The following is a 134,950-nucleotide window of genomic DNA, read 5'->3' on the forward strand; positions in this document are numbered from 1 at the left end:
ACCAGTTCGATGTTCTGTGTTTTTTTGTTTTGTTTTTTGACAGGCAGAGTGGACAGTGAGAGAAAGAGAGAGACAGAGAGAAAGGTCTTCCTTTTTGCCATTGGTTCACCCTCCAATGGCCACCGCGGCTGGCACGCTGCGGCCGGCTCATCATGCTGATCTGTAGCCAGGAGCCAGGTGCTTCTCCTGGTCTCCCATGGGGTGCAGGGCCCAAGCACTTGGGCCATCCTCCACTGCACTCCCTGGCCACAGCAGAGAGCTGGCCTGGAAGAGGGGCAACCGGGACAGAATCTGGCGCCCCGACCGGGACTAGAACCCGGTGTGCCGGCGCCGCAAGGCGGAGGATTAGCCTAGTGAGCCGCGGCGCCGGCCGATGTTCTGTGTTTTAATGTGAGAGCGATTCAGTGTCCTCATCAGGTGCGCAGTCACAGAACCCCCAGCCCACTGTGCACGAGGAGGAGTGTGGGCCCACGTGCTCGGATGTCCCAGAGCCGCAGAAGCAGAGATTGTACCTGTCACGGTTCAAATGCGGTGGATGCCAGTGGCCCTCCAACTTCCACGCAGAAGGAGACAGCCAAAGAGATAGAGAAGGAGCTGCTGGAACCATTCCCACCCAGAGTCAGGAGCACCAAGCACCGAGCACCGAGCACCAAGCACCAAGCACCGATGTGCAGACTCCATGGGAGGGACTGAGGACTCAGAGGGGAGCAGACAGGTGAGTCCTCCCGTGTGCTTACACTGCCGTGGGGGCAACACACATGGACAGGAGGCATGGACGGCAGAGGCCACGCAGAGGTTAAAAGGCGGGTGACGCATGAACACCACCACGTGTGCGGGGCAGGCAAGCCTCACGCGGGCAGCGCGATGGCAGCTCTGAGACAGAGGCCCCTGAGCACAGATGTGGGGACACCATGTCCCCAGAAGGGGAAATGGCCATCGCAGGGGCCCTGAAGCAGGAAACAGCAGGAAGGGCGTGAGGAACCCCGAGAAGGGTGGCCTGGCGTGGACCGAGAGAGCAGGAAGGAAGTGGTGAGGGGGAGGGGAGAGGCTGCGGGGGGCCACAGGAGCCAGGAGGCGCTGTTTGGATTTCAGTCTACGAAAAATGAGAAGCCATTGGAAGGTTTTATGCTAGGAAGTGATTGATGGTTTTTTAAAATGTATTTATTTGAACAGCAGACTGACAAGCGAGAGAGAGAGGAATTTTCCATCCGCTGATTCACTCCCCAAATGCCTGCAAAAACCAAGCTGGCGGGTCAAAACCGGGAGCCAAGAACTCTGTCCAGATCACCCACGTGAGTGGCAGGAACTCAAACCCTCAGGCCACAATCCACTGCCTCCCGAGCACCTTAGCAGGAAGCTGCATTGGAATCAGAGCCAGGGCTCCAATGGCACTCGGCCATGAGATGCAGGCGTCCTGAGCAGCGGCTTCACCCACTGGCCCCTGGTTTACGCTTCCGAAAGACCTCTCTCGCTGGAGCGTCAGGACGACGAGGAAGGAGCAAGCGTGGAAGCCGGACAACGAGCTGGCGAGCTCGGCCAGTGGCCCAGGCGGGAGCCAGTGGCAGGGTGAGAAGTTTGGGTTTGCGAGACCTCTGTGTCACAGCAACCAAGCCAGGTGTGGGGGCCCTGTGGAGTGCAGGCCGCGGGGTTCCCTCCCCAGAGAGGCTGCTTGAGCAGGCCCAGGCCCAGCGACAGCATTTGCATTGCTGACAGTCATCATATGATGGTGATGCGGCCTGTCCAGGAACCACACTCTGAAAACCACCGCTCCAGAACAACGCTTTCTGACGACGGTGTCATAAGGGCCCCATCTATGCTGTTAAATCTTCTAACAGTTACACTGAAAAAATAAAAAGAAAGGTGAACATAATTTTAATAAAATACTTCACTTGTAGTTATTTTATTAATACTTAATAAGCCATTAATATTTTATTAACGTATCCAGGACTATCATTTCAACATGTTATCAATATTGCTAAATAATTAATGTGATATTTTACATTCTATTTTTCATATTAAGAGTTTGAAATCCCAGAGAGAGAGAAAGACAGGCTGAAGTAAAGATCTCCCATCTGCTGTTTCACTCCCCCCAATAATGGCCACAAAGCCAGGAGCCAGAAACTCAATCCAGGTCTCCCGTGTACGGGGCAGGGACCTATCCACTTCTGGGCTGCACAGTAGCAGGAAGCTGGGATTGGGAGCAGAGCTGGGACTGGAACCCAAGCACTCCAAAACCGGATGTGGGCCTCCCAAGCTGCATCATAACGATAGTGCCACACGTATGCCCCGCCCCCACCTTACGTGCTTTATGCCTACGGCACGTTTCGGTTAGCACTGCTCACGCCCTCCATAGCCACACTGGTGGCCGGTGATCACCGCGCCAAGGCCGGGAGCCTACACAGCGCCAGCCCGAATGTCAGCTCGTCTTGGAGACCAGTGAGCTCAGGAGGGAAAGTTCCCTCTTGCATTCAGCAACACAGAGGAGCTCTAGCAACAAACGGTTTCATTTCTGTGAAGTGGAGGGAGGGGGTATGCAGACGCTTCCTTCCTGAAGTTGGGCTAAGGTCTGAGAGTGGATGGATCAGGCTGACAAAACTCAACAGCGACGCTGGACCCAGGAACAGCGCCATCCTATCCCTGCTGATGGAGAACTGAATGTCACCCCTGTAGTGCACTTACCCCAAAATCGAGCCCAGCCTCTAGACCCACGGGTTTGCAAAACAACCAGGGGACCACAGAACATGTTAAAGGACACCCAGAGGCGCAAACAGCCGAGTCAGACCGTGAGATGAACGAGAAGGAGAACTGTTACAGAGGAAAAGACGTAGAGGTACAAAACAAGTGTAACGCATGGATGCAGTGCGAATTCTAATCTGAAAAACCCAGAAGTTACAATCAATCCAGGGGGCCAGCGCTGTGGCATAGCGGGTAAAGCTGCCGTCTGCAGTGCCAGCATCCCATATGGGCACTGGTTCGAGTCTGGGCTGCTCCACTTCCAATCCAGCTCTCTGCTATGGCCTGGGAAAGCAGTAGAGGATGGCCCAGTAGAAGAAGTAGTCCAGCAGTAGAAGCAGTCCTTGGGCCCCTGCACCCACACGGGAGACACAGAAGAAGCTCCTGGCTCCTGAATTCAGGACAGCCCAGCACTGGCCATTGCGGCCATTTGGGGAGTGAACCAGCAAATGGAAGATTTCTCTCCCTCTCACTCTCACTCTGCCTCTCTGTATCTCTGCCTTTCAAATAAATACATCTTTAAAAAAATAAAATAAATCGAGGAAATTTGGAGACAGGTTAGATATTCAATACTATTAAGGAATTGTTAATTTTTTTAGATGTAGTGTTACAGTTATGCTTTCTGAAGGAATTTAGTAGTTTGGAAATACATATTTATGGACAGAATCACAATGCCTGCGATTTGCTTTAAACTGATTCGAGGGGAGGCGGAATAAATAAAACAAGACAGGCCATATGGTAATACTTGAAGCTGCGTGATGGGTTCTTGGAGGATCATTATTCTCTTCGTGGGTGGCTGAGCAGTACCATAAGGTTAAAAGGGAGGGCTGGACGACTGTGAAGACGGGAGCGAGGATTTTACTTTTCTTTCTAGACAGGAGCGGTAGCCTCAGGAGCTGAAAAGAGACGCAGGGACGAGAGACAGCAAGACAGGGACCACGCCAGGCTCCAGGGCATATGCGCTCGGGCAGGGTCTTGTGCGCCCCGATAAGGAGCTGAGTCGCTGGCTGCTTTACCGCCAGTCCTCGAGACTGCTGCTCCTGGACTAACACGTTGGTCCCCGCCCAGGAGCCACAGATCCCCCTGCACCTGCTCAGCAACCAACTCCTCTGCGCGCCCGCGCCCAGCCCGGGCCCTACACCCCATCATCCCCCGCGCCGTTCTGGGGGGCGCATTCTTGCTTCAGACTGGAGCAAGGTGAAGCAGAGGGTGTCGCGTGGCCTTCTGGGAAATGCAGTTCTCGTTTCCGGAAGGAGCCGCCGCCTAACCTACGCGCGAGACTACACACCCCACAAGGCATCGCGCACACGGCGGCTGAGCGGTGTGTTGCTGCCCCCGCGTGGCGGCTGAGGGCTGATGCCCGGGTCTGGGAACCACGGCTAGAGGTGCCGCCCGAGCCGTAGGAGCTACGCGGAGGATCTTTCCGGGAAGCCCTAGAAAGTTCTCCGGAGGAAAAGACTCCCAGCCTGGGCCGGAAAGGATGATCTTAATGAAGGAACGGGAAGAGGGAACCGCACGAGGATTAACGGAGCTCAGGGCAGTACCAGTCGGCAGCACGCTGTGGTTATTAGTGCTTATGGGGTGAGCGCCTCTCACGTGCTGAGCACCGCCCCCCGCGTTTTGCATGTGTTGACTTGGCCCATCTCCCCCAAAAGCGACTCGAGGTATCAGGCCTTTTTACAGGAATGAAACTGAGGCTCGGAGAAAGCAAGCTGGCCAGATTCACTCAACAGATCAGTGGCAGGGCTGGGATTTGGACCCCGACTGTCCAACCTTGAAAGTCCATGCCTTCTCCACTATGGACATCCGATTGATCGCCCAATCAGATTATCCCGAGACTGTAGTTAGCACGGGGATCGATTCTAGCTGGCCATTAGCGTGTGACTCCGTTGGTGATTGTCAGTGCTTGCTCCTACCCAATTTTGTGATTTATCTCTCGAGGACCAAGTTAACAAAGAACTAACTTTATAATTAGCACATGAATCAGCTCCGGCTTCCGTTTGTTCGCGATCGGCTCTCTGATCAGCACTTGAATCAGCAGCCAGGCTTGAGTAAGGAGCTGGTTTCTGATTCAGAGACCCGCACCAGGGATCCTGCTGTTGCCCAGAAAAGCCCGGGTCGTTTTGGCCTAGGTGACCTCCTCCTCCAGGGCGCCCCCATCCACTCCCCGAAACCCACCGCCGCCTGCCAGGCTCCCTCGCGTCAGGCTGGGTGATTTCCTCGGCCCTCCCCGATCTTGTTTCTGATGGAATGGCGCAGCGACGACCACAGGTGCAGAAATTACCTGTTCTCTGCCGGAGCAGGGGGAGCAGGGGCCACATTCACTTCACTGGCGTGTTCCCAGCATCGGGCCGGACACACAGCGTGGGCTCTGTGAATGCTGGGGCCGAGGGGGCTGGCTGCTCACCGCCATCCCCCGCCCTGCGCTTAGCAAATCAGCCCAGAGTCACTTTGCTCTCAGTCGGGTCGGGTTTGTCATCAGCCATTCCAAAGACAGGGGAACAGGGGAGGAGGGTGGGTGGTCAGGCTGGGGCTGTGAACTCCCTGGAGAATCTGGTGTAGTGGGGGCATGGGAACCCCATAACCTCTGGCTGCCGGCTCCCCCACGGAGGTTATGGAGCTGGTGATGGTGAATACTGGGGCCTCCAGGGGCCATACACTGAACAGAGGTTGGGGGGCAGCTGCCCAGCCTGGGAATACGTTCCGGACCTTGCATCTGGGGTGATCACATGAGCAGTGCTCCTCAACAAAACAGAAGCAGAAGGGATGTTTGTAGGTCAGTTCTGGGCTTTTTCAGGTTTTTCAGGAAGCCGGTGAACCTTCTTCATTCTGCCTCCTCCCACTTGCCAGATGGAAGCAGGCAATTCTGAGCCCCAGGAGACAATGGACTCACGGAGGAGCAAGTCTGGTGTGTGACTCGCCCCGTGCAGGCCGGGACACCTGGATGGAGAAACGAGATATTGTGTGAGGTCCCTGGAATCCAGCGGGTCACTCGTTACAGCAGCTGGCATCACGCTGCCTGACACGCTGGCCCTTCCTCCTGGGCCCCCCACCCCACCCCCACCCCCGACGCTGGTAAGGTGTGGGTGTCCTTTCGTATAAGGAGCCTCTGGGCCCGGGCTGGGGTGATCTGGCTTCCCCACAGCAGGCTGCAGGTGCCCTAGCTGCTCCCTGTTTGTTATTAAAATCGACCAGTGGTGCAGCAGGTGAAGCTGGGGTGGTGTATCCCACATCAGAGGGCCTGGGGTGGAGTCCTGCCTTCACTCGCCAGAGTTACAGAGAGAGGGAGAGAGGTCTTCCATCTGCTGGGTCACTCCCCCAAAATGGCCGCAGTGGTCGGAGCTGGGCCGATCCGAAGCCAGGAGCCGGGAGCTTCCCTGGGATCTCCCAGGGGCCCAAGGACTTGGGCCATCTTCTATTGCTTTCCCAGGCCACAAGCAGAGAGCTGCTTCAGAAGAGAGCAGCCAGGACATGAACTGGTGCTTATATGGGCTGCCGGCATGATAGGTGGAGGCTTAGCCCAGTGTGCCACAGCACCAGCCCCTCATCTTTCCTTTTTTAAAGATTCATTTATTGGGGCCGACATCATGGCATAGCGGGTAAAGCTACCATCTACAATGCTGGCATCCCATATGGGTGTCATTTTGTGTCTTGGCTGCTCCACTTTCCAATCCAACTCCCTGATAATGGCCTAGGAAAATGCAGCAGAGGACGACTCAAGTATTTAGGCCCCTGTCACCCACGTGGGAAACTCAGAAGTTCTTGCCTCCTGGCTTCAGCCTGGTCCAGCCCTAGCCATTGCTGCTATCTGGGGAGTGAATCAGCAGATGGAAGATCGATCTCTCTCTCCCCTTCTCTCTTTGTAACTGACTTTCAAATAAAGAAATAAATCTTTTTTAAAAAAAATTTATAAGGGACAGTGACAAAGAGGAAGAGGGAGAGAGACATCTTTCATCTACTGGCTCCTTCCCCAAAAGTCCACAACAGCTAGAGTTGGGCCAGGGCCAGACCAGGCCAAAGTGAGGAGCCAGGAGCTTCTCCCGGGTCTCCCACATGGGTGTCAGGAACACAACCACTTACATCATCGTCCAATACCTTTTCCAGGCGCATTAGCAGGAAGCTGGATCAGAAGCGGAGCCCTGGGGTGCCGATACAGGGTGTGGGTGTTCCAAGCAGCAGCCTAACCCACTGGGGCAAAATACCTACTCCCCAACTGTCTTCTCTCTCTCTCCTCTCTCTCTCTTGCTCTCTCTCTGCCTTTCAAACGAATCTATTTTAAAAAGCTGTTGTGGGATTTCCCTCTGTTCTGTGCGCATACGTAAACTTTTCCCCCATGGCCTTCCGGGCTCTTCTCCCAAGCTGGGAGCTGCACTTCCTGAAAGATTCTGAGAGTTGTGTTCACCTCTCTGCCTGGGGTGGGGGTGGGGCTGGGGGTGGGGGTACCTCGTGCACAGGGTCTTGGTGGTGGCCTGGAGAAGGCGGTGCCCTCCTGGGGCCCGCTGCTCTGACCTGGTGCGTGCGGCGCATGTGTGTGCAGGGGGCGTGCTCTCCTTGGCGCCTGCTCTGTTGACCCTACTGTGTTCAGGTGCACCGTCAGCCTGATCTTTGAAGGGAGTTCCCAGAGTCCTCCGCACCCTTTTGTGTGAGCCCCACCGGCCGGACCTGGGTTGACAGGGGCTGGCTGAGGCATCAGAGGACGTCACTGTGACCCCCCCACACACACTTTGCTTGAACAAAATTGGGACATGGAAGGGGCCAAAGTCCCTTTATAAAGTGACCTTTTAAAAATACATATATTTGAAGTATTTATTTGAAAGGCAGAGGCAGACACAGAGCATCATCCATCTGCTGGTTCACTGCCCAAGTGCCAGCAACAGCCAGGGCTGGGCCAGGCTGCAGGGGGAGCCAGAAACTCCATCTGGTCTCCCACATGAGTGGCAGGGGCCAAACGTCTGTGAGCCATCAGCTGCTGCCTTGCGGGCTGCACATTCACAAGAAGCCAGCATCAGAAGTGTGGAGCCAGGGTGCCGATGTTGTGGCGTAGCAGGTAAAGCCGCCACCTGCAGTGCAGGGATCCCATATGGGCGCCGGTTCGAGGCCTGGCTGCTCCACCTCTGATCCAGCTCTCTGCTATGGCCTGGGAGAGCAGTAGAAAATGGCCCAAGTCCTTGGACCCCTGCACTCACCTGGGAGACTCTTGGCTCCTGGTTTCACATTGGCACAGCTCCCGCCATTGCAGCCATCGGGGGGGTTAACCAGTGGATGGAAGACCCCCCCACACCTCTGCCTCTCTGCAACTCTGCGTTTCAAATAAATAAATAAATCTTAAAGGGGGGGGGCAAGATTCAAACCCAGGAACTCTGCCATGGAATGCAGGCATCCTAAGTGGTGCCTTAAACACTGCTCCAAACACCCGCCCAGAAAGAGACCTTGTGGGGGCCAGGTGGACTGACCGCATGGATCTGAGTGTGCAGCCATGTGCACTCAGGTGTGTCTGTGTGTGTGTGTGTGCATGCGTGTATACCCACCTCTTATGTTTGATGTGAATCCCTGAAGGTGTTTCTTGTGTGGATGTGTGGTTTGGACACACCTGGGGTGAGGCTGCGTGCGTGTGCAGTGCACGGCTGTGTGTCTGAAGGGTGAGTCCGAGGGTCTATGTGTTCCAGATGCCTGCGTGCGTGTGCTCCGGTGAGCCTCAGAACTCCCGGTGTGCCAGCGTGCGTGTGGGTGTGAACCGAGTGTGTCTGTGGATATTCGGGCGTGTTCTGTGTGCATGGGACTGCGTGTGGGTCTGAGCCATCGCCCCCGCAGGGCCCCCTCGGCTCTCAGGCAATTTAATTTCATTCTTTCTGCTGTGGCTGTTTCTGCTGCTTCCGGCCCCTTCTCCAGATGTAGCAATTAAGCAAATACAGTAATTAAGCGGAGTCCCCCAAACAGCCATCCCACCAGGATCGCCTTCCAGAAGCTAATGACGCAGACACACACGGCACAATGTGGGCACCCCAGGCACCCCCAGGCTGCGCTTCTGTGGCGTGAAGGCACAGGCAAGCCGCTCACCGACAGCACAGTCCCTTCCTATACCTTGTCATTCAGGCCTCAGCATAACAGCCACCTATTCCAGGAAGCCTCCCAGGCTAGGCATGAGGAACAGGGGTTGGACTCCACCTACCGGGGCCCCACACCTGCTCGGGGCCACTCTGGCCTATTCTGTCTCTCAGCAATTGCCCTGGTGGCCAGGACTTGGGCCTTCCACATCACAGTCTCTCCAGCCTGTGCGTCTGCTAGCCCAGCCTTGCCCACTCAGGGCTGTCTGGAGCCAGGAGTGCCTCCCTTTGGGGCCGTGCGCCTTCCGTGGAGGCAGAACCTGGGTTGCTTTAGTCCTCGCCATGTCCAGTGCATGTTGAACCAAGGTGGCCTCTGCCTTGGCCCCTCTCTGGTATATGACTCCATCTCTTGTCTCTATGTTGGTGTCTTGGGCACACACCTGGAGAACGGGCCCCTCCCCCTGGCATGGCCGTGGAGGGCGGCTCCCTGTGCATTTCAGGTGCGCTTGGTTCGGCCTCTTGAGTCTCCAAGCCAGGACCTCAGCAGTAGCTGCAGCAGCACCTAGGAAATTGTGTTTTCTTTCTTTCAATTTTTATTCATTTGTTTTCATTTTAGTTGAGAGACACAGCGAGATCTTCCATCCACTGAGTCACTGCCCCAAATGCTCAGAGCAACCAGAGCCGGGCCAGGCAGAAGCCAGGAGCCTGGAGTTCAGTCTGGGTCTCTTGTGTGGGTAGGCAGCAGAGATCTAAGTACCAGTGCTATCACCTGATGCCTCCCAGGGTGCACATTAGCTGGAGGCTGGGTCAGAAGCAGAGGAGCCAGGACCCCAACCAGGCGCTCGGATATGGGGCGTGGGTGTCCCCGACGGCAGCATCTTTACTGCTCTCCAAAGGCATGAGCTGGGAACTTGTTAAAAATGCAAATGGTTGGGGCTGGCATTGTGGCACAGTGGGTTAAGTTGCTGCCTGCAAAACCAGCAGCCCGTATGGGTGCTGGTTCGAGTCCCAGCTGCTCCAGTTCTGATCCAACTGTCTGCTAATGTGCCTGAGAAAGCAGGGGAAGTGAACCAGAGGATGGAAGGTTCTCTCTCTCTCTCTCTTTCCAAATAAATAAATAAATCTTTTTACAAATGCCCATCTGAGCCCCCCTTAGACCTACTGGATCAGAATCTCTGGGTCAGGCCTGAGATCCAGCTGATCTGGAAGGGCTACACTGTGGACCCGTTGTTCAGTCCAGAAGAGCTCCGCACCTGCTTTTCCACCTCAGCTGTGAGCCAGCTCTCGGTTCCACTCCCACTCCTCACGGGGAAAACCACCCTGCAAGGGGGAGGGGGAGACAGGGGCATAAGTGCTCCCACTTCTCTGAACTTGGCTTTGGAAATGAGGAAGCAACTCCTATGTGTTCTACAAAGTTCTGAAAATTCTCCTGCAGATCTGAGCCCCTGCGGCCCAGAGAAGCTCCCTCTATCAGGTTTCTCGCTCCCCTGTCTCCCTCCCTGGGATCCCCCTCCAAATCATCAGATTTTTTTTTTTTATTTGAGAGGTAGAGTTACAGACAGTGAGAGGGAGAGACAGAGAGAAAGGTCTTCCTTCTGTTGGCTCACTCCCCAAATGGCTGCAATGGCCACCATTGTGCCAATCTGAAGCCAGGAGCTAGGTGCCTCTTCCTGGTCTCCCATGTGGGTGCAGGGGCCCAGGCACCTGGGTCATCCTCCACTGCCCTCCTGGGCCACAGCAGAGAGCTGGACTAGAAGAGGAGTAGCCGGGGCTAGAACCGGCACCCATATGGGATGCTGGCGCCGCAGATGGAGGATTAACCTACTGCACGATGGTGCTGGCCCGGGTTCCACTGAATTCTAAGCCCCACCCTTATCTTGGGATGGTCTCCCTGCCTGTCCCTGTCTCACCCAGCTCTACCACGGCTGTTGCCTCTCTGAAACTTCTTCAGCCTTGTTCAGCTTGGCGGGAATCCCCCGTGCTGGGCCAGGAACACAGATGAACCTCGCTAATGATGTGGAAAGACGGGCCCTAGGGCTCAGTTAATTTTAGATACAATTTTTCAGTGCTCGTAAGTGGGAGGAGCCAAAGTGGGCTGTGGGGACTCCAGCACACACACCTCCCTCTCCCAAGGTCGCCATACTCCTGCACTTAGGTAGGGGGTCCCGCAGGTCCGTGAGGCTGCCTCGGCCAAGGCTGTGCCTCCTCCCAGGAGATCGGGTGCCCCACATTGCTCTAGGCAGGTTCCCATGCCCCTCTTCCTGCGGAACGCCCCCCGCACCCTCTCCCAGGCATTGGGACGGGCAGACACAGCTCCTGGTGAGTCATGGGTGGGTGCCACTCCAAGCAGGGTCTTCTATGACGCAGTGGGACTGAGTGGAAGGAAAGGAAAACCGCAGACAACATTTCTCTGGGTCAACACCGCCTGCCCCCTGCCTCTGTCCTGTTTCCGGTCTTCTCCCTCCTCTCCAGGACATGCAGTCCATGTGTCTCTAGGGCTATCCCTAATCCCAGAGGGCCCAGGCTCATGGAGCCAAGTTTTCCCCTCGGCCTTGCAAGATCAGGCCTGGAACTGGGCGTGGCCCAGGTAAGGAAACTCCACCTGTGGAAGGACCTCCCAGGGAGGTGGTGCTACACAGGTGGGCAGAGGGAGACAGGTCTGGGGGCTGTAGAATGGGGGTTACCCTCACAGTTGAGTGAGTGCTGGACACACACGCGCCCGCACTTCCCCGCCCCGCCCCTGCGTTAGAGCCACGCCCGCCTCTGTGCACCTGTCTGTCTCTGCCTCTGCCCGCCTTTCCCAGACTTGTCTCTGTCTCTGGCGTCTGTCTCTGAGTCTCTCCTTGCCCCCGTATTCCCATGAACATGTGTGTTTCTCTCTTTCTCTCAGCCTCTCTACTCCTCCCAGTCCCTCCATCTAAGTCGGCTGTCTTTTTGTCTCTGTCTCTCTCCCTCACTCTCTGCGTCTGTCTGTCTCAGTCTCTCTGAACCCCAGGATTCTCGCTCCCAGCACTCAGGGCGACTCTTCGAGAGGTGGGGCTAGGGGTGCGTCTTTGAAAAGGGGGAGGGGGTGGCTGCTGCCTACGCCTTTAAGCGCGGGCGCGCGCGGGGCCTGCGCCTTTAAGCGCGGGCGCGCGCGCGGCCCTGGGTTCCTGGCGAGGAGGCCGCGGGAGCTCCTGGACCCGGCCCGCCTGCCCGGCCCCCGCCCGGCCCCCGCCCCGGTCCCGGCGGGGGAGGGGTCTCTGAGCGCGGCCCCTCCCCCCTTCGCCCCCACCTGTGCTGCGGTGCCCCCATCCCGCGTGTCCCTGTCTGTCTGTCCGTCCGCGACCGGGCCTCGCCCCACCCCGGCCCTGGGGCTGCCCAGTCGCCCCCCTACCCACTGCAGCCGACCCCCTCCTTCGGGGCCAGCCGCAGCCTGGAAAGCAAGCCGGCACGCGCCCCAGACCAGGCCCTGCACCCCGGCACCGGGGGCCTGCACCCCCTGACTGGATCAAGACACCTGGAAATCCGAGCCTGGTACCCAGATCTGGGGATAGATCCCTGAGACCCGGCGCCTGGACCCTAGTATCTGGAGCTGGAATCCCAACGTCGGTCCCTGGGACCCCAAGATTTGGAACCTGAACCCCATGAATTGAAACCAAGACCTCAAGATTTGGCATCTCAGACCTCAGATCTGGAGCTGAACTCTGAATTCTGTGCCTGGGACCTTGAAATCCCAGATTGGATTTTTCAGTCTCTACCCTGGAACCCACTCTTTGGGACCCGAACCCTGGGATGTAGGCCTTGGATTTCCAGCTCTGAACCATGGAATTCCAAGAGGCCTGAACCTGGACATGGGCCTGAAGTGCTTGCTGCAAATCTGATGTTGAAATGTGGGACTAGAGACCTCTGTACCTTAACTCAGCACCCCAATATCTGGACGCAGAACCCCAGCTTTGGATTCCCAGGGTTGGGCTTCGGACTCACACACTAAGCGCCCAGGTTTGGCTGTTTCGCATCCCAAGACTGGAGCTGGGAGACCCTGACCCTAAACAACACAACCTGGGGCCTGGGTCTCTTAAAACCGGACCCTAGAGAGACCTAGTAATATCTGGGGGGTCTGGGACCCCAACCTTTCAGGTCTGGAGATTTCGTGGCCACAGATCTGAGCTGAGATACAACACACGGTCCCACCCCGGAAGCCTTTGAGACGCGAAGGCATGACCAGACACCCCCTCCAGTGCCCTGACCTCTGACCCCCTTGGAGCCGGAGGACTCTGCTCCCTGGGGCAGCTTCCAGCTCAGGTAAGATGCTGGGGGGTCTTCCGTGGTAGGGAGGGCCCCGGGAGGAGCTTTGTGGCTGGGGGTGGAGGAAGATGAGGGCCAGGTTCCCTTAGGCACTGTGGGCTTCCGGGGTGGGGGAGACAGCCCCCCAGGGTCCGCCTCCAACACTCTCTGGACACGTGGCCAGCCCTGCCCCTCTCTGACCTTCTCATCCCCCACCGATGGCCGCTCCGGGCCTCTGACCCCCCTCACCCCCGCGCCCAGCTTGTCACCATCTGTCCTGTGTGGCCGCCGCCAGCCGCCTGTCTCAGCGGCCACCTCCGTTCGCTTCTCTCTGGTCATCTTTGACCGCCCCGTCCAGCTCTCTCTGTGTGCTGCTTTTCCCAAGGACCGTTTTCCACGGCTCTTCCCAGTCGTGCCCTCCCGCCCCCAGCCCTCTCGCCCTCTGCTCGCCCCTGACTGTCGGCTGTGGTCTGCGGCCGTCTCCAGCTCCCCTGACATCTCTGTCCGGCTCTCCCCAGCCAGCCCCCTCTACAGCTTCCTCTCTGGCTTCTGCAGCCAGCTTCCACCAACTCTCCCAGTCTACAACCACCTGGCCACCCTGGCCTTTACTGCTGTCGCTCGCTCGCTCTCTCCCTCTCTCTCCACCCCCTACCCCGCCCGTTCCTGAATTCTCTCTGATCATTTCTAATGCCTTGGGCTGCCCTAGCTCCCTCAGATGCCTTGTCCCCTCAGGGGCCTTATGCTGCCCCACCGTCCTGGTTGCCGACACGCTTCCTCCCTTCTCCCTCTGAGCACCTTGCCAGCTCCGACCCTCGCTCATCTCCTGGCCACACAACCACCTCCCCCCTGGTCCTGTCTCACCTCTTCCGATCATCCCACCACCCTGGCCACCTCTTGCCTCTACGGCCAACACTACCCATCCCCGTGACCACGTCCAAAGCCCTGCACCCACCGTACCCAGCACTCCCGGTCTCTGACCATCCTCCGTCTGTTCCCTGGGTCCCTCCAGACCCAGCCCGGAGTCCGACCGTCTCCGCTGGCTTCCGCCGGCACTGACCACTCCTCTCTCCGCCCAGCTCTTCTGCCTTAGCCTCGTTTGTCGTCTTCTCTCCTGTCTCAGCCCACCCTCCCAGGTCCCCCAGAGACCCCCCACTGGCCTCAACCTGCCTGACGCCCCTCTCCCGGCCCCCACCTTCCCCACAGGCCGCCCCTGCCCGCGATGGCCGTCCTCCCGCTGCTCCTCTGCCTGCTGCCGCTGGCCCCCGCCTCGTCTCCACCCCAGCCGGCCACGCCCAGCCCGTGTCCCCGTCGCTGCCGCTGCCAGACCCAGTCACTGCCCCTGAGCGTGCTGTGCCCGGGGGCCGGCCTCTTGTTCGTGCCACCCTCGCTGGACCGCCGGGCAGCTGAGCTGCGCCTGGCCGACAACTTCATCGCGGCCGTGCGCCGCCGCGACCTGGCCAACATGACGGGCCTGCTGCACCTGAGCTTGTCCCGAAACACCATCCGCCACGTGGCGGCCGGCGCCTTCGCCGACCTGCGCGCCCTGCGCGCCCTGCACCTGGACGGCAACCGGCTGACCTCGCTGGGCGAGGGCCAGCTGCGCGGCCTGGTGAACTTGCGCCACCTCATCCTAAGCAATAACCAGCTGGCGGCGCTGGCGGCCGGGGCCCTGGACGACTGCGCCGAGACGCTGGAGGACCTCGACCTGTCCTACAACAACCTGGAGCAGCTGCCCTGGGAGGCCCTGGGCCGCCTGGGCAACGTCAACACGCTGGGCCTCGACCACAACCTGCTGGCGTCCGTGCCCGCCGGTGCCTTCTCCCGCCTGCACAAGCTGGCGCGGCTGGACATGACTTCCAACCGCCTCACCACCATCCCGCCCGACCCCCTCTTCTCCCGCCTGCCGCTGCTCGCCAGGCCCCGGGGCTCCCCGGCCTCCGCCCTGGTGCTGGCCTTCGGCGGGAACCCGCTGCACTGCAACTGTGAGCTGGTGTGGCTGCGGCGCCTGGCGCGGGAGGACGACCTGGAGGCCTGCGCCTCGCCTCCTGCCCTGGGCGGCCGCTACTTCTGGGCCGTGGGTGAGGAGGAGTTTGTGTGCGAGCCGCCCGTGGTGACCCACCGCTCGCCACCCCTGGCGGTGCCCGCGGGCCGGCCGGCCGCCCTGCGCTGCCGGGCCGTGGGGGACCCGGAGCCCCGCGTGCGCTGGGTGTCGCCCCAGGGCCGGTTGCTGGGCAACTCGAGCCGAGCCCGCGCCTTCCCTAACGGGACCCTGGAGCTGCTGGTGACCGAGCCGGGCGACGGCGGCATCTTCACCTGCATCGCCGCCAACGCGGCCGGCGAGGCCACGGCTGCCGTGGAACTGACCGTGGGTCCTCCCCCGCCCCCCCAGCTAGCCAACAGCACTAGCTGTGACCCCCCGCGGGACGGGGAGCCGGATGCCCTCACCCCGCCCTCCGCCGCCTCTGCCTCCGCAAAGGTGGCTGACACCGTGTCCCCCACCGACCGGGGCGTCCAGGTGACTGAGCACGGGGCCACCGCTGCCCTCGTCCAGTGGCCGGAGCAGCAGCCTCTCCCTGGCATCCGCATGTACCAGATCCAGTACAACAGCTCGGCCGATGACATCCTCGTGTACAGGTGCAGGGCCTGGCAGTGGGGCAACTTGGGAAGGGAGCCGGGGTGGGGGCAGGGGTGCACCTGCTCACCGCCCAGACTGACGCACACAGCTGACAAACGCCACTGCGAGGTTACAGAGGCAATCAGACGGCACGGGGACAGAAATCAGGCGGCAGGGACGACAGGAATCAGGCAGCAAGGGTCAGAGAAATCTGGCCACCGGGGTAGCGGGAAAACAGACAGGATAAAATAAATGGGCAAAAATTAAAAATAAACCAGGCTAAGAAAGATCAAGCAATAATAACACAAGAAATCGGGCAGCGAGAGTAAGTGGAAGAAAGCAGGCAGCGAGAGTAAGTGGTAACAAACATTAAGAGGGAAGCGTGTTGCTGGAGGGGTGAATAAAAGCGAACGTGAGGGGGAGAGAGGGGACCGCCAGGTTGTCCAGGTGACAGGGCGGCAGGAAGAACGGGAGGCGAGGCAGGGATCTCCGGCGGCCCTGGGGTCGGGGCGTCAGCAGGGATGCTGGGCCGAGGACGGTAATCGGAGACCGGGCTCGAGTTTGGGCAGTGAGAGCCGACCCTGCCTTTGGGGTTCTCATACGGTGACATCTGAACTTTTGATTTTCTAAATCAAATTGAATCTAGTTCCAAGTGTTGGCTAGTTAGGCAGGGATATTGAGTTTGCCATTCTCAGGGTAGAGGGCGGGGCTCCCGTCTCCCCTTCCATCCCTGCAGACACAAAGCCTACGGTTCACACACTCCAGGGAGCCAGTCAGCACCTCCTCCGCCCCTCACAGCCCGAGGGCAGCTGGTCCGCTCTGTGGCTACCGCTCAGCAAGCTCCAGCTTGGCACGGACAACTGTGGGCGACCCCCTGCCCTCAGCACCAGGCTGCGCCCGCAGAGCAGCCTCTGAGACCCGGCTGCCCCAGAGGGAGGGCACCTTAGATAAGCCAGGCCTTGGAGCCCCTCTGCTCCCCTGGGACCACACATCAAGACGTCACTTGATTTCCCCCTCGGTCCTAAAAACCCAGTGGGCTTGGTCCAGTCCCTTGCTCAGACAACTCAGCCCACAGAGGGCTCCCCGCTGAAAATCACACAGGTCCCGGCCACCTCACCGGGCAGAGGATGGGACGGTCACGCTCCAACAGGCAGCCCAGGAGTGGCCTGTTCCTCTGCCATTTGAACAGTTCAGGAACAGACCAAATTGCCAAGCAAGATAGGTCTCCAACAGCATGCCCTGCCCCACCAGGAAATACAGTGGGATTGGGTGGCGAGGATAAAAGGAGATAAATGGGAGCCAGGCAGGAGAGATGAAAAGGAACTGGAATGAAATCAGGCAGCAGAGAGAAAAAGAAATCAGCAGGGGTGACAGAGCCATGGTAGTTTGATGAGAAAGGAAGCAGACGCCAGGACACCCTGGGAAGCAGACGAGATACAGGGACAGGGACAGGCAGTGGGGCTAGGGGAATCTGTAGGCAGTCAGGGGAAGTCTGGCGACAGGAGTACAGGGACATCAGCGAGCAGTCCTCTGAACACTGCGAGGGCGAGTTGGGCACAGGCTGGAGGGAGGCCGAGTGAGGGGCTGGAGGGAGGTCGGGAGGTGAGGTCAGAGGGGAATTGAGGATGGGGGTGCGAGACGAGGAGGAAACAGGGAAGTCAGACAGGGTTCAACCAAAACGGGGCAGTGAACCCCAGAGGTGTCTGGGGGCGGGGCTGGGGAGAACTGCGGGGCAGAGCAGCAGGGACTTTAGACAGTTGGATGGATGAGTAAAATGAAACAGGAGAACGCAGGTGGCGTGCTGCAGAGAAACTGGGCAGTGGGACCAGGTGAAGCCGGCTGGGGCTGGGCAGGGGAACTGGGGGAACTGGGGTAGTGGGCAGGGTGTGGGGAGTTGGGGATCAGGCAAAAGACTAAAAGGAAATTGGGCATGGAGCTTAGAGGGAAACAGAGGCACATGGTGGGGGGCAGGCTGTGGGGCAGGGTAATTGGCTGCAGGTGTCAGACCCAAAGGTGGAAGGAAACTGGCTGCGGTGTAGGTTCGAGGGGGGCTCGGCGGGCTAGAGTGCACTGAGGGGGGAGCCTGCAGCAGGGGCTGGGGGGTGCACGGGCGGCTGCCGGGCAGTGCGAGACCTGACCCCCCCCCCTGCCCGCCCCCACAGGATGATCCCCGCGGACAGCCACTCCTTTCTGCTCAGCGACCTGGCATCAGGCCGCACCTACGATCTGTGCGTGCTGGCCGTGTACGAGGATGGCGCCACCGGGCTGACGGCCACGCGGCCCGTGGGCTGCGCCCGCTTCTCCACGGAACCCGCGCTGCGGCCGTGCGGCGCCCCGCACGCACCCTTCCTGGGCGGCACGATGATCATCGCGCTGGGTGGTGTCATCGTGGCATCCGTCCTGGTCTTCATCTTCGTGCTGCTCATGCGCTATAAGGTGCACGGCGGCCAGCCCCCAGGCAAGGCCAAGGCGACCGCGCCCGTCAGCAGCGTCTGCTCCCAGACCAACGGCGCCCTGGGCCCGGCGCCCGCCGCACCTGCCCCTGAGCCCGCCGCGCCCAGGGCCCACACCGTGGTCCAGCTGGACTGCGAGCCCTGGGGGCCCAGCCACGAACCTGCGGGGCCCTAGCCGGGCGCCCACCTCTACGACTCCTCTGGCCCCGGGCACAGCAGGACCCGGAGACCCCACGGACCTTGCCTCAGACTCACCAAATCGCTCACGGTTTTTAAAACTCTGATGGGGAGGGTATGGGGGCACCGGGGCACAACAAGAAAGTCCTATTTTTCTAAGCTTGGGCCTGGGCTCTTGCCCCTTGTCTCTGTCTGTGGCGGGGCAGGGGGTCGTGCAAGGGGGCTGGGGCTGGGGATTGCCTCCGCTGGGGAAAGGCACCCGCAGTCGGAGGTCCCTGGAGGAGGTGGCCAGCCATTCAGCCAAGACATTCTTCGAGTGGCTACTCTGGGCAAGCCCCGGGCTGGGTGAGTCCCCAAGTTCCAATGACAGACACAGCCCAGAGTGACCAGGAAGGTGGGCATGGGGGAAGTCTAGGGTTTTGGGATAGCCCAGAAGAGGGAGTGGTCAAGAAGGGCTTCCAGGAGGAGGAGAGTTATGTTCTGAGAATGACATCTGCAAGAGATGACCGAGCTTAGTGTGTCCCAGGCACTGGGGTGCTGCGGTAGAGGTGGGGCAGGGGCCAGGACCTCTAGGGTGAGGAGCTCTCTGGCCTGAGAGTACTGGGGAGCCATGGAGGAGTCTATGCAAGGGAGGGAGCTGGAGCTTTAGTGAGGAGGGTCCACTGGGTAGGCGAAGAAGACTTAAGCCCGGGAGCTTGGGGAAGCCAGGGCAGGGAGCTGGGTGGGTGAGGACAGGCCTGGGGGGAGGAGAATGCGGAGGGTGATGGAGAGGTGCAGTGGGTGGGCCATGGGGGAGGGAAGGTGCAGAGCAAGGCTCTGGCTGTAGCCCTGGGGGGGGGGGGGCGGGCGGGCTGCCCTGATCCAGGACCAGGGAGGAGGGCAGGTGTGGGGAAGGCGCCACAGCCAGTGTGGTACTCGGTGGATGCGGGCGCCCAGAGGATGTCAGGGGGGTGTCCTGGGGGCCTGGCTGGTCTGAGGCCGGAAGGAGCACAGAATCAGGGGCTTTGTCAGCAGAGGTGGGAACCGAGCCCACGGGGAGTCCTTCGCCTCTGGGAGGGCTCCCAGTTAAAGGAGAAGCAAAGAAAAGCCTAAGAAAGACTGCGGCGAGGAGCAGGCAGAGGCGCGGGGAGCCAGGCGAGCAAGGCTGTGAGGACCCCAGCCAGGGCCAGGTCAGGGGCCGACCGCGGCAGGTGCCGCATTCAGCTGGTGTGCCAGTCGGAGCTGGGAAAGTCTAGACAGGGAGCCCCCGCGATTCCGTGGGCCTGGAGCCGGTTCCAGGCTGATCTGGAACTTCCCAGGCAGCGCTGGGCCTCACGCTGCGTTTGCCCGAGGTCCCCCTGGCACATCAGGTCTGAGGTTTGTAGGAGCAAATCGTGGGCCAAGGAAGTGCCAGCCTCCTCGGAGCTCCAGGAGTGGGGTTGACAGCGCGGCAAACAGCGCCTCCTGACCTCGGGGCTTCTCTGTGGGTCCTGTCGGCCTTCGGGAGTGAGGCAGGTGTGGAGGGCACGTGGAGTGGCCATTCTCATGACCTGGTGCACGTAACCTTGACCTTGTGAAATGGCCAGTCCTCCTACCTCCAGCCACAGCTTCTGTGGGCAGCCTAGGCCTTGGAAATGATAGTCCACCAACCTGGGCAGGGCGTGGCGTCCCAGGGACCTGCTGATTCCCCCCGCGGCATCACAAGGTCCTTCCTCCTGTCTGTTACCCGTGGTTGGTCAAGGTCAAATGAGGTCATCAGGGAGAGTGAGGTCATGAGTCCAGAGAAAAGGGGCCTAGAAGTGGGAGGATCAGGTGCCTGGTGGGGCTACGCATTACCAGTTACTGCCAGGAGGGGGAGCCAGACTCATTGTTCCTAGGCCCTCATTTTTAAAATCCAACCATCTTTACTGCACACCTACTGTGTGCCAGGCGCTGGGGATGCAGTGCTGATCAAATACAAGCACCGGTCCTGCCCTCACACATCTCACTCACCATTTGGTGGGCAGTAAACTGTTAAACAGTTACAAGTGTCTGTGGTGACAAGGGGACCACAGGAGAGACGTGTGGGAGAGTTAGACCCTAGAACCAGGAGACCCGACCCAGGAAGAGAGGGTGAGGAAGGCTTCCTGGAGGAGGCGAGTCCTCAGCTGAGGCCCAAAGCATGCCCAGGTTAGAGTTAAGTAGGCGAGGGGTGGAGAGGGCCTTCCCTCCATTGCTAGGGGGTGTCAGGGGAGTACGAACCTGAAGGAGGCCTTGGGAGGGAGGTGGGCTGGGGGGAGAGCAGTGACCATGTGGAGGTTGGAACATGGGCAGGGGGCGGGGGGGCAGGACCCACGGCAGAGTGGGAGTCTGGCTATGTGGGAGATGGTGGGCCAGGGGCGTGGCCAAGAGCAAGGCTGAGAAGCCTATGGAGGGGGCTGGGAGTGCCCAGGGCCCCCGCAGAGGGCACTGGGAGGGGGGGTGGACAGTGGTATGGGCAGGCTTACGAAGAACCCTGGATGTGTGCGGGCCAGACACCCCTGTGCAGCCTTCCCCTGCATGCCAGGGGCATGGGGCCCGATGTCGTGGGGAGGTACCCCACAACTCGCTTTTCCTAGACAGCTCGAGGGGACAGGCTGGTGGAGGTGAAGACACGCTTGGCACTTCCTGCTGGGTGTATTCCAACTCAGCTCTGCGCAGCCCCTGGGGCGCGCTCCCGTCCCCCTGGCCTCGGGTAACACAGCAGGTGCTCGGGACTCCCCTCTTCAATGTCCCCCTAACTGCTGCAGCCCCCACCCCCACCCCAGGCTTCTCCGCTCACCCTCTGCTGGGGCCTGCACCCCTCCTGGACCCCAGACCTGGCTCGTCTCGGTTTCCTGGACCCCTCTTCCTGGATACCCCCCAGGCTCATCACAGCCACCGGGTCCCACCCTGGCCACACCCTGCCCTTCCTTCCAGGTCCTGTCTCGGGGCGACCCCCATTCAGCCTGCACCGCCCTCAGCCCCCGGATGCCGGCGCTGGGCCCCTGGCCTAGGTCTGCCCCTCCCCCGGGTCTAGGATCTCCTGCAGAGACACCTCCACGCTCCCCAGTGTTTCTGGAGCTCCAGGCCTCCTCCCACCATCTTACCCCCTCCCTGCCCCCAGCAGCCCCCCCAGCACCTGTGTCCACCCCTGGCTGCCAGGCCGGAGGGAAAAGGCAGCCCCTGCCCGAGAGGCCCACACTGCCCACCTCTGCACCTTCCCCACGTCCCGTGCCCTCACTAACCCCAGGGAAGGACCTGAAGCAAGTGACACAGGAAGCTACTTGCTTCTAGAATCTTCCCCCTCCCCACCCGGGGGCGGGGGTCCTGTGGGAGACAGGGCTGGGACACAGCCTGCTAGAGGGGTGGCACTGGTACCCAGGGTCCCTTCCTCTCCCTGTCTGGAAACTCAGCCTCGTCCTCCGTGGGGGTGGGGCTCCACTGTTCTGCAGCCAGGACTTTAGGGGAACACGGGGGTGTGGGTGGCGTGAGGCCACTGGCCAATTGTGTCCCCACATCCCGGCCCATGCTGTCCTCTCCTGCCTGTCACCACTCACTTGCATGACCCCCCTTTCCCCAAACTTGGAAGGGGAAGTCTCTGGCCACCTCCTGCTGCTGACCCAGAAGAGCCCAGACCCATTCCCCTTCTCAGAAGCTGGGCTCCCAGCCCCCAGCCCCCACCCCGGCCTTCCAAGGCTCCAGTGTGGAGCTCGGGGGTCCTGCCCGCTCGTCTCAGGGCGCCCTGCAGGCCTCGGCTTCTCCCACACCTGTCCCTCCAACTCACTGGCCCTGGCCTGCTGCCTCTTCTCCCCACCCCCATAATCAGTCCTCATAGTGATCCATGGCCCCAGGCCAGGCTGGAACCAGGAGGGGCACGGGGAAGCCTGGCAGAGGGACGGCCCTATCCCCCGGCTGTGCCCGGGGAAGCCAGTGACCCAGGGGAGCCACAGAGGGCTGGGGAGCTGATCTGGGCTGCAGCAGGGGACTGCTGGTGCTGGCTAGGATTGGGGCATGGTTCGGTGACGGGGGCGATTGGCCACAGTGGAGATTCTTGGGCCAGGGCCCTGGACAGCTGGGACAGGGGGACTATCTGGGCAGACCCTGTACCAGGAAACTGGCCAAGCTTTACAGGACAGACGGTCCAAAGGAAGCCCTGTTAAGGGTCTATTTCCGCGACGGGCACTGTGGTTCCACCTCTCTCCTCGTCCATCTCCCCAGAGCTCTGGGAAGTGAGCACTAACTCCACCTTTTACAGACCACATAACTGGCCTCCCAGAGGTTGGGTGCCTTGCCTAAGAGAGTGACAGAGTCTAGATAAGAACTGGACCCATTTGGCCTCAGAATCCACCGATTATCCTGCCTCCCGCCTCTCTGCTCCCAGGCACGGCTGTTTGTGGGTTTCTAGGCCAGCAGCTTCATCACAGCTTTCTTGGAAAACGTGGGCGCTGAGAAGCCCAACTTCCGGCTGTGTGTGTCGCCACCGCCCGCACCCCCCCCCCCACGGCGGCGCTAGTGACCCCTCCCTGAGTGGGAGGGGCGGTGATGAACGCGGGTGGGCGCCTCCCCCGCACCGCACACCGCGCGGCGGCTGCCGCGGCGCCAGCAGGGCACTGGCTACGTGGTGCTGCCGCGGTCGCTGAGGCCTGGGGACCTGCACGAGACGTTTGCCACGGTGGCGGGCAGTGGGCCCACCCGCCTGCGCCTCACACCGGCTGTGCCCGTCCTGGGGGACAGTGTGGAGCACCCTGCCCGGCGCTTCAGTTGCGAAGCGTGGGCGACCCATGCAGGCGATGTGGTCACTACCAGCCGGCCAGGCACTGTTTGCAGGAAAGCCACAAGATCTTTGGCCACGCTCCGATCCACTGCCGCCCCAGGGTCTCCGGGGCTGTCGGGGGCTGCCTCTGCGCCCTGCGTGGGTGGGCCATGCTTCCCCATCCACCCCGTGTGCCCCACGGTGCCGCTCTTCTGCCCGGGCGCAGGTGCTTTTCTCTGGCTGCCGCCGAAGTGTCATTTACGATCCCTTCTTGGCGCTCAAGTCCCGAGTGGGTGCCTTCAGCCCCAGCATCAAGCTCACTTCGCAACTCGACTTTGCCAGTGGCAGCGCTGGTGGCGCGTGCTCCGGCCCCAATGCTCTCGTGCCGCTCCGCCCTGGCACCTCAGCCTTGCTGCCTCCAACTTCGTCACTGACAGCATTTTGGCCGAAGTCTGGCCTGGGCTCAGGGCTTTGCTAGGGGCACGCGGAGCACCACACACCACGTGGAGCTGCGCAGGGCGCCCATGGGTGTGTTCAGCCTCTCTACCAACCAAGGTGCAGGCTTCAGGACCCAGGGCAGCTGGTGGGGCCATGAGAAATGAGGAGATAGGATTCCTGGGGTCACTCAGGGAAAACCATAACATGACATTCAGTGACTCATAGAGCAACCAGACAGTTCTAAAACACAAGTCGCTGCCTGCCTCCAGTCAAAACCACGCCACCTCCCAGTGAAAGCAAGTCCTTTCCAATGGTTTTCAAGGTCCTACAAGGCCTGCTCCCGTTACCTCCCTCATCCAGTCTCCTCCCACTGTGTCCCTCGCTCCCTCTGTGACAGCCACACGGGCCACTTTATTTTCTTCTTCCTGCCCCTGGGCCTTTGCATTGCTATCCCCACGATATCCCTATGAATCAAATGTCTCCTTTAAAAAAAAAAGAAAGTTAATTAAAATCTTTAAAAAACAGTTACTTATTTGAAATGCAGAGAGCAAGAGACAGAAAGACACTCAGAGAAATTTTTCATCTACTAGTTCACCCCCCTAAATGGCCTCAATGAAGCCAGGAGCTTGAAACTCCATCCGGGTCTCCTGTGTGGGTGGTAGGAGCCCAAACACTTGGGCCATTTTCCACTTCTTTCCTAGGCACATTAGAAGGAGCTGGATCAGAAGTAAAGCAACCAGGACTCCAACCAGTGCTCATAAGGGATGCAAGAAAATTTCACCTTTTTTTATTATTATTTGAGAGGCAGGGTGGGGGGGGGAGAGAGAGAGAGAGAGATCTTCTGTCTGCTAGTTCATGCTCCAAATGGCTGTAATGGCTAGGGCTGGGCCAGGCAAAAGCCAGGAACCTGGGATTCCATCCGGGTCTCCCATGTAGGTGGCAGGGGCCCAAGGACTTGGACCACCATCTTCTGCTGCTTTCCTAGGCCATAGCAGAGAGCTGGATCACAAGCAGAGTGGCCGGGACTTGAACCAGCCCCCATGTGAGATGCAGCATTGCAGACTGTAGCTTAACTCACTGAGCCATAGTGCCAGCCCATTTTCACCTTCTTACTGAGGCCAACCTGACCACCGAATTTCAATGGCCACTCTCCCCACCTGGTACATTCTCTAGTTCTTTCCTTGACTTTTTTTTTTTCACAGCAAATATCACTTTCTTTATGCTTATTATCCTATTATCTTTCTCTGCTACATATTAGTTCCTTGAGAACAATGATTTGTTCATTGTTTAAGTAAGCTTTCAGATACGCAGTTAAATGCCCAATTTTAAAGTTTTCAGCCTGAATGCATTTTCGCATCCATGTACATCACTTAAATGTGATCATCACTTAAACAAAGCTATAAGACATTCCCTTCACTCCAGAGAGCGCTGTGAGGTCAGGTTTTTACCCAAATGTTTTGTTTGCTGTTGAATTTCAAGGGCTTATGACAGGGCTCAGCACTCAATAAATATTCATAGAATGAATAATAATAGTTATAATTTTTAAATGTGCACCACACCCTCTGCCAGGTATTGGGCTCAGAGAGGAAATTGTCGCTCAAGGTCACACTTTGTCTTTATTACAGTGTAAAATGTGAGCAGTGGGATGCAGGAAGGGATAGCATAATAATAGCTGGTACTGAGTGCTTAACTGTGCATTATCGCTCTTTACCCTGCCCTTAGCCTTTGAGGCAGACTAATAACATGGCAACAATTCCTTTGTCCAGGGCAGGGATGAAGAGACCAGGTTCACGTCTCCTGCCTGGTTTGCACAGTTAGAAAGTAGCAGAGTCAGGATGTGAGCCCAGTGGGTGCGGGGGCACAGTGGGTTAAGCCATCACTTGTGATATGCGCCTTCTGTATGGGCACTGGTTCAAGTCCTGGCTGCTCTGCTTCCAATCAAACTCCCTGCTAATGCGCCTGGGAAAGCAGCAGAGGACAGCTCAATGTAACTCTGGCTTTCATATAAAACCATAAATCTTTTTTAAAAATGATAATAATTGGACCCCGGTTTGCTTGCTTCCAGAGCCCAAGTTTTTTTTTTTTTTTTTTATTTTTGACAGGCAGAGTGGACAGTGAGAGAGAGAGACAGAGAGAGAAAGGTCTTCCTTTGCCGTTGGTTCACCCTCCAATGGCCGCCGCTGCAGCCGGCGCACCGCGCTGATCCGATGGCAGGAGCCAGGATCCAGGTGCTTTTCCTGGTCTCCCATGGGGTACAGGGCCCAAGCACTTGGGCCATCCTCCACTGCACTCCCTGGCCACAGCAGAGAGCTGGCCTGGAAGAGGGGCAACCGGGACAGAATCCGGCGCCCCGACCGGGACTAGAACCCGGTGTGCCGGCGCCGCAAGGTGGAGGATTAGCCTATTGAGCCACGGCGCCGGCCACCAGAGCCCAAGTTTTAACAGCCTTTGTGAGGTGTGTGTGTGGTGTGTGTGTGTGTGTTTGTACTGCCTCACAAAGATTTATAAATAGTCCAGATTTAAGGGCTAAGTGGTAAGTGCTTTTATATATATAATGTATGGATATTATATAATACATTCCTCAAAGTCACCCTGGAGGCAGGTCTTTTTATTACCCCCATTTTACAGGAAGGCAGTTGAAAGCTGAAGGTGAAAAGTCACCATCCCTGGGTCGGCACTGTGGTAAAGCAGGTTAAGCCACTGTCTGCAGCACTGTTATCCCATATGGGCACCAGTTTGAGTCCCGGCTGCTCCACTTCCAATCCTGCTCCCTGCCAATGGTCTGGGAAAGCAGCAGAAGATGGCCCAAGTGCATGGGGCTCCTGCACCCATATGGGAGACCCAGAAAGAAGCTCCTGGCTCCTGGCTTCAGATCAGCCCAGCTCCAGTCATTGGGTCATTTGGAGAGTGAGCCAGTAGATGGAAGACCTCTCTGTCTGTTTCTCCCTCTCTGTCTGTAACTCTGCCTTTCAAATAAATAAATAAAAAGATCACCATCCAGGGCCACACAGGAGGCAACCTTGTATCTAAAACACTCAGGAGCTGCTTGGATAGAGGTTCCTAGCTCAGCCTGGCTGGACGCTGACCATGGTTCTGAACACACCGTGCTTTGGGAATTAGGCTTTTCCTGTAACCCTGGAGTTCAGGGGCTCCCAACTTGACTTCAGAAAAACAGCAGTTAAGAAGAGAGATGAGGGTCGGTGCCGCGGCTCACTAGGCTAATCCTCCGCCTTGCGGCACCAGCACTCCAGGTTCTAGTCCCAGTCAAGGCACCGGATTCTGTCCCAGTTGCTCCTCTTCCAGGCCAGCTCTTTGCTGTGGCCCGGGAGTGCAGTGGAGGATGGCCCAAGTGCTTGGGCCCTGCACCCGATGGGAGACCAGGAGAACACCTGGCTCCTGCCTTCGGATTGGCACAGTGCACCGGCCATAGCGGCCATTTGGGGGTTGAACCAACAAAAGGAAAACCTTTCTCTCTGTCTCTCACTGTCTAACTCTGCCTGTCCAAAAAAAAAAAAAAAAAAAAAAAAAAAAAAAAAAAAAAAAAAAAAAAGGAGATGAGAGAACTCTCAAAGAGATAAAAGATACTGGTAGGAGTGAAAATATGCACTTCAATTATTCACACTGATTCAAAGCTGAACTATGGAGCTAGGAGGATTCTAATCTTGCTCCGAACTGTGTGATTTTGCACCAGTCATTTCTTCTTTCTGATCCCATATTTACTCCTCTATGGAGGTGGATAATAATATTAAGATATCGTAAGGTTGTGGGTTTTTTTTTAAGTTAACAGAACAGTGCCTAGCATGCAGTAAGATCTTGGCTATCACTATTTTTCAGCCATCTTTTTCTTTGCTTTTTGCACTGACTTTGAGCCAGGCTTGTTCTAGGCCCTGAAGATGCGACAGTGAACACCAGGCACAGAATCCCTACCCTTGGGAGCTGCCGCTCTGGCTTATCCTCTGATTCATATCAAAACTCTGCATTCCATTGTGGTAGAAAATATGCAAAGCTCTACAGAACAAGCAAGATTATCTCTTAAAAGTTCGCTTAGTAGATGTCCAACTTCACATGCCAACAGATGAGAATAAATAACATACTCCCTGGGAAGAAGGAAGGAAAAAATGTCCCTACTTCCCCGCAGAGCACTCTCTCTCTCTCACACACACACACACACACACACACATGTGTGTGCCACACTACTCTCCAGGCTGCTTTACATGGTGAGCTGAGGCCCCCTGATAGGTCCCCCTAGATGTGTCTGGGCAGACTGGCACAGAGATTTTCAATATTTTACTCTGGCTGTTTTCTTTTTGTATTTATTTATTTATTTATTTGAAAGGCAGAGTTATAGACAGAGAGGGAGAGACAGAGACAGAGATCTTCCATCTGCTGGTTCACCCCCAAGATAGTCACAATGGCTGAGGCTGTACCAGGCTAAAGCCAGGAGCCACAAATTCCATCCATGTCTCCCATGTCAGTGACAAGCGCCTAAGTACTTGGGTCATCTTCTGCTGCTTTCTCAGATACATTAACAGGGAGCTGGATTGGAAGCAGAGCAGCCAGGGTTCAAAGAGGCATGCCTGTATAGTATTGTGGTGGTTCAGGCAGCAGCTTAACCCACTGTATCACAATGCCAGCCCCTATTTTTATTTTGTAATTATTCATTGGAGAGGCAGAGAGAGACACATACACAGAGGGAACTCCCTTCCAGTGGTCCACTTCCCGAATGCCTGCAACGGCTCATCGTCAGGATTCAGGAACTTGCTGCAGGGCTCCAATGAGGATGGAAGGAAACTGATAACTTGAGCCATCATCACTGCCTCCCAGGGTCTGCACTGACAGAAGCTGGAGTCAAGTGTTGGAGCCAGGGGCCGGCGCCGTGGCTCACTTGGTTAATCCTCCACCTGCGGCGCCGACATCCCATATGGGCGTCGGGTTCTAGTCCTGGTTGCTCCTCTTCCAGTCTAGTTCTCTGCTGTGGCCTGGAAGGGCAGTGGAGGATGGCCCAAGTGCTTGGGCCCCTGTACCTGCATGGGAGACCAGGAAGAAGCACCTGGCTACTGGCTTTGGCTCGGCGCAGTGCTGCCCATTTGGGGAGTGAACCAATAGAAGGAAGACTTTTCTCTGTCTGTCTCTCTCTCACTGTCTGTAACTCTACTTGTCAAATAAATTTAAAAAAAAAATAGAGCTTGAGCCAGGAATCTAATCCAGACTCTCCAATATGGCGTGTGGGCATCGTCACCACTAGACCAAACGCCCATCCCCGAATCAATGGTTTTAAATGGAACCTGTGATCTCCAGTTCAGTGGACCTATTCTGCACCCAGCTCTGACAACTGCTTCTACACTGTCCCTCAGCCCCACCTTTCTCTTTCTGCTAATACAAACAGGCAGATGTATCATTGTAATGTTTTATTTATTTTTAATTTATTTGAAAGAGTGGCACACACGGAGACAAAGGAGAGATTTTTCCATCTGCTGATTCATTCCTTAATTGTCCACAACACCAAGGCTGGGCTAGGCTAAAGTCAGGAACCCATAACTCCATCTGGGTCTGCAGGCATTTGGTGGTTAACCATTGTAGGCATTTAGGTCGGTTAAACATTGCAAATGGGAGCTCTCGGTCTCTCTCCATCTTTTCTTTCTCTCCTCTCTCTCTTCTCTCTCCATCTCTCTATCTCTCCTCTCCCTCCCTTTCTCTCTCTCTCTCTCTCTCCCTCCCTTCCTCTCTCTCTCCCCCCCCATCTGTTTCATCTCAAATAAATAGATAAACTTTAAGGGCACACTTGAAGATGAACCAAGGCTTGTACCTGTTGTCTTGATTGGACCTACACCTGAACCTGTGGCTATGGCTCATTCAGAGTTTGCCCAAGTGACTGTGAATGAAACCCACCCCCAATGTGTGGCCATGGCTGAATCAGCACCTGTACTGATGACTGTGAAAGAACAAGTTCCTGCAGCCCTGGTTGTGACTGAACCAGTACCTGCACTTGTACCCATGCCCAGGCCTATAGCTGAATCTGTATCTACAACATGTACAAAGCCCCACAGTACCTGTGTCTGAATCAAGGAATTGTCTGGTGGTCAAGCCAGAGCTCAAGTCGATGACAGTGACTGAATTAGGTTTAGATTCTGTGGCTTGGGCAAGCTAGAACTTGAAAGTGTGTCTGTGTCCAAATTGATGCATGTGTCCAAATCAGAGACAGGGGCCAAAGCCGGGGTGCCCTCTGGGCCCCTAGGCCAACCTACGTCCCCATCCTGCCTGTCATTGTCCTCCGGTCCTTCCCAGCAGCCTCCCTGAATTCCAACTTGTGGTGGCTGCTCTGGAGGGAGGCAGTCTGTGCACTGTGTCACAGTGTCAGATCTTTAGTGCCACCATCACTGTTTTCAAGCATGTCAACTCTTTTCCATGTCAGGATCATAGCGTAAGGAATCCTGGGAAGCTCCATGCTTCTTGGCCATCATTTTTGCCATCTCTAAAATGGAGGCATTTGTTTGGGTCCAGAGTCCCTCTCTAAATGCCTAAGGCCAGGTGCATTTCAGATGTTGGAATCTAGAATGGTCATACCACGTGAATGTCACATGTTACATAACACTCCCAGCGAGTGTTTGCATAACCACACACATTAATATCACTGCCATGAAATGTTTGAACATGCACACTAAGTGGGATAAATTAAAACTATAAACAGCCACACTTGAGTTCAGATCAGCTTTCGCTGCCAATTGAGTTGAACATCAAGCACACAAAACTGTCTTCGTTTTCAGAGCAGTTTTTGCATCTGGGGTTGTAGGTAAGGGACTGCCGGCCTCTGGCTCCACCTCACCACGTTCCTGTGAAGTGGGCATGAGTTATCATATGAAAAGCGCTTGGGGCCGGCGCCGCAGCTCACTAGGCTAATCCTCCACCTAGCGGCGCTGGCACACCGGGTTCTAGTCCCAGTCGAGGCGCCAGATTCTTTCCCGGTTGGCCCTCTTCCAGGCCAGCTCTCTGCTGTGGCCCAGGAAGGCAGTGGAAGATGGCCCAAATGCTTGGGCCCTGCACCCCATGGGAGACCAGGAGAAGCACCTGGCTCCTGCCTTCGGATCAGCACAGTGCGCCAGCCGTGGTGGCCATTGGAGGGTGAACCAATGGCAAAAGGAAGACCTTTCTCTCTGTCTCTCTCTCTCACTATCCACTCTGCCTGTCAAAAAAAAAAAAAAAAAAAAAAAAAAAAAAAAAAGCACTTGGGACAGAGCCCAGCTCAGAGTTAAGTGTCATGTGAGGGGCATTTTCTGTGTTTATTGTCCCCGAATGTTGGCAGCTGGAACTTTCAAATTCTCTGAGCTTCAAACATACCCTACAGACACACGCAGCCACTAGCATGTCTCAGATTTCTCCCCAGAGTGGATGCCTGCGGGGACCACGGGGTTGCTGGAGGTGGGAGGCTGGTTATGGATGCACTAAGACATCCTTCTGTCTTTCCTGAGAAAGACCCTGGAGCGGATGACCTGGGTTCAAATCCTGGGGTGGCCCCTCATTATCCATGTGACCTCGGGCAAACTATTTAATCTCTCTGAGCCTGAGTTTCTTCACCTGCAAAATTGGATGATGAAAAGATTAACTCCGGGGGATGTAGCGAGGATTAAATGAGTTAACAGGACAGCTCAGGAAGCGCACGATGCTAGGACCCGATACGTGGGCCCGTGATGCTGCATGTTCCCCGCCCCATCTCCTGGGAGACCCCCTGCCATTCAAGGGCCAGGAGTTGCCTCCAGTGCTCTGAGCGTCCGGAAGCCCCCATCCCAGGTGTCCAGAACTTTGAAATCCTCAGCGCTCCAGAGTTATACTGCTGCCCCCGTGGGCCCTCACTTCCCAGGGTTCGGACCCTCCTGAGGTCCTTTGCCGACTGGGAATGTGTTGTTATGCACCAGGTCTTGTTCCGGGCACACTTCAGTGACCAAGGCAGGCAAAAGTCCTCATTCTTGTGGTGCTTCTGTTTTGGCATCAGGAGATGAGCAATAAACACAAGCGAGTCAGTTCTGTCGTCTGTTAGAAGGTCGTGGATTTTGGGGAGTAAACAACCCGAGCAGGGAGCATGGATCAGGGTCTTTGAGAAGAAAAAACCTGAGCCAAATCTTCAAGGAAGTGAGAGAGAAAGCACACAGATATCCAGGGAGAGAGCATTCCAGACAGAGGAACAGCCAGTGCTTTGATGGGAACCTGCCAGGCACGTTAGAGGGACAGCAAGAAGCCCAATGTGGCAGGTGCACAGCAGAGAGGATAGGGTCACTTAGGAGTGCAGCAGCAACGTTGAGGTTTATTCTGTGTGAGGTGGGAGACAAGGGGAGACTTTGTGCAGAGGGGAGAGGAGATAAAGGAGACACCACGTGCGTGTTCACAATGAGGGAAGGATTGTGGAGTGTGTGAAGGAAGCTTTGGGAGCCCGAGGAGGAGCCTGCTGCAAGATCCCAGGCAGGAGAGGTGGGGATGGGCCAAGGTGGGGAGGGGGGAAGCAGCTAAAAGGCACACCCTGGTGGGAGCAGGGCAAAAAGGAGGAAAGCGTGGACTGGGAGAAGGAGAGTCCCTGATCTGGAAGGGTGGATGAAGGCTCCTGGCAGTTGGGGGGAGGGCATTTTGGTGCTGACTGGAGGTTCTTCTGTTAACTGGAGGAGGCGGGCACTCCTGGCTCTTAGTGGGAGAGCTTGTCTAGACTCCGGAGACAGGGCTTCTGAGCAGTGCAGACCCATCTGGGCCCTGCAGATGAGATGGGCCCTTCTGGAGCTCCAAGCTGCCACTCCCTCGGGACCCAACCTCCAGCTCCATCAGGCTTCCACCCCCACCCCTCCTCAGGAATGCAGACTGGTGACCCCAGCTGTGGGCTGCCCCTGCAGGTGAGTCAGCGGCAAGCCAGGGCGACTGACTGCTGCTGCTGTACCTCCTCAGCTCGGGAAATCCGGGCGGAGGCGGTCGGGAGCAAGAGCTGCCCACATTTACCTGCAGCTCGCCTACAGGGCAGCATGCACTGGGGCTGGTAGTGGCAGAGGCTACCGATCGCGTGTGATGAGCCTGTGCGGCAACCTCAATGGGGACGGGACCCCACCACGTGGGCGGTCCCAACCCAAGCAGCTTGGTGTGCACCTGAGCACCACAGCTGCCTGAGCCCCCTGCAGTGCTCTCGCTCTCAGGGCTGTCCTCTGCGTCCAGCCCGCGTCCCTGCAGGAGATCCCGGGGGCCCTGGGTCGTCCTGATAGCCCCAAAGGGGGCTGAGAGCTTCTAACGCCAAGTGCTGCCACCTACGTCCTTGGAAGCCAGCTCAGCGCTCAGTGCCTGGATCTGCTCCTTCCCCGCAGGGTTTTGCACCTCTCAGCACCTGAGTGCAGAGGAGGTTCCAGGCTGGTTGCCCTGAGCGAGGGCAGAGAAAAGCTGGGGGAAGGAGACTCTGGGACTCCCGGAGCTGCACTCCTCTGTTCTAGGAGTTTGCTTCCTGGGGCCAGGATCCAGGGTCCCTGCGGGGAAGAACAGCCTCTGGATCCTGAGGGCATGACAGCTGCAGTGAGGAGGAGCCTTCTAGGCCTGAGTTAAGGCTCCTGGGGTCTTGGTCCAGGCCTCCTAGGGGCTGGGGATGGAGACTCATCATCTCTAGGGGTGGGACTGAGAACCAGAGCATCTTGATCCCCAGGGTCATGACATCTGGGTCTGGGGGCAAAGACTCCTCGGGCATGAGGTGGGGAACCACTCTATTCTAAAAGGCAAAGTTTCCTGGTTCCTAGGTGGCAAGAACTCCAGGGTCCTGGGTGACAGTTCTGAATCCCAGGGCGAGACGTTTATGTCCTGGAGAGGGGATTTGTGGTTTCAGAGGACTGAAACTTCTTCACTCTGTGAGACAAAGATTGCTGGGTCCAGAGGCTGGAGTGCTCCATTCTGGGGATGAGGACCCAAAGACCACAGCAGGAGCTCTGTAAGCAAGGGTGGGGATGTCTCCACTCCAGGGACAACTGAACGCTTGGGTCTTGGGGACTAGATTCAGGAGTCCCAAGCTGAATACTCTCTTCTCCCACCCTTCTCCATCCCCCATCCCACAACCATCAAGTGTCCCCCGAAACAGCCACCATGAGCTATGTGGTTCGTCCTCTGCAGAGAACATTTTGCCTGCTGCCTTGCGGGGAATCTTGTGCCTGTGCCATCACCTTTGTGTGTACTGCCCCAGTCTATGCACTGTGGCTGTGGCTGAATGTGGGCAGGCCACCTGCTGGAACTTGGTCAGGCATGGGCATGGGGGAGGAGGGTGCAGCTGCCTCTGCCCAGCCGCAGAAGGGAGAGTGATCTACAGAGACGGAGCGCAAGCTGGACAAGCGCTGTGCCCTGTCATTCAGCCCGCATGAGTGCATACTGGCTGGTGTGGCCACTATGTCACCTTCAACAGTGAGGTGGCTGTGAAGTGTGCCACTTCCATTTCCCTAGTCTGGCATTTACTTGCTGTGCAGCCTCAGCTCACTAGCGCCACGTGCACCTGCTACGTCTGTATGTTACTGGGCATTGGCTCAGATGTCCCAAGCAGCTGCAAAGTGCCTGTGCCTGGGCATCCCCTGAGCCAAGATCCCAAAGAACCCTTCCAATCACGCCCACATCTTCACCCAGGGATCTTGCCTTTGGACTTCTGACTCAGAGTCTCACCTCAAGATTCCAAATTTGATCCCAAGATCTTCCAAACCTTACCCCAGTGTCACTCACATCTCACATCAGAGTGCCTGGAATCCAGTTTTGCCTCCACTTCTGACCCAGCTTCCTGCTAATGCCCCTGGGAGGCAGACAGTGATAGCTGAAGTCCCTGGATCCCTGCCACACCTGTGAGAGACCCCAATGGGGTTCTGGACTCCTGGCTTCAGCCTGGCCCAACTTTGGCTGTTTGAGGTATTTAGAAAGTGCGTCAGCAGGTGGAAGATCTCTCTCTCTCTCTCTCTCTCTCTCTCTCTCTGACTCTCTATCTCTCTGCTTTTTAAATAAAATGAAAATCAATAAATAGAAAAATAATTTTAAAACTCAGGACCCTCTTTAGCCAGGAGCACACGCTTTCTGTCCAGCATGTCACCGTCCCACCATGCCCTGCTGTTTGCATCTTCTCACTTCACTCATTTAGTTGTTCTTATGGCCCTGAGAAGCATGGGAGTTAAGCTGTTCCTGGGACCAGGTGTCTAGCCCTTTGTAGGGCATCTGGATCCTCCTGGGCCTTGCTCTCAGTAATTAAGAGCTCTCTCCTGGCCAGTGCCATGGCTCACTAGGCTAACCCTCTGCCTGTGGTGCTGGTACCCCAGGTTCTAGTCTCAGTTGGGGTGCCAGATTCTGTCCCGGTTACCCCTCTTCCAGTCCAGCTCTCTGCTGTGGCTCAGGAGGGCAGTGGAGGATGGCCCGAGTACTTGAGCCCTGCACCCACATGGGAGACCAGGAGGAAGCACTTGGATCCTGGCTTCAGATCAGCACAGCACGCTGGTCGTGGCGGCCATTTGGGGGGGTGAACCAACGGAAGGAAGACCTTTCTCTCTGTCTCTCTCTCTCACTGTCTAACTCTGCCTGTCAAAAAAAAAAAAAAAAAAAGGTGTGTATATGGGATGCCAGCCAGCGCTGCAGGTAGTGGCTTTACCCACTATGCCACAGCACTGGCCCAGTCCAGGAATTCTGAAGCTCCACTAATCAAAGCATACAAATCCTCACCACCACCATCTAAATTCTAGACCCCCATAACCCAACTGCTACTGGTAAATATAGTCAGGACCATGGACAGCAGTTTTGGCATTTGTAGATGCTATAGGCAGACAAAACACACACACCCTGTGCCACTCATAACACCATCCTGGAGCCCCTGTCATTACCCGGAAATCCTAACCTCTCTGGGACCCCATAACTCAACCTGACCTGTGAACATCATTCATCAATTCATTCATAGGCTACTTTGATAAATATTTATTGAGCACCAACTGTGTGCCAGGTACTGTCCTTTTATATATTTTTTTAAACGGTTTATTTTATTTTATTTTTACAGGCAGAGTGGACAGTGAAAGAGAGACAGAGAGAAAGGTCTTCCTTTGCTGTTGGTTCACCCTCCAATGGCCGCCGCGGCCGGCGCACTGTGCTGATCCAAAGGCCGGAGCCAGGTGCTTCTCCTGGTCTCCCATGCGGGTGCAGGGCCCAAGCACTTGGACCATCCTCCACTGCACTCCCGGGCCACAGCAGAGAGCTGGCCTGGAAGAGGGCCAACCGGCACAGAATCCGGCACCCCGACCGGGACTAGAACCCGGTGTGCCGGCGCCACTAGGTGGAGGATTAGCCTAGTGAGCCGTGGCGCCGGCCTGTCCTTTTATATTTTAAGATTTATTTATTGGGGTTAGCACTATGGCATAGTAGGTTAAGCCTCCGCCTATAGCACCAGCACCCCATATGGGCACCGGTTTGTGTCCCGGCTGCTCCTCTTCTGATCCAGCTCCCTGCTAATGATGTAGGAAAGCAGAAGATGGCGCAAGCGCTTGGGCTCCTGCACCCACATGGGAGACGTGGAAGAAGCTCCTGGCTCTTGGCTTTGGATTGGCCCACTTAGTGAACCAGTGGATGGAAGAGCTCTCTGTGTCTTTGTCTCTCCCTCTCCCCCCCTTCTCCATCTCTCTCTCTGTAACTACACCTTTCAAACCATACAGCTGCCTGTGTACAGCGGCTTTAAGCACAGTGGTGGGCTACTGGCCCTTCATCCTGCCACCAGCCATAGTTGCTGCTGCTGTTCTGGTGGATCAGTGGCCTGCAAACCCTGCCGTGCCTCTTGGAGAATCCCAGGCTTCTGCATTGCTTTGGGCTGGGACGGGCTTCATTATCCTACCTTCTAGACAACCACCTTTCACCTGTGGGGCACCTGCACCTGTTCCTTGGTGGGCCCAGGCCTGGGCTGCCCGTGAAGTATGTGGCCCTTAGAGAGAGACCCTCTGTGGCCTGCCAGTCTGCACGCAGACCTCCACTATAGTGAGGACCACCATGACTGGGGATATGTCGAGGTGACTCCCCACCCTGGTGCCTGCCTTACTCTGCCCTATTCGTAGCTCTGATCTGGCCGCTAGAATCTCTATGTGTGGCCCTCTCCTGCCCTGGTTTCCCTCCTCTCTCCAGCACTCTCTTTCCATTTGTCTCCTCCTTTCTTCCATCTCCACTCCCTCAGCCCCCGCCCACCCCTGCACATTTCAATCCCTCCTCTGACAGCTGGGTCTGCCGCTCCCTGCTCCATATCACCCAGACTCAGTGTTGCTTCCACTTCCCTCTCCCTCACCACCCAGCATGGCCACCCACCACTCTCCCACCCCATCTTTTCTTTCTCCTCCTGGTCTCCAAGGGCCTTGTCCCCTGTAGGAGCCCCACGTTCCTCCAGTCCTCCCCTGAACGCCCCCTCCCCAGTACCCCAAGCCCCTTCCCCGCCTGTCCCTTGCTACCACTAGCCCTTTCTCTTGGGGTCTCCTGTTCTCTTCCTCCCCATGAAACCCCCTCCCAGCTCTCCTATCCCCAACACCCTCTTCCACCAGCCTCTTCCCTGCATCTATGAGCCTCCTATTATGCCTCCAGCTCTCTCCCAAATGTCCCCTCTCTCCTTCCACCCCCATTTCCACCCACCACTCTCCCTCTCTCTCCCTTGGTCTCCACACCCTCCGCCCATCCCTGGCTCTGGCCTTCTTCATGTTCTACAACGTGCACCCCTAAGCACAGTCAAGAGCTCCCTTGTCCCGGGACTCTCCTGCCTCTCTCCCATGCCCCTCCTCTCTCCCCAGACCCAGACACCCTCCCTCATTCTAGACTCCTGAGACTCCTGCCACAGAGGAAGGCACGTGATGCCGCCTGCTCTTCACTTGACCAGGGGCCTGGCACCCAGGGCCGGGCACGTCTCTGGTGGTACCCACAGAGCGTTGAGGATGGTGGCTGCTGTTTGTGCACCCGAGTGGTCTGCTGCAGCCTCATGCATGGCCTCTGTGGTAGCTTCAGTGGCAACGTGGCCAATGACTCGCAGCTGTCGGAGCTTGTGCTCTGCCCTGTACCGTGTTCTTGCCCAGGGCCAGGCTGTCCAGGGGCCACTGAGAGCCACAGCATAGCACGGCACCTCTTGCATGAGCTGGGGGTCGTGCTGGAGCCCTGCCACACACACCTGCCCCCAGATCCCACCTGGCTGCCTGCCAGATGGCCGCCCTGCACCCTGGAGGGCATCAGGCCTCTGCGGTGAGGTACAGGAGACCCTGCTCCAGGCTTCAGTCATCCTGCAGATACCGGTCGAGGAGGACCTGCTAAATGCCACGTCTGTGCTGGAAATGAGACGCGGGCAGGACAGAGTTGTGCGCACACTCCCCCGGGGAAGTCAGATTTGGTTTCAAGTCTCAGCTATCACAGGGCACTCGCTCTGCATCGGTGCTATTTTAAGACAGTGGTTCTCAGAGTGCTCCCAAAGCACCAGCGACGCCCGGAGCTTGTGCAGCGTGCAGACTCCCGCCCGGCCCCAGACTCACGGAATCAGAAGCTCTGGAGTGGAACGCAGCAACCTGTGTTTTAACAAGCCCTCCAGGAGGTTCAGAGGCAAGGTGACATCTGAGAACTCCTTTCCACCTGCTTTAAGTTAGCTCCCTGCATCTTCAAACAATTGTGTCTGCCTTCTACAGTTGAGGAAGCTGAGCCAACCCATTCCCCTGGGGCCCAGGGTCTGGAAGCAGCAGAACTGGCTTTTCCGCTTGATTCAGATCTTGGGTGCTACAGCATCTCTACAATGATGTAAAAATGGTTCTGATAAGAATATCAACGAACAGCTTATCAGTTTTGAGTACTAGCTCAGTGCCAAGCCTGGTACCCCCTCAATCACTTCTCCCAAGAGGCAGGGGCATGGGGAAGCCAAGGTATGGACGGTTAAGGAATTTGGTCTCATCCCTAAAACATGGCTTAGCTGGCTCCTTGCTTAACAAATTCTTACCAACTTTGAGCCTCTACGTCTGTATGTCTCTTCCATGCCAATCACACACTCTTCAGTCTTCAAAATTTACCGTTTTTTCAATTTTTAGTTCAACACCCAGGGCCACGCTAAAGTCAGGAAGCCAGAACTCAGTCTGGGTCTCCCTCAGGAGTACAGGGACACAAGTGCTTGAGCCATCACCTGCTGCCTCCCAGGAACACATTAGCAGGAGGCTGGAATGAGAAGTGAAGCTGGGCTCAAATCCAGGGACCCCACTATGGGATGTGGGACCCCAAGGGGCAACTTAACCACCGTGCCACGTGCCTGCCCCTGCCTGATTCACCTCCTCCACGCCCTGCCCAGCCCCTGTCTGCCCCCAGGGTCAAACACTCCTGGAGGAATCCTGTTTGTCTGGTCTTTGACCACAGATCAATGCCCTCACATACTCTTTCCATCCAGCCCTGACCCAACCAGCTTTGACAGAGGTAGGGACGTGAGGATACAATAAGGCCACGGTCTCAGGCCACAAAATCCCAAGTGAAACTGAGTGGAGAAAGGGGGTGGGGGAGGACTCGCAGCACACGTAACTGCAAAGTCCAGAGGGCTGTTTCCACCTTCAAGCTTGGCTACATCAGGAATTTTCAACCGTGATTAACAGGGATGTTTATGTCCTTCTCTGTCCTGGTCCCTCTCTTCCCTTCCCTTTCTTCTTCTCTCTGTAACTTCACCCTCTTCCCCTCAGTAGCAGAGGGCTTCAGCAACTTCTAATTGACAATTCTACCGGATTCAAAGCTTTAACAAGTTTTAACATCCTGTGGCAGGCCCTTTTTTTAAAAAAAATATTCATTTATCTGAGAGAGAGAGAGAGTTACAGACAGGAGCAGAGAGACAGACAGAAAGGTCTTCCATCTGCTGGTTCACTGCCCAAATGGCCATAATGGCCAGAGCTGAGCTGATCCAAAGCCAGGAGAATCTTGCTGGTCTCCCACGTGGGCGCAGGGGCCCAAGGACTTGGGCCATCTTCTGCTACTTTCCCAGGCCATAGCAGAGAGCTGGATTGGAAGAGGAGCAGCTGGGACTCGAACCGGTGCCATATGGGAAGCCAGCACCATAGGCAGAGGCTTAGTCCACTATGCCATGGCGCCAGTCCCTGGGGTGAATCTTTGGCGTAGTGATTAAGATGCCAGTTGGGATACTCCCGTCCCATACTGGAATGTCTGGATTTGAATGCTGGCTCTGCTCCTGGTTCCAGCTTCCTGTTAGTGTGCACCCTCAGAGGCAGCAGATGATGGCTCATGTAGTTGGGTCCCTGCCATCCACCTGGGAGACAAAGGTGGAGTTCTGGACACTTGGTTTCAGGGTGGCCCAGCCCTGACTGTTGTGGACCTTTGGGGCATGAACCAGGGAGTTGATTGGAGCACTCTCTCTTTCTCTCTCTCTCTCTCTCTCTCTCTCTCTGCCTTTCAAATAAATAAATAACCTTTACTTTTGGAAAATTTAACATCCTTTCCTCCACTGGCCCCAGAAAAAGTCCTAGGATAGGATCCACTAGGCTCTAGCCAATCACTGTGGCCAGGGGAGGGAGGAATACTCAGATAGCACGCCCGGGCCTGGAGGCTGGATGTGGGCTCACCTTGGTCTGCACAAAGGAGGTGCAGGCACGGCTGGAAGAGCAGGGACACCACTAAAGCCCACTCACCGTTCCCCCAACCCAGGACCCGTGGCAGTGGGCGAGATCTCTGGGTGCAAGTGCTCACCGCTCACTCCTTCAGCAGAGGCTGAGGGTGGGGGAGCACGACACTCCCAGAGACAGAGAGCAGCAAAGCCACGTTAGTCTCCATCTAGAGCATGGAACAGAAGCGCCACTATTCTCCTGACTTCCCACTCACCCCGTGACTGTCCTGCTACCACCCCTCCCCTAACTGATCTGCTCTGAGAAGTCAGTCTGTTGACCTCCAGCCCGTGACTGACTGTTGCATTAATTTGCTGCCCTATGGATCTCCCTATTGATAGTGAGTCCTTCATCGAATTCCCAAGGCCTTTCTGCTAACCCCATCATTGAGCCTCTGTTTGACCTGTTTTCCCACTCACTGAATTTTCCAGGGTGTCCCCTTGATTCATTGGCTCAGCTTATGACGCAGCCCCACTTACCCTCCAGCAGAGCCCCCAGTGCTGCCTAAAGCCTGGACGGGCAGCGAGCTGTAGAACCGCCCACCACGGGCCGGCGTTGTGGCGTAGCTGATGAAGAACTGTCCACCACCTTCTCCACTTACCCTCTTCTTGGTCTCCCTAGCTGTCACTGTAACCATTCTCGTCACCTCTCCTGGAACTGCCACTGCCCTCTTGCTAACTCTGACAGCCCAGTCTCTCCACCACTGAGCCTCACGGAACCCTTCACTGGCCCTCACACAATCCCTAATGTCGATCCCACTGATGTGCGCCCTGAGCCTTCCTGCTGACCCCTCCCCCAGCCCCCCAGCAAGGAACCTTCTCCCCCACCGACCGTCTCCCCCGTCTAAGGCGCAGCATCAGGCCCTTGCCCAGTGCTGGAAGATGACCAAGTTGCTGTACTGAGGCCGGGTCTGCCTGCCCTGCATCGCGCCCGCCCGACTCAATGGGCACAGGTACTGCGGGCTCTTGGTGGCTGCCACCAGACCTCCAAGCCTTGATCCTCAGCAGGAGCGCAGGCCCATTCCTGGACAAATGCCCAGACGACGCATGTTATCATCACTGCTGCTGAGCCCTGGCTGCCCACAAGCTTGCCCAGCAGGCTCGGCGCACCCCTGCGGCCTGGAGGGGTGCAGAGCTGTTGGAGATTCTTGGTTTGGGCCAGCAGGGAGCAGAGGTGGGAGAAAAACCGAGCAAGGTCAGGCCCAGTGGGCGTGGTGAGGCAAGGAAGCTCAGAACCTGGATTGGGGAGGCTTGCCCTGGGGGCAGCAGCTTGATCAACAAGACCTGTTTGTGACTTTTTCTCTAACCAGCATGGAATGTCGGCCGTGGCACCACTGTAGGCCGTGGCTTAACCTGCGGTGCCGCAGCACCAGCCCCAATCTATTAAAAAAAAAAAAAATCATGCAGGGGCCGTCATTGCGGCATAGTGGGCAAAGATCCTGCCTGCTACGCCACGCCGTCATCCCATATGGGCCCCGGTTCGAGACCCCGGTGCTCCACTTCCCATCCAGCTCCTAGCTAATGTGCCTGGGAAAGCAGCAGAGGATGGCCCAGGTGCTTTGGCTCCTTGCCACCTAGATGGCAGACTCCGAAGAAGCTCCAGCTGTTAGAGCCACTTGGGGAGTGACCCAGCATATTGAAGATCTCTCTCCCTCTCTCTCTGTCACTCTGTCTTTCAAATAATAAAATAAATATTAAAAAAAAAATCATGTTGGGGCCTGGCACTGTGGCATAGCGGGTAAAGCCGCCACCTGCAGTGCTGGCATCCCATATAGGCGCTGGTTCAAGTCCTGGCTGCTACACTTCCTGTCCAGCTCTCTGTTATGGCCTGGGAAAGCAGTGGAAAATGGCCCAAGTCCTTGGGCCTCTGCACCCACATGGGAGACCTGGAAGAAGCTCCTGGCTCCTGGCTTTAGATGGGTGCAGCTCCAGCTGTTGCAGCCATCTGGGGAGTGAACCAGCAGATGGCACACCTCTCTCTCTCTCTCCCTCTCCCTCTCTCTCTCTCTCTCTCTCTCTCTCTCTCTCTCTCTCTCTGCCTCTGCTTCTCTGTGACTCTGTCTTTCAAATAAATAAAATAAATCTTTAAAAAAAAAAATCATGCAAGTGTAGGACAAGATGGCAACACCCTGGAGTGTAATGATGGCTCACTCAAGAGTGCCTGTCAGTGCCTGTGCTAGGATTACAGAAACTCAGTCATTCAGGATTCGTTTGATGAACAGTTAGGGAGAGTCTGTGACTGGCAGCATGGTAAGCCTCAGAGGAGTTCATGGTGAATAAGACCTGGAGGAGCACACATTCTTCTAGGGAGACAGACAATAAGTAAATAAACAGTGCATGGAAAATCAGATGGCGGAACAAGACCTATAAAAATAGCATCAGGAGGAGAGAGAGCACAGGGGAGGTTCACAATTTCAAACAAGATCACTAAAGAAGACGCCACTGAGAGAGTGACACTGAGCCAGGACCGGAAGGAAGGAAGGGACCTTGCAGACATCCCAGGAGGAGAAATCCAAGAGGGAACAACAAGTGCAAAGGTCGTGGGGCTGGGGTGGTGCCTGGTGGTTGGAGGAAGAGCAGGGGGGGGCCTGGTGCTGAGTGAGGGAGCGGCCTTGACCCTGAGACGACGAAGTTGGCGGGGTGACAGGAGCAGATCACCAGGCCCTGTGGGAGGACTTAAATGGCCAGCTCAGCAGCAAGGAGAGCAGGAGTGAGGTGACATCAGCAGGCTGGGGAGGATGGGAAAAGGGAGTGCGGGAGGAACGCAGGGCAGAGAAGCACGGGCTTGTGTCGTGCCTGTCGGGTGCTCGGCACTATTCCGAGCACTTTTTATGAACAATCTTAAGTTGAACCCTTGCAGCAAGTCCATCCACCAGCTTACACTGCACAACAAACATCCACAAAATCTTCGGGACTGGATGTGCCTGAGCTGATGGGCATTAGGCTGATCCCAGCTGGGGTTCGAGCTTACTGCTGCCCAGCACTGTTGTAAGCACTTGTGAGTCCATCTTACTTCTCCAACAACCCTGTGAAGTAGGTACACTACCTCATCCTTACGTTTTACCGGAAACTATAGTTCAGAAAGGTGGTCGCTCACCCAAGTCTCACAGCTGCTTTGTGGACAACTGGAAGGAACATTCAGGATTTTTTTTTTTTTAAGATTTATTTTATTTCTTTGAAAGAGTTACAGAGAGAGGTAGAGAGACAGAGAGAGAGGTCTTCCATTCGCTGGTTCACTCCCCACATGGCCTCAATGGCCAGAGCTGTGCTGATCCGAAGCCAGGAGCTTTCCTCCGGGTCTCCCACGTGGGTACAGGGGCCCAAGGACTTAGACCATTTTCTACTGCTTTCCCAGGCCATAGCGGAGAGCTGGATTGGAAGAGGAGCAGCCGGGATTAGAACCGGCACCCATATGGGATTCCGGCGCTTCAGGCCAGTGCTTTAACCTGCGGCACCACAGCACCGGCCCCCAATCCAGGTTTTATGGCGGCGAGGGAGCAGACTCAGTTTGCCCAGCCCCAGTCCTGACCCCTTTCCTTGATGATGAGCACTACCACCTCCCAGAGTGCTGGTGAGGGCCATGTCTGGGCCACACTGGAGGACTGCTTTATGGTGGGGCACACAGCCTGTGTCACGAGTGACTGGGGCAGCCATATGGGCTGATGGTGACTTCCACCTTCCAAGGCCAGGTGCAGGGCTCTGGGGGGCCTTTGGTAGCAATGCTGGCCCACCGACTCTGCCTCTGGACACCAGGTCCTGGCCCAAGGGTCTGGTCACTGCCTTCTTCCCACCACCTCAAACGGACCTTGGCTTTAGCATCAGCTGCTTCATGAACTTTGCCCAGATCATCAAGGTTTCCAAACTGTGTGAACTCCTGTAGATGCCAGAGGTCCCCTCTGATCATCGTCTGGGCCATATCATTCCTGAGCCCTTAGGATGTATGTCGCACCCATGGCTATACCATTCCTGAGCCCTGTAGGTTGTGTGTCATACCCACGGCCAGCACCCATGGCCAGATCACTCCTGAGCTCTATAGGATGTATGTCGCACCCATGGCCAGCACCCATGGCCATATTATTCCTGAGCCCTGTAGGGTGTATGTCACACCCACGGCCACCACCTTGACCTCTGTGATGCCTTCGCAGCTACACTGTGGCCTGCCAGGAGGCTGGGACCCCTGTAATGCTCTGGAGGGTCCCCCAAGCTTTGCTGTGAGTGCTCTGCCTGGGTCTGGGATGCACCCAAGGCAGGTGTGGGCTTGCAGGAGGGGCCCCTCCCCTGATGAAGATCGGGGAAGAACTGCTGGCATCGATGGAATTAGTTAAGGAAGCGTGTGGGAAGGGGCTCCATTGAAAGGGAATTGTAATTGCAAAGCTTGGAGGTGGGAACATTTCAGTGGGAGGCAGAAAGCACAGAGGTTGGAAAGGGAACAGTGAAGCCTATGCACTCACTTTTGCCATCTACCTACAGCACTGCCTGCTCCCCTGTGGCACCTGGCAGGGACCTGTGATGGGAGCTGTGCCCTGCCTGCTACCCTGTTTGTTGTTCCTCAGGATCCTGTGAAGGCTGTGAATGTGACCCTGGCCTCATCTTTGATGGCACAGAGTGTGGGTCCCAGGACCACCACAGCTGCTTCCACAATGGATGCTATGTACTGATAAGAGGGGCTCTCAGGCCCTGCCCTCTGGCTATAAGATGCATTTTCAATTGTAAGTCACCAAAAAATTAGGCCAGGACTGATGCTGTGGCATAGCGGGTAAAGCTCCTGACTCCTGGCATCAGACCAGCCCAGCTCTGGCCATTGAGGCCATCTGGGGAGTGAACCAACAGATGGAATATATATATATATATACACACACACACACACACACACACACACACATAAAAAAACTCTGGGCTGGAGGGCCAGCTTTGTGGCACAGCAGGTTAAAGCCCTGGCCTGAAGTGCCAGCATCCCGTATGGGCACCGGTTCAAGTCCCAGCTGCTCCTCTTCCAATCAGCTCTCTGCTATGGCTTGGGAAAGCAGCAGAAGATGGCCCAAGTCCTTGGGTCCCTGCACCCACATGGGAGATCTGGACGAATCTCCTGGCTCCTGGCTTCAGATTGGCACAGCTCCGGCCTTTGCAGCCATCTGGGGAGTGGACCAGTGGATGGAAGACCTCTCTCTCTGTCTTGACCTCTCTCTCTGTAACTCTGTCTTTCAAATAAATAAATCTTTAAAAAATGAATGAATGAATGAAACTCTGGGCTGGAACAAAGCCAGGAGCGATGAGCTTCTTCCGGGTCTCTCATGTTGGGTGCAGGGACCCAAGCACGTGGGTCATCTTTTGCTGCTTTGCCAGGCACACCAGCAGGAAGCAGGATTGGAAGTGGAGCAGCTGGGACTTGAATCGATGCCAATTTGGGATGCTGGTGCTGCAGGTGGCAGTTTAACCTGCTCCTCCGCAGCGCAGGCCCCTAAAATAAATCTTAAAAAAAAAAAAATGATGTCAACTGGCTTAACCCGTTTCAATTCTGCAAATACATCAATCACATATATTCATTTCAAAGTTATCGTAACTGATACATTTATTGCTCAGTTTACATCTTTATAGAATAATGGCATAGAATGGGTTAGACACAAAATAGAACTCATCCTCTCTCACTTATCTGTAAAGCTGAAGCCTTCAGGCATGGCTGGCTTCAGGGACTCCACTGAGGTCACTAGGACTTCGTTTCTGCCCGTCTTGCATCCCTGCACTTCCCTCTCTGTGTTAGCTTCTACATTAAGTAGGCACTTTGTCCAAATGCTGTCACTGTGGCTCAGAATCGCACTGGCTGAACCGCGATAGCAGTTTATTTCTGTCTCAGGAGCAATCCGAGTATAACCAGCTTGGTTCTTCCAGACACAGATTCCTTCTCTGTGTGAATCTCTCTCGCCTGTGGCTTTGCCCTCATCTGTTCCTCACCACAACTACACTCGAGCAGACTGGAAGGGAACAAAGAAGGGACAAGGAGGGCCCTCCTCCGACTTCAGGGGTACAATGCGGAAAAGGCACACATCACTTCCGTCCACTTCCCATTGGCCCAGACGTCACGGATGGACCCCATCTGGCTGCGAGAGGAGCTGGAGGATGTATCTTTAGCTGGGTGGCCATATGTGCAGCTAAAAATTGTGGTCTAGGGAAGACATAGAGAATGGATATTTGAAGACAGGCATAGCTTGATTTTCAAACCACCTCTCTGTGAGGCTGAGGTGGCCTCTCCCCATTCCAGGTGGGTTTTCTTTTATTTTTAAAATAAATTTTATTTATTTGAAAAGCTGAGAAACAGAGATTTCCCACCCACTGGTTCACTCCCCCAAATGCCAACAACAGCCAGTGCCGGGTCAGGTCAAAGTCAGGAGCTGGGAATAATAAACAATTAATAAATAAATCTATAAACCCCAGAGTGTCCCTAGGATTGGAGGAACAAGTAGAACAGACACACCTTCCCTGGCATGTCCACTCTGTGCTAGTGTTCACAACACTGACCACACATCAGAATCTTCAGAGAGCTCTTAGAACTTTTCAAACACCCAGATGGCTGCAACAGCCGCAGCTGCACCGATCTGAAGCCAGGAGCCAGGAGCCAGGAGCTTCTTCCGGGTCTCCCACGTGGTGCAGGGACCCAGACTTGGGTCATCCTCCACTGTCTTCCTAGGCCATAGCAGAGAGCTGGATCAGAACTGAAGCTGCCGGAACTTGAACAGGCGACCCTATCGGATGCGGCGGCTTTACCAGACCCACCACATCACCGCTCCGCTCACATCCCGTTTTCAGTGGAACAATTACAGAAGATGCTAAGGCTTGGATATGACCTGAGTGTGTCCCCCAAGGCTTCACATGTTGAAACTTAATCCCCACTCTAAAGTACTAAGAGGGCGGAAGCTTAATCTGACTACGGTGCTTAGAGATGAGGCCTTTGGGAAGTGATTAGGATTAGATAATCCTGGTGGCTTCATAAGAAGCGAGAAAGAGCGATTACCATCCAGCTGTCCCCGGTGCTGTGTCCTTGCGAGCCTGCCCAGAGCTAAGAGACTGACAGCCCGCAGGACCGACTCCGCAGTGCCCACCACGTGTTCAAGGCGGCACAGCGGACTGGACTAGCGACCGTAGCATCTGGAAAGGACCCTCCACTGCCCACGGGGCCCCGACCCCCAGCGACAGAGGGCGCGAGCAGCCCAGCTCCCGTAGCCGCACGCTGCCTAGGGCGGCTGGGCGTCCGCGCAGCTCAGACGCTAGTCCGAGCGGCTGTGACCCGACGTGCCGCTGCGCGTCCCCAGGGCTAGGATTCCGGGAGCTGACCTTCGTGGAGGGGGCAGGGAAGGCACAGAGCTTCCGGGCATGGTTTTAATAACTGACGACAAAAGAAGAAGCGCCTGTCTTCCAGGGCCCCGGCGCCCGGGGAACCCAAGGATCTGAACCCCTAGTACCGCCTTCTTCTAGGACCAGATCTAAGACCCACTCCCTGTCTCCCTTCGACTCAAGACCTTAGAGCCCGAGGACCCAGCCTCTTCCTCCTCCAGGACCCAGGGTCCCCCCAAACCACCGTCCGCTCAAGGACACAGATCCCACGCCCGGGGAGCCAGACCCGGCAGCTCCGCCCCCTCCGCTTAGCCCGCCGTGACGTAACCGCAGCGACAGCCAATCGAGCGCGGCGGCGCCGGATGGCGGGAGGCGGGAGCCAGGGGTTCTGGGAATGGCGGGGCGGAAGTGCCGGTCGTTTTGAACTTTGGCTTTTGGGGACTGAGCTGCGGCCCGGCTGCTCCTGGGGCGTCCGCCGCGCGTGAAGAGGCCCGCGGCTGCCATGAGCCGGCACAGCAGACTCCAGAGGCAAGTTCTGAGCCTGTACCGCGAGCTGCTGCGCGCCGGGCGCGGGAAGCCGGGCGCCGAGGCGCGGGTGCGCGCCGAGTTCCGGCTGCACGCCAGCCTGCCGCGCTCCGACGTCCTGCGCATCGAGTACCTGTACCGCCGCGGGCAGCGCCAGCTCCAGCTGCTGCGCTCGGGCCACGCCAAGGCCATGGGTGCCTTCGTGCGCCCGCGGGGCCTGACGGAGGAGCCCGGCGGCGCGGGTCCGTGTGACAGCACGGAGGCACCGCCGACCCGGCCTGTAGGGCGGTGACAGGGGAACCAGGGGCCCACCGACTGCGTGGGGGGCCCGGGAAGCCACCTGATGGAAGGTGACAAGTCTGGAGAAACTGTCTTCAGGGAGCGGGGAAATGGAGACCCTCCTGGGACCCTCAGCTTCAGGAGATGGTGGGGAGAGACGCCCACCCTTCCGGATGCAAAGTGACAGATCGCACACCCCCGCCACCCCACGAGGGCTTAGAGCGGCCAGGGGCCTCGACGGGCTGGACAGCGTCATGCAGGGATCTCCAAAGGCCTGGAGAGCAGGGTCGCCTGCCCACCGCCCATGGATGAAGAGAGGCCAAGACGCCCAGCCCTTGACTCCTGAGAACATACCCACCCCTGGCTCCTCAAGGAGACGGCGCATTCCTGTGTGTGACTCTTAGAAGAGCATGCTTTTTGCTGAGAGTTTGGAAAGACGGTGAGAAGCCTGCAAACCACCCACCCACCCCCATCCCACTTTTCACCTTTGGAAAAACTTTGTGACAAACCAGGAGCTTGAAGAAGGGGCTAGAGGTCCAGCCACCACCCCAGGTGATCAACTCAAGACCCCTCAGAATCCCCCTCTCGGGCATCCCTCCCTCTGCTGTGTTAGCGAAGGGAATAAAGTTGGGTGTGTGCTTACTTGCCTGCTGATGGCCTCAAAGAGTGAGTGTGTCTGAGGATTCTTGAAGTGCCCCCTGGCTCCCACACACCGGGAGCTGACCCTCGGGGAGTGGATGGTGTGGGGAGCTCTCCTTCCCCCGTGGGTGAAGCAGCATACTTCTCTCTCTCTGGCTCTGTGGACGAGACCCATGCTGGCTGCACCCCGAAGAGACTCCAGGTGACTCCCCAGTGGAGAGGTGAGCGGAGGGGGCCTGGTTGGTAACCCCTAAGCGTTAATGGGGATCTCCAGCCCTTCGGAGCGTTTCACACAACCTGGGAACTTCCGTCTTCTTCAAAGCTGGCTGAGGAGCCCAACCTCAGCTACAAGCTGGAGCTGGGCTCTCTGTCAGCAAGGCGGGAGACAGACCCATGCACCTTGGGCCTACCCTTCCCTGTCTGTAGAGGGACCTGGCGTTCTCGGGGGTACTGCATTGTGCGCCCCTGAGCTGTGTGTGTGTCCGTGTCAGTTAACCAGGTGGAAGCAGATGGATTCCCGCAGGTGCCGCTGGGGAGCGGAGGACCTTAGGAAGGGAGCCCAGACCTTGGACTGAAGGGAGGGTGGGCAGAAGAGAACCAGGACAGAGTCCTGAGAGTGTCCGTGGGCTCCTGCTCGTCCGGCCCCTGCGGTGACTCCAGGCTCCCTGTTCTGAGCTGTACTGTGGGAGCTTCCTGCAGAGCTGGCATCTTGTCAGGAGACGTGCAGGTGGTGTCGGAGATGAATGGGGTGCGCCAGGTGGAATGGCTGGCATAGAGGCATGCCTGGCTTGAGGGAAGAGGTGTACAGGTGAGTGGTGGTTAAGAGTGGAGACTCTAGAACCAGAATGTTCCAAGGCTGGAATCCCAGCTCCAGTCCTTACTGATTCCACGGTTGTGTACAAGTGATTTAACCCCTTTGTGCCTTAACGCCCTTACCAGTGAAGTACGCATAGCGGTAGTGCCTTTCTCGTGTGGCTATTATGATACCATGAATTAAATGCAAATCGTGGCAGCAGATGGTAATGCCACCCCCCTGTCACCAGTGACCGTCCTGCCTGCTTGAGTTCAAGTGCAGCTGCAAGAGCAAGTTCCCAGGGAATTGCCAGCTTCCTGCTGTGAGCTCTGCACCTCTCTCCTCTCTCTCTTAAGATTTATCTTTTATTTATTTGAAAGACAGTTACAGAGAGAGAAAGAGAGAGAGGTCTTCCATCTGCTAGTTCACTCCCCAGATGGCCGCAGTGGCCGGAGCTGCGCTGATCCGAAGCCAGGTCTCCCATCACGAGGGTGCAGGGGCCCAAGGACTTGAGCCATCCTCTGCTTTCCCAGGCCACAGCAGAGGGCTGGGATTTGAACCAGCGCCCATACGGGATGCGCGAGCTGCAGGCCTGGGCTTCACCCTGCTGCACCACAGTGCCGGCCCCACATCTCTCTCTTCTGCTGGAGGGCTTTCTTGGAGTTATGGGAGTTGGGCTAATGCGTGTTGGGTACAGGAGTCACTGGATGAGTGCCCAGGCCTGCCTCTTGTCTGGTTGGATTGCCGTATGTGATCTACCAGGTTCTTCAGAGGTCCCCCATGGATTGAGCCCCTGTCTCTCCCTACTCTCCTGCCTCCTAGGACGGCCTCCCCTAAATTCTTGGCTCCAAGTATGCTTAGGGTAAAGCAAGGGGACAGTGCCCAGTCCTCGGCTGATCTGTGTGTGTGTGCTGCTGTGTTTTTTAACTGCCAAGACACAAAGTCAACATTTTTCAACCACTTGGCCCTGTTCGTTATACAAGAATCTCCTGATATGAGAAATTTGCTGTAAACAATCTACGGGGGTTGGAATAATTTGGAATATGGGTTGTGTGTTAATAATAGAACTGAATTATTTTCTGATTTCGACTACTATTCTACTTGTGTAAGAGATGCCATTTTACAGTTTTGCTCGTGTCCGCTGAAACATTTAGGGGTAGAGTAGCGTCATGCAGTCACTCACTCAAATGGTTCTGAAGCACATACAAGGTAAGTATGAGGAGTCTGCAGAAGTTTCATGGAAAAGGCATATTCACAGATTCCAAAACTTTTTGCTCCGACACTAGACTTGTCTTTTCATTCAGTTGTCCACGAACTTCTTGAAGCATCCTGGTATATTAGCGAGCGTGTGCATGGTAAAGCGAATGGAGCAGAACGTGAGCAATTGACGAAGCTGGGTGAAGGGTAGATGGGAGTTTGCTGTGCTAGTCGTAGAAGCTTTTTGGTAATTTGCAACAAAAATTTGCAAAAATAAAATACCCCAAAGGTTGAGTATCCTTTATCTAAAATGTGCAAGACCAGTCTTGGAATATTTGCATGTATATGATGAGATACCCTAGGGAGGGGAACCAAGTCTAGACATGAAATTCATTTATGTTTCAGATACACAGTCTGGGGGTAATTATACGATGTTTTAAATAATTGTGTGCATGGAAGAAGCTTGATTGTGTGGAAATTTCCACCTGTAGCATCACTCACAAGGTTTTGGGTTCGGCAGATTTTCAGATTCCAAATTCTTGGATTAGAGCGCTCAACCTGTATCAGTGTCTCACTGGTCATTAGTTATCTGTGTACCACATTTCCATGAAAGGGAAGCTTGACTCTTCTGGGACTTTATAAAACTCTTACATATAACTTGACAGATTTTGCAACTAATTAAAATTCAATAAAATGCATTTTTTTAGCCTTTGGAAAAAATAACGTGATCTCCCTTGCTGATCTTCACCCTATTGGGAAGCATAGGTTACTGTTAGGTTGCTATCTTGAGTGACAAACTCTGCCATAGCAACAGGCCGAGCGAGTGACCCGCTGCATGAGGTGGCCCAGTGGGGCTGTGGGGAACTGGGAAGCTGTTTACTGGACAAGGAGCCACCAGCTGTGCCCATAACTTCCCATCACTCCTGAGCAGTGTCATCCGGGGTGCAAAGGATGTGAACAAATGATTGTGGGATATTTTTACAGTGCAAAAAGTGTTGTGACTAGATTTTGAAAACACTCAGTCTTTTGGAGCTGAATTGCTTGTGAGTGAAAGGATATGATGTTTAGAGTTGGCTGCAGAATTAATCTAGGGACAGGGAAATGGGTGCATAGGAGAATGAGAGGGGGTGGCCCTGAGTTAACAGAGCTGGTGAGGAGTCTGTGAGGACTGTTCATTCCCCTTTTGTCCCAGTTTAAAATTTAGCAGAATAAAAATTTACAAACCTCCATCCTACAAGGCCTTAGCTGATTGGCCCTGTCACACACACACCCCGCCTACACTACTTACTCTCCAGCCTTACTGGCCTTGCCATGTACCCCAGGCCCTCTGCACTTGTTCCCTCTCTACCTGGAATGCACTTCCTTGAGGTCTGCACTGTCCAGTATTGTAGCTGGGACTACATGTGACTTGAGCATTTGACATTTCGCTGATGTGACTAAGAAATGGAATCTCTTATTTAGAAAGATTGCTCTAATCTGCTGGTTCACTCCCCAAATGCCTACAATGACCAGGGCCAAAGACTGGAACCGAAAACACAATCCAGTTCTGCCATGTGGGTAGCAGGAACCCAATTACTTGAGCCAGCATAGCTACCTCCCTGGATCTGCATTAGCAGAAAGAGTCGAGCTGGAACCAGGACTCAAACCCAGGTTCTCCGATGTAGGATACAGATGTCATAGTTGCTAGGATAAATGCCTGCCTCCTGAAATTTTAATTTTGTAAATGTTAAGTAAATTTAAAAACGAAAGTAGTGTAAAATAAAGTTTTTCTTTTTTTGTTTTGCTATCTTGTTGTTTTGGTAAGACAACATTTCACATTACTTGTTAAAAAGTCAGCATCTGGGGCAGGTGTTTGGTGCAGCAGTTAAGACGCTGCTTGGGACACCCACTTCCTATGTCACAGTGCCTCATTGGCATCCCATCTACCCTGCTTCTGATGACAGCTTCCTGCTAATGTGCCTGGGGAAGCAGCAGATGATGGCCCAAGTACTTGGGTCCCTACCCACCCTGTGGGAGACAAAGATGGAGTCCCTGGTACTGGCTTTGTCCTGGCTCAGGGCTGGCCATTGCAATCATTTGGGGAGTGAACCCTCATATGGAAGATTTCTATCTGTGTCTTTGCCTTTCAAATAAAGTGAAAATAAATTTTTAAATTTAAATCTGGTGAAGTACACACTAATTTCAAAGTTTTAAGAAAAAAGATTGTGGGGCCAACACTGTGTATTCATAGCACCTGAGGCACCAGCATCCCATATGGGCACCAGTTCAAGTCCTGGCTGCTCCTCTTCCAATTCAGCTCTCTGCTATGGCCTGAGAAAGCAGTAGAAGATGGCCTCAGTGCTTGGGCCCCTGCAGTCATGTGAGAGACCCAGAAGAAGCTCCTGGCTCTCGGCTTTTGATCGGCCCAGCTCTGGCTATTGCAGCCATTTGGGGAGTGAGCCAGCAGATGGAAGACCTCTCTCTCTGTCTCTGTCTGTAGCTCTGTCTCTTAAATAAATCTTTCTTTAAAAAAAAAGGATAGTAAAATGTCTGATTATTTTTATATTGACTATTTTTAAGTGATGGTATTTTGGACATATTGGGTAAGATAGAATACAAATTATTAAAATTCATTCCACCTATTTCTGTTTTAATGTGACAACTAGCAAAGTTTAATCTGTGACCTGCATTATATATCTGTTGGACAGCATTGCACTAGGAGTGCACATGGCTGGTTTCTGCATTCCTTTCTGCAGTAAAGGCATAGTTATAACATAGTTATAATTGCCTCTCTTAGCCATTCTGTCACATTATAGCCCTCTCTCTCCGCCCACTTTATACTTCTCCTAGCACGTACCACGGTCTGACCCACCACTTAGAGCTGTCCCTCTGCATCCAGGATAGTTCCCAAAATCCACAGATGTTCATGTCCCTCATATCAAATGGCATGGCATTTGCCTATAACCTACACACATACTTAAATTACTTACAATAACTACAGTGTATTACAATGCTGTGTAAACAGTTATGCTACATTATTTAGGAAGTTTGTTTAGTCCAGATGCAATTTTTAAAAATATGTTTTCTGGCCGGCGCCGTAGCTCAATAGGCTAATCCTCTGCCTGTGGCACCGGCACACCGGGTTCTAGTCCCGGTCAGAGCGCCGGATTCTGTCCCGGTTACCCCTCTTCCAGGCCAGCTCTCTGCTGTGGCCCAGGAGTGCAGTGGAGGATGGCCCAAGTGCTTGGGCCCTGCACCCCATGGGAGACCAGGAGGAAGCACCTGGCTCCTGGCTTTGGATCAGCACGGTGCGCTGGCCCCCCATATCAGAAGTTCGGGGGAGTCTTAGGACGGAGCCCTGGCAATTCAGCCTGGTGTTGTCAAGACTCCAGGAAAGGGGTTTCGCGGTCTTGGGCTAACGATGGCCCAGCTCAAGAGCCCACCTCGTAGAATGTTCAAACAGAGCACCTGTGTGGACACAAGCCAGGGGCTGGGGAGGTCACCCGTATGGCCTGCACCCTGCCATACCTGCCTCTAGCTTGCTGTGGGGAACACCTGTGCTTCTTTGCCTGAGGGAGGGGCCTTCATAGCTGGGACAGGTGGAAGTGCGGAGGTGTCGTCAGCAAGGAGAGATGGACACTGATCCATCAGTGCCACGATTTCTCCATGGAACGACTTCGAGTGTGTGCCACACAGCTGCCAGACATCCCCAGTGGGATGGCACCCCAGGGACCCAGAGCAGCAGCCCCCTTAACTCACCCAGTCCCTCATTCCCCTGCCACTGTTCCAAGTACCACCCACCAAGTACATGACTGAGGCTTGAATCCTCTTGTGTCAGGATCGAGGAGAACCCAACTCAAGATGGGTCAATGCAGTGCAGTGTTCTGTGCTCCAGACACGGGGGTCTGTGGCAGGACTGTCCGACATATCGGGGCTGCGTGCCACACTCCGGGGACTCAAGCACCCAACATCGTCACACTTGCTTGGATGGTGACTGTTTATTACTCGTGTCCGGGCTGTGCACTCAGATTGGCGGGGGACCATTGACATAGTCTAGCACCAGGTAGGGTGTCCTGGCCAGTCGAGCGTGAGAGCAGCAGGGGCCTCCTGACGTGGGCAGGAACAATGTGGCACCCACCAGGAGCAGGAAGAGGATGAGGAGAAGGAGGAAGATCGGAGGCCGCCTGGGTGTAGGAGCCGGCACTCTAGGAAAGGAAACGCAGTGTTAACTACGTGGGTGAGCAGCCACTATGAACCCGGCCTCCCACACCCGGGACCCCTCTTTCAAGCACCTCACCCAGAATCCACTTCCAGCAGACGGGGAGCTGCTTGCCTCTTCTTGTCCTGAGGGCAGACAGCAGCCAGCAGCAGGATGGGTGGAAGTGACACTTACGTGGGCTACCACAGACCCCCGGGTCTCGTCTTATCTTCCCTCCTTTCCTGGCACCCCAGGACCCCCCATGGCCTTGCAATACCTCCAAGTAGAGTGGCTGTCTGTTCGGGCCTATCCCTCATCCCCCTCCCCCAGTTTCTCAGCAGGGGAAGGGGAGCCATGTCTCCCCATTCTCAGACTCCCTTAACGCCCGTGGTTGGGCATGTGACCCAGGCCTGGCCAATCAGAGCGCTCTGGTTGGTTCAGGGCACAGATGTTGACCCAAACCAGGCAGCTGGGAGTCAGCCCCAGGGCTTGGGCTGGTGCCAGTGGGAATTGAACGGGTAGCAGCTGGAGCAGCCATTGTGCGGCAAAGAGCCCAACAGGGGGAGTTGCCCTGGCAGCAAATGAGGTCCTGCATTCAGCAGTGCCTGGACTTTTCCAAAGCGGGTTGGGTTCCTGTCACTTGCCATCGAGATTCCCAAATGCTGCACCTGGCTGAGGACCAGCTCACCTGAGGCTTCTGGAGCAAGGAACGTCTTCGGTGACCTGGCACGTGTTTCTGGTGGCTGAGACCCGACGTGAGCATGTCCTGTGGTGAGGGAGGGGTAGGCGGTTCTTGGAGAAGCAGCCACACAGAGAATTGTGGCTGGAGAAGGACCATGATCGGGGGAGGGGTGTCAGAGAGCTGCGATTCTGGGGGAACAGCGAGATCTCGTGGGAAAGATGGAGAGGAGGCAGAGCCAAAGAAACCGAGAGAGGAGAAACATTCTTCATTCATTCAACAAATATTTAATGAGTGCCTGTTACATGCTAGGAACGAGCGATACCATGGGGATGGCAAGTCAGGCAAACTCCTGGCCTCCATGGCGCTTGTATTCTGGCAGCAGACAGACACAATAAGGAATAAATAAATGGATAAGGTCAGGCTACAAGCAGTGCTGTTAGGACAAAGAGCAAGAAGATAATGACAGCTAATGTTTGCAGGCCAGAGCAGGTCTCCCTAAGTGGGTGACATTTGAGGAGAGACTAGAGGAGTGGGGCCAGGGGGCCAGTGCAGCTGCAGTGCAGTAAGGGGCAGGGTAGGAGGAAATGGGGTTAGAGAGGTCGTCAGAGAAAGACAGGAGAGAGGCAAAGGGTGAGACAGAGGGAGAGACAGGGACAAAGAGAACCACATGGAGGGAGGGACTCCAAGAGACTTGAAAAAGCAGAGTTAGGGAGAGAGAGAGAGAGAAACAGAGAGAGATCTTCCATCTGCTGTTTCACTCCCAAATGGCCACAATGGTTAGGGCTGGACCAGGCCAAAGCCAGGAGATTCTTCCAGGACTCCCACATGGGAGCAGGGGTCTAAGCACTTGGGCCATCTTCTACTGCTTTCCCATGCACAATAGCAAGGAGCTGAATCAGAAGCTGAATGCCAAGACTTGAGCTGGCGCCTCTTGGGATACCAGTGTCCCAGGTGGCTTTACCTGCTTTGCCGCAGTCCCAGCCCTGGGGATTGCTCTTACCTCAAAGCCTTGTCCCCTGCCCTGGGGCCCCCTGTGGCCACACAGCTCGCAGGGAGCCCCTGGAGTCCAAGTTGTCCTTTGCCTCAAGGGCCCCAGGCCCCCAACGTCCCCCGCCGGGTCCCACTCCAACTCTGCAGGAGTGAGGAGGCTACTGGGTGCCCAGGGTCCCCAGACCCCACCAGATCCTGGCCCGTCTGAGTCTCCCTTGGCTTCCAAGTCCTGATCTGGCATGTTGGCCTCCTCGAACACCTGGGTCAGAGAACAGGGGTCACCAGAGTTGGGAGATTGGGGTTGGGGCCAGAGACCACCAGGGTGGGCCATACCAGGCTGTAGCTGACCAGCTGTGTCTGCAGCTGCCAGAGGCGTCGGAAGATGGTATCTCGGTGGGCTCCAAGGGCCCTCAGGATCTGCTCCAGGGATGCCCAGGCCCTGGGTTCACTCCGCTGTGCCAGCCCCTCACCAAATGCCAGCAGTGCATCCACACGCTCGGCTGCTCCTCGCAGGTCTGCTTGTAGGGCCTGGGAACATACACATGGACGCCACCCCCCACATACACCAGGAACACCAGAGACCCAGAACCTGCATTTAGCACCTCCCCCTTTTCCTATCCAGAAACCTGGAGCATGTAATAAACTCGTTTCCCACCCCAGGGGGAGCAGAAAGCAAGCACCCATGCCTGGGGCCCTGCCTACCTCCCCAATATCCTGGCCTCTCACCACCCACCTGCAGCCGGACAGTCATGCTCTGGGCCAGTGTCCAGGGCCCCAGGCCTCGCTCCAGGTCCTGCAGCCGGAGGCCCAGCCCCAACAGGCAAAGATGCAGGCTGTCCTGCTCAGCCTCCAGTACCTCCAAGCCAGAGACGGGGTGCTGGAAAACACAGGGGGGCCAATCAGGCCAACAGCCAATGAAGACATCCTCCTCCTTCCCCTGGCCTCGCCTCTCCTGCAGGCCCCGCCTTCTAGATGCTTCCCTGCAGCAGAGTCCATCTCTGGCTCTGCACCTGGGGCCTGCTTAGCGGTTCCAGGCCTGGAGACACTGAATTCAAGGTCTCAGGTTTCCAAGGCTCCTGGAAAGCTGGTTATGTGGTGCCTGGGGAGGAGGTGGTAGAGCTGGGTACCTCCAGGAGGAGTGGGGTTGCGCCAGGCCCAGTGGTGAAATATTGAACTGCTTCTGTGCTGATTGGGAAAGGATGGCTTCCAGGGTGCACCCCCCCCCCCATTCCCAACACCTTCCAGAACCATTACTTCACCCACAGCAGGGAGACCAGACTCTGAGAGACAGAGAGAAGGTAGGGGCTGGCCCAAGGGGTCTGTGCCACCTCAGCTCACCTCATGGTGTTTGTCTTCAGCTGAGTCCTCATGGGAAGAGGGCATTGACAACCTTGGGGGGCCAGCAGTGGGCTCAGTGCCCCTCTGCCCACCCCGCAAGTGCTCAGGAGCATCCAAGGAGTCCAGCCCCAGTTTCTGCTCTGACCTGGGAAGTGGCAGGCATTGACAGGTCCCCGAGTGAGTTCGGTGCCTCGTTTCCCACACCACCCTCCCTCCATCCCCAGCTCTGCTCCCAGATCTCCAGGTGATCAGAGCCTTAGAACCTCCCACCCTTGCATGGCCCCTGCCACTGCTGCCACCCTCTTGGGGCCAAGTTAAAAACCCCCAGTTCCAACCTGATCATCTCCATTCCTGAAGCAGGGCAGCCGGTGCATCCAGCAATGTCCGGTTTTCCAGGCAGAGGTGTGTGGGCCTCTGAGGGGGGCCTAGGGCCCAGAGGTGGGGACAGTGCCATAGCTAGGGGTCTAGGGACAGAGAGTCCATGAGGCCACCCAGTAAAAGCCTTTTCCCTAGCCAGGGTGTTGTCCAGATCTCCACTGGACACACCCAGGCTTTACCTTGAGGGGCCCCAAAAGCCCAAGGGCAGGCCTGGCTCCACCCCTTCCAAGAGGAACCTGGGCTCAGGTAATTCGATGCTCGGCTCAGGTGACAGCACAGCCACTTAACTCCTTCCTTCCTAAAGGGACCAGTAGCTATACCTTCCCAAACCATGCCACCCCAGCCCGATATAATGCCGGGCTCCAGATATCATTCCCCACACACCCAGCCCCTCAAGAGCCACAGGATCTGTTGCAATTGGTGACCCATCCATCCGACCTCCAGGGCCTGCCCCATCCATTCAAGGTCCCAGATGCAGTGCACCTGGGGAAGCAACTGCCACCACGCCCCCTGCCCCCAGTACAATCTAAAAACTCAAGGAAAGATATGTTTCATTTATTTGGAATGGAATCTTCCGTGGTTCCTCCAACAGAAATAACCCAGGGTGCCAACTCTGCCCCGGAGTTCCAAGGTCACAGGAGTACGGCAGGTCAGAGGGGGCCAGAGGCCACAAATCCCAGCGGGCCCTGGGGCATGGCGGTCACTTGCTGAGCAGGAGGCCGGTGCGCAGCACACGGGGCACGCGGCGGATGGTCAGCGAGACGCGGGTGCCACGGTCCAGGCGGGCTCCGGGCAATGCTGATGGGCAGGCGGCAGCATTGCATGGCAGGGAGGTGGCCTCGAGCACGTCTACACGGGTGGCTTCGATGCCGTGGAGCAGGCGTGTGTAGGCGGTGCCACGGAGCACCAGCAGGCTGCAGGGTTCCAGCAGCAGCGAAGTGATGGGACGGGGCGTGGGCCGGGGCTGCAGGGCAGGTTGATGGTCAGTGGCTATCCAGGGCAGGGCATGGGTGAGAGGTGTCAGGGGAAAGGGTTAGCTAGTCCCCAGGGACAAAGGCTGCGGAACAAGCACGCCTCTCAGAGGGAGGCTTTTTGGTGATTCAGGAGTAAAACTCCAGAGAATGCAGAGGCCAGTCCCTCGGGAGGGGACGGGAACCAGGCTGCTTTGGGGGGCATCAAAAGGTCAGCAGGCATCTCACAGGAGCAGCAACTGGGGTCTCCAAGGGGTGCAGGCTGGGACAGGGGGATCAGCAGTACCCAGAAAACCCAGGGCTGAGGGCGTGGCCAACACCAGGAAGAGGCGGGCACAGTCGTGGACATCAGGGTCAGAGGACAGTGGTGTAGCAGAGTGGGTGTCACAGGATCCAGGAGCACGCAGGGCTAAAGAGGAAGCCCCAGGGACAGCCACGGCAGGGTTTCCGGGGAGTTTCTGTGAGCGTGGGGCTGTCAGAAAGGCATCCCTCGGAGGTCAGAGAAGGTATTGCCAGGATATCTGGGAGTGGGGCCTGAGCAGTCAGTCATGATGTTTCACGGGGCCAAGGAGAATCTGGGGTGTCCTATCCCGCAGACTGCATTGCTGGAGTGACAAGATGTCAGTACTGGGGTGCCCTGTGCAGTGGGCAGAGTCAGGACGACTGGAAGGGTGCTGGGGCACCCATGAGTGAATGACACTGAGGGGTTTCAAGGATATCAGTGTCTGCTGGAGCCTGGTGGGATATATGGGACACTCAGCATGTGTGTAGGGTGTCAGGTAGGGGCACTGGGGTATCTGTAGCTATCACAGAGTTTAGGGTACCCTGCAAGCAGATGCGCTGGGTGTCTGTGATGAGGGGCACGCCCCATGAAAGGACAAGGGAAGATGCTGGGAGGGTGCCCCGAAGCCCCTGGGACAGCCTCGGAGAGCCCACCTGTTCTGTAGGGTCATCGTCCTCCAGGCGCCGCGGCTCATAGAAGTCCAACACGGTGTGGGAGCCCAGGCTGATGGTGCTGACGGTCGGGTAGTATAGCGGTCCATCCTCATGGGGCTGGGGAGTGGGTGCCAGGGCTGGGCAGGGCGGGAGTTCACACCCCCCACACCCTCTGGGCCACCCAAACTGACCCCTGGGAGGTGAATGCGTGGCTGGGGAATCGCTGCTTGATGAGCATGAGGGTGAGTACACACGGTGCCCTGCTCCATGATGGCTCAGGGGCCTGGGGGGAGGTCGTTACTGCGGGGGTCAGGAGGAGGGCGTGTGGTTACCATAATGCCCTCCCCAGGCAGATACTGGTTCACGAGGACATGGTTAGCTGGGAGCCCCCCAAAAAGGCTGAGGTCAGACACTTTGTCCACGTAGCGCTGGAGCCATGGGGGCAGACGCTCAGGGACCATCCCCCGGGGATGGGGGAGCCCACCTAGGGAGTGCAATGCGGTCCTAAGGGAATCCAACCAAAGAGGCCTGGCACCTGGAGCCCTCACTGAGGGTATCCAGTGGTTGGAAGCACCCTGACCCCTCCAAGGATCCCTGCCCCTTTGGAGATCACCAGTGGACCCTTCTAAGAACAATGGACACTCTGAGATACTCCCAACTCATCAGGAAATCCTTAACCTCTTGGGACCCCTACTGAGCCCTCAGAACCTCACCCCCGGCCCTTGGGACCCCATGAACCATCACAGACAGCTCCCACCCCAATACCTTGAGATGATCCAGCCTGAACCCCCTGCCCTAGCCTACAATCCAGAGTCACCCATTTCCCAGCCAAGGACACTCACCCCAGTTCTGTAGCTTCCTCCCAGAGAGCTGGGTCCACTTTGGCTTGGGGGCATTGAAAACCTAGGAGGTGGGAGAAGGGGTCACTCCATTCCTGGACCATCCTTCCATGATTCTCCCACCCAGGCCAACACAGAGTCTTTACCTGGGGTGGAAATGGGTCTTCTCAGTGCCTGTGGGATCATTCACAGGACTTTACTTCCCTTCTTTCCTGGGGAGGCCTTTGGCCAGAAAGCCCACGTGTCTACAGGGATCAAGGAACTGCAGTCTGACTCCCCAGAGCTTGTGGCTGGGTCCTTCCGGCCCAGCAAAGTCTGCGCTCTGATTTCCCAATTCCTGGGCTACAGTATGAGGTCTGGAAGCTCCTTGTTCCTTTTGCCTGGGGGAGGAGGTGTGGTAACTGGGCCATCTCGGCACAGCAAAGAAAGGACTTTGAAAATCTTCCACTGCCAAGATCCCAATGGGGCCAGAACAGCTATCTCAGTCCAAGAAGTCCTTACTCTAGCTGATAATCTCCTCACCCCTCATGGTTACACAGTTGGACTGGGCTATTTCAGCCCAAGCTTCCTAAAATATGTCAACTTTCCCCCAAGAACACAGAGACTTGAATGGGCTATCTTATCTCTCAGCACATCAGTATGTGTTCCGGGGCCAGCAGCAGGGTACAGCAGGTTGGGCTGCCACCTGAGATGCTGGCATCCCACCTGAGTGCTGGTTCCAGTCCAGGCTGTTCCACTTCCAATCCAGCTCCCTGCTAATGTGCCTGCGGAAGCAGAAGATGGCCCACGTGCTGGGGCTCCTGCATCCACAGGGGAGAGCCAGAAAAAGCTTCTGACTCCTGACTTCAGCCTGGCCCCGCCCTGGTCATTACAGCAACGTGGGGAGTGAACCAGCAGGATGGGACGGAAGATCTCTCTCTCTCTCTCTCTCTCTCTCTCTCTCTCTCTCTCTGTTCTCTTCCTCTTTCTGTGTACGTCTGACTTTGAAATACATAAATAAATCTTTAAAAAAAAGGAAAAGAGGCCGGCGCCGCCATAGCTCAAGGCTAATCCTCCCTCCGCCTGCGGTGCCGGTACACCAGGTTCTAGTCCCGGTCGGGGCGCCGGATTCTGTCCCGGTTGCCCCTCTTCCTGTCCAGCTCTCTGCTGTGGCCAGGGAGTGCAGTGGAGGATGGCCCAAGTGCTTGGGCCCTGCACCCACATGGGAGACCAGGAGAAGCACCTGGCTCCTGGCTTCGGATCAGCGCGGTGCGCTGGCCGCAGCATGCCAGCCGCAGCGGCCATTGGGGGGTGAACCAACGGCAAAGGAAGACCTTTCTCTCTGTCTCTCTCTCTCACTGTCCACACTCTGCCTGTCAAAAAAAAAAAAAAAAAAAAAAGGAAAAGAACAGAGTACCACCAGGCTAGCTCAGCATAGGTGGCCTGTGTCTGGTAACACTGTTCCTAAGACTTTGGGTCAATGCTGACGTTTCTTAGCACATGGAGGAGGAGTTACTCTAACGCTTCGACTCCTTGGCTATCTCAGCACAGAAATCTGACCACTAAATTCTTCATTCCTCAATCTCAGGAATGTGACCTGGGCTATCTCAACCTATCTGTACAGCTTCCTTTACTCAAAGACAGCAGGACTGAGCTATCTCAGCACGGGGAGAATGAACGCTGAAACTTCCCTTCCTTCTGAGACTATGGGGTTGCACTGTGCTATTTCGACACAAGGAATCTAATCTCAACAGCATCCTCAGTGTGGAGGATGGGCTAGGATATCTCACAACAGAGAGTTTCAACAAACACAGCGCACAAGACAACCACCACCTCCCTTCCAAGAACCAGCTTGGCTTCCCCTAAACCTCTAGAAAGAGCTATTTTGGATAGGTCGTAGCAAATCTTGAGAAAGAAACAGGAAGGATGGGAGTACAGGCGCTGTGTGTCACTCTCCTTCCTGCCAGTCTTCCCTGGAACCCTGGGGGTTCTCATGCTGGGGCTGTGGGTTGCGTAGAGGTATGGGAAGAAGGGGCAAACAGACCAAAGGGTTTTGGGGTCACCTGTCGAAGCAAGTACTCCTCCTCTTCCTTGGAGATGAAGTCAGGCACATAGTAGATTATAGGTGGTGCCTAGGATGGAGAGATAGCCCTGAAGGTGTGGCCCTTCAACCTACCCATCATCACTGAGCAACCTCTCCCTCAGGAGAGAGGCTCAGGACGTCCTCAGACAGGCCAGGATCTGAAGTCAAAGGACCAATGTCCATTCCAGGGTGAGGGTGGGGATGGGAGTGGATTGTAAGGTTAAGAATGGATTGGGGGGGGGGGGGCAATCCCAGACCTGGAATCCAGGAATCAGCCTCCCTATCCCACCCCACCTCCACCCTCTGCATCCCCAGGCCTGACAACCTGCTCCACCCTGAATGGTTCTAGGGCCGGGACCCTGGCGTCCTGCTCCTCCATCGACTCCAAGTCCTTGCACCCAGTCCTGTGGGGGAGGGGAGGGCACACTGAAGGCACTATGCCTCCCGCCCTTAGGCCATGATCCAGCCTTCTGCCCATCATGGACCACAGCCCTCTTATGCAATTCACTTGCCTCTAAAACTTGAGTCCTCAGCATCCCAGAAGCCACACAATCGCTCTACACAATGAACACTCATTTGCTCATTTGCACATTTGCTCTCTCAACCCTCTCAGAGAATATCCTCGGATCCCACACAGGGAGCCTCCTGGGGCTGCGTCCCAGACCCCTCCAAGCACCCTGAGAGCCCCCTTCAATCCTGCGATCCTGAGCTCGGCTCTGTCAACTCTCAAAGCCCCCGTCGACCCCTCCTCCAGCCTCAAGTCCTTTCAGATCCACCATTCTGAGCACCCTGGAGCCCCCGATCGGAGCCTCCTCAGACATGCCCACTCCCAGCCGCCTCAGATCCTTCCCCCAACGCTACATTCGCTCGGATTTCCCCTCCCGAGCGCCCCTTCACCCCAGCACCCTTGGACATCAAGCCCCGAGCCTGGCTCCTCTCAACCTTCCCCTCCTGAACCCACAGTCTCCCGCCTCTGAGACTTTTAGGACTCCTCACTCTCGGCCTCCACGGACCCCCACTCTGGATAGCCATCTCTGCCTCTGCCCGTTCCCAAGACTGACCGTCCACCAGTGTCCCCTCCAATTTCCAAATTCAACACTCCCAACCCCTGCCCAGCCACTTCCGACCCACAATACTGACGCCAAGCCTCCTCAGACCAATGGGAACTCTCGATGGCCCCAAGGGCCCGCCTTCCACCCAATCGGTGCTCTCACTCTTTTGACCCGCCCCTTCACCCTCGCTCAGTGATAGGCTGCGTCTCTGGCCATAGGGATAGCGGCGAGACGCGTCTCCGGCTGGCACCCGCCACTCAGAACTCCAGAAACTAACGCGTCCACGCTGCGGAGCGAGGCCAGACGGGAGGGGCAGCCGTGGCGGCCGCAGGAAGAACGCGAGACTGTAAGAAGACCTTCCCGCAGGCCTGGCCATCCTTTCCAGCCTGTGCCACAGGGAGGCTAGATTAACGGAAGGACACCCTTTCCCGTGCGCCCCCAGCAAAGGTACAGAGGCAGGGCCGCAACCCCAATGACCTGGACACAGAGAGGCCATAGAAACGTCTTTATTGACGAGGACAGGGGTCATGCTGAGTTTGGGGACATGCAGTGAAGGGGCAGTCGTGAGCTGTCCTTGGTGGTCAGGGCCCCAGGTCCACCCTGGACCCCCCTGGGCCTTCAGGTTGGCCCTCAGGCTGTTGGTCTGGCCCAGGTGCTGTGAGGTCCTTTTCCAGGACTCGGACCTGTGACCAGAATGCAGATTGAAGTGGGGCTCCAAGATCTGGGATCCCCTCAGGGTCTTAGGGCCTTCCATGTATTAGAGATGGAGGCTTTAGGGTTTAGGGGTCCCCTTGGGACTGGGGGCTCTTGGAATGTGGGTGTCTTGAGATCTGTGGACTTGGCATTGAAGTCCTCCCGTTTGCAGGGATGGGAGTTCCTGTCTGGGGTCTCCTCGTGCCCGTGAGCAGGGCTTGGGGTGCGCCGGCGCCTGGAGTGCATCTTGACTGCAGTCTTCTCCATCCCGGCACAAGGACCCCATGATCGGCTTTCCTGGGGACTCGGGCTGGAATTTTTTTTAAATTTGGGATTCCCTGGGGATTTGGGGATTCTGTGATTTGGGTCCTGGGAGTTAGGGGCTTTGGGGCTTGAGGGCACAGAGGAGTTTGGGACATGTGGACTCTGAGGCTTGGGATTCCTCAGAGTCCCAGAATGGGGCCTCCAAATTTTGGGGTCCCCCAAAGGGGGAAGTCATTAAAAAATAGAGAGTTTTCTGGGAGCCTGGCCAGCACAGGGGCTGTGGGCCATGTTGGGGGGCTTCATACAAGGCACTGGGGCTTTCTCGAGGGCGCAGAGGGCAGGAAGACTTGGAGTCCTGTAATTAGCACTTCCAGGACTGTTTTGGTGTCTGTAAACTGGGGGTGACAGTGGGCTGGTTAGGGTGGATCTCTTCTTGAGGGGTAAGAACAGGAGTCTTTATTAATGGAAGGAGTCTCTGATTGGGGGTTTGGGGTGACCATGGGGTCACATCTCAAGGGGATTGATGTAAAATGGGGCGTAGTGGCATGAAGTCTGTTCCTCTGGGGGTGGGACCCGTGTTTATTTCAAGGGGACTTGGGTGGGGTCTTTGTTAATGGGGGGTTCTGATCCAGTGATGAGTGACTCAAGGATGGCCTGTTGGGGAGCATTAGGTGGAGAGGGTCGCCATCATTTGGGGTGACATGGAAATCTGTTCACTGGGGGGTCTGCTCTGAGGGGTTGGGGAAGGGGCTAGCCTGAAGGTGCTACTCAGGGAATCTGTCTGGGTGACATGGGGTCTGTATTGGGGGTCTCATGGGGGAGTCTGTTAATAATGGGGCCTCCGTGGTCGAGGGCTGGCTAATGGGGGTTCTAATCTGGATGTGTTACTGGGTCTCTATCTCAGGGTGACTTGGGGGTTCCTGTGTCAGGAGACGCTAAGGGGACTCTGTCGGGTGTCCAGGGCCTCTAAGACTGCATCTCTGCCCTCAGCATCCAGGGGAACCAGCAGCAGAAGAGCAACCTGGAAAGGAGAGACCCGGGTCACCTTGGGATGGGGCAGGGGCCGGCACCTCTGGTCCATCACCCATTCCCCGCCCTGTTTGGGCCTTGGCTTCTCTGGATTCTGCCTCTGCCTGACCCTGGCCTTCTCAGACTTGTGTGGAATTACCTGCCCCCCAAAATTGACGCCACCAGGATGCAGTGGGGATCCCCCCACCCTGCAGACTGTTTCCGGATATGCTTGCTAGTCACGGGCTTTCCTAACCCCAGACCCCTGTGTCCAGTGGTCTCATGGATGCCTCTCCCTAAACATCCCACAGGAAGCGGGGGGACAGGGTTGGCCACGCACCTGGAGATAGAATTCTCTGATGCAATGTCCTTTGGGGTCCGGACTGTCGTGAAGGTGCGTTTGGGCTGCGTCACTGGAGAAGAGGGCAGGGTCTCAGGTGAGGGGATGACAGACCCACTCGTGTCCTCAGTACCCACCTGGACTCCTTGTCACTCATATCTATTCATATCCCCTGTACCCACTTGGACCCCACCTTCCCAATATTCATCTGGACCTCTTGTCAATAAAATCTATCATGCCCCACAATTCCTCCCCATGTCTCCAGTGCCTGCTCAGAGCCTTGTCATGAACATCCCCATACCCTATGGCCCATGTCCTCTCTGGGACCCTGTCTCCCCAGTTAAATACCAAAGACTCTGTCACCGGCACATAGCTGAGAACCCACGAGCCTTCCTCCCGTCCCCACTCCATGTCCCTCCCACACCCCAGCCCCCAACTCACTTGTCACTTGGTGCACTTTTTTGGCTCCAACACTGTCCCCAGGAGGATCGGTAGATCCACCAATCCTGGGGAGACACAGGGAATGAGAGAAGTTAGAGCCACAAGAGGCCAGGGTCCGACTGGGAGCCACGTCCCAGGGGGCCCATGAAGAAAGTGCTAGGGTATGTGGGTGTTCACCTGTGCCGCCTGTCCAAGAGGAGACCATGGGAGAGGGGGGAACCTGGGGCTCTGACTGGGATTTGGGCTCACCTCTGGATGCGGGATGCTGGCGCAAAGACCCCGTGCTTTGGGGGGCAGGTGAAGTACCGCACGCCAAAGACCGAGCCATCGTGCTTGCCCGTGGGCTGGTCCAGCTCGATGCCATACCAGTAGCCTGCAGCAGGAGGGCGTCAGGATGCCGCCAGGCCTGGCCTGCCCCCCACCCCAGAGTCCCGGTCCTCACCTGGAGCGAAGTCGGTTTTCCCGTAGAAGCGCACGACCCCCTGCTTCTGGCCTGCGACAAGCACTTGGTCTCCAACCTCGGCCTTGGCTCCCTCACGCTGCTGCAGGCTGCCCAGAGAAGGAGATGATGGAGTCTTCTTCTTGCCTGGGGGGTAGAGGATGCAGGCGTGGGACGTGGGACCCAAGGTGCCAGCGCTGAGGACCCCCGCCACCTGGACAACCCCAGTGTAGGAACCATGTCCTGAGGTCGATCAGAAACTCTAGAACATGCCTCAGAATTGGGGAGGGGGGGCTGGATCTGAAGGGAACCTGAATCCAAGGTAGCAGGGAGCCAGAACAATAGTAAGCTTAGTAAGCTGGAGGGGAAATGAGTCATAGAATCTGCAAAATGCAAAATCCTTTTACAAACCTGAGGATACAGCAGACGAGAAAGCACCATTTAAAAAAAAAAAAAAAAAAAAAAAAACGAATGAATGAAGAAAACTGAAGATATGCGGTCCCACGGGAAAAGTGAGTCAGAGGTCAGGACCCCAGAAATTATCCTTTCAAAATGAGGTAGGCAGCAGGCGTTTGGCCTGGCGGTTAAGAGGCCGGTTGGATGAACGTGTCCTGTACCAGAGTGCCTGGGTTCAGTACCCAGATCCAGCTCCTGACTCTGGCTCCCTGCTGGTGCACGCCCTGGGCAGCAGCGGCAGTGGGTTCCTGCCAGCTGTGCAGTAGCCTGCAGCAGAAGGGCGTCAGGATGCCGCCAGGCCTGGCCTGCTCCCCACCCCTGAGTCCCGGTCCTGTGCTGGATTGAGTTTCCAGCTCCTGGCTTCGGCCCAGCCCAGTCCCAGCCACTGCAGGTATTTGGGCAGGGAAGCAGCAGATGGGAGCTCTTTCTGTCTTTGTTGTTCAGACTTTCAAATAAAAAAAAAAAAAAAAAAGGAGGCTGGGAGTTGAGTCTGAGAGTAAATCAAGTCACAAAAGCCAGGACCTCCATTCTCTCTCTCTGTCTCCCCTTCCCCTGGGTCACACTGCCTTTCATATACATGAATATGTTAGGAGTGTTGTGGCACAGTGGGTTAAGCCACTGCTTGGGATACCCCCACCCTATAGCAGAGTGCCTGGACCATCGCCTACCCCTGCTTCTGGTTCAGCTTCCTGCTAATGTACCTGGGAGCAAGCAGACGACATTCAAGTACTTGAGTCCCTGCCACCCACATGGGAGACTGGAGTTCCTAGTCCTGGCTTCAGGCTGGCCCAGCCCTGGCTATTGCAGTGAACCAGTGAATGGAAGGTCTTCCCCCACCCACCCCACACCTCTGTCTCTCTCTCTCTCTCTCTCTTTCTCTCTCTCTCTCTCTCTCTGTCATTCCACCTTTCAAACATTTAAATCTTAAAAAATAGGGCCGGCGCCGCGGCTCACTAGGCTAATCCTCCACCTAGCGGCGCCGGCACACCGGGTTCTAGTCCCGGTCGGGGCGCCGGATTCTGTCCCGGTTGCCCCTCTTCCAGGCCAGCCCTCTGCTGTGGCCAGGGAGTGCAGTGGAGGATGGCCCAGGTGCTTGGGCCCTGCACCCCATGGGAGACCAGGAGAAGCACCTGGCTCCTGGCTCCTGCCATCGGATCAGCGCGGTGCGCCGGCCGCAGCACACCGGCTGCAGCGGCCATTGGAGGGTGAACCAACGGCAAAGGAAGACCTTTCTCTCTGTCTCTCTCCCTCACTGTCCACTCTGCCTGTCAAAAAAAATAAAAAATAAAGAAAAGCCAGGAACGCCACAGATTCTTCCCTAAAGCTGGAGGAAACCGCAGGGCAAGTGAGGCAGGGAACCCACAGGTCCTTCCAAGAACCGAGCAGAGCCAATGCAGAGTCCCTGCAGCCAGGAACTCAGAACTCGTCCTCTCACACTGGAGTCCAGGCCTCAGCTGTGCACAGCGCACCCCAGGACCAGTCGCAGAAGCTGAGCTGTGCACAGCGCGCCCCCAGGACCAGTCGCAGAAGCTGAGCTGTGCACAGCGCACCCCAGGACCAGTCGCAGAAGCTGAGCTGTGCACAGCGCACCCCAGGACCAGTCGCAGAAGCTGAGCTGTGCACAGCGTACCCCCAGGACCAGTCGCAGAAGCTGAGCTGTGCACAGCGCGCCCCCAGGACCAGCCCTCCCGCCCCACAGTCTCCCCTCCAACCTTTGTGCTCCCTTCGGCCTTTGCCAGTGACACGAGAGAAGTCCATCCGGGGCGTCCGGGGTGTGGAGGTGACAGATGAAGGGGGTGCATCCACTGCTTTGGAGATCTTGGACACGGAGGCAAAGAGGCCTGGGGGACACAGAGCCTGGGCTTGAAGTTGCCCAGCCTCTGCCCATGGCCCTGTCTTCAACCCATAGGCCCCATTCCCAGACAGCAGCATCCGAGCTACTGGGCAGACCTCCCCCACCACCCTCCCCGCCCCTCTTGGACCCCGGGTGGGACTGACCCTGCTTGGGAGGGCAGATGAAGTACCGGACGCCCCCAACACTGCCATCATTCTTGCCCTCAGGTTCGTCCAGCTCCACGCCCACCCACTGGCCGCTGGCGAACTCGGTGGTCCCGCAGAACCGCAGCGTGCCCGTCTGGGGAGACAAAGGAGGCTACGGCTTGGGAAGGGGTCTTTGGGGGTCATGGTAGACCCTGGCATGCAGGCAGCATGGTGGGGCAGATGAGAGAGTCCTGGGCTCCGACCCCAGCTCAGACATCACAGTCTACTGGTTCCATGAATATGACTGAGGCTCTGGGCCTCAGTTTCCTTACCTGTGAAATGGGAACAGAAATTACTCCCACCCGCCCCACAGGGTTGTAACAGAGCCGCCCTGCCTAGTAACAAGCCACTCAGCACATGCCTCAGTTTACATTTAAGCTAAATTTAAAAACGCTTCCCTTCAACCATAGTAGCCAAACTTCCTGTGCTCAGTAGCCACAAGTGGCTTGTGGCTAGGTTGCTGGACACAACCTCACCGCCGTCACAAGAAAGTCTACCGGGCGGGGATCAGCAAATGCTGGCTACCACTGTGCTGTAGCTTTGGTCAGGGGACTTCCTGGGCCTCGGTTTTATCCGGGAAAGAGGATAACAACTCGCCTCATGGGATGGCTGCTTTTAGTACATACCAAGTGGCTTGGCTGCCGTGAGCCCTTCACCTTGCCACACCTCGATTCCTGGTCTATAAAATGGGCTAATAGCTGTACGGGGTCCAGAACAGTGCTTCGTACACAAAGAGCCCAGAGCATGCCACAGGCTCTGGGTTAAGGGCCTCACCCCCCACCCCCGCCCCGAGATGTCCAGAGGTGGGATCACGGGCATCAGCCCCACAGCTGACAGGTGGCAGCGCCAAGATCTGCCTGAGCGCATGACAGCTGTGCATGTCCTCAGACTTTGGAGCCTCCTGCAGCTTCTGGGGGGTAAACTGGGGAGAGTCAGTCCACCCTTTCAGAAATCCCCCGTGGATCTGGTTAGGTCACACACAGACAGCTTTCTGGAGGAGGGGCTGACCCACGCCGAACCCCTGATCAGGAAACAAAATATGGCTTCTGCGGTGTCCTGCTGCATAAGAGGCAAAATCCCGGTCTGTCCAGGGGCCTGCAGGCCTGCTGTGATCCAGGGAATTAGAACTAAAAAGTGAAGGCAAGTCCGAGAGCTTGGGTGGGTAAAGACCCTCTGCCCGCGATACGCCTGCTCTCCTTGCCTTTTCCTGGTTCACTCCTCGTCCAGGTTGGGTGCTCGGGTGCATCCCCCCTCACACCCCTGTCACACCTCCATCACACCCCCGTCACGCTGGCCTGCACTTTCCTGGCCAACGTCCCGACCACTCTGAGAGTGGAGGTGGAGCCTGACTGGGAACCACGAGACCCTGGGGGAGCCACAGGTGCACAGAGCTGCTCTGACCCCTCTGCCCGGCTTCCCAATCACAGCCACGACTGCTCAGGGCTGTCCCTGTCAGGTGCTAGAAACCCCCTCCCCGTGCCCTAGGACTGACCAAGAGCGGAGCACGGGGCAAGGCACAAAGGCATGCACAGGACAATCGTCAGGTGAAGTAAAGTGTGGGGAGCAACTGGGAGCAACTCGGACTAGACTAAGTTACTGGAATTAAGACTTATTCTATGCATCTGCTCTCCCACAATATGGCGCTGGGAGAGGAGAAAACAGCTTCTACCCAGCTGCCTCTCACCAACTTGACAAACTGTAGGACCTGCTCCTGATTGGAGGAGAGCAGCGTACTCGGCGTGTGGGTAGCAGAGTTGGGATTGGTGGAAGAGGACTATAAAGGAGGAGAGAGACAACATGCACCAGGAACATCTAAGGGGAACATCTATCTGAAGGAACACCTGTGCAGCCCCCGAGAGAGCCGGCCGGCGGTGTGCCGCTCCCCCGCGGAAGTGGGGAATGTGGCAGGGGGAACCGCCCTTCCACGGAGGTGGAAGGGACGGTAGCCAACCCGGGAAGAACCAGCAGCAAACCCAGGGAGGGCCGAGCAGACGAAAGAACAGCACAGGGTCCTGTGTCGTTCCTCCACGAAGAAGGGGAGCGACATAAAGTACTGGTGAGTGGTGGGGACGGGGCAGACCAACCCAAGGGCTCACCTCCGAGGGACGAGGGGGCTGGGTCTCACCCCCACCCCACCCCAGACACTGACCTTCTGGCCGTCCAGCAGCACGCGGTCTCCCAGGCGCAGGCCCAGTGCGCTCAGCATGAGATTGCCGGGAACGTTGTCGTAGTTGGGTAGTGTGACCTTGGGGAGGGCACAGGACAGCGGCACAGCCTCCTCCAGCAGTGTCCGAAGCTCCTTGGCCACCAGTGCTGCCTCCGCCTTGTCCAGGGACATGTCCATAGGATCTGGGACCACTTCTGCTGGCACCTGTCCTTTTCGATTCTGGGGGACAATGGGAAGAGGGGGGCATGTCACACCCTGGGACCTTCCCCAGGGAAGTCCACCCCTGAGACCCTGGACTGGGGATGTGTGACAGGTAATTGAAGGTAGGACGCTGGTGTAGCCAATAGGGAATGAGGACCACACGCCAGTGCTAGGGGACACGCCCTTGATGGGGGGGAGGGGTCAGGCCCCAGCCTGTAATGCAGCCATAGGGTGGGGTGGGGGATGGACACTGGGGATAGGCCAGTGGGGAAGAGAAGAGGCAGGATCCCAGAAACCTAGGCCATGGCCCCCTGCCGAGATATCTGTGCAGAGTCCTTTCTGTTGGGAGGGGATCTAATGACAGAAGAGTCAAGAAGCCAAAGATCATACTGAAGGCTTATAGGGGCCCCAACCCACTGATCCGCAGAGGGCCGAATGCAGCTTTTGCGGGGGGCTTCAGATCCTGTCTACACCTGCCCGGGGTCGGGCAGGGTGGAAAGAAAAGGTAATCTTCGCTGGGTGACTGTGGACAAATCTAATCTGTCTGCCTCAGTTTCCCCCTTGTAAACCAGGGCTTCTAATAGCCTTCACCCGACAAGGAACACTGCAGGGGAGGTGGGGGGGGGGCTGTGGGGGCCAGGGGAGAGCAGGAGGTCCCGGGGTTAGGCCAGGGTGGCGGTACCCTCAGTGCCGGGTTGGCACCGTGCTCCAGCAGACATTTGGCGGCGCCCAGGCACAGGTTGGAGGCAGCGATGTGCAGGGCTGAGCCATGGTTGAAGTCACTGCACGTGGAGTTCACCACTGAGACGCGGATGGAGAACAGGTTTCCAGGTGAGAGTGGGGCTCTGGCGCTCTACCCACCTCCAGGTGTCTCTCCACCCGCCCCCGCGCAGAGACCGGGCCTCTCCCACCCAGGTTCTGCCTTTCCCTGGGGTTGGGGACCGCTGAGCTCCACCTCCCGTACCTTATTGGATCCTGGTCCTCGCCCCTCCCAGCCGACCTGTGGCCCGCACTCGGCACTCCACATCCGCCCCTCCCTCAGCCAGGACCTCGCTCCCCCAACCCCAGTCGCCTTCCTCCCGCTTCGGGTTTCCTTCTTCAGCTGGGCCCTGCCCACTGCCAGCCACGTGCCTCCCCCTCCTCACCTCGGGGCCGCGCCCCCTTCAGCAGCACCCGCACGAGATCAGGGACGTCGAAATAGGCCGCATAGTGAAGCGCGTTCATGTTGGTCCAGCGGCTGCGCAGGGTCACGTCCGCGCCCAGCGCCAGCAGCTGCTGCGAGAGGCGCACGGCCGCCGCGGGATCGCCTGCGTCATAGCCACCGGTCAGCTCGGAACACCCTCCCCAGGGCGTGCACCCGGAGCACAGGGAAGCCCGGGGCTTCTGCCCATGGGAATCTTCCGCTCCAAGCCCCTGATGGGGCTGTTAGGGCCTGAGGGTGCCGGGTCTGGGGGCCCAGGTTTTGGGTCTCGTGGCTCACCGACTCCGTGGGCTCCGGCCTTGCACGCATAGTGGAGCAGTGTCATGTCGGTCAGTCCATCCCGATCGTTCACGTGGCAGCCCCGACGCAGAATCTGGACATCCCAGAGGCCCCGGGAAAGTTACCCAAATGTGGGGGGTTCGCATCCCCTGCCTCCCTGGCTTCCCCAGTTTTCCTACCTCATTGCCAATGACGTCTATCTTGTGCTGGACTTGGGGCACCCACTGGCGCACGATGGCGAACAGCTCCGGGATGGTGGTCTGGGGGTCAAACAGGATCTCCTGGCACGCGGGGTCATTGGGATCGAAGAATGTGAAGGCTGGTGGCAAGAAGTCCAAGGTCAGGGCAGCCGGCATCTCCCTTCCCAACGAGGCAGGAGACTTATAGGCCCTAGAAGAGCTCTAAGGTCTCAAACTGGTGGATCGCGGGCCACATGCAACCCCTAGGAATGTTCTATAAGGCCAGCATGAGGTTTCACATAACAGTCTTGATGCCCAGTGTCTCTCGAAAAAACTGGAAGATGTGGCAGCTCCTACAAGCAGGGAACTCCACCCCTGGATGCAGAAGTACGATAAGGAGTGCAGCACCTCGAGCCTGCGCACCCAAGGGGGCTGCTAGCACGCTAGCCCACGGTTGCCCTGGCAAAGTAGAGTCTAGCCGAATAGTGAGAGTAAAAAGTACACAAGTAAAAAAGCCAGAAGTCCTGCTTTTAAGAAAACTCTCACACGTTTCAAATACTGTGCAGTCCACATACAATGCATCCATGAGTGACCAGGATCCCACCTGTGGCCAGCCAGTGACACGGAGGCACCTCCACCTCCCCCAACGGCGCACTCTGCTCTCTGTGGCGACACTACCACCCAGCACAGGGCCTGGCATGGGGCCGGGACTCAGTGCAGGGTAGATGAATAAGCAAATGACCAGTCATACACAGCCCAGGAAAATGCCACATAGAAGCGGCCAGAAATCAGCCTGTGGGCTCCTTTAAAACCCGCAGTCCCGTCATAGCCCTCCCTGACTCAGAACCCTCCCCTGGCTCCCATCCCACTCAGCACAGACCACACAGCCAGGAGGCCCTGCACAATCTGTCCCCCTTGCTTCTCTGCCCTGCCCCTTGCACTCGGCCCCCTCCGGCCACAGTGGTCCTCTGTCCCTCCACTGCGCCAGGCCACCTGCTTTGCCCACCCCCAGATCTTCACAAGGCTCTGTGCACGGCACCTCCTCAGAGAAGACTCCACCGATCACCTGCCCTACTTCAGTCACGCCACAACGGCATCGCCACTCACAGGGTGCTCCCTCCTCTCTCTCCTGTCCCCCCTCCTCTCACCCTCTGCTCTTCCCTCCATTTCCTTCCTCTTCCTCTCTGCGACTGCCCTCACTAGGCTGCAAACGGAGTGCTTCCAGTCCAGGTCAGCCTTGTTCACTCTTAGCCACAGGTCGGGCACAGCGGCTGGCACACAACAGATGCTTAGTCAATCCTTGCTGATGAACAGAAAAATGGACCAAACAATTTCCTCTTGGAGCCAACCCTAGCCTTCCTCCTGTCCTAGGCCACATGCCCAAAGTCCTTCACATTCTACTACTAGACTGTCCTGAGTCAACAAGGAGGGGTCCTTGGAGCCCAGACCCTCAGACCATTCCTGGGCCACAGGGCCATAGCCACATCCAGGCAAAATTCCAAAGAAAGCTTTGCCGTCCCCTTGGGTGAGGCCCCTCCCTGCCCTGGGCCCCAGATAACTTTCCAATTTTGCTGTCACATTGAAGTGAACTCTAGTCTCTCTGATCCACCGTTAGTGGGTGCCCTAACCACAGATGGCGTCTTTCCTGGAAATGCCAACTCTGAACCTGTTTCCTAGTTTCTGAATCTCACAGCTGCTGGGGATTCCCAGCCAGTGTCTTCTAAAATGCGCTTCTAGAGCCAACTCTGGTTGCGCTCCGTTCCTCTCTTCCCCCATAGCCAGAGGGAGTCATTAACACTACCGATTGGACCTATATTTTCTCTGCTTTTAAAATGCTGTCCCCCATACAAACTGCTCTCCCTGTATCACACTTAGGATATACCCGAAGTTCGCACTTCTAGACCTGGCCCATGCCAATCTCTCACCTCATCTCTGATCATGCCCTGAATGCAGCTCCGAGATCTTCCTGTTCCAAGCTCAGTTCTGCCTCAGGGCCTTGGTACTTGATTTCTGCCTACAGCTCCCTCTTTCCAGCTCTCCTGTGGGTCTCAGCCTAAACGCTGCCTCCTCAGAAAAGCCTGCTCTGGCCAGTCTGTCTCTAGTAGCTGCCCCCTGGCCACTGCGTATCATATCTCCACATTTTATTTCTTTCATAGCTCTCACTCCCAGCTGAAGTTACCCGATTGATTTATCTGCTCCCTTGTCTGGCCCCTCCTTCCCTCCTGAGAGCAGGGAGGGAAAGATCCCTCACCATTAAATGCCCATCCCTCAGCCTGGGGTTCACCCCAGAGGAGGAGTGCTGAGAAAGTAGTGCCGTGTACATGATGGACACTCAGATTCTCCGAGAGGTGGCCCCGCAGCTCCACGCCGTCCGGCCTCGGAGCCTCTCCCGCTGTGGTTACCTGCTCTGGGAGCCTCTCCCCTGACCATTCCCCTGGAGTCTCCCCAATGGTACTTCCTCGGGGAAATCATGTCTTCTTCTTTTTCCCCCAAAGAGTTATTTTATTTATTTGAAATTCAGAGTTATGGGGGGGATTTTTCATATGCTGGTTCACTCCCCGAAATGGTTACAACAGCCCAAACCAGGAACCTGCAACTCCATCCAGGTCTCCCACATGGGTAGCAGGGGCCCAGGCACTTGGGCCATCCTCCGCTGCCTTCCCAGGTGCACTAGCAGGGAGCTGGGTCGGAAGTGGAGCACCGGGACTCTTAGGCAGCAGCTGCGCCACAACACCAGCCCCAGAAACCCTATCTTGTAAAGCTCCTGTGGGGGCTGGCGCTGTGGAGCACTGGCCCCCACATCAGAGCGCCAGCCCGGATGCTGAACTTCCGATCCAGCTCCCTGTTAATGCCCCCTGGGAGAGCAGCAGAAGATGGCCCAGGCGCTTGGCCCCTGCCACCCACAGGGGAGATCTGGATGGAGTTCCAGGTTCTTGGCCCTTGCAGCCATTCGGTGAGTGAACCAGCAGGTGGATAGTCTCTCCCTCTCTGTCACTTTGCCTTTCAAATAAATACATCTTTTTTAAAAAAGAAAAGAAAAAGCCCTTGCAGCATTCTGCTCTTGGTAAACATAACTGTCCTCGTGTCTTGCCATTATATTGCATTCTTATACTTATTTGTGTGGCTGGCTTTAAGGCCTGTTCGTTCTCTCAGGGCAAAGGCTGGGTTTCCCTTGCTCCATGCTGTGGCCTCAGCTCCTAGACTAGAGCCAGGTCCACAGCGGCTTTCAATGCATGCTTGTTGAGTGGCTGAATGAGTGATGTGTCATGGGTTAAGGATTCAGATCAGTCCAATTCTATTCTCCTGTGGATGAATGAATTAATGGAGGCGGAGGGGTGCCAAACCCCTCCAGGCCACCTTCAAATTCCCCAGAATCCCCCCACCATGGCCACCAACAGAACTCAGCCCACTCTGCTGAGCCACTGAAGGGTGCAGGTCAGATTCAAGGGTTAGTGGTTACCGTAGTCCTTGGGGAGGGGGGCAGGCGCCGAGGGGTGCACGACAGGCTTCCGCCGGCGCTCCTGGGTGGGGCTGGGGGCCTCAGGGACAGGTTCCTCCTCTTCCTCCTCTTCTTCCTCCTCCCCTCGGGGCGGTGGGGCCATTGGGGCGGGATCCGTCTTAGTCATGGTCCTCGGTGGCCCTCAGGGGGCGGGTGCGTATTCGGGGGCGGCCTTCGAGCAAATCCTGGAGGCAAAGATGAGCTAGAAAGGGCGCCCAGAGGCTCGGGGGTCCGAGCCCCCAGGTGCGCCCGGAGCCCCGGGTGGCCTCCGCGCATCCAGCTCTGGCTCTCGGGCAGCCGTAAGGATCCCCGTTCCCCATCAGAGGGCCCGGCATGGGCGCCCAGCGCCTGCCACCTGCCCCAGGCCCAGCCCCCCATTCTTCTCCCGCGTCAAGCCCCTCCGTGTCGGTGCCGACCGCCCCCTCCCCGGGTTTGTTTATCTCGGGATGCAGGATGCTTCGCCCCTCCCCTTCTGCGCGGGGCTGCCTCTTCCCACCTTACCTCGGCTGGATGGGGCCAGGAAGCAGAGCGGCGGCTGAGGAGACCGCGGCCAGAACGGGGTGTCGGTGCCAGGGGACGCGATGGGGAAGGAGAGCGAGACAGAGAAGGGGACGAGGCCCAGACACCGACGGGGGATGGGGGTGGAGAGGGAGGGGCGCTGGCGGCGCATGCGCAGTGCTACCCTAAGTCGGGCGCTGGGGAGGAGATGCTGGGAGGCTGCTGGCAACGCATCGATGAAGGGGCCGGAGGCAGCGATGGGAAGGCGCCAGACACGGAGGATCGGGAGCCCAGGAGATGCACGGGGAAGGGTGTGGAAGCAGGCACAGGCTGTTTATCCGCCCCTGCTGTGATGTCCTCCGGAACCGCTGCCCGCACTGCAGGCCAGGCCGCTGAAAGCCAGGGGCTCGGTGTGCGGCGGTGCTGGGTGTTCCGTGTGGAACCTCGGACCTAACCCCTCTCCGCGCCCGACCTACATACACGGGGCGTCGACGCCCATCACCACGGTGCCCTCACCGCACTCATTCAGTGCTCACACAGCGTTGACTCAGGCCCGCGGCGTTTTAAGCCGCCTGCCCTGCCCAAGGGTGCGCGGCCAGTAAGTGATGGAGCCGACATGAAAATTAACCCCTGCGCATGGCCTTAGCAGAGCCCCGGGGCAGACTTGCTGGCAGACCCCTCCAGCCCTCTCTGAACCTGTCTCCCCCCAGGGGCCTCCTGGCTCGGCCTCACCCCCAGGCTGCCTGTTGCCTGCTCTGCCCCACCTCACCCCAGCCTGAAGGAGGCTGGGTGGCTTTGCTTTCCTCCCCTCATCCTCATGACCTCTTCCCCAGCCCTGGACTTTGCTCCTGGCCTGTCATCACCTCCCTGCTCTCTCTGCTCCCCCACCCCACCCCCCAGGGCTGCTCCCTGCACGCAGCCACAGGGACCTACTAACACCTGTCGCATCCGTGCTCCCCTTGACTCGAAGGCATCTGCTTGCTGCACCTTGTTCCAGATAAAAGCCAGTGCTCTCAACTGAGGCCCACGGCCCTGTGGACTTGGCCTGTCATCTCTTCCATCTCACCTCGTCCCGCTCCCTTTTGGTCACTCCACCGCAGCCATACTGGCCCCTTGGTCTCCCTTACCCCAGGACCTTTGCGCTGGATGTCCCTCCTGTCTGGAATGCTCTTCCCCCAGATCCCTGCATGGTTCCCCGTCTGCCCTCTCAGGGTTTCACTGACTCGTGCTGGTGTCTTTTCAATGACACCTTCTCTGCTCTGTCTAAAGTTTCTCCCTGCCCCCCCCCTCCTTCCTTCAGTGTTCACAGCAACACTGGGCTGGGCATGAGGAGCTGCGCCTCCCCTGCCCTGCTGGCCCACACGCCTTCCAGGCCAGCTCCTCCTCATCAGCCAGGTCTCTGCTCCAAGTCACCTCCCCGGGGAGCCCTCTCCCCCGACCCGCCTCTCAGTTACACTTCCACTCAGTCCTTACAGCGTTTATCACGCTCTGAAGCGACCTGGTTGATTAGTTTGCCAGCTCCTCTTCTGCCCAAGCCGAATGCAAGCCCCCTGAGCGCAGGGATGCTTTCCGGCCATGCACACTGCTGGGTCCCCAGCTTGGCACTGAGCCCGGCAAAGGGCATGAGGGGCTCAGCAGGACCAGGAGCAACTCTCCTGTCCCCAAACCCTGACCCTGGTTCTGCTCAGAGGTTATCACTGACTGGAAAGATTGGAGCTGCGGGTAGCAGGGGCCCGGTGCTCAGGGGACTTGGGTCCAGGTCCCCTCTAAGGTTCATGAGGTCTCCAGGAGGGGGTGGTGGAAATCCAGTGCTGGAGGGAGGCTCTGCTGCTCCGCAGACACGGGCAGCAGGGCTGGGCCAAGCCCAGGCACAAGGCGTCTCCTGTCCTCCATCTTCTGTCTTCTGTCTCTCCACAGCATCCGTGCTGGGCCTTACGCACTGGGGGGGCCGGGTGGCCTGAAGCTCAGGCTTGGCAGCCAGCGTGGGAGGTTCAGGGCCCTGGGCCAGGACCACGGCCACGTCAGGCCCTCCACAGATGACAGTGATGGTTTGGGATTCCTCAGGTCCCGGGAACTATGCCGTCCCGGGGAAAAGGCAGAGGTGAGGAACACAGGGGAGGGAGAGGGAGAGGGACAGACCAGCAGGGGCAGGAGGGGTCACGAACACAGAGATATGGGGAGACAGGGAAGTCAGTTTGAGAGCCAGTAGCAGCCGGCGCCGCGGCTCACTAGGCTAATCCTCCATCTTGCGGCGCTGGCACACCGGGTTCTAGTCCCAGTCGGGGTGCCAGATTCTGTCCCAGTTGCCCCTCTTCCAGGCCAGCTCTCTGCTGTGGCCCGGGAGTGCAGTGGAGGATGGCCCAAGTGCTTGGGCCCTGCACCCCATGGGAGACCAGGAGAAGCACCTGGCTCCTGCCATCGGATCAGCGCGGTGTGCCGGCCGCGGTGCGCCAGCTGCGGCAGCCATTGGAGGGTGAACCAAAGGCAAAGGAAGACCTTTCTCTCTGTCTCTCTCTCTCACTGTCCACTCTGCCTGTCAAAAAAAAAAAAAAAAAAAAAAAAAAAAAAAAAAAAAAGAGAGAGAGAGAGAGAGCCAGTAGCATGGGAAAATAGGGAGAGATGTGGGGGGAAGACACAGGAGACAGATGCGAGGGGCAGGGAGACGGAAGGGCACACGGATATGTGGGCATAGAGAGATGCACCGAGAAATGAGGGGGGCAGGGGAACAGAAATACGGAGTCAGAAAGACAGAGTGTGAGAGAAGGGGTGGGGGGAGAGAAGGGAGGAAGGGAGAGAGAGAGAGTCAGCTCAGGGCCCTGGCGAGCCCCAGGCCCAGTGTGAACTCTGCCCTCGCCCAGGCCCCCAGTCTCAAGCCCCAGGGGCAGCAGCCACGCTACAGCCCAGCTGACTGCTGGTACCTGGGGACATGAAGCCGGCGCCGTGAGATCTGCTGAGCCTCTGCAAAGAGCAGAATTGCTTTAGAGCACTAGTGAGGCCAAATCACTGTGTGGGCTCACGCTCCACTCGCTGGCTGCCAGCTGGGGACTCCTTAGCTATGGAGATGTGGTAGGGCTCCTTCCGAACCCTCTGCCTGTAGCTAACGCCCTAGCTCTGTCTGCATTCCTCACCCATCTACAGAGGGCTTGGAGGACCATGGGTGCTAGGTTGGGACCTCAAACTTGGCCCTGGGGCTTTAAGCAGTAGGTCTGGGCAAACACTGATTTTCAGACATGAGAATCTCCCCCCACCCCACCCCAGCCCTCACTACCAACCCAGCAGTAAAATAACAGAGGCAAAGGGCTTTAGATGGGGCCTGGGGCTCCCCCAGGGGGCTGCAGACAAGCCCCACATGGGCCAAGCAGGGAGCTCTGCCACAGGCCCCGTGCACTGGCCGCCTCTGGGTCAGACAGCTGGGCCTGGCTTCCTGACTTAGGGAAGTCACAGGAATGCTCTGTGCCTCCATTTTTTCATCTGGAAAATGGGGACAGCCGTAACATCATGCTCATGGCAAGTCTTCACTAAGTTACTAACTCAATGGCAGGCACGGAGCAAGACTCCTTAAAGATGATTAACTAACAGAGCAGCCAGTACTCAGCTCCAACCAGTGAGGGCTTCCCATTGTCAGGTTCTTTTTTTTTTTTTTTTTTTTTTTTAATGTTTTGACAGGCAGAGTGGACAGTGAGAGAGAGACAGAGAGAGAAAGGTCTTCCTTTTGCCGTTGGTTCACCCTCCAATGGCCGCCGCTGCAGCCGGCGCACCGCGCTGATCCGATGGCAGGAGCCAGGATCCAGGTGCTTTTTCCTGGTCTCCCATGGGGTGCAGGGCCCAAGCACCTGGGCCATCCTCCACTGCACTCCCTGGCCATAGCAGAGAGCTGGCCTGGAAGAGGGGCAACCGGGACAGAATCCGGCGCCCCGACCGGGACTAGAACCCGGTGTGCCGGCGCCGCAAGGTGGAGGATTAGCCTATTGAGCCACGGCGCCGGCCCGTCAGGTTCTTTTTCTTTCTTTCTTTTCTTTTTCTTTTCTCCCTTCCAATTAAAGCTGGCGACTTGGAAATGGATGCAAATTTCTGAGTTTCCAATATGGGAGCCCAGTTTATCGGAAGCACTGGGTGGTCTGGGCTAGCCGCTGTGGGGCTGCCGGGCCGCACTCGCAGCCCGCGCCAGGCCCCGGCGCGCCCGCGCCAACAGGCTCTGCCCGTGCAGTTGCAGCGCCCGCAGCTGCGCCTGGTGCCGCGCGTGGCGCCGCTGCAGCCTCCGCACCCGCCGCTGCAGCGCTCCCAACACCGCGCCCAGCCCAGCCCCGCCCCGGCGCGCTGGGCAGTGACGCCAGGGCGCGGCCCCGCGGGAGTGGGCGGAAGGGGCAGTGGGGTCAGGAGCACGGTGGCCGCCGCCTCCCAGACCCGGGATGCGGGCCCCAGCACCAACAGGTGCACCGGGTTAGAGGCCGGGCCGCGGGGCCTCAGGGCAGGGCTGCGGTCTCTCGCGGCGGCGGCGCAGCTGGTTTCTCCGGCCTTCTGCTCGTCCGCCGGCTCTGGAAGACAAGGCAGGGGGTGGAGGGCGCTCAGGGCCGGACTCCAAGGGGACAGCCCTCAGGAGGTAAGGGCTCAGGGGTCTGTCTCCAGGGGGACTTCCCTTCGGAAAGGCCAGACTTCAGGAATGGAATTTCCCCCGGAAGGGGAGGGCTGGGGCTCAGAACGCACCGGTGGGAGTCCCAGAGGGAGCCGGCGGGTGGTCACACTCCAGCAGTAGCTCCACCCAGCGCTCACCTTGCCGGGTGGCACCCGGGAGAAGATGGAGGGCACCGCGTCGGGCCGCAGGTAGCGCACGCCCCAGCGCCACTGGAAGCAGGAGGGCGCCAAATGTTCGCTGCACAGGTGCTGGTGGCAGCTGGGCACCTAGTGCTCACGGCGCATGTGCCGCAGCCAGGCCTGCAGCCGGGCCAGTCCTTCAGGGGGAACCTGCGGGGCGGGGGGATGGCAAGGTCACCAAGTCAGTGCTGTCAGGTGCCGCCCACTCCTCCCTGAGGACACCAAGCCTGTGCCGTCCCTGGGCCAGGAAACCACACACACACACACACACACACACACACACCCTCAGTCCCTCTCCATCACGAACCTGCATCCCATTCTTCCCTTCTCCCTGAGCTGCCCCTCCTATCCCGCCTCATCCCTGATCTCCCTGACCCGCCCCCCCCCCCCCCCACGATTTGTTCCTCCACATGAACTTGAAGGAGCTACAAAATCAGACATCTAGAAGGTGGGAGATCATACAGTCAAGTGAAACACTTCTTCCACTACCATACAACATGAAGGTAGGGGCGGGAAGTTAGAGATTGAGAGATTTAAGAAACATCAACCTGGGCTGGCCTGTGGCAGCATCCCTGTGAGCACTGGTCCTGTCCTGGCTGCTCCACTTCCCATCCAGCTCCTTGCTACTGTGCCTGGGAAAGTAGCAGAAGATGGCCCAGGTGCTTGGGCCCCTGCACCCATGTAGGAGACCCAGATGGAGTTCCAGGTTCTTGGCTTCAGTCTGACTCAGCCCCGGCCATTGCAGCCATTTGGGGAGTGAACCACTGATGGAAGATACTTCTGTCTCTGTAACTTAGCCTTCTAAATAAATATATAAATCTTCAGATTGAAAAAGAAAAACATCAACTCAAATGCAGGCTGTGGGTGAAAAGCCTTTTTAAGGTAATTGGGACAAATTGAGCATAAGCTATATTAGGTAACAGTCAGTAATTACTTTTGCAAGGTGTAATCATTATATAGGTTTATGCTTCTAAAATAGTATTCTGTTAGAAAAACATTCTTAAATACTTATAGGTGAAAGATCCGATGTCTCGTATTTATTTAAAACATTGTGGGACAAAAAACTCGGGTGCTGGGCGGTGAAAAATATTGGCAAAATCTTGACGTCTGGTGAGCCTGAATGATGGATACATTAACATCATACAACCATATTTTTTGTTGTATATATTTGAAAATACACATCATTAAAAAGTTTTTTTAACATTTTATTTGTTTGAAAGGCACAGTTAAGAGAGCAAGGGAGAGGCAGAGAAAGAGAGAGAAAGATCTTCCATCTGCTGTTTCACTCTCCAAATGGTTACAATGGCCAGGCTTGGGCTAGACAGAAGCCAAGAGCCAGGAGCTTCTTCTGGATCACCCAGGTAGGTGCAGGGGCGCAGGGACTTAGACCATCTTCTGCTGCTTTCCCAGTCATGTTAGCAGGCAGCCGGATTAGAAATGAGTAGCTGGGACTCAAATCGGTGCCCACATGGAATGCTGGCATCACAGGCAGCAGCTTTACCCACTATGCCACAATGCAAGCCCCATTAAAAAGTTTGTAAGCAATAAAAAACAAACAGCTCAATTTAAAAATGGGCAAGCAACGGGAACAGACATTTCTCCAAAGAAGATATACAAATGGTCAACAAATATGAAAAGATGCTCAGCTCCACTAATCATTAGAGAAATGCAAATCAAAATACTACCTCACACCTATTAGACTGGCTACTATGAAAAACAAGAAACAAATTAACAAATTCACAGCTTTAGCCTGGCCCAGCCTGGGTCACGGTAGCCATTTAAGGAGTGAACAAGGATCTCTTTCTCTGTCTCTCCCTCTCTGTCAGTCTTTCAAATAAATCAAATAAAGCACTGGCCCCTGTAATTCTACCTTTCAAGTAGATGAATAAACCTTAAAAGCAAACAAAATTTTAAAAATCACAATATGGCTACTTCTCAATTAAAAATAGAATTACCATATGATCTGGGGCCGGCATTGTGGCATAGTAGGTTAAGCATCTGCCTGTAGTGCAGGGGCATCCCATATGGGCACTGGTTTGAGTCTTGGCTGCTCCACTTTCAATCCAGCTGCCTGCTGATGGCCTAGGAAAACAGTAGAAGATGGCCCAAGTGCACAGACCCCTACACCTGCATCGGAGACTTAGAACAAACTCCCGGCTCCTGGCTTCAGATTGGCCCAGCTCTGGCCATTGCAGTCATTGGGGGGGGGGGGGCAACCAGCAGATGGAAGATATATCTCTCTTTCTGTAAATATGCTTCTCAAGTAAATAAATAAATCTTTAAAAAAAAAAAAAAGGAGAGGGTGCCAGTGCTGTGATGTAGTGGCTAAGCCTCCACCTGTGGTGCTGTCGTCCCATATGGACACTGTTTTGAGTCCCAGCTGCTCCACTTCTGATCCAGCTCTCTGCTGTGGCCTGGGAAAGCAGTGGAGGACGGCCCAAGTGCTCAGGCCCCAGCATCCATGTGGGAGACCCAGAGGAAGCTCCTGGCTCCTGGCTTCAGATCAGCTCAGCTCTGGTCATTGCAGCCATTTGGAAAGTGAACCAGTGGATGGAAGACCTTTTTCTCTCTGCCTCTGCCTCTCTGTAACTCTGATTTTCAAATAAATAAATCTTTAAAAAATAAAAATAATTACCATAGGATCCAGCAATTCCAGTTCTGGGGATTTACCACCAAAGAACTGAAAGCAGGTTCTTAAAGAGATATTTACACACCCATGTTCATAACAGCATAATTCACAACAGACAAAAGGTTGGAGTGTCTGTCGACACATGAATGGACAAAATACATTATAATACAAATGAGGGAATACTATTTAGCCTTGAAAAAGGAAAGAAATTCTGACATACACTACTATGTGGATGTACTTTGGGGATTATGGTCAGTGAAACAAGCCAGTCACAAAAGATAAATAGTGATGATTGCAGCTAAGTAAGATGCTTAGAGCAGTCAAATTTATAGACAGAAAGCAGAATGATGGTTTCTAGGGTCCAGGGTCTGGGGTCGGGGAACAGGAATATAGAATTGTTCAGTGGGGATAGAGTTTTAATTTTACAATATAAGAAAGTTCTAGAGATGGGCTGAATAACAATGTAAATGTACTTAACACTAATGGACTTTAAAATGGTTAAGAAGCAGCTGGCATTATGGTACAGTGAGTTAAACTATCACTTTGGTATGCCCACGTTCCATATAGGAGTGCTTGTTCGAATCCCAGCTGTTCCACTTTTTTTTTTTAAGATTTATTTTATTCCCTGTACGAGGTGCAGACCAGGAAGGGGACAGCCGCGGGGCACACCACAGCCCTCGCAACTTCCTGCGTTGTGATCAGAAGCAAATAAATTATTTTTGAACAACAACAACAAAAAAAGATTTATTTTATTTATTTGAAAGGCAGAAGTAGAGAGAGAAGGAGGCAGAGAAAGAGAAAGAGGTCTTCCATCCGCTGGTTCACTCCCTAAATGGTCTCAACAGCCAGTGCTGGGGCAGGCCAAGGCCAGGAGCCAGGAGCTTCTTCCAGGTCTCTCATGTTGAGTGCAGAGGCCCAAGTACTTGGGCCATTCTCTGCTGCTTTCCCAGGCACATTAGCAGGGAGCCGGATCAGAAGTGGAGTAGCTGAGTCTTGACTGGCACCCATATAGGATGCGGGCATTACAGGCAGTGTTTCCCGCTATGCCACAGCACCAGTCTCTTTCTTAGTCTGATCCAGCTTCCTGCTAATGTGCTTGGGAAGGCAGTGGATGTTGGCCCAAGAATCTGGGTCCCTGCCATCAACATGGGAAACCCAGATGGAGTTCCTGGTTTTAGTCTGGCCCAGCTGTGGCTATTGGAACAATTGGGGAATGAACCGGTGGATGGAAGATCTCTTTCTCGGTGTCATTCTGTTAAATAAGTAAATCTTTCAAAAATGGTTAAGATGGTAGTTTTATGCTATCTGCATTTTACAACTACAAATAAACTTTTAAAATTTTAATGAAATAAAAGCTTCCTTCATGGGGTCCATTATTGTGGCATTACTTAATGTTTCTCTTAAAGATACTGAAATGAGAAACTTTATATCACAGTTGAAAATGGAAAACCAGGGGCTGGTGCTGTAGCATAGCAGGTAAAGCCACCTCCTGCAGTGCTGGCATCCCATATGGGTGCTGATCCAAATCCCATCTGCTCCACTTCCAATCCAGCTCTCTGCTATGGCCTAGGAAAGCAGTAGAAGATGGCCCAAGTCCTTGGGCACTTGCATCCACATGGGAGACCTGGAAGAAGCTCCTGGCTCCTGGCTTCGGACAGGCCCAGCTCCAAACATTGCAGCCATTTTGGGAGTGAACCAATAGATAGAAGACCTTCCTCTCTGTCTCTCCCTCTCTGTAACTCTACCTCTCAAATAAATAAATATTAAAAAAAAAAAAACCTGGAAAACCAGTATCAATTCCATAAACAGAATTAACCTTAAAGCTATCAGATACCTTTACCTGATGAGGGTTATAAGCCTCTGCTCTCTCCTTGTTTATTTGGGTTTTTAAATTGTTTATTTATGTATTTATCTATTTGAAAGGCAGAGTTACAGAGAGAGAGAGAGAGGGAACGATCTATCAGCTGGTTCACTCTCCTACATGGCCACAGTGGCCAGGGCTAGGTCAGGCTGAAACCAGGAGTCGGGAGCTTCATTCAGGTCTCCCACATGGGTGGAGGGGCCCAGGCACCCGGGCCATCTCCTGCTGCTTCTCTGGGCGCGCACGTGGGATGCTGGCATTGCAAGCAGCTGCTTAACCCACTGTGCCACAACGCAGGCCCCTCTCTGCTTATGAAGAAGGAAGAGTGATGAGTGTTCCAGAGTAGGGACAATACCACCTGCAGGAGATGGGGTAAACAAACTCCTCGCTACACTCACAGGAAGTGCTACCCTGCGGCTGTCAAACACATCGTGCAGGTATCCTGTGAACTGACAGGTCACTGTCAGGCCTACAGTGCGTAAAAACCAAGGCTCTAAATAAAGTGCTTTGGTGATTTTAGCAATTGTGGTGGGCTGAGTAAAGGCCCCCGTAGATAGGCATGCCATAATCCCTGGAGTCTGTGCACATCGCCTTATGTGACAAGAGATATGATTAAGTCTGGGGATGGGGGGATTATCCTGGATCCTCCTGACTGGCCCTAAATGGAATCACAAGAATGCTGCTAAAGGGAGAAGACATTGCAGGAAAAAAAAAAGAAGAAGAAGAAGAAGAAGAAGGCAACCTGAGTTTAGAGGCAGAGATTAGAGCTGTGCCACAGCCAAGGAATGCCTGCAGCCACCTTCTGGTGCAAGGTGCGGGTCCTCCCCTATGGTCTTCAGAGAACAGCCCTGCCAACACTTGGATTTCAGCTTCCCAAACCTTGAGAGAGCAGTTTATTTATTTATTTATTTTTTTTTTGACAGGCAGAGTGGATAGTGGGAGAGAGAGACAGAGAGACAGAGAGAAAGGTCTTCCTTTGCCGTTGGTTCGCCCTCCAATGGCCGCTGCAGACAGCACGCTGTGGCCGGCACACCGCGCTGATCCGATGGCAGGAGCCAGGTGCTTCTCCTGGTCTCCCATGGGGTGCAGGGCCCAAGCACTTGGGCCATCCTCCACTGCACTCCCGGGCCACAGCAGAGAGCTGGCCTGGAAGAGGGCCAACCGGGACAGAATCTGGCGCCCCGACCGGGACTAGAACCTGGTGTGCCAGTGCCGCTAGGTGGAGGATTAGCCTAGTGAGCCGCGGCGCCAGCGGGTTTATCTTGTTTTAAGCCAATAGGTTTGTTACTGTGATCACAGGAAACTAATATTGGAATAAAGAGAAAAACAAGAACACGCATTCAGATTTTGCTTGTTTTTGTTTAAAGAAATCATGTGAAGGCTACAGAGGCTACCAGTGGGGAGGAGGTGACAGGTGGGGGGTGCAGAGCTGGGAAGAGCAAGATTTCTCAAATGACAGGTAGATGGGTGATGGAGGCTAGTGACTGAGGGTAGGGGGCAGACGTAGAGGAGGGCTGCAGAACCCCAGGGCACACAGCCAGGGAGCCTGCAAGCTGTGGTCCCTTCAGCTTTTCTGGGTGCCCAGTGTTCTCGCCAGCTCCACTGGATCCATCAGCAGCACTCGTCACCCACCCCCTTCCCAGCAGACGCTGCCAGCCGCCTATTCCATATCCACCCCATTCTCTGTCCACCCCTGACTAACACAATTCCAACTTTATGTTTCCCAGACTCCTTTGCAGCTAAGTGGCCCATGTGACTAAGTCCTGGCCAAAGAATGCTTTAGTGTCATATGAGACATCTGGGACGGCGCCTTAAATTGGAAGGGATGCTCCACGGGCAGAGGGAGAGTAACAGGAGAAATCTCTCCCTAATTTGATCTTGTTCTTATTCTCCTCTGTTCCTTTGAATAGTAGCTCTTTAAAAACAAAAAGACTTATTTATTTACTTATTTATCTGAAAGGCAGAGTGACAGAGAAAGAAAGAGATACACAGAGATCCCATTCACTGGGCCACTCCTCAAGTGCATTCAACATTTGGAGGTGTGCCAGGCTGAAGTCAGAAGTCGGGAATCCCATCCGGGTCTCCATGTGGGTGGCAGGGACTCAAGTACTTGAGCCATCCTCTGCTGCCTCCCAGTTGCATTAGCAGGGAGCCGGATTGGAAGCGGAGGCAGGCGTCTGTCCCAGACACGTGGCTATGATATGCAGGTATCCCACAGCTTAGCCTGGTGTGCCACAATGCTTTCCGATGGGCGATATCCCTCACTAAAACTCCACCCTAAGTGGACAGAGAGTGTTCTCTCTACAGACTACTTCAGCCTTGCTACAGTACACAGTAGCACACACTGCTAGAACTTCTCTTTTCTTCCTGCTAACATGACTCAAAATTCCTTCAGCGTGGTCAAACAGCCAGCAAGAAGACCACATTTCCCAGCCTCCTTGGCAGCTCAGGGTGACCCCTGGTGCAGCAGTCGCCACTGGGTGAAGCTTCTGGGAAGGCCTTGTAAGGGTGTCTGCCTCCGTGTAGAGCCGTTGTAGGGCATGGAGGATGGGGCACTGGCAGCCATCGTGGAAGGAAGCCACACCCTAAGCCTGAGAGAGCAGACAGACAGGACCCCCACTTCTGGTGACTGTGGAGCTGTCCCGTCAGTGCTGGTCTCCCAACCTCTGCCCTTGTCCTCTAAGGTCACGTGTAGTGTCGTTCAAAGCGTGTGCTCTTTCCACATGAAGGTTACACATCTCCACTCCAAGGATGAGTTTCGCCTTATACAGGCCCTCCTCGACTTCACTGGAAATTACCGTAAATGGAAAATGTATTTAATACGCCTAATGCACGGGCCTTCACGGCTTAGCAACACAGCACACTGCAGGGTGTGATCAGGGCTTGCCAGGGACTGACTGCTGTGCCTGCAGACTGACAGCTGGTACTACACAGGAGTGCTGTATCACGTACCACTGCCCTGGAAAAGATCAACATTCAAAATTCAAAGCATGGTTTCTACTGAACGCCAATCATTTTCCCACCACTGTGAAGTCAAAAACAACTAAGTCAAACCAACTAAACTATGATCTGTAGCGTAGTTAGAATTTTCCCCTTTGCATTTACAACTGTATGGCCAAGGTATTAGAGCATTTAAAAAGATGTTTTTTTGAAAGGCAAAGAGACAGAGAGATCTCCCATCCACTGGTTCACTCCCCAGATGCCTGCAACAGCTGGGGCTGAGACAGGCCGAAGCCAGGCACTGGGTACTGAGTCTGGGTGTCTCACATGCGTGGCAAGGAACCAGCCACTTGAGCCATCACAGGCTGCTTCCCAGGGTACTCATTAGCAGGAAGCTGGAATCAGAAGGGGAGCCAGGATTCAACCTCAGACACTGGGATATAGGGTGTGGATGTCCCGAGTGGCAGTACCCACCCTGGTGTTAGTTAGGGATTTGGTTGTGGTTGCTGCAAGATGGAGCTGTGTTTGGAGGCCACAGCCAAAGGATGGGTTAATGGGCCAGGCTTCAGGCAGTGGTGATGAGGCAAAGAAAGCTCATGGATGAGTCACCGGCTGTGTGTTCAATTCTTTAATGCTTGACCACTTACCAGGAGCTCCGACATGGCAGGAACAAGATTAGCTGGGGACTTAGCCTACCACACCACAGCACCAGCCCTAACAATTTTTTAAAATGACCATCAGGGTCCAACTTTATGAGCAACAGTGTCTTACTTACATCTGCAGGAGACACTCAAAGAACTGCTGTATTGACAAACAGCCAGAGTGGTGTGTTTTACGGAGCAGGTCTAGACACTGATGTAGGTTTAGAGATTCCCCTTTCTTCTGCCCTACACCAACAAGTATTTGGATGAGCACCTACTATGTACCAATTACTGTTCTAGAGGCCAGTGACCTAACAAGAAAGAGAGACAAAATTCCCAGGCTCCAGAGCCGCCAGTCTATGGGGAGACAGTGATGGAACAGATCAAATATGTGATACACCAGACAGTGATAGGTTTAAGGGATAAAAAAAAAAAAAAGCAGGAGTTGGGCAGGGCAAATCATGTGCGTGTCTGGGACAGTGAGTGGTGGTCCCCTTTCAAGCAGAGGGAATGGACTAGGCAAAGGCCCTGGGGTGGCAACCTGCCTGGCGAGCTAAAGGAACAGGAAGGGCAGTGTTACTGGAGCAGTTAGGGGCAGGAGGGGATAGGTCAGACAGGTGCTGGGGAACCAGTTCTTGTGGGACTCTGGGTAGGCCTGCTCTCTGCCTGCTCCAGCCTCACCTTCTTGCTTTTTACAGTGAGGTGGGAGCCGCGGGAGAGATCTGAGGAAGGGGGAACCTTGCTCTGACTCCAGTATTCTCAGGCTGCTTTTAGCTATGTATGGGGGAGCAGACTGAGGCAGTGTGGGGCAGGGGCAGGGGGCGGCAGAGCACAGAGATCAAGGCTCCATCTGGGCTGCTGTCCTGTGTCAGAGTGACTGCGGGCCAAAGTGAGACGCTTCACTCTTACTGATGTGATTTCAAGCTGCAACGTGTGCCACAGCCTGATTTCGGCAACGTCTGCCAGTAAGAAGGCAGCGGTCACTCAGAAGGAGCGCTCTGCCTCTCACACCTGCTAGCCTCTCCGATGCCTGTTAGCTCAGACACACACATGGGATGGCGGAGTTCTTAGCAGTCCAAGCTAATTCTGACTTTTTCAAGTCTCAAGAGAGAGGTAAGGATGAGAGTAAGCGATCAACCGAGGGGAAAGGCTGTGGAAAGTCCGTTTTGCGTTGAGTTTGAGACGTCTGAAATTCCTGGGGACAGCGAGTGGGCAGTCGGGGACCCTCGCACAGCCTGGACACCTCCTGCCCCTCTGCCGACTGCGCGCATCACCATCTGCGGCTGGTCGCTTACCCCTGCTGTTGCATCTGCACTTGGCACGTGCAGGCAGCGTTCACTGCTGCCGTTCTAACCCTGCTCCCCCCGCCCCGCCCTGCGCTCACTTGCAGAAGCTCAGGGGGCGTCTGTCCGCGCCCAGCCGGCCCGCAGCGTTGGAACAGTTCGGAGCCCTGCAGTATTTGGGCAAGACCACCCTGCCCCGCTGAGCTCAGCCGGGTCCCGGCCGGGCCCCGCCCGCGCGCTCTGCGCCTGCCTCACGTGACCGCCTTGGTGTCCCGTCACGTGACGGGGGACCAGGGAAGACGCCGGCGTGCTAGGCGCGCCTCCGCGTTACCACAGTTACGCCCTTGTCACGAGGCGAATGGGACCCCGCGAAGGCTTCTGCACAGAGCCGCTCTTCGCCGCCCTAACCTTGGTCACGTGGTGCGGGAGCAGCGGCGTCACGACGGTTCTGAGCATGCGCCCTCCTAACCCACGGGCCCGTCAGTCTTTCGGCTCCACTCTACGCGTACATCCGGGAGACTGCTCCAGCGCGAACAGTCGTCCTGGGTGGCCAGAAAAGGCGAGACGAGGAGGCTATAGCCTGAGTCTTGTGGAAGTTAAAACCCGTGCGTCCCAGTGAATGATGAAAACGCAGACTGGATGAAAAACACCAAGACCCCGAGCCAGCACTACGTGGCTCCGCCCTGCCAGACTCCCCGCTCCGCCTCTCGGCCCCCATTGGTCAAGAGCGCCGCCCGGCAGCCCTGAGATTGGCCAGGAGGGCGGCCCGCCGCGACCAATAGGCAGCGGCGCTGGCTTTCCCGCGGCCATTCGCTATTCGAGCGGGTCGTGGCGGCTCCGGCGGTTGGGAGGTTTAACGGCCGCCGGTCTCCGGCGCGACGATGGCGGCCTTAGGGCCCGGAGGCTACGCGCGGAACGATGCAGTCGAGAAGCTGCCATCTGTCATGGCGGGAGTTCCGGCGCGGAAGGGCCAGTCCTCTCCGCCCCCGGCCCCAGCGCTCTGCCTCCGGCGGCGGACGCGACTGTCGGCGGCGCCCGAGGACACCGTGCAAAACCGGGTGAGGAGCCGCGCGCCCTGCCTACCCCAGTCCTGGGCTTCCCTGGGCCGTCCCCTCAGGTGGCCGCAGGCCCCGCCCCGTCGCCGTGCTCCTCCCACCTGCCCGTCTGCGCTCGGGTGGCTGTCCATCACTCCGGGCTCCGCACCCCGCGGCGGAGCGCTCCCGGGGTTCTGCCCGGGTTCCACCTGCTCCGAATGCGCTCTGCCGCCGCCGATCACCGCCCAGCCTCGCCTCGGTGTGCGTCAGAGGTCTCCCTGGGCGCTTCCACTTCTGTTAGCCTCAGCCCGCTGTGTCTTGAGGGTCCTTCGCTAGGTCCCGTCTCTTCCTCGGGTCCGCTCTGCCTTGTCTTTCTTCCTTCGCCCAAGTGGGACTGTGGCGAGGGTGGGAGTCGCTGTGAACTCTCAGCAGCGCTGCCGGGGGGCGCAGAACCGTGGCAGCCAATGATTGGAGAATAGGTGGAAGGGATTCCGGGTGCGCGGGCATGCTTTTCAAAATTGCGCTCCCTGGGCACAAAGGCTGTGTGTGTGTGTGTGTGTATATATATATATATATATAATATATATATATAAACATTTTATATATATAAAATGGTGACAGCAGGGAGATGAACTTGGGACTCTGACCTTGTCGGCACAGAGTCCAGACAAAAGGTGTGGATGGATGTGCGGTGGCTGCTGGGGGGTCTTATTGCCGCTTTCCTCTGCCCTCTGATTGTATCGCGCTGTCCCCCCTTCTGGCTGTACTTCTATGAGAATGCCCTCGCCTCGCCAGGGATCCGGCACCCTGGCCTACTCTTTTTTTTCCCGAGGCTCCCAGTCGTTCTCCTCCCCCTGGCCTTAGTGTTTTCTGAGCCCTCTCACTGGTCTTCTGTTGCCACCTGCCTGGCTGGCTCCTTGCCATCCCTCGGGCCTCCGCCTGAGAGGCCTCCTGAACGCCCGTCTAACGCAGACAGCCACCTCAGTCTCTCGCCCAGGACCCTGCCTTCAGGGCCCTAGCTGTGCGTACCTGAGGGTGCCTTGGGCTGTAAAGCTGTGTGTGCTGGTGATCGGCAGTAGCAGATTTGGGGAGAGGTGTGGCAAGGTGGTTCCGAGCACAGCCCCGGCCCAGACTGCCCGAGTGTGAGCCGCAGTGCTGCTCCTCCCAGCAAGCTACGATCTGTCCTGATGTCCTCACTTGTAAAGACGGAGCAGTGATGCCAAGCTCTCCTCGAGTTGTTTGGGATTAAATAAGCTCACGTAGCCTGAGCACCAGAACAACGTGTGGCCTATAGCTAGCACTCTGTTAGTGCTGGCTAATACTGTTCTAGTTTTTAAAAAAAGATTTACTTGTTTGAAAGAGTTACACAGAGAAAGAGGGGGAAACAGAGAAAGAAAGAGAGAGAGATATCTTCCATTTGCTGGTTCACTCTCCAAATGGTGGCAACAGACAGGGTTAGGCCAGGCCAAAGCCAGGAGCCAGGAGCTTCTTCCAGGTCTCCCATGTTGGGGCAGGAGCCCAAGCACTAGGCGCATTAGCAGGGAGCTGGATCAGAAGTGGAGCAGCCTGGACTCAAACAGGTGCCCATATGGGATGCCGGCACTGCAGATAGCAGCTTTACCCACTATACAACTGCACCAGCCCCCTATTATTGTATTTTTAAGTAACGTCATTTGTGTATTTTCCTTGTTTGGCTGCACAGAGAGCATCTGGCTTGCAAAAAACCTCGTCTGAAAATGGCCAGTGATACTAATGCTTAGTAAAACTGATGGGCAGAACAAACAACACAGCACCATCGCTTGGTTTTCTGTCTTAGAATCCTGGCACCTTGCCTTTCTTAAAAAAAAAAAAAAAAAAGATTATTTGAAAGGCAGAGTTAGAGAGAGGCAGAGGCAGAGAGAAAGAGGTCTTCCATCCTCTGGTTCACTCCCCAAGTGGCTGCAACAGCCGGGGCTGTGCTGATCAGAAGCCAGGAGCCTCGAGCTTCTTCCAGGGCTCCCATGTGGGTGCAGGGCCTCAAAGACTTGGGTCATCTTCCACTGCTCTCCCAGGCACATGAGCAGGGAGCTGGATTGGAAATGGAGCAGCTGGGACTTGAACCAGTGCCCATATGGGATGCCAGCACTGCAGGCGGCAGCTTTTTTTACCCACTCCATCACAGGGCTGGCCCCGCACCTCTCCTTTCTGGCCTCTGTCTCCTCATCTGTAAGATGGGGTTGATGCTGATGACAGTGACTATATCAGAGGGCTGTTGTGAGCACTGAACAAGTTAATACAGCTAGAGGTAATTGAAGAGTGCTTAGATCAATAAACACTACTTATTATTATCCTGTGTTTGCTCTTGAATTATAAGGTCAAGTACATGGTTGAGAATAATTACTCAAATTATGAAAATGCCACGATGCTATCAGTCCATACTCAGTTGAGTTTGGTGTGGAGCAGGCCTTTGGCAGAGAGGTTTAGTCTCTCTTGGGGTGCCTCCATCCCATATCAGAGTGGCGGCTTTTCCACGTCTGATCCAGCTTCCTGCTACTGCACACCCAGGGAGGCAGCAGGTAATGGCTTGAGTGCTTGGATCCCTGCACTGATATGGGAGACCCGGATTGAGTTCTGGGCTCCCGCTTTTGGCCTGGTGCATCCCCTGCTATTACAGACATTTGGGGAACAAACCAGCACATGGAAGATTTCTCTCTGCCTTTCAGATAAAATGAAAAATATATTTTAAAATTTTTTAAATAAATTAATTAAATAAATTGTTAAGCATGACAAGGTCTGGCCCATTTAACTTTGAGAATTTTTAAAAAAATGTTCTTTCCAATGTGCTAACGTTGTAACAAGCGTTGAAGAAGGCACACCTCCGTGCATGAACCGTCATCATGCTTGTGAACCATTAAAGGTGCTTCTCACTCGGGCCTTCTCTTTGCAGGTGTCTCTTGAGAAGGTCCTTGGCATCACAGCCCAGAACAGCAGTGGCCTCACCTGTGACCCTGGCACAGGCCACGTGGCCTACCTAGCAGGGTGAGTGAAAGGGGGGACGGGGGCAGGGAAGAGGTGGACGTCTAATCATTCCTAGGGAGTTTGGAGCCTGGAGTCATCCGTGACTCTCTCTGGGCCTCGGCCTTCCCATACGGAATGTGGATCATGCTGCCTAGTTCTGAGCACTGTGGAGAGTGTTCCGTGGGCCCGTCAGCACCTAGAACGCTCTGTGAGTGCTGTGAGAGCCTTGCTGGTGCCCACTGGAGGGAGGTGGCAGAGGGGCTGGTGCTGGGAAGGTGCCCTGTGCTGTTGGGTTACCTGGGTTTGTGTCCCAGCTCTCTGTGCGTGTCCCCCTGAGCCTCTGCTTCTACTCCTGTACTGCAGACGTAGTGGCACCCTCTGCGTGGGTAGTTGACAGGACTGAAGGAGGTCCTGCAGTGTTTTGTTTGCAAAAACTGATAATCCTTTTTTTTTTTTTTTTTAAGATTTATCCATTTAGTTGAAAGGCAGAGCTACAGAGAGGCAGAGGCAAAGAGAGAGAGGTCTTCCATCTGCTGGTTCACTCCCCAGATGGCTAACAGCCAGAGCTGAGTCTATTTGAAGCCAGCAGCCAGGAGTTTCTACCAGGTCTCCCATGTGGGTGCAGGGGCCCAAGGACTTGGGCCATCTTCTACTGCTTTCCTAGACCACAGCAGAGAGCTGGATTGGAAGTGGAGCAGCTGGGTCTCGAGCCAGTTCCCATATGGGATGCCGGCACTGTAGGCAGCAGCTTTACCCTCTATTCCACAGAACCAGCCCTGCAAATACTGATCTTGCCTGGCGCTGTTCTAAACACCAAAGGGACATCCCGTTCCCCGGCAGGGATAGTAATAATGCTTGGGAAGGTGTCTGGCCCCGGTTGAGTCACCTCTTGAGACACCTGCATCCCACGTTGTGTGCCGGATTCAAGGCCTTGCACCTCTGCTTCCAGTCCAGTTTCCCATTAATGTGTACCTTGGGAGGCGGTAGATGATCACTTAAGTTCTTGGGTCCCTGCCACCCACGTAGAAGCCTGGAACAGAGTTCCTAGCTTTGGCCTGGCCCAACCCTGGCTGTTGCAGGTGTTTGGGGAGTGAATCAATGGATAGAAGATCTGTTTTTCTGCCTTTGAAATAACAATCTTTAAAAATTAAAAAACAGGGCCCTAGAATTATTGTAAACACTGGGGAGGGGGGGTCAGAGAGAGTCTTGTTTTCAGAGGTGGCCTTATTCGTGTGCGGCACCAGAAGCAGGCCTGGAGCCCAGTGCTCTCTGCAATCCATGCACCTCTTCCTCTCTCCTCAGCTGTGTGGTGGTGATTTTGAACCCTAAGGAGAACAAGCAGCAGCACATCTTGAACACCGCCAGGTAGGCTGGGGCCTGGGCACGGGCAGGGGTGGCACCGTCCCGCCCGGCAGAGCCTGGACGTGCTCTCGCATAGCTGACTCATGCATTCACTCATGGTTCAGCGGCGCTCACCAGTGCTGGGTGCTCTTCTGGGTGCCGGGGACCCAGCGGTGAGCAAAAGAGATGGAACTCTGCTTCCTGGAGCGGAGAGCCCCGTGAGGGAGACGGACTGTAAACCGGTCAGCAGATTGCTGGTTGTCATGAGCAGTGCTGTGGAGGGCACTTGGGGACGTGGTGAGGCCAGTGTGCAGGCAGTGAGTGGAGGAGAGCCTCAGCAGGGGGCTCAGGGAACGCCTCCCATGTCTGAGACCTGAAATAGTGAGGGGGAGAGTGACTGGCACGGAGGCGTCCACCCTGAGCCCCAGGGCCTGTCTTAGGAGCTGGCGTGGCCAGTGAGAGGGATTTCACCCTGACTGCAGATCAGAGTCGCCTCATCCCTGGGCCACACCCAGGGAAGGCCGAGTCGGTTGCTCTGGGGTGATAGTTGTCATTAACAAAATTATTGTGACTTACAAGAATAGCATAAAGAACCTGTATGCCTTTTACCCATAGCTCCCAAATGGTAACATTTTACCATATTTTTTTATCATTCTCTGTGCATATGCATACTAATTTTTTCTCAATGATCTGGAAGCAGTTACTAGCCTTATATCTCAAATACTTCGCGGTGTATGTCGTACGAAAAACGACATAATGCTTCAAAACCGTAGTACCTCCAGGAAAACCTGGAGATCCACACCAGCACATCGCTGTCAGATGTGTACTCCTCAGGGGACTCCATGCAGATTTCACCATTTGTCCCAGGTGCCCCTCAGAGCCAGAGGATTCTGTCCAGGATCACTCATCGCATGCACGTCTGTGCTCAGTCTCCGCAGGCTGAAGCAGCTCCTGTCTGTCCTTGAGTTTCAGAATAGGTATTCTGTAGAATGTGCCAGCATTTGGGTTCATCTGATGTTTCTCATGGGTAGTTTCAGGGTCTCCGTCTTTGATAAGAGAGCCTCAAAAGCACCACGTGCCTGTCGGTGCCCCCTTTCAGGACGTCTTCATCCAGTCCCATGTCCCCTTGGAGCCCGTGGTTCAGGTGGCACCTGCCAGACTCCCCACGGCAGAGCCTCCTGTCGGCGTCGTGATTAGCAGGCATCCTGGGGGCGTCTCCAGCGAGCCTCACAGGTGGCATCCTGTTTCTTTAGCACAGTAGGGTAGGGGCCGCATTTGTAGCACAGCAGGTCAAGCTGCTGCCTGCGACACCAGAGTCCTGGCTGCTCTGCTTCCAGTCCAGCTCCCTGCTAACGCACCTGGGAAGCAGCAAAGATGGCCCAAGTGCTAGGACCGAGTTCCTGTCATCTTGCTTTGGCCTGGTCCAGCCCTGGTCAGTGCAGCCACTTGGGGACTGAACCAGCCGATGGAAGATTCTCTCTTTCTCTTCCTTTCTTACTATGTAACTCTTAAAAAAAAAAAAAAAAAAAAAAAAGCTTCGCAGCAGGGTGGGCATTGGCACAACGGGTTAAGCAGCTGTAGTGCCAAAGTTTGAGCCCCACCTCTGCTTCCTGTTTGTTCCTGTTAGTTTCCTGCTAATGTGCCTGGGAGATAGCACGTGTGATTCAGGTGTTGGGGTCAAGTGTGGGAGACTGACATGGACTTCCTGGCCAGCTGCTGTGGGCATTTGGGGAATGAATTAGTGGATGGGAGATCTCCCTCTATCTCTGTATCTCCGTCAGTCTACCTTTCAGATAAGTGAAAATGAATAACCTTTAAAAAAAAAAAGCTCTTCCAGGGATTCTCACGTGTGGCCAGGACTAAGAACTATTGGCCGAGCGGCTTGGGCTCCACCCTGCTGCGGGAGAAACCCTGGGGCAGACTTCCCTGGGTTGAGGTATTCTCACCAGCGAAACTGGCTGACGAGAGTCCTCACCTGCAGTGATGCCCACGGAACATCTGGGGACGGGACACGCACAGGCCGGGGTGGCTGCAGGTGACAGTGCGCATGGCTCTGCACACAAGGGCATGCTGTTCCCACATATAAGGAATCTAGAGGTGGGCAGCTGGGCCAGGCTGAAGCCGGGAGCCAGGAACTCCGTTGGGGTCTCCCATGTGGCTGGCAGAGCAGGGAGCCGGCTCAGCAGCAGAACAATCAGGACTCGAACCAGCAGTCTGATAGAGGATGCCAGTGTCGCAAGCGGCAGTTTAACCTGCCGAGCCACAGAGCTGACCCCAGAGGTATTTTCATAGTCACCTGCTTTCCAGGTTACTGACTCAGGCGAGGGAAGTCAACTGAGTTAGTAGACTGTTAAATAACACAGGAATAGGAAATTAAAAGAGAAAGGAGAGAAAACAAAACTACTATTCACAGGGAGCAGTGAATCTTGTTTCCAAACAACGTGCAGGCTGGTGTGTCTGGTCCTTTGGTCCTTCCACAGGCTAGCTACAAGTGGGAGAGAAAGGTTTTGGTTGGTTTTGGGCTTTCCAAACACCTGGAGCGTTTAGTCCTGGAGCACATGCTGCAAGCTGGCTGCTGTCTGCCAGGGTCCTCCACCAGCACCACCCCTTCAGTGAGGCCATCGCCTACCTAAATCACCTGCGCTTGCATTTCTCAGGGTTACAAGGAGGGTGGGTGTTAGGGAGCCCACCCCCGCGGAGGCAGAAGAAAGCTATCCTGTGCATTGTTCTCCCCATTTGGGTTTGGAGTTTTAGGGAGGAAGGGGCCTTTGCTTCCACTCCCGTTTTTCCCACGTGCTGGGCTGGACACAACAGGTGGCGCTGGCCCTGTGGGAATTGTTCTCATCGCCTCTCCTGGCCCCCTTCAAGGCTTAGGAGTCAGGAGTGGGCAGAGCCAGGCTGGGCCCAGGCCGCGCAGCCTCAGCAGAACCCAGTAAACAGCTCTCTTCCTTGTCCCCAGGAAGTCCCTGAGCGCTCTGGCCTTCTCTCCTGATGGGAAGTACATAGTGACAGGAGAGGTGAGTCACATCGTGATTGAGCAGGGGGTAAGGTTCCGAGCCACTCCTGCTCCCAGCAGGGCTGGCAGTCACTGCGTTAGCCCCTGGGACACACGGGGATGGTGGCTTTGGGCACACCCTGTGGTGATGCCTGTTTCAGCCCTGACAGCCCCTGTAGCCCTCCCTGGTACAGAGCCCAGCAGTAATGGCTCCACCTTCCCCAGAATGGGCACAGGCCAGCGGTGCGCATCTGGGACGTGGAGGAGAAAAGTCAGGTGGCGGAGATGCTGGGCCACAAGTATGGCGTGGCCTGTGTGGCCTTCTCACCCAATATGAAGCACATCGTGTCCATGGGATACCAGCACGACATGGTACTCAACGTCTGGGACTGGAAGGTGAGAGCCAGCCAGCAGGCGTTGTGGGCAGGCAGCCCGTTGAGAGCAAATCGAGTCTCAGGCATTGGGAGAAGTCAGTGATAGACTCGGTGAAGTGCGCATTCAGCCAGCAGGTGTTTATTAAGTAGCTGCTATACACACCATAAGCTCTCAGCTAGAGGAGCTTTAGAATTACGCTTGTACTCACCTGCTGTGACCTGTAGCAAAGGTCTTAACCTGTCTGTGAGGCTGTTTCTCATCTGCGGTAGCATTCACCCAATTGAGTTTAGACTTCAGCAAACTGAAATGTCCTGGAAGACTGGGCTTGAGGGCAGTCTGGGGAGCGGGCAGAGGACCTGGAGTCAGCACTAGCAGATGCCTCCCTTCTGGAGGTTAGGAGTGAGAGTCACATACAGCTTTCCCGTGAACAGCTCGTGGGGTCCAAGGAAAGCAGATGGAATAGGGGGGTGCAGGGAGACCCAGGGCCACAAAGGTACAAATAGCATAACGGGTGGGTGTTGCCATGAGCTTCTCTGCACTGAATCTTCCAGAAAGACATCGTGGTGGCCTCCAACAAGGTGTCGTGCAGGGTCATCGCCCTGTCCTTCTCTGAAGATAGCAGCTATTTTGTCACTGTTGGGAACCGGCATGTGAGGTTCTGGTTCTTGGACGTCTCCACAGAAGCAAAGGTGAATTCCAGTCCCGCCACCTTAACCAGGCCCTTGGGAGGTTGCCAGCGGCTGTGGCATGGGCCCCGTCTCTACCTGAGATTTGGTGGCAGTGGTCTCGGAGGTCACCAGGCCTCTCAGGGGTCCAAATTCTATTTCTGGGCCTCTGCCTGGCAGACCCTGCTTCGATCCTGGCCCTGGGACCGGACCTCATTCTTGGATTGGCGCTTTCCAACCCTTCTGCCCAGAGTGTGCTTGAACTATAGAGTCCTGTTGTGCTTTCTGGTCCCCGGGGCCCATCGTGGTGTACTGGGGGCTAGGCTGTGGGGCCGGTCTCTCACTTGTTCTGCTATGCCTCCAGGTGACAGGCACTGTGCCCCTCGTAGGGCGCTCGGGCATCCTGGGCGAACTTCACAACAACATCTTCTGTGGCGTGGCGTGTGGCCGGGGCCAGGTGGCAGGCAGTACCTTCTGTGTGTCCTACTCGGGCCTGCTCTGCCAGTTCAACGAGAAGAGGGTGCTGGAGAAGTGGATCAATCTGAAGGTACCCCGGTCCCTCCCTGCCATCGCCGGGGGCCGTGCTCTTTGCCCGTGTGGGTCTTCAGCGATGCTCCCTCTCCCCCTGCTGCTCACGAGTTGACCTCACGAGTTCTGCTTGTGTGACTCCGGGTGACCAACTCTTCCTCTCTGAGCCTCGGTTTCCCCATCCGTAAAGTGGGGATACTGCCTTCCTCGCAGAGTTGATAAGGGAGTCTCAGGAAATAACGTGAGTGAGGCGCCTAGCACAGGGCCGGACCTCGTCTTCACTGAGCCTCTTGGCTGTGGAGGGGGCTGTGTTTCCCTTTTTGCAAATCTAAGGTACCACTGAGTTCATCACTTTCTCGTCCAAAATGCTACACAAAACACATGAAAATTAAACTGAAGGATAGTATATCAATGAGTTGCAGCTCTGATGGTTTGGTGAGGCCGCGCTGTCTGCATTCCAAGCTCGGTTGTCTGTGTGGCTGCCGGCGGGAGCATTGTAGTTTCATTCCGCTTCCCAGCTTGCTCTCGTAACTCAGACCTCCAGAGGTCACCTGCAGGGCTAATGGCATGCAAAAGAATTCCAGGTTTTCTCTGTCTTTCCTAAATATTTTATGTTTTTCTCATTTTAATCCTCTTACCAAAACTTAGGCAGCTTTTAAGCAAGTCAGACGCTTTTACAAACAGGTGTTTAGTGTCTGAGCACCAGATAACTCATAAATGAATTCCTTGCTTTAAATTTGGGGGGAAAAAATTGAGTGCAGAGGTCTGGCTCTTCCTGCATCTTTTATCTGCATATCCTGTTGGGACAGAACAATCCTTCCATATCCTCTAAGTATTTTCTGTGCTGTGCAGGAGTGTGCCTGTTCCGAAGTTGTTTCTAAACAACAGGAAATAAAATGTAAGCCTAAAGTTGAGCCTTATCACTGGAGGTGGCCTACATGAAGGGGTGCTTTCCACTCACAGCTTAAGTTGCTCTGAAGACAGCAGTGAGAACTCTGTTCCAGCCGGTGCCTCTCTGCCCATCGGCAGGTTTCCTTCAATAGTGACCACGTGTTCCATCCTGACCAAAAATCTTAAAAGGTGCCAAGATGAGTGTCTTAGCTCCAAGGAAGCAGAAGTCTTCTCTGGAGCCCAGGGCTGCTCTGTCAGTCCCTGTGCTCCTGGGCCAGGCCATATGAAGCATGAGGTTCACTGGCGTCTCCTTTGTCCCCACAGGTCTCCCTGTCCTCCTGCCTCTGCGTCAGCCAGGAGCTCATCTTCTGCGGCTGCACAGATGGGATAGTCCGCATCTTCGAGGCCCACAGCCTGCATTACCTCGCCAACCTGCCGAAGCCACACTACCTTGGGGTAGATGTGGCACTGGGCCTGGAGCCTAGGTACTGCCCAGCAGGGAAGGGAGAGGGGGCAGGGAGGGGCCGTCTAGAATCTGCCAGTGTGCATGGGAGGATGTTAGGAGATGAGGTGCAAGGATGGATGGAAGGAACTGGTCCTCTAGTCTGGGGCGTGACCAGCCTGTGCTGCTGGGTTGAGACTGGATGGAAGGGCTGAGCTGTGGCTTAACTTCCTGTTTGTTGTAAGACTGTTTAATAGAAGGGGTGCTGGGTGCTGCCTCTTTGTACATAGTCAGACACTAGCTCGCGGGTGCCTTTCCAAGAGCGTGGAGGGGTCTGGGTGTTGGAAGGAAAGAGGGTGGGGAGCTACCCGCAGCCAGAGGTGTGTTGCGGTAGCCAGGTGGCTGCGCCCCCTGTACTGCAGTTTTCTCATCTGTAACATTGATTACCTGCCTCTCGGGGTGGTTGTGAGAATTCAGTGCAGCTGAAACTCAGCCTGGCATGCAGTCGGTGCTCCATAAGCTAGCCTTGTAGGGAGGCCTCACGCCTTATACAGAGGTTCCGATCATGTGTTGATGAGGCCAAGGAGAGAAGAGGCCCGAGCTGCCTGCCTGTTCTGTGCTCAGAGAGGACAGGCACTTGGGTGGAATGAGAGGAGAGAAATGTGAATGGAAGTGAAAACCTCAAAATAGGGGCCATGTAGAAGCTTCCAGTTGGCAGCCTGTGTTAGAAACAAAGCGAAGGAGAGGGCAGGAGGAAGTAGGGTTGGAGTCGAAGAGATGTTTAGCCACAGATACCACGAGAGGTGGCATTGCCAGGCAGGAGGCGGCCGCAGTGGCACCAGAGGTGGCTGGCACTAGTTAGGGTGACACTGATGGTGATTGACGACCCGTGTGGCCTTGTTAGCTTCCTCTTCCGCAGGAAGGCGGAAGCCGTCTATCCAGATACAGTGGCACTGACGTTTGATCCCGTGCACCAGCGGCTGTCCTGCATTTATAAGGACCACAGCATCTATGTCTGGGATGTCAAGGATATCAACAAAGTGGGCAAGTTGTGGTCAGAGCTCTTCCATAGCTCCTACGTTTGGAATGTGGAGGTGAGCCCCTCTCTCGCTCCCTCTGCCCGCTCTGCTCAGCCCCCGTGTGGGGACCCAGCCAGAAGAAGCTTCTGCAGGGTTTAAGCAGCCCATTCAGCTGCTCTTTCAAAACGTACTCACTGAGGCTGATGTGGCACAGCAGGTTAAGCCACTGGCCTGCGACGCCAGCATTCCGTTTGGGCATTTGTTCAAGTCCGGTCCACTTCCAATCCAGCTCCCTGTCGATGTGCCTGGGAAAGCAGTAGAAGATGCCCAAGTACTTGGCCCTTACCATTCACATGAGAGACCAGGACGGAGTTCCTGGCTCCTGGCTTTAGCCTGGGCAGCCTTAGCCGTTGTGGCCATTTGAGGAATGACCCAGCAAATGGAAGATCTCTCTCTCTCTCTCTCTTTCTCTGTAACTGCCTTTCAAATAAATCTTTAAAAAAAAAAAAAAAAACAACTAGGAAGAATCAGAATTGTGAATGACTAAACACAAGTGAAATAGAACCATAGTTAAAATTTAAAGAAAAAAAAAAGATAAGTGATTGACCCCTACCTGTGGCAGTCCATGCTCTGAGTGCTGGGGAGACAAAGCTGAGAAGGAAACCAGTTTCTAAAAAGTCATGCCCTCATGGAGTTCACGCTGGGTAGAAGAATAAACATGAAACACCACCAGCGTGTGTCACACCAAGTAGCAAAACGTCGGTGAAGCGGGGAAGGGGCAAGGGAGAGCGGGCTGCCTCCTGGAAGGGGAGGACCCAGGGGCTGCCTCGGCATTGGCCTTTGAGCACAGACCTGCCGGGAGGGAGGGAGGGAGTGACGCGCTGTGAGACAAATGATAGAGAAAGAATTGTATTCTACTCATTCATTTTTATTTTTGCTGAAAATTTCTTCCTACTGGAAATGCTTATTCTAAAGAAATTATGTTTCCTGTGGCCCAATTCAGGATGGTGAGAAAGAATTTGGTCCTTGTGAGTGGGCATTTTTCAACCCTGGGACTCTGCTGAATTCATCCGCCCTCATGGGTCTGATGTTTTTGTTGATGGCACTTTTTCCACTTAGCAAAAAAAAAAAGTTAATAACTTAAAATTAATATATAAAATGTACATTTAATTTTTAATTTGGGAAAAGGCGGAATATTACAAGTAAGGCTAAAAGTCTGTTGATCCTTCCCACCCCCCAGTTGCATTCCCTCTCACCCTTACCCATCATTATCAGTTTATTATTTGTTCTTGCAGTTCATTTTCTTTGTATCTATAATTATTTATATGTACACATACGTATTTCCTCAATGAAATATTTATGGGTGAATTTTATCATCAGTTCTAGAAAATTCTAGGCCAGTACCAATTTAAGAATTTGTTTCTACCCTATTCTCTCTCCTCATAACTCTGTCATATTTTTAAAAATAAAACAGATCTGGCCGGTGCGGTGGCTCACTTGGCTAATCCTCTGCCTGCGGCGCCAGCACCCCCAGTTCTAGTCCCAGTTGGGGCGCCGGGTACTAGTCCCGGCTGCTCCTCTTCCAGTCCAGCTCTCTGCTGTGGCCTGGGAGGACAGTGGAGGATGGCCCAAGTGCTTGGGTCCCTGCACCCGCATGGGGGACCGGGAGGAAGCACCCGGCTCCTGGCTTTGGATCGTTGCAGCGCCGGCCATGGCGGCCATTAGGGGAGTGAACCAACGGAAGGAAGACCTTTCTCTCTGTCTCTTTCTCACTGTCTATAACTCTACCTGTCAAATAAAAAATTAATTAATTAATTAAAATATTTTTAAAAATAAATAAATAAAACAGATCACGAGGACCACACAGAAGTTAGGTATAGTTTATCAGTTAGTATTAGCAACTGTTGATGCTCAAATGACTAGCTCCGTGTATTCAGTGGGGGTTGTAATGCGGTCATGCTGTAATCCTGTCATGTCTCTGTTGGACTACTGATATTAGCTGGACTGCTTACATGAAGAGACATTCCCCCTCCTCCCACGATTTGATCACCCAGAGTCATACTTCATTGGAAAGGCAGGGTAAATGTTTGGTTCTTTAATTTACCAGTTCTCAAGATAATAAATTGATTCTCTATCTTCTGAACATAACTAGTTATTTTATTTACTATTGTGAACTCATTGAAATATATTGGGTATATTTTAATCCAGTGCAGTGATTAACATTGGAGCTAAAACTGTCCCATTTGGCCAACGGGAACCTCTTCACATTGAGCCTGAGACCTTTGAACGTGACCCTCTAGTCTTTGACACCTACGTCCCTGTCTGGGAGTACAAGATGTTTAAGCCTTGTCTTGCACATTTCCTGTCCCAGACCTGGAATCAGCCATTTCTTGAAAACAATTTTTTTAACATAAATGAGTTTTTCAGAATCATAGTTTGGATTCCAGGGATGCTTATAGCTATTAGATTAATCCTTCCAGAATTCTAGTTCTCAAGGACACTATGGTGGAATTAGAATAACCTTGGTTACTTTGCTGTTTCTGATGTTATACATAAAACATCTAAGAATGACAATTACTCAATTCTGGAAAAAAAAATTTTTTTTTTTGGTCAGGCAGAGTTAGACAGTGAGAGAGAGAGAGAGTTATAGACAGTGAAAGAGAGACAGAGAGAAAGGTCTTCCTTCCATTGGTTGACTCCCCTAATGGCCGCCACAGCTGGCGCTGCACCGATCTGAAGCCAGAAAACAGGTACTTCCTCCTGGTCTCCCATGCGGATGCAGGGGCCCAAGCACTTGAGCTATCCTCAATTCTGGAAAATATTAAAGCATTTTTATACATGTTCTCACAATTTTTTTTGGAGGCGGGGGACAGGCAGAGTGGATAGTGAGAGAGAGAGACAGAGAGAAAGGTCTTCCTTTTGCCGTTGGTTCACCCTTCAATGGCCACCACGGCTGGCATGCTGCGGCCGGCGCACCACGCTGATCCAAAGGCAGGAGCCAGGTGCTTCTCCTGGTCTCCCATGGGGTGCAGGGCCCAAGCACTTGGGCCATCCTCCACTACCTTCCCAGGCCACAACAGAGAGCTGAATGGGAAGTGGAGCAGCCAGGACTTAAACCAGTGCCCACATGGGATGCCAGCACTGCAGGCGGCGGCTTTACCTGCTACACCACAAGCGCTAGCCCCTCAACTCCGCCTCTTGATTCCAGCTTCCTGCTAATGCTCACCCTAGCAGGTATCAGGTGATGGTTCAAACACTTGGGTCCTTTCCGCCCACTTCAGAGACCCAGATTGGGCTCTGGGCTCATGGCTTCAGCCTGGCCCAGGCCCACCTGCTGCAGGTCTTTGAGGAGTGAACCAGCAGATTGGAGATCTGTCTATTGTCTGCTTTTCAAATAAATATAAAAATATAAGGGCTGGCACGGTGGCGTAGTGAGTAAAGCTGCTGTCTGCTGTGCTGGCATCCCATATGGGCACTGGTTTGTGTCCTGGTTGTTCCACCTTCAATCCAGCTCCCTGCTAATGTGCCTGGGAAAGCAGCTGAGGATGGTCCAAGTGCCCCTGCACCCATGTGCCACATTAGCCCTTCATTTTTTTTCCTATCAGTAGACCATACTTTTCTTTTGATGCCTCATAATTTTTGTTGACTACTGGCCATTCCAGATCTGAGTGTGATAATTCTGAAAATCAGATTCTTCCCCTTCCTCAGGGTTTGCTTTTGCTAATGGTCGTGAGTTATTTGTGGTTTGGTGCGTTTTCTGAAGTATTTTTTGCAAGGACTGTACTCTTTGTCATATGTTGTACCTGAAGTCCCTATTACATTCACAGTTTAATGGATTTTCTTAAGTGCCAAATTTTAGCAATGTCTTTTTCATTAAGCACTCCCCTGGTTAAGTTCTTTGTTAGGTCCAAGAATTCTGAATATGTTGATTCTGACCGGTTTTTGCCAGCTGCTTGAGTGGAGAGAGTTCTGTGGGTTTTCCTACTCTGCCATTTTCAGCAACACCACTTGTCTCCTATTCTTTGAAAAGCAGAGGGAGCTTGCTTTCTGGTATTTCTTTTTTTATGTTCCTATTTTTTGTTGTGTCTCTACTTTTATCTGGATCTCCTCTTTACTTTGTCTCTTGTTTCTATCCTGATCACTTTGGTTTCTACTTCCAGAAGTCTCTCTTCAGTGTGAGGCTTTGTCCTGGCAGGGGTCCCTGTCAGGTGGATTCCGAGAGTTCATAGGCCAAGGTTGCTCTGGCCCCTTTATGCCTTACCTGAGCCCTCAGTCAAGCGCAGGGGGAGCCGGTGAGTACAACAGCCCCCCAGTTCCAGCTGCCGTTCACTTGGGGCCAGGGCGCTTGCCCGTGAGTAGCTGTTGACTACTAGCAGTTATCTCTTCTTGGATCTATCAGATGCCTCATTGTCTGTGCTTTGTCTCCCACATACATGTAGGCGATGTGCAGCTCTTGTGGCTTGGGGTAGTTTGTCCCTACCTAAAATCAGTGTCACTGATTTTGAGGGTCGTAGAGAGATTCTTGTCACCTACTTTTACTGTGAATGTTATCTGTAGAGTTTTGATTTTTTCTGGTTGCTCTTTAAAAGTCTGTGCTGCCGTCGGCATCTGCCCAGGCGGCCCCAGGCTTTCACAATTTGCAGTCTCTTCAAATATGTTGAACATGGTTATCTTAATATTCTATCTGTTAAGTCCAGTATTCGACATCTGCTAAGCTGCGGATCTGTTACTTCTTGTTCCCACTACGTTTTTTTCCTTCTGGGCTTAGTGATTTCTGCCTGAGCTGTTCGTTTTCCTTGGGAGTTTGTGGAGATGTTTAAAGGCCTGGGCCGAGGGTGGGATGTGGGTGGTAGCACTTTACGTATTTTCGTCTTGTTTATTTTTGTCACAGAAGGTAGTGCGGTATTCCTGTTTTTCTTTCACTCACTTTTTTGTTTCCCACGCAGGTGCAGCAGTGTGACAGCACTGTCGTTGAGCTGATTGTGACGCATCGCCCTTTGCCTTGTTCTCCGGGAACTGTAGGTGTATCCTGAGTTTGAAGATCAGAGAGCTTGTTTGCCATCAGGATCTTTTCTGACTTGTTCCTCAGACAACACCATCCGCTTCTGGAACATGGATAACTGCCGTGACTCTCACTGGCAGAAAAACATCTTCAGCAATGTGAGTGGCTTCCCCGAGAGGCGTATTTTCAGGGGAACAGAGACGTACGTTAAGTAGGATACAGGGCAGGAGGGAGCCTTCTGGAACATACGTGCTAGCTAGGCTTCGGAGGGGACAGGAGCCAGGGACCACGGCAGGGCACTCGCTGTGTCCTTTCCTCTTCTCTCTGTCTCTCTGTCTCTCTGCTTCTATCTGAGGTGACATGGCCTGTCTGCCTGATTCCCTCTGTCAGCCAGCCCCTCTCTCCCGTGGACATGGCTCCTCCAGGCAGCCTGACACTCAACAGGGATGAAATTGCCCCACCAAGTCTTGAGTCAGAACTCCCTAGGAGATGGGCCCAGCCAGCCAGGGACGTTGCCTAACTAGCTGCTGCTCACTGGGACATCAGGTGGGTGCTGGGAGGATCCTAAGAAGGCTGGGAACAGGACAGTACGCTGAAGGAATTCGGTTACGCTGCTAGAGGAGTGAGGGCGCTTCTCTGGGAGCTGGGCTCTGCATCGTGTGTGCTTGTGTTCTGCAGATCCTGTTAAGGTCAGTGTCAGGCGCTTTGCTGCAAGCTGGGGCACAGCAGGGCCTCGGAGAAGCTCTTCTGCCCTGTGGCACCCCCCGTCTAGTAGGGGAGGCAGACAGTGAACTGCTAACTGTACAGTTTGTGCGTAATCACAAGTGCCATAAAACACCCTGGAAATCACCCAGCCTCAGTAGGCTATCTCACAGTCTCAGGGCATCTTGTCTGAGAAGAGAGAACTGAGCTGAGAGACACGGAGCACTGGGAGGGGCAGAGTTCCACACCCAGGGAATGACCTGTGCAGAGGCCCAGTGGTGGGAAAGACCTTGAGATTTGGAAGAGCTGAAAGAGATCAGTGTCACTGGAACAAAAAAGGCCCTTAAAGCGGTACGTGTGTAGCAGGCACTCCTTCACTGCCCCCCGCCCCATCCAGTGTTAGAATCCTCTCCTGCATTTGTGAAAAACTTGTCCTATTTGGCTATAGACAACAGAACAGCTCACAACAAGGTGTACAAGTTTGGATTTCTGACTCACAAAAGTAGTTGGAAGGTAAGCAGGTGCAGCGTCAGGAAGCCCCTGGAGGCGCAGTGGCCCTGCAGCCCTCCACTCTGTCCTTGAGAGATGGCCCTGTTCTCATGATCCAGTATGGCTGCCAAAGCTGGAGCCATGTCTCATTGCCCAGAATATATTCATGGGACTTCCTCTGGCTGCAAGGGACGCTGGGAAACACTGGTAAAAGCTTCTGGCTCGAAATGTGAATTTCAGTCCTGCTGAAGAATGAGGGTCTGGCCCAGCGAGGCTTTGATTGCAGCACTGACCTGAGCCCTGTCCTTCCCACAGACCCTTCTGAAGGTAGTGTACGTGGAGAACGACATCCAGCACCTGCAGGACATGTCACACTTCCCAGACCGCGGCAGCGAGAGCGGGACACCCGTGGACGCGAAAGCCGGGGTGCGCGTCATGCAGGTCAGTCCTGATGGCCAGCACTTGGCTTCAGGCGACCGCAGTGGAAATCTGAGGCAAGTGGGCCTTGGCGGCGTCTAGCGTGTGCCTCCCAGCTCTGGCTCGGGATCTCAGGGCAGCGGGGAGGAGCCCCGGCTTTGGCACCTCCAGTGCCCACTGGGAAGGAGGGAGTGCAGCAGGCAGCAACCAGCCACCCCGCAGTGTAAGCCGGCAAGGGGCTTCCAGAGAGGCTGAGGGGAAGGTAACGGCTGCGAGTCCAGCAACTGGGCTGTGCAGACTTGGCCTCCAGCGTGCAGACTCCCAGGACGCCGGAGCAGAGCGGCCCCTTCACCCACCTCGTGGCACCGATGCTGACCTGACAGTGAAAACCCCAGCTGACGGGACCCTGAGAGAGGGCCGGGAGGGTGGGACGTTTGAAGGCCCCGGCTGTGACATAAGCCCTGTCACAGGGGCAGGTTGAAGGTGACAAATGCCAGGGGCTGGGGCTGTGGGGGACAGAAGAGACGGGGGAACCTGTAAAGGGGCAGCCATCTCGTGGCACCAGGAGCGCGGGCTCTGTGCCCTCAGGTCTCCTCATTGCCCAAGAGAACTCAGAGTGCAGGGCTGGTGTTTTTCTGTGAAATTCTGTGATTGTTAAACAGTGGTTACTGCCTGAGGCAAACCGACCGTGTCCGTGGGCTGCTCTCGCTGACGGGGCTCAGCTGGGAATGGCCAAAGGATAGCAAGGACTCACGTGGGCCTCGTGCTCTTTCCCTCGGCCAGTACTGGCCTGAGCACTGGCTGCCTCCACTGCTTTAATCCTGGCCGACCCTCTGGAGGAAGCGCTGTTATTAGCTACTTTTTTTTTTTTTTTTCCCAGATGAATTAACCAAGACTAGTGAGGCAAGTAGCAAATAGAGAGTGGGGGGAGCTGGGTGACCTGTTGACTGATTCCATTTGGAAAGAATAAGGAAGGATTTGAGACTTCAGAATGAGAGACTAGAATGGAACATTCTCATTCATAGGTCCTATCCTTGACTGTGACCTCTGACCCCTGGCCTCTGCCCTGCCCCCAGAGACCTCTGCTGCAGCCCTGCTAGACTGTATAGGACTGTTGAGGTCGCTGGGGGTATGTTCTGGCCCATGAACCCCAAGGGGCTGTGCCTGCTCAGGCGTCTGGCTCAACAGTCCCTTTTAGGAGGGCAGGTTTCTAGGTGAGAAGATGCTGTTGGGTGGCTCTGGGCCAGGTGGCCGTGATAGGATTTGCCATATTACCTGCCTGGTTGTTTCAGCCTTTTGTGGCGGTGGTGCAGCCCCTGGGGCTGTGGGAGGGGCTCCAGGCAGGGAACAGCGGGCAGTGTGTGTCTCCAGGATCCACGAGCTGCACTTCATGGATGAGCTGGTGAAGGTGGAGGCCCATGATGCTGAGGTGCTATGCCTGGAGTACTCCAAGCCTGAGACAGGTGAGCCTGCGGTGGGTGTGGGAGAGATGGAGCCACAGGGAGGGCTAGTTGGTGTCGGTGGGAATAGGGAGGATGGCCAGGTCTCCCGACCATGTGACCGTGTAACCAGAGTGGCTGGGCCTCTCAGAAGCAAGACACCTGCAGGCAAGACTGCTTGACTTGCTCCCTGCTGGTCCCAGCATCCCCACCAGGGCCCAAACCAAAGAGGTGAGTGTGTGAGTGACTCTTCCTGCCCTGGAGAAGGTAGAGCAGTTATTAGGCATTACTTGGGAAAAATTTGCAGCCTACAGTAAAACTGCAGGGGTGTTATATTGAGTACCCACAGACCCTTCCCAGAAGTCCGTGATGTGTCTCACCTCCTCCGCTGTCCTCCTCCTCACCCTGTCTCTACATGCTGTGTCCCACTGCTTTCTGGGAGCCTGAGGCATCCAAACAGCCTTCCAGGAATCCAGGTTCATCCTCTGCACACATAGGGTTGACCTTGCTGGCCTCGGCCAGTCGGGACCGCCTGATCCACGTGCTGAACGTGGAGAAGAACTACAACCTGGAGCAGACCCTGGATGACCACTCCTCCTCCATCACGGCCATTAAGTTTGCTGGTGAGCCCCTTCCTGCCTGTCCCTGCGCTTTGTTACATGGGTTCCTTTGCTTGCAACAGCAAAAATTCCCACTAGAATTAGATGGAACAGAAGGGAGAGAAGAAAGCTCTGGGTTCCCACGTCTAGCTGAATCCAAAGGAGGAAAAAAAATATTTTAATTATCAGGTCTCTGTCTCTGAGCTATGTCTTTGGGAGCAGGATCTTGTGCCCCTGGAAAGATAATTTCCTCTCTTCCAACTTGAGGAACCTGCCCTTCCCAGAAGCAGTTACTGGTGCCAGGGCCTTGGGACCTGTCTTGGGCCACAGCTGACCCATGTGTCCCCTGTCCCCACCTACTTCCACCTCCTGACCCAGGGGACTGGCAGTCCCCAGAAGGGGACTGGGGTGCTGAGCCTGTGAGAAGATAGGATAGGCATTGGTAACCTTGGCGGGAGAACAGGTGATCACAAGGATTGCGGGGGGCTATTTCTGTGACTAGATACGGATTCTTCCTGGTTTTTTCCTTTGTGCCCCATTTTCCGGCCACAGCCGCACGCGAGCAGGTGAGGAGCCTAGGGACTTGCCTAGGGCTGTGGGCCCCTCTCTGGAGTGGCCTCTGGCCAGTCTGGAAGAATGCAGAGCTAAACCCGACTTCTGGGTGTCCATCTGTGGCTGAGCTGGCTTCCCCAGTAGAAACCAGGTGCTGCCAGTCCCAGCCTGGTTGAAGCTGCCCTGCTAAGGAATTCAGTCACTCAACCTTTCCATAGAAATAAGTGAGCACAGAATCTGTGCATAATTTACGGAGGATCACAGTGAAAGTTCACATCCAAGTTCATCATCAGGAGCTCTGGACTGGGACAGGTGCGCCCACCGTGTATAGCCAGGGACAGTTCTGATTGCCTGTGGTTTGAATGTTGTTAAATATTGGCTGCACCCACTGCAGATTAAGCAGAACATCACCCATGGGGTGCAGGCACTCCCTGGGTCACTCCCAAGTCATGCTGCCTCCCCGACACAGGGCTCACGTCCTTGTGAGTGCCAGCGACTCCTGTGTGACAGGCCGGCTTCTTTCGGATGTGCTGTGCTGAAGGCAGCTTCTGCTGTACCAAGACTCCTTCGTGTTCTTGTTCTCGTCCCCACCACAACTCTTATTCTGTAAAGAAACGAGAGCTATAGAGCAATAGGAGGTTGTGTTGTCTGCCCCATGGTGGCCCCTACCCCCAGGGCTTCGTGCAGCTCTCGGGGGCAGGGCTGTGATTAGGCCGAGCGTAGGCAGAGAGCTGAGGCTCAAGAGAAGCCCGGTTCCGAGCACAGTGGTCAAGGCTTTGACTCTGGCAGCGAAGAATGCCTGGTCCAGAGCGGAGCTTGTCCTGGCTCTCTGTGGGCCCCAGGACAGGACTCTGTCCCATGTTGATCTGTATACAGGGTGGAAGGTCAGGCTGGCGCCCGGGGCCTGATCTGAAGTTGGTGGGGATCTTCTCGATGATGTGGGCCTCCCGCCTGTCTTACCGCCCCTCTGCTGCTAGAGTCCCCTGTCTGAATGCCACGCTAGAGATGGTGTCCCTCTGTGTCACGAGCTTTGGGTCCCTCTCTGATCTTGTTCTGCAGAGGCCTGCCCTGCGGGTTGATGGCCCTTGCAGCAGAGTTCCCTAGCTAGGGCCCCCAGCCTGTGCAGCTCCCATGTCAGAGGCATTGCCTCCTCTTCCCCCAGGCCACAGAGACATCCAGATGATCAGCTGTGGGGCCGACAAGAGCATCTACTTCCGCAGTGCCCAGCAGGTAGGTGCCGTGTCCTCGAGGGTGGGGGCCGGGGGGCGTGTTGGGTGTCCTCACTTTAGTCCTGCCTACCCGCCAGGCCTCAGATGGGCTCCACTTTGTCCGTACCCACCATGTGGCAGAGAAAACCACCTTATATGACATGGACATTGACATCACCCAGAAGTACGTGGCCGTGGCCTGCCAGGACCGCAACGTGAGGTGAGGAACTGCCCTGCGCCCTTAGCTGGACCTAGCCGGGCTTCTCCTGGGCTGTCTGCTTTCCTCCCCTTGCTCATCTGACCCCGGAGAAGCTGGGAGGGGCGCAGGGACCCAGCACGTGTTTCTTAGAAGCTGAGCCCTCCCAGGCCTTGCTCCCACATCCACAGAGGGTTCCCTTCTGGTCTCCTGGGACCCGTGTGGGGTGACTCAGTCATGTGCATTCCCTAAGTCCTCTCTGGGCAGTGCGGTGTTGGGGTCACAGCTATAGCCAGGATAGTCCCCGGCCTTCCTTCATGGAGCTTATGGTCCAGAGAGTGACAACACAGGGTGATCAGGGCTGGGTCCCAGGGCTCTGGGGAGCTCCCTGACCTCTGGAGGGAGAGACATGTAGTTGAGCCCAGGGGATGTGGAGGAGCGAGCTGGGGAAGGCCAAGCGGCAGAGGGCAGAGGCATGCAGGGCTCTCTGCTGCTTCATGGCTTGTTCAAACTGGGCACAAGAGGGAGGCAGGCGTTCACTCAGTGCATCTCCCACTACAGAAGCTCCCTCACCTCACAGAGCTGGGTCTCAGTCCCTGAGACAGGGCTTCTGTCCAGGCCCCGGATGGGGGCAGGAGATAACAGGATTCCAGGGCAGAGGAACCAGGACCAGCTGGTAGGAGGGCACGGGCGGGCAGGGCCCTGTTGGCTGCATCGTGCCCCCTCCCCACCAGGGTCTACAACACCGTGAACGGGAAGCAGAAGAAGTGCTACAAGGGCTCCCAGGGTGATGAAGGATCCCTGCTGAAGGTGAGGGGTGGGAACTCCCATCCTGGGCCGCCTGCCCTGTGTCCTTAGTGCTTAAATGATCGCAGGCTGCCAGTGTCCACTTGGGCCTGGTTAGCCGAGGAAGCTGGGGATGGGGCGTGGGGGGCCCTGACTGTGGTCCCTCTATTTACTGAGCCCTGCCTCAGGCAGGGGCGTTTGGGTGGGTTCTGTTTTGAGTGGCAACAGAGTTGGAGGAAGAACCTGAGAGGCATGGACTCATCTCCGGGCCTGGCCCTGCTGGACACAAGGTGGAGGCCTCAGAGCCTCTGGCCTACTGAGTTGGTAATACCGAGTTCAGGCTCCAAGCTCAGCCCCCGCTCTGCCTCACTCTGCGTGTGATCCTGTTCAAGTGTCAACTCTGGCGCCTGTTTCATTGCCTGTAAACAGCAGATAGAAACCGCTCCTGTCCTAGGCAGTTCTGTGAAGGGGTCAAGTTCGGCCAGGTGCAGTGCTTAGCACGGGACCCTGCTACCGTCATGCTGTGGTAGTGGGGAGCAGGAGCCCCCTCCCCTGCCTGGGTGCATCGTGAGGACTCCTGGCACGATTTCCTGCGCTGGGGGTCCTGCAAAGGGCTGGGCCTCCCCCTCTGGGGTGCTGGGCTGTCTGGCCCAGGCCTCACAATAGGAAGAAGCCGAGGGGCTGAGTGACACTTGGGTCCTCTTCCCGGCAGGTCCATGTGGACCCCTCAGGCACCTTCCTGGCCACAAGCTGCTCTGACAAAAGCATCTCAGTGATCGACTTTTACTCGGGCGAGTGTGTTGCCAAGATGTTCGGTCACTCAGGTGGGTGTGTTTGGCTGCTCAGCGCCTTCCCCAGGCCTCCCCCGCCTATACCGCCTCTGACTCCAAAGGCAAGGGCAGTTTTTCTGCTTTGCTTGCAGAAATCGTCACTGGCATGAAGTTCACCTATGATTGTCGTCACTTGATCACAGTGTCCGGAGACAGGTGGGCAGAGCTGGCTGGGCCCCTCTGGTAACGGATGGGACATATATGAGAGGTCTTCAAAGAGTTAGTGAAAAGGACCAGTGCTTGGGCGCTCCTGGCTCCTGGTTTCAGGCATTGTGGCCCTCTGGGGAGTAAACTAGTGGATGGAAGACCTCTGTCCCTCTGGTCGCTCCTGTCCGTCTGCAGCCCATCCCCAAAGCTCCCTCCCTCCAGTGCAGGCCTTGGTTTGCTGGGACGCCCTGGACCCAGGCCAGGGTATAGATCTGACAACGTCTGGCACCTCTACGCCAAGCGGCGGAGGGGTGTTTTCCAGGAGGGTCTGGGGACCCAGGCGGCCCGGGGGTCAGACAGGGCGGTGGCACCCACGGTCACTCCTTCTGCCCCTTCCACCTCTGCTTTGGCCTCTGCAGCTGTGTGTTCATCTGGCACCTGGGCCCCGAGATCACCAACTGCATGAAGCAGCACTTGTTGGAGATGGACCACCAGGAGCAGCAGCAGCACACCAAGGACCGGAACTGGAGCAGCGACCCCAGGTCCTGGCAGCCTCTCTTCATCCGCCGTGGGCCCCATGAAGAGTGATGCTGGGGACGTGGCTGTGGCCAGGACAGCCCTGGCCCTGCCCTTAGGGCACCCATGGCCCAGTGGGGGAGACAGACGTGGCCTGGAAAGTTCCAGAAGTGCACGTGGGAGGGGTTTCCAAGTGGGAAAGCACAGTGCACGGCAGGCCTGTAGGCACCGTGGGAGGGGAAGCCGAGGCACGGCCGGCAGTAGGGAGGGCTCCGCGCAGCTCGGCGTCCCCTCTTCCTTTAAGGGGACACTTTCCTCACTTAGTTCTTGGGGTCTTAGATGTAGTTGTTAAAGTCTTCCTGCCGCACGCTGGTAACTTCCATGAACTCGTGTTCTTGCTGCGGGGTTTGATTTGGGAGGTGCTCCTGAGGGCAAGGCCCTCTGGGCTTTCTCCTCTGCCTCTGGCTCTGTCCCCTCACGGCCTCTCTGTCTTGAGGCTTTGCCGTTGCCTCCCAGGCCCTGTGGGACTAGGCCCTGACACGGACCGCCTGTCCAAGCTGGGCGGAGGTGCCACAGAGCGCGGCACCAGGGGTTTTTGGTGTTTGACTGTGAGCGGGATCTGGCCCCGGTGCCCACCACATGCGTGTCCAGCCTGTTTAGTTTCCTGAACTCCAAAGAGGCAAAAATCTCTTGGCTGCACCCAAAGGGCACCTGCAGTCCAGGACGGCGGACTCCCTGTCCGCTTTGCCGTCTGGCCCATTGCTACGGCCCTGAGACACTTTGTCTTATCTTGAGCGCAGCCTTTGTTATGTATTTGTTGAGGGGACGTCTTTCTGGTGGAGGGCTGGTGTCAAACGAGTGGCCTTCCAGCACCATCTTGACCAGAAGCCAGGAATGTGTCCACAGGGAGCTTAGCACGAGGCCCCTCCCGACCCCACCCCCACTCACCACTACTTCTCTCCTTACTGCTCCTCCGGCTGCAGGCAGGAGACGTGCACGACCACACCCCGTGCCCCTCGCTCGCTGAGTCCTGGAGAGCAGACGGAGGAAGAGCTGGAGGAGGAGTGCGAGCCAGAAGAGCTGCTGACGACACCGTCCAAGGAGCGCTTGGATCCAGGTGGGCGGGCGGCCCGTCGGGGGGCCTGCTTGGTCATCCCGGGGTTTCACCCACTGTGTTTGCCAGGCCTGGCGCAGTGATTGAAACTCAGTAACTGTATCAGCCAGGGCTCTTTCAGAGCAAGAATAACCAGACTAGAGAGTCTGGTTAAGCTGGAGCGAGTGTTTGGTTCACTTAACTGAAAATTCGAGAGGATTGGCATTAGGCCTGGCCCGATCCAGGGCGTCAGGTGACGCCGAAAGGAAAATATCCGTCCCCATCTTGTGTCCATGTTGGCTTTTCTTCACGCTGGCTGTGCCTTCAGGCAGACTCTGCCTGTGCCAGGGGAAAAGACGCTCCAGCAACTGCAGTTTATAAAACTCAATAGAGAGGCCAGCACCTCTTTAATTCTGATTCGTTAATGGTTCTAATACAAAATCCCAGGTCATGACTCAAGTTTCTGGTGTGAATCATGTGCCTGTTTCTGAGCCAGTCTCTCTGGTTGACCAGGCCTGAGTCATGCGATCCATCAGCCGAGGGCAGAGTCAGCTTAACCACTTGACCAAAGGCAGGGGGTATAAGAGCTGTCTATGAGACACGGTGCTATGAACCGGAAGACGAGACAGATTCTGTTCAGGCAAGAGGGAGAGTGGTCACTCAGCAACTTTGAGACAGGTTGAGGATGCGAGCCATTCCCTCCTGAGAATCCCCTTGCAAGAGGATGCCCAGAAGCCCCTGGCAGGCTTCCCTTGGTTGCCCTTGGCCATGTGGCTTCCAGCAAGGCTGGCAATGGTGATGACCAGCGTGCTTTTAGGGTGGGGGTGGGCTGTCCCTGCAAGGGGACACAGGCAGGGGCTGCCTGGGGATCTGCCTCCTGGGCAACAGCGGTGTGAGAGTTTAGCCTCAGAGAGGCGAACGTTACAAAGTGAGCTCGTCCGTAATGCCTGTGGCCACCCTCATGCCCAGTCTGGTGTCCTCTCCGGTTGACCCCGTACCAGTCTGGTGTGAATTTTCCTGAACTTAATATGCCTTTGGACATAGCCCGGGAACACATCGTGTTATTTATGTCCATTAGCTGTCTTAGAGCCTGGGGATTGTTCTCTCCTTCCTCTCAGAAGCAGCTCACCCACCTGCCTGCCCTCTCTTAGCACCACCCAAGAGTTGGCTTATTTTTTTGAGAGAACCCCAAGAGCTCTCCAAATCCAATTACTGCTCCATGCATCGCCGTGCCGGGCCCTCCACCCCCCCTACTTTTTGTCAACATTCAGCAGTGTTAAGTATTTTAATCTTGGTCAGGCTTACGAGTACAGCATTATATTCTATTGTTTAAATTTGCATTCCTTGGCAATTAGTGAGGTTGAGCACCTTTCGATCTGTGAGTTCCTGTGCCGCCTCTTTGGGAAGCCGCCCACCTGTGCACGTTGCCCGTTTGTCTGCCAGGCTGTTGGTCCTACTCCCATGGATTCCTTGTGTCTCTCCAGATCCTCGCTGCCTGCTGACTAACGGCAAGCTGCCACTTTGGGCAAAGCGGCTGGTGAGTCTCCTGGGGAGTGGAACGCCTGGGGCGGGCAGAGGAGGGGCCCTGCCCGCACCTTGCTGTCCTCCGGGTCGTCATTCCCTCTCTCCGTCTCTCTGCGGCCGGAGCATGCCATCAGCCCCGCAGCGCCGGCCTGGACAGCTCTGCGCTCATGCGATTCCCACGCACGGTGCCGGGTGCTGTTCTGGTTTTCGGAGGTAGAGCAGTGAGCAGGGCAGGCAGCCCCTCCCTTCACGGCTTACTTGTGATGTCGGAGAGGGACAGTGTCGTGGGAAATATAAGTGCTGCTCAGCATGCTGGGAGCTCATCAACGCTGTGGAAGAAAAAGACTCCGAGAAGCAGAGTGGAGGAGGGCAGTTTTAGGGGAAGAAGAAAGGGTCTTGAGGGAGGAGGACATCTGAGCAGAGCTGGAGCAAGCGAGGCGTGCAGCTCAGGGCACTGCCAAGGCCAGGAGGCAGGACTGTACTGAGAACGTTCCGGGAGGAGCAGGGAGGCTGGGGGTGCCCCCGGGATGGAGTGGGGAGAAGAGCTCCATGAGCTCCCAGGACACGCCCTGTTGTCCTGCCCTACTCCTCCCTGTGCCCCTGGATGAGCTGGGGCCAAGGGAGGCTTGGATCCAACTCAGGGCTGACAGGTGCCGAGGCCGCAGGTGGCAAACACTGAGGGCTGGGGTGGGGAGTGGGGGTGGGAGGCTGCTGCTGTCATCCAGGCGAAGAGGCTGGAGCAGCAAGAAAGGGTGGGATTCTAGGTGGACTTCAGAGGGGAACAGCTGGTTGTGAGGGATAGAGAAGGACCAAGGTGGCCTTAAGATTGAATCAACAATTGTTGGCCCTGGAGAGGAGCCAGCTGGGAGCTGATGGGTTAGAAGCTGGCGGCACACTCTAGGTTTGGAGTTTGTTTCAGGAACGATGTCATATTTCAGGTCCTGGCCTCGGTGCCAGCTCCTCAGGGAAGTCTCCCTCTGCGGGCCAGGTCAGGGCGCCTGGTTCCGCCCACTCAGGCCCTGACATTTCCCTGCCCAGCCCGGGTAACAGCGGGAATGATGTTCGGCAGCTCCGTGGTGCTGAGCCTCTCACTAGGTCAGCCCATTTACACCTCGCCGAGTAGGGCTCTTCTCTCTTTTTAATGATTTATTTGTCTATTTGAAAGAGTTATATAGAGAGAAGAGAGGCAGAGATCTTCCATCTGCCGGTTCACTCCCAAGATGGCTGCAACAGCCAGGACTGGGCAAGGCCAAACCCAGGACTCGGGAGCTTCTTCCGGGTCTCCCAATGGGTGCAGGGGCCCAAGCGCTTGGGTCATCTTCCACTGCTTTTCCCAAGCCATTATCAGGGAGCTGGATTGGAAGAGTAGCAGCCAGGACTCGAACTGGTGCCCATATGGGATACCAGCATTGCAGATGGTGGCTTAACCCGCTATCCACAGCACCGGCCCTTGTAGGGGCTCTTCTTAGCCCCACATCAACTGGGGAAGCTGAGGCCCAGAGTCTTATACCTAGGACTCAGGTGTGAGATTGACCCTGGGTGGGGTGGGCTGGCTCAGAGCCTGTGTCCTCTGCAGTCTGTCCATCCAGAGTGTTGGGAGGAGTAGTGGATTCACAGGACCAGAGCGAGCACACCCATGTTCTGGAAGTGTTTGTCTGGCGGGGCTAACAGGATTTTCAGCTGAAATACGGTGTACAGAACAAGCGAGGAATGAGGGGGCTCAGCAACTGGAAAGAATGGCTGAGGTAGGGGAGCCTTTAGGAAGAGCAGGCCCGGGACAAAAATCAGGAGTTTTCAACACGTTAGCTAATTGAAACGTAGCCGAACGTGCGTGCAGGGACGCAGAGCAGTGCGTGTGCAGTTCAGCCTGAAGTTGTCTGCAAATGGCTGCGGCCTGCGCAGTGTCCGTGGTCCTCACTGGAGCTGGTGAGCAGGGCTGCTGCCTGACCTTCCCCTTTCCCTCAAGCTAGGAGATGACGATGTGGCGGACGGCTCGGCCTTCCACCCCAAGCGCAGCTACCAGCCCCACGGCCGCTGGGCGGAACGGGCTGGCCAGGAGCCCCTCAAGACGATCCTGGATGTGCGGGAGCTGGATTGCTACTTTACCCCCATGAAGGCCGAGAGCCTGGACGACTCCATTCTGGACACGGTGGAGCCACAGAACCTGGCAGGTCTGCTGAGCGAGGTACGGAGCCCGCCCACCCCAGCCCTGCCTGCAGCCTCTGCGCTACGGCTGCCCACCCAGGACGTGGGGCCGGGGGGTCTCTTACTTTGACTCCAGAGGTGTGGAGAGGACAGGACGGGGAGCCCCAGGTCTGTTGCACAGTGAGACCTCCCAGGATAGACCAGGAGCCTTCAGGAAGTAGGTGCTTTGGGTCTAAGAGCATGGCCCTAGAGCAGCCCAGCCCCTCTGTATCTGAGTGAGGGGCATTTGAGTCGATGGAGCCCTGAGCCCTCCCTTTCCTGGCTGTGTGACCTGGAGTAAGAGGCTTTGCCTCTCTGGGCTTTAGGTTCTCCTGTGCCTCAGAGGGCTTCTGCAGGAAGCCAGCACCAGGAGCAGGGCCGGGCCCCAGCAGCTGTAGCTCTGTTGTTTTCCAAGCAGAACTTTTTAGCGCGCTGTGCGGTTTTCTTCTTCATTATGGTGCAAGACAAGGAAACTTCCAAAAGTTTGTCAACAAATGGAATTAAATAGTAAGTTGATTAGGGTGCAAAAAAAAAAAAAAAAAAGGAAGTCCACGCGTAGCTTTTTTCATAATATGCATTTCTGTGCCCTTTCCGAAGCCCCCTTGTCCACATGCAGTAACGCACCGACGAGGCACAGAGCTCGGTGGACTCCCTGGGTGATTCCCATGTATCGACTACCGCGGTCAAAACCGAGTATTTTCTGCCTCCTAGGAGACCCCTGGTGCCCCTCCCCTAGCTCAAGGTAGCCAGTATTCCAGCCTCTCACCTTGGTTTGGCCTGCTCGTTCTTGAACTTGATCTAAGTGGATTCCTAGAGGGTAGAGCCATAGGGCCGACAGTGCAGGGGAAGCACAGGACCAGGTCAGGGAGCAGGGCTCTTGGCACAGGTCCTGGCTCTGTCCGAGGCTGAGGCCCCGGGCAGCTTCCTCCTAGGCCTTAGCTGGCCTAATGCTGGGTGGCCTGCAGAGGCCCGGCTGCACAGCGGCCTCAGGAGGCTGCGCCCCCTCCCCCCACAGTCAGAGAGCCCCCGCGAGGACGGCTGCGGGCAGCGCCCCTTCCTGCCACCACAGAGGGAGCCAGCGGAGGCCAGCGAGCTCTTCATCTACTCCCTGGAGGCAGAGGTGCCAGTCCCGGGGACAGACAGGTGAGTGGCCTCCACACTGCAGGGAGCTGTAGTTGGAGAGAGGAGCCCCCTGCTGAGGGGCGCACAGAGGCCTCTCCCTGGGGCCATGGCATGGAGACCGCCGAGGGAGAGGGCTGAGGCCTGGATGGGCAGGAAGGGGTCACAACTGCAGCCTTGGCTTTGCTGGCTCCAGGTGGGGTGCAGCACGGGAAGGGAGCACAGGGGGAGACGGGAGAAGCCAAGAGAGGGCTCGTGGTCGAGCAGGGTGCTGGTGCCCAGGCTCTGGGTGGGACCAGGTGTTTGCTCGCCAGTGTAAGTCATTCCTCACCCCACTCACGCGGCCTTGCAGCGAGTCCTTCGAGAAGGAGGCCGAGGCAGGGCCTGGAGACCAGCTCGCTGACTCCTACCTCAGGGTCTCTTCCATCAGCTTGAAGGATCAGAGCCCACCCGAGGGTGAGTGTGGAGCAGGCAAGGACCTTCTGACAGTCTGTTCCGCCAGCAGGCTCCTTCCTGGGTACTGATGGTGACCTTGACCCACCTGCCCTAAGAAGACAGACATGGTTCCTGCCATTGCCTGAGGGTTCTGGAGCCCTGCTCCCGCTGAGAACCCAGCTCTGCCCCCTCCTCGCCACGCAACTTCCCTGGCTCAGAAAAATAGGGGTGGCTGCTGTCACTGTCCCCATTCTCCAGATGGGGAAACCGATGCCCACATGCCCTGGCTCACCCGGTGTGGGCACTGGGGGCCTCTGACCCTGTGCTCTGCTTCTGCAGATTCGGGGGAGTCAGACAGTGATGTGGAGTGCAGCCAGGCCTCCCCTCCTCGGCCCGAGCCAGGGCCTCGCTGTGCCGGAACGACGCCCCACTCACGAGGTGAGCAGGGGCCATACAGGGAAGCCCAGGGCCTGGGCCCGGCTGAGGGGTGGGCACAGGCAGCCCTGGCCTGCGCCCACTGAGCCTCAGGTGCCTTGGCCGGATGGCGGCGAGGGCGAGGGCGGGGCGAGTCCCGCTTTCTCCATTGTCGAGTGGCGGCTCCTGTGACGCATGTGACAGCTTCTCTGCCCGCCTTGTCCCCCTCTGTCGCTCTCCCAGGCTGCCCAGGCCCCTCGGAGGAGGAGCTGCCCCGGCCCGAGGGGCCCAGCATGCCCAGCAGCTCCCTGCCCCAGACCCCTGAGCAGGAGAAGTTCCTCCGCCACCACTTCGAGACCCTCACTGACGCCCACCCTGAAGGTAGGGCCACCGCTCTGAGCCCCGCCCGGGCACGTGTGGGCGTCTGGGGCAGGCCTGTCCCCGGGCGGGGCGGGCGAGGCTGGCGCGGGCGAGGCTGGCGCGGGCGGGGAGGGCCGGCTGAGTGCGCAGCTCCTCCCGCCGCTGCCTTTGCCCCGCTGGGTTCCTGTGGAGGCTTGTGGGGCGGGCCTGCTGGCCTGTGAGCGCAGCAACCCTGAGCGCCCTGGGCATCGCCTTAGAGCTCTTCCACGGCTCCCTGGGGGACACGAACGTCCCTGAGGCCGAGGACGTCTTCCTCAACCCCCGGCTGAGCATCTCGGCCCAGTTCCTCTCACGCCTCCAGAAGCCATCCAGGTAGGAGGGCGGAACTCCCAGCCCCGCGGCCGGCACCCGGACAGGCTGGGGGAGCGGCCCCGCCCAGCTGCTTCCCTCCCCACAGGCTCGCCCAGGCCTTCCCTGCCCGGCTGCCCCGCCACCTGGCCAAGTCTCCCGAGGTGAAGCCCACGGACAGCAGGGGGAGCCAGCCCAGAGCCGAGCCCCTGCGAGCAGGTGCTGGCCACGCCTCCCCGGAGGGGAGCACGGTGAGTACTGGAGCCGCCGTCCTCCGGGGCCCGGGGCTCAGAGCCAGGAGCCTGTCCTCACCTCAGAGCTCTGCTTGCAGGTCCGCTGTGGGGAGAAGGCTGCGGAGACCTCGGAGGCCTGGTGCCCACGGAGTGAGTGCCCCCAGCCCCACGTGGACAGCCCTGGGGGCTGCTGGGTGGGGGTGCATTCAGACCCTGTCACCACCCTGAGGGGATGCTGTCCATGCACTCTGCGACTGGGGGCTGAGCACGCGCCTCTACTTCCTTTTCAGCCTCCTGCCTCACCTGCCCGGCTCCCTGTGTCCCTTCCTCCCCAGTGCCTCCCACAGACAGGAAGCCGCCGACACCCACATCCGTACCTCCCCCCGGCCTGGCTCCGGGTGTCCACACCCCCTCCACCTGTTCCTACATGGAGGCCACTGCCAGCTTCCATGCCAAGATGTCACGCAGCATCTCCCTGGAGGACAGTGAAGGCTCTGTTGTGGCTGAGCTGGCCAGGGCCCTCAGAAGGCCCTCATCTGTGGGGGAGCTGGCCTCCCTGGGCCAGGAGCTCCACCCCATCACCGCCACAGCGACACCCAGTTCTGGCAGCGAGAGCCAAGGGCCCACCCTCCCCTCCCAGGGCAACCACGAGGCCCGGGCCAACCTGAGACTGACCCTGCCAAGTGTCTGTGACAGGCTCCTGTTGTCCCCACCCCCTCTGGAGTCACCCACACGTGTCTGGTCCCAGAAGCCCACGGAAGCCCAGCCCTGTGTCACGGCCCCAGCACCTGGCCCCATGGATAATAATGTCCCAAGACCCCACCACTCTGCCTTTCTCACAAGGCTCCCAGCTCCTGAGCCCCTCAACTCTCCTGCCCACCCCAACAGCCCCCAGTTTCCAGAGGCCAGGCCTGGAGTCCCTAGTTGCACTGCTTCCTTCCTGGAGCCCACCCCTGGTGAGTACCACGTGGGGACAGTCCCCTGAGCTCAGTGCCAGAGGTGGACACTTGCTCTGGCCCAGGACTGGCGCCATGCATTCCTTTGCGGGTTTACTTAAATATTCAATGAGCACTTCATGTATGTCAGGCATTGGGGACATGGTGGTAAATGAGACTACAGAGAACTGACATCGTAGCTAGGGGCAGCGCCCAGGCAGAACCAGAGTGTCACATGCATCACAAAGTGATTTGGCCACAGGAGAAACAGAGGGGAGGCAGGGGCCTTGGGGCGTGAAGGGCGTGCTGCGGACCGACCGCTGTCAGAGTTGGCCCAGCCCCCAGACCCCTCTGCAACCAGCCAGGAAGAACAAATGTCTGGCCTGTTCTTCCTCTCCACCTGCAGGTGCACTCAGCCTGATCCGGGGCAGCCCTGGCCACTGCGGGGAGCTGGGGCTGCCGGCTGAAGTCCCGCCCCCAGTGCCCCTTGAGCTGACCAGCGTGGGGAGTGTCGTGCGCAGGCTGCAGACTGCCTTCCAAGAAGCCCTGGGCCTTTACCACACGGTAAGCCAGGCCCGAGGCAGGGAAAGGGGTGAAGGGGGTCCCTTGGGCCTGCCTGGCCTGGGTGGACCCTGACCCGATCGGCGTCCCTTGCAGTTGGTCTCCAGCAACCAGATGGGGGCCGAGCGGCGGCAGGCACAGACCGAGCTGGCGTCCACCTTCCTTTGGATCCACAGCCAGCTGGAGGCCACCGACTGGCTAGTTGGGACCGACATGGCCCCCGCCCAGGCCCTGCCCAGCCCAGCGCCCCCCTCCCCACCTCCGCTGTGCCCGCTGGCCAGCCCAGACTTGCACACCCTGCTAGAACACTACTCGGAACTGCTGGTACAGGCCGTGCGGAGGAAGGCGCGGGGGTACTGAGGGCCGGCAGCACCCCCTCCCCCACACCTCTGCTGTGTTTGAAGAAATAGGTATTTTAAGAATTAAACTGACAGGCTTGGAGCAGTAGTTTGTAGTGCCTACCCTGGCCCATCCACAAACTGGTAGAGAGCTATGTTCAGGAGACTCAGGTTTGCCCCAGGGCCTGGCCTCCCACCTCACCCAGCCCCACCCCATGGGGCTGCCACTGGAGGGGGTAGATGGTTGTGTGTGGTCTTTGACCAGTGGGGCCAGCTGTCCCCCAAGGAGGGGCCAGCCCTTCTTGCTTTGAACCCACTGGAGGCCCCATCCACGGCAGGAGAAACTGACAGTCCGGCTGGAGGCCCGGGCCATCCCGCAGCTGGGACCAGTAACTGACCTCAGCGGGAAGGCTGCATCCAGCCTCGTCCCGTGAACTCCCAGCACTGGTGCCAGCTCCCCTAGGTAGCAGGCGTCCTCCACGTGGTGTGTCTGCTGAGAAAGTGGGTTTGTGACCAAGTCCCTACACAAGGGACGCTGGCAGGGGCAGGCCCTCCCCCCCCCCCCCCGCTCCCAGCTTGCTGTGATGTGTGCACTCCACTCTGATCTGTGCGGTGGCCCAGCTGTGTCCTGGCCCAGAGCTGAGACACCTGTTAGCCTGGGGGCACAGCTGGGCCTTGTGTCATGAGGACATGAACACATCAGGACCACAGAAGGCCCAAGCTGCAGGGACGAGTGTGCCTCTTAGTTCACAGCCTCACAATTACAACATGGCTGCTGTGGCACCCAGCAGCGCAACCTCACCCAACTAGGAGCAAAGGCATGAAGCAAGGCACCCACCATGGTGACGGGAAGTCTTCCCAGAGGCCTTGGCGCTTTGCCATGGGACCCTCTGCTGTCCAAGGCGTGTTTGCAAGACAGGGCTGGGTTCTGGAGCAGAAGGGAACAGGGCTGGTAGGTAGGATGCAGCTAGTGTGGCGCTGCCCCCTTCAAAGCCAAGCTCCTGAGCCCTGAGTGTGCTCAGACCTCCTGGGGAGACAGTGCTGCTGGGGCTGGAGGGCGTGCTTGCCATCGGGGGACCCGCAGAGCGCCAGCAGGAAGAGGAGCGTGCCTGTGTTCCAGGGAGACAGCTTGCAAAGCAGTGGGCAGGACTAGGGAATCACCAGGCCGGTACAGTCCCTGCTGACTTCCCTGGGACTGCTGCCAGAGCGGGGCTCTTACCACCCTGGGCCGCAGGTGCAAAGCGAAAACCAGAAAGGCAGGGCCCTGGGAGAGGAGCTCTGGCTCTGGCAGCCCCACTAGGGGGAGCTGGGGACTCAACACCCTGAGCTTGTTACTGCCCTGTCGTCCAACTCCTACCAGAAGCCAGAGGGTACTGGAGCCCTGGTCACGCAGCCCACCAGGTCCAGGCCGTGGAGCAGGGCGAGACAGAACAGAGAGGCATCTGGGGGCAAATGACACCTAGCACCAGTGCCCCCCGGAGACGTACCGGTGGGCATGGGGACAGGACAACCGAGGAAACAGTCTCCCCACACGCTGGCCAGGCTCTCCCTTCACACCAGCGTCTGCCAGACCTGCTCCGGCCACAGCAGCCGTGGCTGCAGGGCCTCCCTTCAACCCCCAGTTACAGATGGGCCCGCTGAGGCCGGGGCACTGCCTAGCCGTCCCCTGGCCGCATGGAGGCCGCGGCCTTCTCACGTGAACTTTGAGTACAAACTGCTGAGTGGGAGGCGACAGCCTGTTCTGCATCTCAGCACTGTGGCCCTTAGCTTCCTGCCGCGGGTCAGCTGCACTGATTCTCAGGGACCGGAGGGACGTGAGGAAATGCTCCCTCTCACTGCCAAGACTTTGTTCCCGCCTGAATACCCTTCCCTTTCACCGAAAATCGCATCTTCCTGTTTCAAGATTGAAAGACAGGGGCTGGCACTGTGGCACATCAGGTAAAGCCACTGCCTGCAGTGCCGCCATCCCATATGGGCGCCGGTTCAAGTCCTGGCTGCTCCTCTTCAGTCCAGCTCTCTGCTGGGAAAGTAGTGGAAGATGGCCCCTGCACCCATGTGGGAGACCTGGAAGAAGCTCCTGGCTCCTGCCTTCAGATCAGGACAGCTCCGGCCGTTGTGTCCATTTGGGGAATGAACCAGCGGATGGAAGACCTCTCTCTTTCTGCCTCTTCTGCTCTGTACTGCTGCCTTTCAAATAAATAAAAACACTCAAAAAATTTTTTTAAAAAGACATTTTAAAAAAGAAAAAGGAGAAAAAAATTTTTAAAAAGAAGATTGAAAGGCAGAGTTAAGAGAGAGAGAAAGCTTCCATCTGCTGTCTCAGTTCCCATATGGTTGCAATGGCCAGGCTGAAGCCAGGAGCCAGGAAGTCCATCTGGGTCTCCCACATGGGTGGCAGGGTCCCAAGCACCTGGGCCATCTTGTGCTGCTTTCCCAGAAGCATTAGCAGGGAGTTGGATTGGAAGTGGAACAGCCAGGGCTCTAACTGGTGCTCATGGGATGCTGGTGTCACGGGTGGTGGCTTTACCCGCTGTGCCACAATGCCAGTGCCTTCCCGTTCACTGTTGATCATTCTGGGTTGCCATTGGTGTGTCTTTCCTTTGGACTTGGGTATTCATTTTTGGTGCCGAGTTAAGCCTGGCCTGCAGTTGGAGCTTAGAATATTGCTGGGTATGGGGCCTGTGCTGTGGCATAGTAGGTTAAGTCTCCACCTGCGGTGCCAGCGTCCCATATGGGCATTGGTTCAAGTCCCAGCTGCTCTTCTTATGATCCAGCTCTCTGCTGTGGCCTGGGAAAGCAGTGGGAGGTGGCCCAAGTGCCTGGGCCCCTGCACCCACATGGGAGACCTGGAAGAAGATCCTGGCTCCTGGCTTCAGATCGGTCCAATTTTTGCCATTGTGGCCATTTGGGGAGTGAACCAGTGGATGGAAGACTTCTTTCTCTCTGCCTCTGCCTCTGAGTAACTCTTTCAAATAAATAAATAAAAATTTTAAAAAGAAAATATTCTTGGGTAAATAAATGAGATAAAATAACTACCTGGGAGTGTTCCAGACCCATAACCCTAGTTAAGAGATTAGACAATGGGCCGGCACCGTGGCTCAATAGGCTAATCCTCCGCCTGCGGTGCTGGCACCCCAGGTTCTAGTCCCGGTCGGGGCGCCGGATTCTGTTCCGGTTGCTCCTCTTCCAGTCCAGCTCTCTGCTGTGGCCCGGGAAGGCAGTGGAGGATGGCCCAAGTGCTTGGGCCCTGCACCCGCATGGAAGACCAGGAGAAGCACCTGGCTCCTGGCTTCAGATCAGCGTGGTGCGCTGGCCATGGTGGCCATTTGGGGGTGAACCAACAGAAGGAAGACCTTTCTCTCTGTCTCTCACTCTCACTGTCCACTCTGCCTGTCAAAAAAATAATAATTAAAAAAGAGATCAGACAATGGCCAATCTAGAAGAAAACCTGGCCAGAGTGCTGGGGTGGGATCGCAGGAGCCCTGGCTGTCAGGAGACTGACTTCCTTTACTTTCCAGACTATGGGAGATGGGAAGAGTGGTGTCCCAGGCAGTCACTAAAGGTCAGGCTATTAACCTGATTTTAACACCTACTGCACTTGAACCATGCTTCTGGCTGAACATCAGCCCCAGACATCTGAGGATCGGAGAGATGGCGTCTCCTGCCTGAAGGTGCACAGCCTGGTCCCTCCCTGTGGACCCACTGTCCCTGCACCACCCTGCCCCTCCTTCCCCAGACAGCTGCTGGATTTGAATAGCCAAGCAGGCTGCTGGATGTCCGGTAGTGACTGATTTGCCTGGCAAACAGAGCCCTAAGTCCCTTGCCTTAATTCCATGGGGACGCTCACTCCCCCTGGGCCTACCTCCTCTCCCCATCGCCTCTTGCTTGACCCTCCTTGGGGGTCTCAGTGCTTGTCTGCCCCTGGAGGCTGAGAGGTCCTGCAGGAACTTGGCCCAGGAGAGGAGTGGCTGGCCCAGGGCAGAGGTAACCAGGCCAGCTCCGGCTGCTCCCTGGTCTTGTCACGAAATTTGCATGAAGAGAATGAGGCTCCTCCGGGCTTTCCCCTCCCTTCCCACCTGGGATAGGTCTCTTGGGAGCTGAGGGCCAACAGCAGGTGCAGGGGGCAGCCCTGTGCATGTGTGTGGAGCCATCGCACCATTCCCGAGGTGATGCCCCGAGCCTTCCTGGTCAGGAGTCGACGCCCGCAGCCACCCAACTGGGGCCACCTGCCTGACCAGCTCCGGGGAGATGCCTACATCCCAGGTGGGCCCCTCACTGGGCCTGGAGGTGAGGGGCAGGGGAGACGCAAAGCATCACCGTCTGGCTTCTCTCCTCAGCCTGCAGCAGCCGGGGTGGGCCACCCACACCCCAGTCCTCCAGCCTCGGGGACTCCTGGGCAGCGGTGAGTCTGCAGCTGGGCCCCAGCGTAGGACTCAGTTTCCTCCTGCCCACTCAGCCTCACCCAGTGCTGCCCGCCCTTGCCCCTCACTCCCCGGCCCCCCATGGCCCTCCCGCTGCTTCTCTAGCAGTGAGCTCGCTGGAAGGTCGTATTCCAAGCCCTGTCTTCCCACCGCGGGGGTGGGGCGGTGAGACAGTCGCAGCCTCTGTCCCGAGGGACATCTCCATCCAGTGTCCAGTAGGGCAGGACAGGATCCAAGGAGGAGGGGGCAATGTGCTGTCAACACCGGCCAAGGCTAGATCAGCATTTGCCGGAATGCAGATGTGGACCTGAACATTTCAGTGGTCGCTGAGAAGCAGGCGCCATTCCAGGCAGGCACGGTGTATTTACCGGGAAGACACAAACTCACTCCTGTGTGGAGCTTTTATTCTACCGGGGCAGGGAAGTATAGAGGATAATGGTACTTGCTATGGAGAAATAGTTATGGTAAGCGCCATGGGGGTTGGCCAAGAGGAGGCGTGCAGAGCGGGTGACACGCGCACACACTAACCCCAGGCTCAGGGCACTCTGTCAGTACACGTTTGTGCAGGAACGAAGGGTGAGGAGGGTCCAGCCTGGGGGGCTGCTAACGCGTGTCCCCCTGGAAGCCCACACAGGGCACCCTGGCCTCTGCTCCCAGGGGCCCCGGGACACTCGGCTGCCCGCTCTGCCCCAAGGCCTTCCCGCTGCAACGCATGCTGACGCGCCACCTCAAGTGCCACAGCCCGGCCCGCCGCCACGTGTGCCGCTGCTGCGGCAAAGGCTTCCACGACGCCTTCGACCTCAAGCGCCACATGAGGACTCACACTGGTGAGCCACAGCGCGGACCGAGCGGGGCTGGCGGGCCCCAGGCGGGGCAGAATGACACGGAGGGAGGTGCCGGTGCGCCCTGCACCCCGGCAGGTGTACGGCGGGAAGACAGGTGCTGCTGACAGGACTTGGGGCCCGGATGGGAGGGGTGTAAGGAACCCCCCAGGGGAGGGCACACTGGTGGGGGGGGGCGAGGTCAGCAGGTCCGGCCCCGCATGCCCCGCCTGGGGGCAGCAGACGGCGGCTGGCAGGCATCCTCGTCTGGAGGCCACGGTCCCCCTCTGCTTCCCGTCCGCACAGGGATCCGGCCATTCCGCTGCGGAGCCTGTGGGAAGGCATTTACGCAGCGCTGCTCCCTCGAAGCTCACCTCGCCAAGGTGCACGGGCAGCCAGCCAGCTACGCCTACCGCGAGCGCCGCGAGAAGCTGCACGTGTGCGAGGACTGCGGCTTCACCAGCTCGAGGCCCGACGCCTACGCGCAGCACCGCGCCCTGCACCGCCCCGCCTGAGCCGCTCGGCTCAGCCATCCCAGCCACGAGGCAAATAAACACAGGAAGCGCTGTGCAGTACTTGGCATTTATTACCCGCGGCGCGGCGGTCACTCGGTCCAGCGGTGGCCACAGTGTGGGGCCGTGCACACATAGTAGAGGCGCATGGCGTCCTGGCAGAAACGGGGGCACGCTCAGGGTCGGGAAACAGCACGGGGCACCCCCCCACACACACACTCAACGGGGTCTCGCCCCCAAAGAACGGCCTGGGGAACCTTCCCAAGGCCCAGAGTTCCGGGCCGGCAGGGTCACCCTGGAATTGCGCCCCCCGCCCCTGGGAAGGCCCAAGCCCGTGGCCCGGGAGGCAGGCGACCCTCACCTCGGCCCGAGCGCTGTGGGACTGGAAGAACACCGCCTCCTTGTGGCCGCACCTGGTGGGGGGCGGCTGGGTCACGCAGGGCTCGCCGCGCCCTCCCGCGCCTTTCCCCGCCCACTGAAGACGGCCGCGCCCCCTCCCCGGCACCGGCTCGGCTCTCACTTCTGGCACGGGTGGTCCTCGGTCCGCGGCAGCGTGGGGTCCTGGGACACGTCGGCGATGATCTGGGTCAGCTCGCTGCGGGGAGGGGGCTGCGTGAGTCCCCCCCTCGGCCTCCCGAGCCAACGCCCCCGCCCCCCAGCTGCGGCGCCGCCACTCACTCCACTTCGTGCGTGATTTTGTTGACGTAGATGCAGCTGTTGTCGGCTTCCTGCTGGTAATCACAGTTCCGGCACTGCGGGAGGACGAGTGGGGCGGGAAGGCGGTCACGGGGACGCCCCCGGAGGGCCCGGGGCGGAGGGGAGGGCTGCGGCCGAGACAGGCGGCCGGGTCCACTCGCGGGGTGACGGGGAGGCGACGCCAGGACACGTCGGGGCCAGCGGGGCGCCCCACAGGCCAGGGCTCACCGCGTACAGCAGAATACGGTTTTCCTTATCTTCCTTGGGGTACAGCATGTTGTTACTGTGGGGAAGGGGAGGTCAGAGCTCAGCCCTGGAACCACCCGTCTCTCCCCTCACACGCCGCTCCCCCGGCCTCACCATTCCTGGCAGAATCGAATGCCCACGAATCCAGGCTCGTAGGTCCCGTCCGGTTCCATAGCGACTCGCAGTCGCTCCGCCGTCGGCGCTTGTGCGGCCGCGCTACAGGTGGCGGGAAGGGTCAGTTTTAAGGGCTTCGCCAGACGGGGGCGGAGCGCGTGAAGTGCCGGCCGCGCTACAGGTGGCGGGAAGGGTCAGCTTTAGGGGCTTCGCCAGACGGGGGCGGAGCCGCGTGAAGTGCCGGCCGTGCTACAGGTGGCGGGAAGGGTCAGCTTTAGGGGCTTCGCCAGACGAGGGGCGGAGCCGCCTACCGTGCTGGCTGCCGAGCCGGGGGCCTTGGGGTCCGGCCCCTCCATGCTACGCCCCGAGTGACTGTTTTCCATCTTTACGTGTCTTAGGGCAACTGCTTCCGACTTCTGGACGCCGCCTCCTCAGAACAAGAGCCGGATCCAGGACGACGGGCAATGTCACCCGCGAGGCCCTGAGCAGCACTGGAAGAAGCCATTGCGCTTGGCTCGGCTGAAGGCCGGGTTTAGCCCTGGCGGACGGTCTTGCCAGTCTCTGCCCTCGGCTTCAGCCCCCGCCAGGCCGCCCTGGCCGTTTCCCGGGCCGCGATTGGGAGGACTGTGAACCATGGAAGACCTCTCAGGATTGGCTGGGCCCGTCTAAGACTACGGGAGCGGTGGAGGAGAGACGGCGGGGATTGGCGGAGCCGTCTCGCGGGCGCTCGTGGATTGGTCGGATCCGGGAGCGGGGGCGGGGCTAATAGCCCAGAGGCAGAGGCGGCGTCTGCGGAGCCGGCGTGAGGCGGTGGAACCGGGTCGCGGGCCGTTGCAGGGCGCGGCGAGATGGAGGTGGCGGGGATATCGGCGCCCACGGTGACCATCTTCATCAGCAGCTCCCTCAACAGCTTCCGCTCGGAGAAGCGCTACAGTCGCAGCCTCACCATCGCGGAATTCAAGGTGTGGTCGCGGGGGCGGGGCCTGGAGGGGCGGGGCGAGGTGCAATGGGGGCTCCGCGGGCGTGGGGAGGGGCGAGCGATTATCCGAGCTCGCAGAGCCCAGAGCAGGGCCCCTCGGCCCGAGGGAGCGGCGAGGGGGCTGGGCCCCTGCAGCGCAGGCCGGAGAGAACCCGAGATTCCAGAGAGCAGGGGCGAGGCCGGGGGCTGCGGCCTGAGCAGAGGGGCGGGGCTCCGTGGAGGGGCTTTTGCGGGAGCCCAGGTGGGCGGGCGGTTGTTGACACACGGGGCGGAGCCTCAGGGCTGAGGATGGGGCCTCTGGCACGCTTTCTCCTCATCCGGCCCTTTCC

The 134,950-nt window shown here is 56.5% G+C and overlaps 10 protein-coding genes and 3 long non-coding RNA genes across 26 annotated transcripts in view; 6 read left to right on the forward strand and 7 right to left on the reverse strand.

Moving 5' to 3' along the window:
• Positions 1–1,141: 1,141 nt before the first annotated feature.
• Positions 1,142–3,892, reverse strand: LOC138846367 (uncharacterized). Its single transcript, XR_011383849.1, has 2 exons — positions 3,479–3,892; positions 1,142–1,840 (listed from the first exon to the last, which is right to left on the reverse strand). It is a non-coding gene; the product is annotated as an uncharacterized lncRNA (long non-coding RNA).
• Positions 3,893–11,854: 7,962 nt separating this feature from the next.
• Positions 11,855–18,457, forward strand: LRFN3 (leucine rich repeat and fibronectin type III domain containing 3). The gene is made up of 3 exons (XM_051836043.2): positions 11,855–13,061; positions 14,247–15,677; positions 17,820–18,457. Exons 2-3 carry the CDS (start codon positions 14,263–14,265, stop codon positions 18,283–18,285), a joined length of 1,881 nt encoding a protein of 626 aa, XP_051692003.2. The 5' UTR covers positions 11,855–13,061; positions 14,247–14,262; the 3' UTR covers positions 18,286–18,457.
• A 27,149-nt stretch (positions 18,458–45,606) lies between these two features.
• LOC127488174 (uncharacterized) lies at positions 45,607–47,333 on the reverse strand. Its single transcript, XR_007915624.2, has 2 exons — positions 46,533–47,333; positions 45,607–46,223 (listed from the first exon to the last, which is right to left on the reverse strand). It is a non-coding gene; the product is annotated as an uncharacterized lncRNA (long non-coding RNA).
• Positions 47,334–47,471: 138 nt separating this feature from the next.
• SDHAF1 (succinate dehydrogenase complex assembly factor 1) lies at positions 47,472–48,835 on the forward strand. The gene has a single exon (XM_008249549.4). The coding sequence runs from the start codon at positions 47,892–47,894 to the stop codon at positions 48,204–48,206; it is 315 nt and encodes a 104-aa protein (XP_008247771.2). The 5' UTR covers positions 47,472–47,891; the 3' UTR covers positions 48,207–48,835.
• A 5,948-nt stretch (positions 48,836–54,783) lies between these two features.
• SYNE4 (spectrin repeat containing nuclear envelope family member 4) lies at positions 54,784–58,608 on the reverse strand. 3 transcript variants are annotated; one of them, XM_017338163.3, is made up of 8 exons: positions 58,345–58,608; positions 58,010–58,154; positions 57,405–57,548; positions 57,020–57,199; positions 56,682–56,930; positions 55,688–55,765; positions 55,099–55,145; positions 54,784–55,006 (listed from the first exon to the last, which is right to left on the reverse strand). In XM_017338163.3, the coding sequence occupies exons 1-8, from the start codon at positions 58,461–58,463 to the stop codon at positions 54,826–54,828; spliced, it is 1,143 nt and encodes a 380-aa protein (XP_017193652.2). In that variant the 5' UTR covers positions 58,464–58,608; the 3' UTR covers positions 54,784–54,825. The 3 variants fall into 3 exon arrangements, with proteins under 3 accessions (XP_017193652.2, XP_008247777.3, XP_008247778.3); XM_008249555.4 differs by having other exon boundaries at positions 57,005–57,199; XM_008249556.4 differs by having other exon boundaries at positions 55,094–55,145; positions 57,005–57,199.
• Positions 58,609–58,926: 318 nt separating this feature from the next.
• Positions 58,927–64,346, reverse strand: ALKBH6 (alkB homolog 6). 10 transcript variants are annotated; one of them, XM_070062482.1, is made up of 8 exons: positions 64,209–64,330; positions 63,521–63,599; positions 63,176–63,244; positions 61,280–61,513; positions 61,137–61,197; positions 60,627–60,778; positions 60,295–60,411; positions 58,927–59,351 (listed from the first exon to the last, which is right to left on the reverse strand). In XM_070062482.1, the coding sequence occupies exons 6-8, from the start codon at positions 60,753–60,755 to the stop codon at positions 59,088–59,090; spliced, it is 510 nt and encodes a 169-aa protein (XP_069918583.1). In that variant the 5' UTR covers positions 60,756–60,778; positions 61,137–61,197; positions 61,280–61,513; positions 63,176–63,244; positions 63,521–63,599; positions 64,209–64,330; the 3' UTR covers positions 58,927–59,087. The 10 variants fall into 10 exon arrangements, with proteins under 10 accessions (XP_069918583.1, XP_069918584.1, XP_069918581.1 ...); XM_070062483.1 differs by having other exon boundaries at positions 64,257–64,312; XM_070062480.1 differs by lacking the exon at positions 61,280–61,513 and adding an exon at positions 63,708–63,752 and having other exon boundaries at positions 64,257–64,297.
• A 92-nt stretch (positions 64,347–64,438) lies between these two features.
• Positions 64,439–66,798, forward strand: LOC138846493 (uncharacterized). Its single transcript, XR_011384014.1, has 2 exons — positions 64,439–64,694; positions 66,195–66,798. It is a non-coding gene; the product is annotated as an uncharacterized lncRNA (long non-coding RNA).
• CLIP3 (CAP-Gly domain containing linker protein 3) lies at positions 64,738–78,103 on the reverse strand. Its single transcript, XM_070062479.1, has 14 exons — positions 77,956–78,103; positions 77,416–77,639; positions 73,956–74,095; positions 73,777–73,870; positions 73,442–73,603; positions 72,979–73,097; positions 72,078–72,314; positions 69,887–70,022; positions 69,601–69,729; positions 67,436–67,579; positions 67,243–67,366; positions 66,994–67,058; positions 66,553–66,625; positions 64,738–66,225 (listed from the first exon to the last, which is right to left on the reverse strand). Exons 2-14 carry the CDS (start codon positions 77,579–77,581, stop codon positions 66,171–66,173), a joined length of 1,644 nt encoding a protein of 547 aa, XP_069918580.1. The 5' UTR covers positions 77,582–77,639; positions 77,956–78,103; the 3' UTR covers positions 64,738–66,170.
• Positions 78,104–79,513: 1,410 nt separating this feature from the next.
• THAP8 (THAP domain containing 8) lies at positions 79,514–82,884 on the reverse strand. The gene is given in 5 exon segments (XM_070062484.1): positions 79,514–80,026; positions 82,100–82,273; positions 82,276–82,406; positions 82,409–82,487; positions 82,723–82,884. Coding segments are annotated over 5 exon segments (921 nt in total). The 5' UTR covers positions 82,870–82,884; the 3' UTR covers positions 79,514–79,636.
• Positions 82,885–92,552: 9,668 nt separating this feature from the next.
• Positions 92,553–126,941, forward strand: WDR62 (WD repeat domain 62). 2 transcript variants are annotated; one of them, XM_008249558.4, is made up of 32 exons: positions 92,553–93,176; positions 96,079–96,170; positions 97,452–97,514; positions 100,450–100,507; positions 100,711–100,881; positions 101,412–101,549; positions 101,890–102,072; positions 103,269–103,429; positions 104,291–104,480; positions 109,428–109,565; positions 110,914–111,092; positions 112,387–112,478; positions 112,952–113,077; positions 114,768–114,835; positions 114,912–115,033; positions 115,744–115,819; positions 116,508–116,619; positions 116,718–116,781; positions 117,192–117,314; positions 118,272–118,405; positions 119,866–119,918; positions 121,872–122,090; positions 123,105–123,232; positions 123,561–123,664; positions 123,983–124,081; positions 124,301–124,438; positions 124,675–124,789; positions 124,875–125,016; positions 125,097–125,148; positions 125,289–125,954; positions 126,340–126,497; positions 126,591–126,941. In XM_008249558.4, the coding sequence occupies exons 1-32, from the start codon at positions 93,000–93,002 to the stop codon at positions 126,852–126,854; spliced, it is 4,605 nt and encodes a 1,534-aa protein (XP_008247780.3). In that variant the 5' UTR covers positions 92,553–92,999; the 3' UTR covers positions 126,855–126,941. The 2 variants fall into 2 exon arrangements, with proteins under 2 accessions (XP_008247780.3, XP_008247781.3); XM_008249559.4 differs by having other exon boundaries at positions 92,559–93,176; positions 104,306–104,480.
• A 3,919-nt stretch (positions 126,942–130,860) lies between these two features.
• Positions 130,861–132,589, forward strand: OVOL3 (ovo like zinc finger 3). Its single transcript, XM_051836094.2, is given in 4 exon segments — positions 130,861–131,139; positions 131,142–131,234; positions 131,879–132,080; positions 132,381–132,589. Coding segments are annotated over 4 exon segments (642 nt in total). The 5' UTR covers positions 130,861–131,001.
• A 53-nt stretch (positions 132,590–132,642) lies between these two features.
• On the reverse strand, positions 132,643–134,093 carry POLR2I (RNA polymerase II subunit I). 2 transcript variants are annotated; one of them, XM_017338167.3, is made up of 7 exons: positions 133,954–134,093; positions 133,643–133,744; positions 133,511–133,565; positions 133,265–133,338; positions 133,107–133,181; positions 132,948–132,999; positions 132,643–132,741 (listed from the first exon to the last, which is right to left on the reverse strand). In XM_017338167.3, exons 2-7 carry the CDS (start codon positions 133,699–133,701, stop codon positions 132,679–132,681), a joined length of 378 nt encoding a protein of 125 aa, XP_017193656.1. In that variant the 5' UTR covers positions 133,702–133,744; positions 133,954–134,093; the 3' UTR covers positions 132,643–132,678. The 2 variants fall into 2 exon arrangements, with proteins under 2 accessions (XP_017193656.1, XP_051692052.1); XM_051836092.2 differs by lacking the exon at positions 133,511–133,565 and having other exon boundaries at positions 133,954–134,042.
• A 153-nt stretch (positions 134,094–134,246) lies between these two features.
• Positions 134,247–134,950, forward strand: part of TBCB (tubulin folding cofactor B) — a 12,481-nt gene continuing 11,777 nt past the window's right edge. The window contains exon 1 of the mRNA XM_002722231.5: positions 134,247–134,604. Coding sequence (XP_002722277.1) covers positions 134,491–134,604 — 114 coding nt within the window. The 5' untranslated portion in view covers positions 134,247–134,490. The remainder of the gene's footprint in view (positions 134,605–134,950) is intronic.

This window comes from Oryctolagus cuniculus, chromosome 18, assembly GCF_964237555.1.
Source record: "Oryctolagus cuniculus chromosome 18, mOryCun1.1, whole genome shotgun sequence".
Taxonomy (NCBI): domain Eukaryota; kingdom Metazoa; phylum Chordata; class Mammalia; order Lagomorpha; family Leporidae; genus Oryctolagus; species Oryctolagus cuniculus.

Excerpts from the sequence above, each read along its gene's own strand:
- LRFN3 (XM_051836043.2), top strand. The coding sequence starts at position 14,263 with ATGGCCGTCCTCCCGCTGCTCCTCTGCCTGCTGCCGCTGGCCCCCGCC. Across the intron at positions 15,678-17,819 it reads GATGACATCCTCGTGTACAG|GATGATCCCCGCGGACAGCC; the intron begins GTGCAGGGCCTG and ends CCGCCCCCACAG.
- SDHAF1 (XM_008249549.4), top strand. The coding sequence starts at position 47,892 with ATGAGCCGGCACAGCAGACTCCAGAGGCAAGTTCTGAGCCTGTACCGC.
- SYNE4 (XM_008249555.4), bottom strand. The coding sequence starts at position 58,463 with ATGGCACTGTCCCCACCTCTGGGCCCTAGGCCCCCCTCAGAGGCCCAC. Across the intron at positions 57,549-58,009 it reads CTGAAGACAAACACCATGAG|CACCCCGTCTCTGGCTTGGA; the intron begins GTGAGCTGAGGT and ends TGTGTTTTCCAG. Across the intron at positions 55,146-55,687 it reads CCTTGCTCCAGAAGCCTCAG|GACAAGAAGAGGCAAGCAGC; the intron begins GTGAGCTGGTCC and ends GTCTGCCCTCAG.
- ALKBH6 (XM_008249553.4), bottom strand. The coding sequence starts at position 63,574 with ATGGAGGAGCAGGACGCCAGGGTCCCGGCCCTAGAACCATTCAGGGTG. Across the intron at positions 61,198-63,175 it reads AGGAGTACTTGCTTCGACAG|GTTTTCAATGCCCCCAAGCC; the intron begins GTGACCCCAAAA and ends CCCACCTCCTAG. Across the intron at positions 60,779-61,136 it reads GAGGAAGCTACAGAACTGGG|GTGGGCTCCCCCATCCCCGG; the intron begins GTGAGTGTCCTT and ends TGCACTCCCTAG.
- CLIP3 (XM_070062479.1), bottom strand. The coding sequence starts at position 77,581 with ATGACTAAGACGGATCCCGCCCCAATGGCCCCACCGCCCCGAGGGGAG. Across the intron at positions 69,730-69,886 it reads CATCTGCCCTCCCAAGCAGG|GCCTCTTTGCCTCCGTGTCC; the intron begins GTCAGTCCCACC and ends TGTGTCCCCCAG. Across the intron at positions 67,580-69,600 it reads AGGCCGAAGGGAGCACAAAG|GCAAGAAGAAGACTCCATCA; the intron begins GTTGGAGGGGAG and ends TCTACCCCCCAG.
- WDR62 (XM_008249558.4), top strand. The coding sequence starts at position 93,000 with ATGGCGGCCTTAGGGCCCGGAGGCTACGCGCGGAACGATGCAGTCGAG. Across the intron at positions 102,073-103,268 it reads AGAAGTGGATCAATCTGAAG|GTCTCCCTGTCCTCCTGCCT; the intron begins GTACCCCGGTCC and ends TTGTCCCCACAG. Across the intron at positions 124,439-124,674 it reads CACTGACGCCCACCCTGAAG|AGCTCTTCCACGGCTCCCTG; the intron begins GTAGGGCCACCG and ends GCATCGCCTTAG.
- POLR2I (XM_051836092.2), bottom strand. The coding sequence starts at position 134,025 with ATGGAAAACAGTCACTCGGGGCGTAGCATGGAGGGGCCGGACCCCAAG. Across the intron at positions 133,745-133,953 it reads CCGGCTCGGCAGCCAGCACG|CGCGGCCGCACAAGCGCCGA; the intron begins GTAGGCGGCTCC and ends CGCCACCTGTAG. Across the intron at positions 133,000-133,106 it reads GAGGACCACCCGTGCCAGAA|GTGCGGCCACAAGGAGGCGG; the intron begins GTGAGAGCCGAG and ends GCCCCCCACCAG.